The following is a 121,896-nucleotide window of genomic DNA, read 5'->3' as shown; positions in this document are numbered from 1 at the left end:
CAGTTGGAGTTGGCAACCAGACTGGAGAACGCAATTCCCTGCATCCTCCCACAGCCTAGTGGAGAAACCAGCTGGTTTTCAAACAGGCCAAGTGAAACCCAGCGGCCAAAGGTCGGGGAGACTTGGACACCCCCATTGCTAGAGCTCACAATGAGGGGAATCCCCCCTTTACTGTGTGCCAAATGAAGCATGTGAGCTCCGCAGCGCTGCTCTTCAATGGCTCTTTCTGAAGTAATGAACCAAAAGGATCTTAGAATGACAAAGTGAATGGTGCTGGTCACCGCGCATCCTGTACCGCTAATGAGGAGCATGGTTTAGGGCTTCCCTTCTGTCTGGGCTCTTTGGGAGGCACGGAGGGGAAGGCTCTGCTGGGGTTCTCGGCGTGAACACATTGCTTGTGCTGCAGGGACCTGCTCTGCACAGACAGGTACTGCAGGAGATGCTCACCAGGACCGTTACCACTGCAATGAGCTGCTTTGTAAAGCCATTGTAGGCACGCATACGGCACAGAAGCTGGAGCCTTTCGGTCCGCCAGCATCTTCCCCATCGACCCAGCTCACGTTTTAATCACACAACCCCCAGCTGCAAACCACAGCTTTCAGTGATGCTCAGATGCAAACTGATTGCCCATTTCTGCTGCAGTGAGTACCCACCCCCCTGCTGCTGCCAGGGCCTGAACTGGCTGCACTTACCTGTGCTTTCAGGGACAAATCCCCCACGGGAAAGAGAAACCCTGCTATTTCCTTCAGGAACTGCTCAATTTAACACACCCATGAGCTACAGCCATTAACCCCCCACAGTGGCTGTCCCTTAGCACCACCTGGGAGTGTGACAGAAGCATGGGACGGATGGAGCCGGTGCGAAGGAAACCAGGACTGGACGCAGGCTCTTGTAACGTACAAATTTACACCATGTTGGAAAGGAATCAAACACAAATGGTGAAGTCATGGCTTGTGTTTTACATACAAATTACACGCAGGAATTTCCCGTTCTGGGAATGTTGTTCCTGGCAGCACCCTGAGCTGCAGGCCCGATGCTGGGCTCCAGCCTTCAATACAACCAGGATCCCCCTCATGGACTCCCAGTTTTGGCCATTCTCTTAGCCTGAAGAGTAACACGGAAAGGGATTCCTACCTAAATGCTCCTGACCCTCCTCCAGGGACCAACCAGAGCAAATCCTCCCAAAGACAGGAGGGATTAACACATGGCACTCCCTGTGCCGGCCGAGTGCCACTCTTCATGCAATATTGGATATTCGAGTTAAAAAAGTCAGCTAAACTTAACAGAGGTGAATCTATATATGCAGGAATAAAGGGGTTTAGCTTGTAAGAACACAGAAAAACACCTTAACCAACCATTCAACTGCTACACCACAACTGCATACAGAAACCCGGGCATGTGAGTGCTCTGCTGCTCAGCACCGGGGCAGAGCAGCGCTCCCCTCCTTCACAAACACACCCACTGTGGGACTCCAGACCCATTTGTCATCTCGCTCGTGCCTTGGGGTCCCTGACCATACCTGGGCAAGGATACAGGCAATGGCTTCAGCAGAGAAAGCCAGCAGTGGGGAGATGAGGGGATGGAGCCTCTGCACCTACCACGAGCCTCATGGGGGAACCGAAGCCAATGTTTTGTTCCTCTGCTCTGTCTCCACATCTTCAATGACGGCTGTTTAGCTTCAGTGCGTAAACATTTTAATGCAAGTTACAGAAATGGGCTGTGGGCTTCAAGTCCCTTAAGGAATAAAGGCAGTGCTCTAACCCGAGCAGTCGCTGCGCTGCTGGAGCGCTGGGTGCTCCTTCAGACACCTAAAATAACAATAAAGGTCAGGGGGTTCGTGCTGGCCTGCCAACACCATCGAGAGGCTGAGAGTGTCAAATGATAGCACCATGAGCATGGCCGAGAGGTCTCCCGTAACTATTGCTGCTTTCGGTTTCCCATCCCCAAAGCAGCAGCGCGACCCTGGCAGAGGGTCCCGGCTGCCCCAGCACCCCCCGTGGGAGCGGCGGGACCCGCACACCCAGCCCACGCCAGACCTTCCTTTCGGACCGATGGTTGAGCACCGTTAGTGTAGCACAGATACAAGAGCCGAGCCCTTCCCGGGTGGCAGAGCACCGTCCGGCACAGCCGCCGCGCCGGGGGGACCCAGCTCCCTCCTCCGCTGCCCCGGGAGCCGCCGTGGGTCCGGGCGCCTCTGGTCCGTGGGGCGGTGCTGTCACCTCCGGGAGGCCCGCTCGTCCCCGCGGTCCCGGGGCCCCTGCTGGCGGCAGCTCCGGCAGCACTGGACGTGGACCGTGGGGAGGTGGCACCGGCCCAGCAGCCGCAGGGTCTGGCAGAAGGCGAACGTCAAACGGTCGCGCTCGCAGGCGAGGCCTGGAGGGAGGCAAAGGAGGAGAGGACGGGGTTGTGAGTGGTGTCACCGGTGTCAGATGTGAACACTGCTGTGTGGTTGGCAGAGACGAGGATGGACGGCACCGACTGCAGAGCCCACCTTCACCCGGGTACCAGCATCCTCATCGTCTCTAACTGCCAGCCGGAGCACCACCTGCGCTGCTCTCTGCAGCATCTTCTCAGGGTAGCAAAACCATAGGGGTTGGAAGGGACCTCTGGAGATCGTCCGGTCCAACCCCTGCCAAGGCAGGGCCACCCAGAGCAGGTTACACAGGGGCCCAGGTGGGTTTTGAGTGTCTCCAAAGAGGGAGATGCTGTGACTCCCCTGGGCAGCCTGTTCCAGGGCTCTGCCACCCTCAGCATAAAGAAGTTCATCCTCGTGTTGAGGTGAAACTTGTGTTTTGGTTTATGGCCATTGCTCCTCATCCTGTCACTGGGCACCACTGAAAAGATGTCCTGATCTGCACTGATGAGATCCCCTCTCAGTCTGCTCTTCTTCAGACTAACAGGCCCAGCTCCTGCGATCTCTCCTCATAGGAAAGATGCTCCAGACCCCGGAGCATTGTTGTGGCCTCCAGCGGCCCCTCTCCAGTAGCTCCTCGTCTTTCTTGTTACTGGGGAGCCCAGAACTGGACACAGAACTCCAGACGTGGCCTCGCTGGGGCTGGGTATGGGCGAGTGGGGCTGAGCCCAGGGCTCGCTCCTGGTGAGGAGGGTCCGTGCTGGAGGCTGGGGAGAGGTGACAAACTGCAGGGCTGTCTCCTCCCAGTGCCAGCCCTGCCCCAAGGGCGGCAGAAAGGAGAGACCTCATTGTCCTTCATTGTGTTTGTTTTGAGAGCCTGCAGCGTCTGGTTCCCTTCCTGCAGGTGTCAGCCCCAGCAGCTCCCAGCTCCATCACCAGCCAGGCCAGGCTCAGTCAGGCAACAGAGACCCATCACCACCGTTGTAAGAGCATGGGGTCAGCTTGGTTTAACTTTTAACTTCCTCCTTTTCTTCATACCAAAACGAGCGTGCACCTCACCGGGCCTGCAGCACCTCACCCCGTTGTGTGAGACATTTAACGTGCATCAGCTCTGATTTTACCTCCCATACAAGTGATCAGTATAGATGACAGTTTGTGTCTCACAAGGTGCTCCCCTGGGCCATCACCCCCCAGTCCCCTCCACCGCCTTTCCCTGGGCACCCTCTGCCTGGGACCGTGCGAAGCACACACAGAGATGGGGCAGAAACGGGCTTTTCTCTTTCTCAGGACACTTGCCAGCTGGGCAGCACGGGGATGGAGCGGGGGGCTCTCAGTGACCATCACCTCTCACCACCACCCCTCTGCGAACAAAGGCTGTGCTCAGGGACAAGCTGCTGCCCCCATTCCCACAGGGACGAGCCGGCCGCAGCCGCTGATGTGAAGGATGCAGCAGATGCAGAGCAGAAACTTCTCCCCCGTTGGGATTTCAATCAGAGCCCTCCCCCCCAGCCCCTCTGCAGGGAGGTCGCTCCCCAGCTCTAAAATTAACCTCCTGTTTCAGCAGAGGTATTTCCTCTCCTCCTCTCCAGCGACAGCTCTTTCTACCCAGCAATAGCACCTCTGTGCCCCCAACAAACCCCTTAACACAGTGCTGCTGGATCCAGCAGCTGCCTCCAGGTCGGGATCGAGCTCTGGATCCCAGCCCCGCAGCAGACTCCCTGGCTGGGGGTTGCTCCAAGCCCGCGGAGCTGCAGGACAATGAGGATTTATCCTGCTGGTTGAGCAGAAATCACTGTGCAGCCAGAGCAGCTCAGGAAAGGGGAAGAGCTTGCTCATGTGATGCTCCGCTGGGGTCTCAGGGATGGAATTCCCTGGGAGCATCCCTGCGGCTCTGCACAGCATTCTCTGAACCCCCAGGACCCTTCTGCACTGGGACATTGGAGCACACCAATACATGGCTTGGAGCAAGCTCCAGCGGAAGGGGTCCCTGCCCGTGGCAGGGTTGGAGCTGGATGAGCTTTGAGGTCCCTTCCAATGCAAACCATTCCATGGCTCTTGACAGGCGCTGGCACAGCTCCCTGACCTCAGCCATGCCCCCCTCCTGCAGCATTCACTAATCATTTACCCTTCACCGGGGCATGCCCGACCTGAGCTTCCCATGGGATTTATAACTCCCGGAGGTTCAGGTTGCTGGGACTGGAAGCGATATTGAATAGGAGAAACAGAGAACTCGGGCACGGGTGCCGGCAGGCGCAGGCACGGGCGTGCTGCGGGGGGTTAGCTGTTCACCGCAGTGCACGGAACAAGTGTCACGGCACTAAAACCTCCCCAGGGTTTAGAGCGCCGTTAAAAATCCCTCCTGGAAGGCTGGGAATGCCGCCGGTGCTCCGGGGGGTCAGTGCCTGCCCCCTGCCAGCACCGCGCTGTTTGCAGGTCACTGCTGCTGTGCCTCGCTGGGCTGGTCCCCGCGCACCAGCCCTCCCTTATCGCAGCAGCCTTCCTAGAAAGCTATTTATGGATCACAACCAAGCTGCCTCCTGCCTTCCCTTGAAAGAGCTGTGAGGCCGCTCGCTGCTTTCCAGGACCAGGGCTGATGGGTTGGCTCTTCTCCCATCGCTTTCCAATGCGACAAAACCCTGGGTGCCCGTAGGAGGCTCGGGACCTGCCCTACCGGGGCCATGCACAGCGTGAATAAACCCATCGGTGTCCTGCCGGGAGTTACTGCTCCTTGCACACCACGTTATCTGCAGAGGGTTGAGCCTGCTGCGGGGGACCAGCAGGGATGGGCTGAGCACAGGCTGGGGAAGAGGCACCACCCGCGGCTGGAGGCAGTGCCACAACCCCTCCATCACCTTCCGTGGGCGCCGGGCTCCCATGTGCTGCCATGGCACGAGGTCAAGGGGAGCTGCTGTCCCACATCAGGCTCTGGTCCATGCGGCGCCTCAGCTGGATGCGCGAGGGGTCATGCTCAGGTCTGAAATCCTGGCGGAGCTCCCGAGTCCTCCCTGGAATCTGCTCTTGGGCAAGGGAAGCTGTAATAAGCACTCCATCTGTCAGCTCTCCACAGAGGTCCCTGCAGAACCGACCCACGTTGCAGTTAATCCTTTTACTGCTGTTTTTTTTCCTATTAATTTTTTTATGCAATCCTAACACTTCATTTGAACACGGGCTCTGTGAGCCTGTGCCAAATTCTCCTCTGAAGAAATAGCTTAAAGCAGGGCTTTAGCGTCCAGGCTCAGTCAGCACATTGGAGGCTGAGCCCCCCACTTTCCTGGTTGTTTTTTCAAGTGGAAGTTGTTTTAAATTTCATTTCAGCTCCTGCCGTCCAGCCCTAAAGCATTTACTCCTGTGCTGGGGACAATAAACTTCCTGGAGCAGGTTGTGTGAAAACAGGGATAGGTCGAGCTCGGAGCTGAGCTCAGCACAACCAGGAGTTAAGCTGCTGACCTCTGCCCTTGGGGATGCTCCCAGAGCCAGGGCCAGGCTTTAACAAGCATTATCCCAGGCTCCTGCCCTGGAGCTGCGGTGCCCTCCCCCGGGAATGAGCCCTGCCGAAGGCAGCACTCGAGCTGCCAGGTTTGCCTGCATGGTGTCAGCCCTCCTGCTCCTGGCACGTCTCGCTCAGCACCATCACAGAGCTCCCACTGACCCCCCCGTAGCATCCAGCCTGGGAGGAGGAAATGCTCTCTAAGATGCTGAGGGGATTATCCGGTTTTTAGAGTCCCTGGATCCAAGAGAGAGGAATTCTCATGTCCAAAGAGCTGCAGCCAAGCCAGGACTCTCCCTTCACTCCTCATTGTGTTCCCCTTGCTTCTCACGACTGCAGGGAGGGGGAGCAGAAGCAGCTCTGTGAAGCGGGTCACTGACCATGACCTGCCCGGCTCTCCAGAGCCCCAGCCGCTTTGACCACGCTGCATCCAGAGCTTCCCAGAGCCGGGCCAGCTCCGGGACCCACCAACGGAGTCTTTGCTCCTTCTGCCTTTCCCTAAACACCCAGGTCAGGGAGGGGAACGGAGCCTGCAAGCAGCCCTGAGCCCTCCTCCTCCAGTTCAACACCGAGGGAGACCGACTGCAGGCAGGGCCCCAGAGCCTAACTGCGGTGGCTGAGCAGGGTTCATCCTCCAGCCAAGTACCTGTGCTCCACTCCTTCACTTGTGCCTTTGCTTTCGCCGTTTGCAGCACTTCAAGGGCAGTATCCTCTCTGCTGCAGGTCTGTCTTCGGCCCCCAAAACTACGCCCTGGATGTACTCTGGAGAGCTGTCAAAGCTAAGCAGGGGTTAACCTTGCATTGTTGGGATTAGGGTTTGCCTCCTCCCTGCCAGGCTGGGCAAGAGGGTCCTGGCAGAGGTGTCCCCTGGGCGCCTGCACAGGATGCTTCGTGTCCACACACAAGCACCCAAGGCAGAAGGGAAGCAGATTCTTGTACTCTGCTTAGGTCCATTGTGATTTACATTCAACAAAACCCAGGGAATCCTCTCCCAGGCATCCCTTTTCCACTGGCAGCTCTTGTTAGCAGTAAGTAAAGGGCTCAACTCCAGCAGCACCTCTCTGTCTTGCCACTTGGACACAGACCTGTGTGCTCAAATGACAGAGAAAATTGGAATTTGCTGCAATTACTCTGAGCACGTATTCCCGGTGGACAAGCGCAGCCACAGGCAGAACCATGGATAATTTCATTTCTCTACTCAAAGCAAGCAGGAATATAACATTTAATTGCCAATTAGGCTTGAAATACAACCAGAGCCTGAATCATGAGCCCAGAGCAGCACAAACAGCAGCAGCTGAAAAGGGCACCAGGGGTTTGCCCTGGTGCTGAACCTGCCTTGAACGCTGCCAGGGATGGGGCAGCCACAGCTTCTCCGGGCACCCTAATAGGGAAGAGCTTCTGCCTAAGAGCTCATCTCAATCTCCCCTCTGGCAGATTAAAGCCACTCCCTTTGTCCTGTCCCTTCATCCTCCTCCAGTGTGAAGCAATTGCTTCTGTTTGAGATCCCTTTGACCGGCTGGATGGGCCAGCGCTGGTTTCTCCGAGCACTCACGCGGGACCTGCTGCTCCCTCCCTTCCAAGGCGGCCATAAACCAAAGGGTAATTCTTCAGCACAGCAATCACACTGAGGGCTTTCTTCCAGCTCTGACTTACAAGAAATGATCCGGTAACGGGAGTCACCGATGTGGGTGTGAGCGCCCTGCTCGGCCCGGCCTCGCCACGGTGCAATCAGACAGCAACAGGCTTTCCTGAGCCAGAGCTGCTCTTATCTCCCCGCAGCCCTGCCCAGCCCCAGCAGAGCCGTTCCAGCTCCCATTGCCCTGCCTGTGCTGTCGGGGACAGCGATGTCCTCCCCGTTCTCTGGATGCCAGTGAGGAGCAGCAGGGCTTTCCCAGCTCCCGAGAGCAAGGTGAGAGCAACAGCTCTCAGCCCTCGTGCAGGTTTTCCTGTACTGGAGTTGCATTTCTTTGAGCTCCTTGTCTTAGAAACGTCCCTGGTCTCTCCCAGAGGCATCATACGGAGGTATCTGAGTGCTCAGTGCTCCCCAGGATCCATGTGGGGACATGGCCAACCCCAACATCTCTGCTCACAGCTGGGTGCAGCTGTAAAACACAGGCACATTTAAAAATACCCTCTGTGTAACCTTCAATTCATTTATGTGCTGGGAACAGAGCGGGACCCTGCTCTAATGAATTCTGACCTTTCACTGAGGAGAGCTGCTGGCCGGCGAGAGGTTCATTGTGCTCAGTCTGTTCCATCGCTGCCTAAACTCCAGCTGCTGCTGGTTGTAACATTTAAACTCGACTGGGGTCACTGCGTTTGTGTGTCCTGCAGGAGCACGACTGCTCACAAAGGCAAACATGATCGTGCTGGTAGCGGTGCACCTCATGTTAGAGGAGATGGAGGCTCCTTGCGCTCCTAGCACAAACACAAGGATCACTCCAGCCTGCATTCATCTTGCGCAGTGAGGATCCCTTGGAAGACAGGAAAGGGCTGGAGTTTATGCTCATGCCTTTTCTGGGAGCCTCTGCCTGTGGATTTACACATCTGTGATTTCCTGCCATGTGAAAGTCTTGTTCCTCCTCATGCTTTGGCAGGAGATGTTTGTATTTCCAAGAGGCGTTTCCTGCCCTGGGCTGCAGCCAGAGCATTTATGTCATCCTTAATGCAGGATTTTCACATCTATTTCTGTGCTTCCTACACATCTGAGCGGTTTCTCTGGTGCAGCCTTGGCTGCGCTGCATGGCTCCACAGCTCCCATCAGCAAGCCCTGCACGGAAACCTGCCCTTGACAAAACCAGCCGGAACCACACATCGTTTCTGGAGCGAGCCTGAGTAATCATTTCCTAAGTGCTGAACTCCCCAACAGACCTGCAAACGCAGGAGGGACACGCAGCCAAACCAGCAGGAGTGGTTTGATGGCTAAAAGCACCCTGATGGCCCGCAGTCAGTCTCCAGATCCCAGGTAACCAAAGCCAATGCTTCTGCCCTCCCCAGGATAGGTGTTAGGGGAAACGCAGCTGGATACAGGACAAAAATAGCTGAAAGGATGAGGATGGATGTCCCAGGCTGCAGAGGGGGACCTGCATGGAGGTGTGCATCCTCGTACCAATGCCATCTAATCCTCTCATTACATGGCTTTCCCTTCAAGTGCTGTGAACCCCCTGCAGCCCACAGATTTCTGGCTTATATAGAACTGCCTGGTGCCTTGGGATCTACCTCTCTGAGTGACAGCAAGAGGAGAAGCCAGGTGAGTGCCTGTGGCATGGCCAAGCACTGCGGCTGCAGCCAGAGCAGGTAAATGAAGCTGTGAGCACTTTGCATGGCTCTCCTGGCACCAACTCACTGCAGGGGCTGCACAGACAGACCCAAAGATGCTGGAGAATGGCTGCCCCCGACAAGCACATCCCAGCTCACACTCGTGCCAGTAAAAAACCACACCCAGCGCCTTGAGACCCCAACACTCCGGACGTTTATAGGCCGTTATAACGTTCCCACTTAATTATCGATTAGCCGAGCCAGCCTGACACAATTCATGTACAAAGCATCCCCTCCAGCTTCCCACAGACATCGCCTTCCAGAGGGCTGACTGCTTTTTCCTTCCTCCCTCACCCCCTTGCTGCAGGCAGCTGCAGCTCCCCATCGGTCAGCACCTCGAGCACAATGTGCCCATTGCCCTTCCCTGCGCCTGGACCCCAGGCTTGGCTGTGGCACCCAGACTGTCCCACCCCGGGTGCTGCTGCTGCACGGGGAGCGTAACCACACTCTAGACACACAGAAGTTCAGCTTCCAGGACGGGCAGAAGGGCCACGGGGTGCTGCTTACCTGGCTCGGGGCTCTCGCAGTCCTGCGGGTTGCACTTCTGGGTGCTCTCGGGCCAGGGCTCGTGGTCGCAGAGGCTGCTGTCCTCCTCGGCCAGCCCCGTCTTGGTGTTGATGCACTTGACCTGGCGGCGCTGGATGCCCCCGCCGCAGGGAGCCGTGCACTGCGGGAGCAGGGCAGCCCCGTCAGACGTCCCCACGCCATGCAGAGGCACCCCCAGTGCCACCGGCCCCCGCGGCAGCCTCCGGCTGGGATCTGAGGGCCGGGCTCCCCCCCGTTGCCTGCGCTCACCTCTCCCCAGGAGCCCACCAGCCAGGTGGTGCAGGGCTGCGTGTTGCAGGGCCGGGTGGGGTTGGGTCGCAGCGGCTCCTCGCAGCGCCCCGGCTCCGGGCACGTCACCAACCGCTGCTGCTCCCCGCCGCCGCACGGCTCCGAGCACTGCCGGGACACGAGCCATGGGAGGGGAGGCGCAACAGGGGGGCAGCGCGCTCCGTGCCCCGGGCTCTCCGGGAGACACCGCAAAGCCGCGCTGCGGGAGCGCAGCCCCCGCTCCCCACGCGGAGCACTCGCTCCGCAGCCTCCCCCGCTGCTGCTAGTGGGTGATTTCCTTCTCCGTGCTTGGAAGCGCTCGGGAGGTTCCTGGAGGCAGGGGGACCGAGCAGACCCACTGCAACTGCGGCTGAAGCCCCGCAGGCACGCCAAGGGACAGGCTAAGCCTGCTGCATGCCTGCAGCAACGACTGGGGGGGCTCCAGTGAGGCCCATCCCTGCAGGCAGCTCTGCCCCAGGCACTGAGCGTTCCAGGCCAGGCTGGATGTGGTTCTGGGCAACCTGGTCTAGTTGAAGATGTCCCTGCTCAACCTGCAGGGGGTTGGACTGGATGAGCTTTAAGGGCCCCTTCCAACCCAAACCGTTCCATGGTTCTGGGCAAGCAAATGCGGAGCACTGGCTGAGCATGCTTCAGGGCAGAGAGGAGAAAGAAGTGCTTGAGCCCAGCATGCGTTGAGCACTGCCCCCCCCGGCCTCATCCCCCTGCCCAGCAGCCCCCACCTCTCTCCAGGAGGACGTGTACCAGTCCAGGCACGGCGCGCTCTGGCAGGGCAGCTGCGCGGGCGGCTTGTACAGGACAGCCTGGCAGTGGAAGGGCCGAAGCAGCCGCTGGTCCCTGGTGTCGATGCAGTGCACGTCCCGAACCTTCGTGCCTCCGCCACAGCTCCTGGAGCACTGCAAAACAGCACGGGCGTCGGGCAGGGAAGGGCAGCGAGGGCTGGTGCAGGGGGATCCCTTTGGCAGTGGGAGCTGACCCCAGAGACACGCTCTGCCTTGGGCTGGACTGGGGGGATGCTCAACCTCTTTCTCTAGACCAAGCTAGAGGAAAGCACATGCAGCTCTGAGTCTGTCGTTACCATCCCTTTGAACACAACTGGTTTCCAGCTGTAACAGCAACAAAGTCTTTACTCACTGGATAACTGATGATTCCAAGAAACAGCAGCCACCCAGAGCAAAGAGGTTTGTTCCCCATTACTGAGCTCACCAGATTCACCCAACCCCACTGCAAATGCCCCCTGGTAGTGCAGAGCAGCCACGGTTTTCCAGGACCCCACCGGCTGCATTCTCACTTACCTTGCTCCAGTTCCCCACACGCCACATGGAGCAGGGTCTCAGGGAACACCTCCGAGCAGGGACGGGTTTGTTGGCAGCGGCGCAGGCAGCGTCACTGCCGGTGCTGCAGCGCACGGTCCTCCAGATCGCACCCACGCCGCATGTGACCGAGCACTGCAACACAGGGGATGGGCTCCTGATGCTCTCCTCTGCCGCCAGCCCCAGCGGGGCTGCTCCCTGGTGTCCCCCATGCCCTGTGCCTGGCTCTGGCCAAGGATGGAAACCAGTGGCCCAGCAGAAATGTTCCTGGGGACTCGCAGGCATCGGGAGGGTGCCAGGGAAACCGGGGCGTGCGGAAGCAGGGCTGCGGGATGATGAGGAGAGAGGAGCTTTCCCAGACACTGTGCCCAGCACTGCCTGGCATGGCACAGGGTGCCCAGAGAAGCTGTGGCTGCCCCATCCCTGGCAGTGCTCAAGGGCAGGTTGGACACAGGGGCTTGGAGCAAGCTGCTCCAGTGGAAGGGGTCCCTGCCCGTGGCAGGGGCTGGAGCTGGATGGGCTTTAAGGTCCCTTCAACCCAAACCATTCCCTGGTTCTATGATTCTATGCAAACCCAGAAGTGCCTGCGTGAGCCATGCATTTTCTGCATGCAAAAGCAATGCCCCAGAGACCTGCCAGGAGAGGGACAGGTCTCTCACCTCCACCCCAACCACATCACTTAACAGGACAACACATACCTCACTCCAGTTCCCAACCTCCCAGCTGGGCATCACAGTGGCTCCCACCGTGGTCAATGGTAGAAGCAAAGCCTCCTCCTTCTCCATTTTTTCATCCTCCCAGGGTGGCAGGGGGACAGGGCTGGGCTGGGGTAACTCGTGCTCCCCATCATGGAAAGCAAATGTCCCTGAGGTTGCCCACAGTGAGAGCTCCCCTGATGTGGTGCTGCTGAGTGGGGGCCCATGGGAGCTGTGCTCTTCATGGAGTGATCCCAGCTCTGGGTGCTGGGGCACCCCCATGGTCCACCATGCTGGGGGGGACTCGGAGGCTGATGCTCCCACTGGGTGCACAGGAGGGCTGTGAGCTGGAGCTGTGGGCACGGCTGGTGCTGGGGTATCTTGCTGGGTGAGGCCACTGGAGGTGAGCTGGGTGGCTGCTCCGGGCATGGCAGGGGACAAGGACACTGCTGCTAGAGGGGCTGTAGTGGCCACCAAGGGGGGCAAGGTCAGGGAGGTGGGGAGCTCTGGCTGCCCCACAGAGCTGCCATCAGCACCCATGGGATAGGAACTTGCAGGGAGATGGGTGCTGCCAGAGCCCCTTCCCATCTCCATCTCCCACCGTGGTCCCTGAGGAGTGGGGAAGGAAAGAGCTGCCCACTCTGTCCCATGGGATTGCTCATCAGCTGCTGGCACTGTGTGTGTGCCCACTGTCCCCTCTGGCATTTCTTCCCACCCTTCCTGCCCTGTGGCCTTGGGGGCAGCACCATCAGCATCACCAGCGATGACAAGATCCATTTTCCTTGAGCCTCCATGGGCCCTCCCTGCAGAACCGGCCACGTGGTGCTCCTCACTGCCGGTGGTACCCATCCCCTCGGTGCTCACGTGCCCCCCACCACGGCTCCCCGGCTCTCCATGGCTGTCAGATGAGGCTGTGCCAGCTCTGCCCCTGCCAATGGGCAGTGGTGGGGAGGGATCAGCTGCGGAAGGAGCCTGGGGAGCGAGGCCCTGGGCTGGAGCATCCTGCCCAGCGCTGGTCCTTGTCGGCACAGCTCCCCAGGGTCCATCCACGGGCGGGAGGTCATGGCTGTGACTCGTGGTGCTCTGGGTGGGTGAGTGCTCCTCAGCGCGGGGCACGAGTGTCACATCCTCCTCCTCACCCCCAAAGCTGGGGATGGTGTATCTGGGAACAGCAGTTTCCGCATCCTCAGGGCCCACGCTCAGGAGGTCGTTGACATGAAACCCCTCAGGCTCCGTCTCTCCTTCACCATGCACGGGAGCAGAAGCGTTTGCTTCGCTGGTCACCAGCTGGTCCTCGCTTGCTGCTCCCCCCAGGACAGGGGGCACCTCATGGGGCCCCTCCACATCGTTGGTGCTCAGCCCTGGCTTGGGCTCCCCACCTTTGGTCTCCTTCTCCGTGAAGGGATAGTAAGAGAGATCCTCATGGAAGTTGATAAAGTTATAATCGTAGTAAAAATCATCAACAAAGACGTTTCCCTTTCTGGCTGAGAAGTCCTCCTCGGTGATGATATTGACATCATTGGACTCCGGAATGCTTGGAATTAAGGGGTTAAATTTAGGAATGTGCTTGCTGGGAACATAATGGATTTCATTAAATATCTCCCTGCTGGAGGACCCACTGCCAGACCAGTCCGTGCTGGCACTGTCCGATTTCTTCTGGCACTGTGGCAAGGAGCAAATAGTTTCCGAGCTGGGTCTTTCTGCAGGGTCACAGGCGGCTCCAGTGCTGTTGCTGCAGTAAACAGGGCGCCTCTGGGTCCCATTGCCACACGTGGCAGAGCACTGGGAAAGAAGGAGAGACACCGGTGTCAGGGATGGGAGCGCAGCCAACGCAGGGTGCAGCAGGAGGAGCCGGGAAGGAGCCCATGCCCCTCACCAGTGCTCACCTCTGAGATACCAAAGCGGGTGCCCAACCATCCCACGTGCCACAGTGCTTTGGGCTCAGCGAGAAGGGGCTCCAGGTCCCTCTACCACACTCCCACCACCCACCTGGGTCCCAAAACATCTCCCGTGCCAGCCCCACCGATGGCATGGAGTCCCCTGCACCAGGAGTCAGGAGCAGGAGGTACCGGTCACACCAGTAAGCACTGTTATTACTGGCCACATCTAGAGGCAGGGCAGTCTCCCCGTTAGAGACCATCCAGGCAGGGCTGGAACTGCAGGGTACTTTGCTCAGGGTGATCCCTGACCCGCACTCCAGCCAGAAATCATTTTCCCGGGAGATGGCCATGGTGAAGGGCACGGGGTAAGATGATCTAATAGGTCTTTTGTGTGCCCTATCACCATGAATTGCATCTCCTCTTCTAGAAGAGAACTTTGTGAAGCAGGGAATAATAACATGGGTGTAGCCCTAGTAGGGAAAAAGCCAGGGTCAATAAGGAGCTTTGTTGAGGGCAGCCCCTCCTACAGCATAAGATTCTCTTTGAGATTGCTCAGAACAGAAAAACCCCACAAACTGGAGGGGACGACAGCAAAGTTTGTGGCTGGTAAGTAAATCCCAGTGCTACCAACATCACGTGGCTGCACAAGCCACAGGCCCCTGCAGTCTGGGTGACAGAGGCACAGAGCATCAGTCACGTACATCAAAGCGCCTTGGACAAGCCAGCCAAGGAGAACAAATGGTCAGCAAGGCAAACAAACCCAACGGAGCTGAAATCCCTGCTGTCTGGATGAAAACGGACGGGCTGAGGCAAGGGTCTGATGCACAGCCACCAGCAGATGGAAAGTAAGGGGCTGGGGTGGACTGCGCTGGGCTGGCCAGGAGATGTGCTCCTCAGGCGATGCATCCTGCTGGGTTCTGAGCCCTTCTCATCTGTGCTCAGTCACCGGGACCTGCCCCACTCCCTGTGTCTGTCCCGATGGGTGTCCACCCGTGGCACATCTCCTTCCAGGTAGCGGCTGTCCAGAGGCACCACGGCAGGGTGCATGAGGCACGTGCTCCTGCCAGGAGACAGATGCTCCCTTTGTGTATTAATGGACAACAAATAATGATCCTGGCTGCACTGGTACCCTCTTTGGCAGGGCCATGAAGCTGGGCACACATCGCTTGAGGGTCCTTTTGAAGGCACTGAGGGCCAGTGTCAGCGCTTGGTTGAGCTACCCAAACCTCAAATAACCCTTTCGGCTTTGCAGGCTGCCCAGGCGCTGCTGGTGCCAGACACAGGCTGCCCCGCCAGAGGGTCTGCAGGTGGGGAGAGAGCAACGACCCCCTTATCATCACTGGGCAGAGAGCCGTGCTCCTGGGAAGCTCCCAGGCCCCTCACAATTCTCTGCTTACCAGAGTAGGCAGAGGAATGGAGTCTTCTCTCCTTACCCCGGTAGTGGTGGGATTGGAGAAGGAGGAGGGCTCCCACTCTAAGCGAAAACAGGGCAGAAAATGCCTGCCATCTCAGGGTCTGCAGCACATTGCCTGGGCTCACAGGTCCATCAGCGCCAGCGCCACGGAGGACAGCTGGTGGCTTCTGCTGGCTCCAGGCTGCCTCAGCCCTGCAATTGTGGCTTTTGGGGGGCCCTAGGAAAATATTTCTCACCAGCTCCCATTTAACCTTCAGGTTTCTGTTCACTTTGCGACTCCCTTTGTTTCTTAGCAACAAGCTCCCTTCCCAGGCTCACATTTCTCCCCTGGTATTTGCCTTCACACTGAACACTCTGGCAGCGTCTGCTTAGATCAGCAGTGGTAATTTTCTGGTTAAAGCCCTCAACCTGTGGCTAAGCTGATGCACAGCAATACAGAAATAAATGGAGGCTACCCGGGGTGCCCCAGGGCTGTGGTGTTTTATACACGGGGCTTTTGGGCCTTCTCCTCTCTTTTATAAAAAAGGTGCTGAAAAACGTGGGATGCCCCCATCATTCCCTGGCAGCATCACTGAGGGGCCCCTGTGTGACCACCCCTGCAGCGGATACATGCACATCGCGGTGCACCCAGATCCTGGCTTGCCCTGAACAACGTGCCTCAGGCAAGAAATTGTTTTGCCACAAGCCTTACAAATAAGGGGAAGAGCTGTGGTGCTGGAAAGTACAAGGAAGGGTTGGAAGCCTCTTGTTTCTGCCCTCCTTGCAGCAGGAGCACGGAGCGCGGCCACCACCCTGACGGAGGGAGCAGTGAGGTTTGGAGTCGATGGGGCAGAGGCAAGCAGCCCGGTGCTCCTTCCTCACTCTAAGACCTCCCTGTGCAATGGAATTCCCGTCCCTGTGAGCTGGTGCTGAGGCATGAGCTCACGGGAGCACATCCATGAACTCTCCCACCGCTCCCAGCAGGCTGAGGATGAGGATGTCGGGGGGCACTTTGTCCCCAGCTCCCACCAGCTTTGTAAGACACCAAGACCCCCCCCCCCGATGCTCCTCCTCACCTCGGACCAGTTCCCCACGGCCCACTGGGAGGGACAGGGGACGTGCCGGGGACAGGGCGCGGTGGCGTCCGGCTTGGCGAGGTGCTGGCAGTCGGCGTGCCGCAGGGCCCTCTGCTCGTCCAGCCCCACGCTCTGGATGCAGAGCACCGTCCTCTTCATCAGCCCCGCGGGCCCGCAGCTGACCGAGCACTTCTGCCACTCCCCGACCCACCACCTGGGACACGTGGAAGGGAAAGGTCTGAGCCAGGAGGTGCCCGTGGGCTTTGGCAGCCTGCAGCGATCGGCTGGGACACGGGGGAGTTAGTTACGATCCCAAGCGCAGCGTGCGTTCCAGCCCAAGGGCAGGGAGCGGAGACCGAGAGGCAGGGATCACAGAATCACGGAATCAATGGGGTTGGAAAAGCCCTTCAAGCTCATCCAGTCCAACCGCTCCCCAGCCCTGCCGAGGCCACCACTGCCCCATGGCACTGAGGCCTCGTCCCCACACTGTGCGAGCACTTGCAGGGATGGTGACTGCAGCCCTGCCCTGGGCAGCCTGTTCCAATGCCTGAGCACCCTCTGGGTAAGGAATTGTTCCTCAGCTCCATCTAAACCTGCCCTGGGGCTGCTTGAGGCCGTTTCCTCTTGTCCCATCCCTTGTTCCTTGGGAGCAGAGACCGACCCCACCTCACTACAACCTCCTGTCAGGCACCTGTAGAGAGCAATAAGGTCCTGTCTGAGCCTCCTTTTCTTCAGACTTAATGGATCAGCCCCCGTGCTGGTCCGGGGATGTCTATCTACACGGAGAGGCCCCGCCTGGATGGTGCCTTCCCATGTGGGCAAGAAACGCACCGTGGTGGTCGGGCAAGCACAGGGATTTGCAGGCTCCGGGATCCATTCTCAAGCATGAGATCGAGGAGAGGTGCAAACCCAGGGCTGCAAATCACTGCACACACCCTGCTGCAATGCAGCGCGGCAGCTACCGAGGTCCCCCCGCTCTGGTCACCCCCTGGGACATCAACGCCTGGCCAAGAAGGAGCGAGGGGCAGCAGACCTGGCCGGGCAGGGCTCCTCGCTGCACGTGCGCTGCTGGTCGTCGGGCCGGGTGAGCGCGTCGCAGTGCCGCTCCTCCACGATGCCCGACAGCTTCTCCACGCAGTGCACGACCTGGCGCTGCACCCCTGCGGGCACGGGGGGACATCAGAGAGGGCACCCCACATCCCCTGCCAGCGGGAGACTGGGCACCCATGGTCACACACACACACACACCCCTGCGGGCACTGAGGGACATCAGAGAGGGCACCCAGCATCCCCTGCCAGCGGGAGACAGGGCACCCATGGTCTCACACACACACACACCCCTGCGGGCACTGAGGGACATCAGAGAGGGCACCCTGCATCCCCTGCCAGCGGGAGACTGGGCACCCATGGTCACACACACACACACACACACACACACACACACACCCCTGTGGGCACAGAGGGACATCAGAGAGGGCACCCAGCATCCCCTGCCAGCGGGAGACAGGGCACCCACGGTCACACACACACCCCTGCTGCTGCACCCCTGCAGGCACGGAGGGACATCAGAGCAGGCACCCTGCATCCCCTGCCAGTGGGTGACAGGGCACCCACGTACACACACACACACACACACACCCACCCCTGCGGGCACAGAGGGACATCAGAGAGGGCACCCCGCATCCCCTGCCAGCGGGAGACAGGGCACCCATGGTCTCACACACACACACACACATACACACACCCCTGCTGCTGCACCCCTGTGGGCACGGGGGGGCATCAGAGAGGGCACCCCTCATCCCCTGCCAGTGGGTGACAGGGCACCCACGTACACACACACACACACACACACACCCCTGCAGGCACGGAGGGACATCAGAGCGGGCACCCTGCATCCCCTGCCAGTGGGTGACAGGGCACCCATGGTCACACACACACACGCACACACACCCCTGCTGCTGCACCCCTGCGGGCACCCTGCATCCCCTGCCAGTGGGTGACAGGGCACCCACGTACACACACACACACACACACTGAGGCTTTGGGGCTGTGTCCCAAGAGGAGCCAGCTGGCAGCAGCACCGTCCTTTTTGGCAGCTTCTGCCCCAGCTCACGGATAAATCACTGCCAAAGCCTCGTGTCCCCATCTGCAGTGCTTACACGGTGACATTTCCCCCTCAACATGCTGCCTGCTTCCATCCTCCCTCTTGCAACATGTACTTGACCCCTGACTTGGAGAGCTGCAGCTCTTAACCGCTGCCAACAGCTGAGATTGATGCAACCCTGCTGAAGCTGCTGAGTTGCGCTTGGGCTCAAGCTCTTGAGAGCTCATAGGGCCAGTGGGGCTGGAGCCCTGGGGCTGGCCCTGCAGAAGCAGCTCAGTCTGAGCTCTCCCAAACCCATGTCTCAGCTCCCGCCATCACCCAGCCCAGCGAGAGGGGCTCAGTCAACTCCAGCTGCTTGCCTGCAGCTGGACATCCTCACCCAACTGCCTGACCTGTGTTTCCCTCCTGTGCTGGAAGCCAAACCTTGCAAAGGAAAGCTGGTTTTAAATGAATTCAAGTGCCCAGGAGCAGGCAGGAAACACCTCCCAGCACTCTGTGCTGCCTAGAAAGTGTGAGTGTGCTTGAATTCCCTTTTTTCAGTGGCAGCAGCTCTTGAGGAAGCACTCACTGGTCTGAGCCTCCCCTCTTGCAGTGTGCTAGGACCATCCCCCTCCATTGGCTACCCCAAAAGCTGCCCTGGGGACCCCGGGATGCTCAGTGGGGTGGGATGGGGGGAACGCAAGTGTCTGACACCGTGGGTCAGTGCAGGAGCCCAGTGCTCTGCCTGCACCAGGCACCCTCCCACGTTTCTCCCCATAAACCCCTGTAAACGATCCCCCCTGGAGAGACCCAGCCAGGCAGGAGCCCTTCCACGCTCCCTGGACTTCTCTAAAGCTCCTTTGTCTCCATCACCCTGACACCAAGGAATACCCGGCACAGTAACAGGACACCGAGGCAAGTGCTGCTGCAGCCTGGGGTCCCGGCGCTGCGGTGCAGTGACCGCAGCAGAAGTTGCTGTTTTATCCCCCCATCCAAGACCTCCTGAAGGAGGAGGAATTCCTAAGGCCTCCTCGTGGCTGGGAGCCGCACTCACCGGTGCCGCACGTGGCGGTGCACGTGGTCCACGAGCCAAAGCGCCAGAGGAACTCGGGCTGCTCGACGGCGTTGTCGCTGTCGGCGGGGCGCTGGATCGTGTACTGGTACCGCACGCCCGGGTTGGTCTCCTGGAAGAGCAGCTGGGGGGGGAGGACAGCGGTCAGGAGGTGGCCCCAGGACCTGCACCCCAGGACCATTGCATCAATGGGGTCAGCAGCGGAGGAGCTGCCCCTGCTCAGGGCGCTGGGCTTGGGGCAATGTCAGGTAATGATTACAAACAATGAGGACACTGAGGACCACCAGGAGCTTGGTTTTGTGTCTCCCCTGATGAAGGGCCTGGAAGGATTCCCCTGTAAACAATGCTACTGATGCAGGCAGCCCCAGCCAAGGACCTTCTCAAGGCTGAGCATGGTGAAGGGCCCGGGGTGGCCAGACATCCTCTTCTCCATCCCTTACCCTGCAGGCAGCTGCGGCAGGAGGTTTCGCCTGCAGGCTGTGGCCATGGGGCAGGAATGACCCTCCTGGTGGCCAGGAGGATGCTGAACATCTGCCTCTCCATAACCCCTCCTGACTTCTCCAGCAAAGAGTGGTAGAGCTGGAGGGAGGCTCTGATTGCTCCCAGCCCCACGTGCTGAGCTGATGGGGGCTGCCCCAGATGGATGGACATCTGTCACTGTGATGCGTCCTTTGGGATAGCAGCACCAGTCTAGCCCAGAGGAGGAGGACTCCGATCTCCTCACCTCCATGTGTCCCAGCGAGCAAACTTCAGTGATGGCTGGAGGCGACACACGTCCGAAGGGATTTCCCTGATGGCCCCAACTTGAAGCAGGCTCCTGCTGCTCTCAACACTCACCAAGTGGCTCCTGCAGCTGACAGATCCTGCCCAAGCACCTCCCGCACCCGCTCCCAAAGGCTGGGGGTTTATCCATGGTTTTCTTAGCCTGAGTTCTCCCATTATTGCCAAAGCTTTGTTGTTGTTGGAGCTGTGGCAGGAGCGAGGGCGTCTTTCCAAAACCTCTCCATGAATATTGACTCGTTCTTGTCAGAAGGTTTTAATTAGCTCACGAATCCCAGAGAGTGCTTTGGGGGTGCTGAGCACAGCAGCACGCCCAGCACCAGCAGCACTTGGCGGCAGATGAGCCCAGCATCCTGCTCACATTTCACCCTGAGCCTCTGCTGAAAGACAAGCGAGAGGCAAAGACTTTGGCTGCTCAACGTGGCCAAGCTCCAGGGTGAGCTTGCGGGAAAGGGCTGATGCTGATGACAACAGGGAATGGCTTCAACCTGCCCGAGGGGAGACTGAGCTGAGCTCTTAGGCAGAAGCTCTTCCCTGGGAGGGTGCTGAGGTGCTGGCACAGGGTGCCCAGTTGGACACAGGGGCTTGGAGCAAGCTGCTCCAGTGGAAGGGGTCCCTGCCCGTGGCAGGGGTTGGGACTGGAGGGGCTTTAGGGTCCCTTCAACCCAAACCAGGCTGGGATTCTATGTTGGCTCCTGACAGCCATTAACAGGCAGAACCCTCACCCCTGACCATTGCAGTGGCCATTCCCAGGGGAAGGAATTGCAGAGTCCCTGCACTGCACTGCCCCCCCCCCCCCGACAGTTATAACCCCTGCAAAGCTCATTGAAATATAAACCCAGGCTGAAAAGTGATTCCCTGGGCAACTCTTTTCCATGGATACAAGGTGAAAAGAGAGAGGGATTAGCTCCCAAAATAAAGCCATCTCCAGAGAAGCCCCAGAGCTGTGGCTGCTGCAGCGCAGGAGGGGATTAGCAAGTTGGACTCATAGGAAAAGCATTTGCAGGATACACCAGGTGGGAATTCAAGAAGGGAAGAGGCTTGGAGCAGGACCAGCCCCTGGGCAGCTGCCCAAGCTTGGGGAAGCAATTTTGCCTTCAGAAGCCATGGGCAGCCTCCCAGCTGCAGGAAGCAAACGTGCAGAAAGAGTAAAACTTGACATTTCTGGATTTCAGAGGACTTTAAATGATCCTGTGGGATTTCTGCCTTCCGCCTCAAGGGCTTTCGTGAGGAATCAGAGCTGACCTGCAGCACCCGTGTGTGGGCCATGGAGCATCACCCCATGGGCTGAGCTCCTTGCCACGGTGCTGGTGGGAGCACAGCATTGCTGACGGAGCCGCTGAGCCGCCCTCTGTCACCACAACAGCTCCCAGCTCTCACCACCTCCAGGCCTGCCAGAAGCACCACGGGCTCTTCCCCGCTCTTGATAAGATAAGGGAAAGGCCTCAGGAAATGGGCTCTTTCTCCTCATGCTCTCTCTCCTGTGTAAATATTTTGAGGAATGCTGCAAAGGGGACAAGGCGTGGGCTGGAAACGCTCCCTGGGGAGGCAGCGGGTGCTTGGCTGCTCCCAGCGCTGGCTCCCAAAGGAATACACCCTCAGCGGCAGGGGAGTGCCGTGATGGACACCAGCAGCTCATGGGAAGGCAGGAGATCCATTGGTTCTGTCCCCTTCCCACTGTGCATCCCAACCACCAGCACCGCCCAGAGTGTACCTGGATCCACACAGGCTCCACAGTGGGCCCTGGCGAGGTGAGGTTCTCCCAGTTTCCTGTCCTCTTATAGGTGAAGGTGGTTCCTGCCACCCTGTAGTCCCCGTTCCACTGGATGGTCCAGCCTCCATTCAGGAAATACTTCTCCGGGTCCTCGCTCCGCAGTGCCAAAAAATTCCCGGCTTCTGCGACTTCCTCAATGCGGATCTCGCGGGCTCCCACGGGGATGATCCCAATGTCAACATAACCTGGGAATGGAACCGAGTCAAAGACGTGGCAGAGATGATCCGTGCCTTTAGGTGGGTCCTAGCATCCCCTGGGTGTCAGCACCACGCCAATCCTGACATCTCTGTAAGGCACCAGCAGGCACTGAGCCCGGCTGGTTCCCTGCTGGGACAGCCCAATGCACAGTGAGGCATTTCCCACACGGGCACTGCAAAGGCATTTACCACACCCTGAATGTGTCCTCGTCAGCACACAAAACCCCTTAAACCTCTCCAAACCAGCTCCAGCATGCACAGATTTGGTTTCAGGCCTCTAGACACAAAACAGCCATAAGGAGATGTTTTTCTTCCAAGGAGCAAGAAGCGGAACGCCAGCGTCACACCTCCCCATGCTGCTGCTTGGGTCTTACCCCATCCCGATTGAGAAGCTGGGATTAAACACCAGGCTGCAAACAGCAGCAGCGAGCCTGGCTCGGTGTGCAACACAGCGCGTCGGGGATGGAGCTGAGCGCCCTTACCCAGCCCCTCGCTGTCCTCGAAGGTCTTCTGGACGGTGTGGCACGTGGAGCCGTCCCCGTGGCACACCCCGCACCGGTCCTCCACCGCGTTGGAGTCGATCTCGTAGTCACAGCCCACGTTCTGCAAAGGCAGCGCTGTCAGCACCCGCTCCCCGTGCACCCCGACCCGCTCCCACCGACAGCCACCAGAGAGGGAGAGGAGGACCAGCCTTGGTCCTCAGTGCTGGGGAATAAGGAACACAGCGATGCAGCCACATCGCTGCAATACGGGTTTCTCCAGCGTATCCTCAGGTTCCTGCTGCCCTGCTCATACACAGTGAGGATCATAAGGATCATGTTTTTACCTTTTCCTACCCAAGCTCCTGGGCAGCAGAGCCTGTCAGCTCAGTCAAGGTGGGAAAGCCCCTTGGTCCTTGGCCCGGCTAGTTCTGTTTCAAAACACTTCCCAAAACCCTTTCCTATATTCTGCTAAAACTCCCTACACCTCATGCCAAATGATGGAATCACAGAATCACGGAATAGTTTGGGTTGGAAGGGACCTTAAAGCTCATCCAGTTCCAACCCCCTGCCATGGGGCAGGGACACCTTCCACTAGAGCAGCTTGCTCCAAGCCCTGTCCAACCTGGCCTTGGTTGTGCTCAATTTCCTCAAGGAAAATTACATTATTATTATTAACAGAGATTAAATAAATCTTTACCATGGATCTCATGGAAATAAGGAGACTTTGGAAGTGGTGAATGACAAAACGAGTCAGCTCAGCCCATTGTGTGCGAGGGCGAGGATGGTGCTCACCCAGTGGATGGATAACAGCATCCACCTGCATTTCCTGAGCCCGGGGGGTCCTTGGGCCCCCTGCCCAGTGTGGCACCCACCTTACAGATGCCGTTGATGCAGAGGTCGCGGCTGGCGTTCATCTCGTAGCAGGGTGTCCCGTCAATGACGGCGTCCCGCAGCTTCTCTGCGAAGTACTCGTGCTCGGGGCGGCAGTGCAGCTCGCAGGGGTTCACTGGCAACGCAACAGGCACAAACTGAAACTGAACCCCAGCAGCTGGGGGCCAGCGCCACAAAGAGAACCCAAACCTGCAAGCCCAGACATCCGTACAATAGGGTGTAAACACGCTGCCAAGCCAACCCTGGCCACGCACGGCAAAGTGACTCTGCCTTGGGTTTCTCATTGGGGCTGCAGGCAGGAGCCTGGCAGCGGGCTTTGCCCTCACTCACTGTTGTTGGGCACTGGTGTCCACTTGTAGAACTTCCCTTTGTAGAGCATGGGGTTGAACTGGCTGCACTGGAGCTGGCGGAAGGAGGGCTTGTCGGGGGGACACAGCCGGACGTTGCAGATCCGGAACCGCTTCCGCTCCCCCAGGCAGTACCTGCCCCCGTACTTGGGCCTGTCCACAGGGAAGAGGGAAAATCAGAGTCACAAAGGGTTTGGGTTGAAGGGACCTTAAAGCTCCTCCAGCTCCAACCCCTGCCACGGGCAGGGACCCCTTCCACTGGAGCAGCTTGCTCCAAGCCCCTGTGTCCAACCTGGCCTTGAGCACTGCCAGGGATGGGGCAGCCACAGCTTCTCTGGGCACCCTGTGCCAGTGCCTCAGCACCCTCCCAGGGAAGAGCTTCTGCCTAAGAGCTCAGCTCAGTCTCCCCTCGGGCAGGATAAACCTGTTTCCCCTGTCCTACCAAATAAAGACCGACCACACGCAAGGGGAAACTCCCTTTTTATTCACAGCTAAGGGAGGGTGGGTTTGTACCTGCCGCTAAGGTTTGATCAAGCCTGAGCCCACCTGGAGTCAACAGGGAGCTCTCCCAGTTATAACCCACCCATCGCCCTGCTGCAGTGTTGGTGTAAGGAACCTGGCTGCGAACCCGACATCCGGATCCCCAAACCACAGAGCAAGCTTCTGAAACCCATGGAGCCATGGCCCACGTCCTTCTTCTCCCAGTCAAAAGTAACAACAGGTTTTTCTCAGATGCCAACAGGCTCCCAAAGTACTGCCACTGCCTCCTGATGCCTTTTCCTCGTGTCACAGCGCTCGCCATGGCCCACATCCCCACGACCAGATGAACACTACTTGGCCCCGATCAGCAGGGTCTGGACACACTTTGCTGAAGAGAATGAAGTTACTCATTACTTTAGGGCTGCGTTTCCATGCCCTGCCCCAGGAAAGGCCTGCGGGAGGAGCCTGCCCAGCACACACGTTTGTTCACTCCATCCAAAAGGCAAAGCTGAGGATTCAGCAGCAGCGGCCAAAGCAAACAACTGCCCAGGGCAGTTCTGCTGCTTCCAGTGTTTGCTCTCCTGCCCGCAGCTGTGTTTGAAACACTCCATCAACTACAACAGCACTTCTGCCACTCAACTCATGTCAAACACTAACCCAGCCCTTGACCTGGGACCGAGATGACAGCGCTTCTTGAGACAGCCCGACTGCATGTGCTGAAAACAACGCGCCCAAGGAAGAGAAAGCACATCTGGGCTCTCAAGAGAGCCTGCTCCCGTAGCTTTCAGAGCTCCTCCAGCCATTGAAAAGCCACTGCCACTGGGACGATGCTCAAAAGTCCTTTTCTCTCCCATCCCCTGGGAGAAAAGCACTCTGACAGCCAGGGCTTTGGCTGAATCCAATGCAACAGTGATTTGGTGACCAAGGGGGCATCTGGGGAGCATCTGGGGGACCCTAAAATTCCTGGAATGGACCAGGCTGCTCCTTCATCACTGCCTGGATGCTTCCAGGGGGGAGCCAGTGCTGGCTGTGGAGGCAGCAGGCTGGGTGGAGGCAGCCTCCAGCCGGGCACAGACCAAAGATCCCTCCTGGAATGCAACGGGGTGATAAACAGCAGCGGGATTTGTCAAAAGGGCTCTGAGTCAGGCTCAAAGAACGACTGGTTTTCTTTCCTGTCGCTAAAGGACACTGGATGTGTTTTGTAACGGGAAGCAGGGAGTCTTTGCTTTGTTTGAGTCATATTGCAACTGCTCCCTGCCTGCGGGAGCGACTTGTAAGTGGAAGGAGACAGAGCAAACTGCCCTCCCAGAAGCTTCCATTGCCCAGTGGTGGGATAACCCTGGGATGCCCATAGCACTTCAAAAGCACATCATTCAGACCAATAACTGCATGAGCACAGAATCCCAGCCTGGTTTGGGTTGGAAGGGACCTCAAAGCTCCTCCAGCTCCAAGCCCTGCCATGGCAGGGACCCCTTCCACTGGAGCAGCTTGCTCCAAGCCCCTGTGTCCAACCTGGCCTTGAGCACTGCCAGGGATGGGGCAGCCACAGCTTCTCTGGGCACCCTGTGCCAGCGCCTCAGCACCCTCACAGGGAAGAGCTTCTGCCTCAGAGCTCATCTCAGTCTCCCCTCTGGCAGGTTAAAGCCATTCCCCTTGGCCTGTCCCTACATCCCTTGGCCCAAGCCCCTCTCCAGCTTTCCTGCAGCCCCTTCAGGCACTGGAGCTGCTCTCAGGTCTCCCCTTCAGGAGCCTTCTCCTCTCCAGGCTGCCCCAGCCCAGCTCTCTCAGCCTGGCTCCAGAGCAGAGCTGCTCCAGCCCTCGCAGCATCTCCATGGCCTCCTCTGGACTCGCTCCAACAGCTCCACGTCCCTCTGGTGCTGGACACAGGAGTGCAGGGGCTCCCCCAGAGCGGAGCAGAGGGTTCTGCCGTGCTTCATGGGGCGATAAGGACACGTTGGGTTCCTCTCCTCAGCAGGGTCCCATGGAGGGGCAGAGGCTCACTTACGTGGGGCTGCTGCACTGCCTCTCTGCGCTCTGCACGCCCGCGCCGCAGCTGCGGGAGCAGGCAGCCCAGGAGCTCCAGGAGCTCCAGCCGCCGTTGATGGCGTCGGGACGGAAGCCCACGGGCACGCACTCGCCATTGAAGCACCACTGCCAAGGGACAGAAAGCAAGGTTTAAGGATGTAATAACTGACAGTGAGTCAGAGAGCCTGGCCGCGGGGAGCAGGGAAGCCCAGCACCCATGTTGCTGCAGGAGCATCCGTGCTTCTTTCGCACAGAGGTACCTGGGGTCAGCCGGGATGTGCCAGAGCCTCGCACACCCCTAAGCGATGGGGAATTCGGAGAAGTTGGGCTGTTTTGGGGACTTGTCTGAGGGAACACAGCCAAAACTGCCCTGGGACCCCTCAGCCCGGAGGGGAGAACCAGCAAGGCACAGCCACAGCCAAATGGAGGTGCCACAGGGAGCAATGTCTGAGCCCGTGGCCATTCCTGGTGCTCTGGGGCCAGCGGAGGGGACACTGAACCTGACCATGACAGACATCTACAGCTGGTTTTGTAACCCTGTGGTTTTATGCTACCTTGGGCAGGAAATGCCTGTTCCAGAGGAGCAACGTGTGACAGCTCTGTTCCAGGGCTGCCGTGGTACATCCTCACCCACGCAAGGGTGACCAGAGCTGGCTGCAGACACCCGGTCCCCTCCACACCCCATGCAGCACCCACCGAGCTGTCATGGGTGCTCCTGGACCCCTCCACACCCCATACAGCACCCACCGAGCTGTCATGGGTGCTCCTGGACCCCTCCACACCCCATACAGCACCCACCGAGCTGTCATGGGTGCTCCTGGACCCCTCCACACCCCATACAGCACCCACCGAGCTGTCATGGGTGCTCCTGGACCCCTCCACACCCCAGACGTGGGAGAGGAGCTTCCCCTGCAGGGGTACAAGTTCTGCAGAGGAGCACCCACCGCTGCAGCAAACGCAGAGCAGGACAAGCCCTCTGCTCTCCTGCCAGGGTAATGAACTGCGGGTTCCACCCTCTCGAGGCGTTTTCAGCTTCCCTTGGGCAGAGCAGGGGCAGTGGGCTGAGCCGGTCCCTGTGTGCAGGACCAGGGGGCTCTGCTCCCCATTACCTTGTTCTCCCCGCAGGCCGTGCCATCAACAGCAGCGTCCAGCTTGGAGTGGCACGTGTTCCCCACCGTGCACCACAGCGTGTTGCAGACGCTCTGCGGGAAAACACAGACGTGCGGGACGTGGTTACTGCAACGGCATCAGCAGAACTCAGAGCAGCTTCCAGTATCTGAAGGGGGCCTATAGGGATGCTGGGGAGGGACCCTTCATTAAGGACTGTAGTGACAGGACAAGGGGTAATGGGTTCAAACTGAAAAGGGGAAGTTTAGATTGGATCTAAAGAGGAAATTCTTTCCTGTTAGGGTGGTGAGGCACTGGCATGGGTTGCCCAGGGAGGTTGTGAATGCTCCATCCCTGGCAGTGTTCAAGACCAGGTTGGACGAGGTCTTGGATGAGATGGTTTAGTGTGAGGTGTCCCTGCCCATGGCAGGGGGGTTGGAACTGGATGACCTTAAGGTCCTTTCCAACCCTAACTGTTCTATGATTCTATGATTCGTTTAACTTGCAGGGAGAGGACACAAAGCCCCCACCCTCAGAGCTGCACCAGCCCCTGTTACATCGGGGGCGGACGGGACCCATTGCTTACGTCCATGTCGTCGCAGAAGGTGGAGTAGGCGCCGTACTGCAGCCGGCACTGGTGGCCCACGTCGTAGAGGACACCCGGGGGTACCAAGGGGTAGTCCAGCACCTCACGGGCTGGGGGGTCATCCAGGCACAGCCCCCAGCCCCGGCTGAAAGACAGAGGTCACAGCAGCGTCACCACCAGCCCCGCACACCCGTAACGGTGCTCCAGCAGTGTCTAATGGAGCACCCAAACATTAACTCACTGATGTCCCACCACGATGAGGAGCAATTAGTATTTCTGCTGCTATGACCCCGGCTCTCAAATCAATCCCAGAGTTGCTCCAGCACACGGGTGGGCACTTGGGGTACCAGCTCCCCGAGCGATCACCCCACAGCCCCTGGGAATAGAGGGTTATGGGGAAGGCAAAGGCAGCAGCAGCTTCCCCATGCAGCTGCCAGGCTGGTGCCTTGCACCGTCCCCTTTTCCCCTCCGAGATGCCCCTGTCAGAAAGCCAGAAATACCATTTTTTCCTCGGAATAACCCCCTGGATTTTTGCTCTGTGAACAGGCCCTCAGCCAGGACCCTGCCTTCAGCATTCAAGGCAAGAGTTCTGCCGAGCAAACATTTCACTGCTCAGCAGCAGGTGCTGTCCCTGTGTTCATACATCACCCTGACCCCAGAAACATCCCCCTGAGGCCACAACCCGCGTGTCAATGCCCTGCTGATAGCAATGAAGTTGATTCCCAGCAGCAAAACGCATTCACCCTCATATCTGCTGCTGCAAACTGTGCTCGCACTGCGCTGCACAGGGCTGCAAAGGGATATTAGAGCTGAGCCACTGAGGCGGCTGGTGGCAGGCAGCCAGGCTGCGGAGCCGCGGGGACAGCCCTGCACGGGGCTCGCTGCTCCCAGTGCTTTCGCTACGATACTCCACAAACACACAAGACACTCTCACTAGTTCAGCTTCCAGTGTTGATGCAAACAAGGCTGTTTCCAGCAAGGCAGAGCCCCTGGCGAGCGTTCCTCAGCAGATTAGGTTACTTGGGCTCGTTGTGATTGGGAACAGGTTTAAATGAACGTGAAACAAGACTCTTTTTTTAACCCAAACCAACAACACAGAAACAAGGGTCAGCAGTATGGCAGAGCTCCTGCTTGGGGGGCTGGCAGTCCCATGGGGTGATGCCCAGCAGAACCAGCACCCCCTCCTCCCTTCCCATCCCACCCCAGTGAAGTCCACACTGGTAAACAGCTCAATTGGTGGGGACAGCTCTTCAAATACCTTGTATTGTTTCATAAGCAGCCTCCCTTTTGGAAATATCAGATTGCTTTCAGCAGTCCAGGGGCCTGACAGTCTCTATTCCACGCTCACAACAGCAGGAGCATCCTTCCTCTCCCAGGCAGGTTGGACAGGGCTTGGAGCAAGCTGCTCTAGTGGAAGGTGTCCCTGCCCGTGGCAGGGGTTGGAACTGGATGAGCTTTAAGGTCCCTTCCAACCCAAACCATTCCATGGGTCTATGACACTGGTGTTCCTCAGGACGAGTTTGTCTATTCAGGTACTAGCACATGGGATGATGCACATCATCCCCAAACCACCACAACCCTCCTTGTCCTCTGATCTGCTTTGAGTCACTTTGTCTTGTCCCAGCTTATGGGACAGATCTCTGTCCCAGCATGGGGGGTGATTGATTTGCTGTCAGCTCTCCAGTTCTCTGTTCAAAACCTATTTCTTCATTAAATATTTTACAATCTTCCTACTGGTGCCTTCCATTGGCCAAAACACATTCCCGAGCCAGGAAAAACTGGCAGGAGTTTCCCTGTGGCTTGGCAGGGGTATGCAGTAAACCACACGGCACTGAAACCACGCAGGGTCTGCCTGCTTCAGTCCTTCATTAACGAGCCCGGTGATGGAGGGGATGGCAGGATGATTAAAGCTCCATATGGGAGCAGGCTGGGAGGATCTGCAGCTACAGCTGAGAGCAGGATTAACATTCCAAAAGCTCTCGGAGAACGGGAGGAAGGGTCCAAAAAGCCAAGACAGAATTCAACAAAAACAAAGTGGAGTTTGGGAAGAATCAGCTGCACAAACAGGGACTTGGCAGAACTCAAAGGCAGGGGAAGACCAGTCATCCCCAGGCTCCAGGGAGCGGCTGGAAGGAGCCCATGGAAGGATGATGGTAGAAAACCAGCAGCACTGTGCAAAGGGGCTGAAAACCTGGTTGTCTGGCCTAGAGAAAAGGCTGAAGGGAGATGAGACAACCTGCAGCTGTGCCAAGGCTGCTGCTGAGATGAAGGGAGGCTGCTCTGTGCCACTGCATGCCTGTGGTGCAGGCATGAGACACTGGATCCTGTTTCATAAGGGTATTCCACCAGGCAGGCTGCGAAAGAGCTCATGTCAGTGTGAGGGTGGAGAGCAAAGAGCCCACAGCATCTTCTGACTCCTCTGAGGGTTAGAGGGGGAAACCATGGAACACCAAAAAGGGCTCAAAGATGCTTACATGTGCTTGTAAAATAATAAACTTTTGTAAAATAATCAGCATCATCTGAGTGCCATTTCTGTTTTCAAACACAAGATCCCTTCCAAGCACATCCAGCAACCCCAGGTCAGCTGGGTCTCATTTTCTGGCTCATTCCTTCCCATTCTCCTGCCAACATCCTATTATAAGGCACTCATGTCTGTGCTGGCTATGAGCCTCTCCCTTGCCTGGGGGATGTCACAGCCGGTGGAAGATGCCTGCCAGGATCTGCTCCACTCTCAAGGAAGAGCTGCCCCTTCTCTGGGGACAAAGAGACCCAAACCCAAGCAGGGAAGCATCCAGCTGCTCTCTTTCTTCCCCCTCGCAGCCCAAGGTTATCGCAAGCAGGAAATGCTTAACTCCAAAGTGAAGGTTAAAAGCAGAAGGCCAAGAACACTGAATATGAGAAAGCTCCGTTCCACCAAGAGCCACAAATCAACAACTGTTCCCCCTGCGTGGAGCCAGGGCCATGTGTTCCGGGATGGGATCTGGAAACGGAGCTCAGCCCCAGGCAGCCTCCCCGTGGTCCTCACCCAGCTCTGCCCACCGCTGTTTCTTACTGATGCTCTCACTGTTTTCTAACCATCCTGTAGCAAGGAAGGAAAACGATTCCCCAGTGCAAGGCACTGGCTGAGAATCACACATCTCTGGGCTGCGTTCCTAGGAACTTCATAACAACAGGCTGAAAACAGCCACGGGGTGCTAAAAATATACAAATGCACAGAAGAATCTGGCTCAGTCTCGTTCCCTCACGTGGTGCCTCCTGCCTCCATGCAAACATCAGCTGCGGAGAGCAGCGAAGAAAACCTCTGGCTCTATCTGTTTAAGGCCGGTGCCACTGCCCAAACACTCGTGCTGCTGCTCTGTTCAAACCCATCCTTCACCGCAAGGCCTGAGGCAACCAAGGGAGACAAAAGCATCCCCGGACTCCTGGCTCAGCTCCCACTCACAGCCCCAAGCCCTGAGCCACCCCCAGCACCCCCTGAGGGAGGACGAAGAGGAAGGGAGGAAGAAGAGGAAGGGAGGACGAAGAGGAAGGGAGGACGAAGAGGAAGGGAGGACGAAGAGGAAGGGAGGACGAAGAGGAAGGGAGGACGAAGAGGAAGGGAGGACGAAGAGGAAGGGAGGACGAAGAGGAAGGGAGGACGAAGAGGAAGGGAGGACGAAGAGGAAGGGAGGACGAAGAGGAAGGGAGGACGAAGAGGAAGGGAGGACGAAGAGGAAGGGAGGAAGAAGAGGAAGGGAGGACGAAGAGGAAGGGAGGACGAAGAGGAAGGGAGGACGAAGAGGAAGGGAGGACTTACTCGAGGAATCGTGTGATGTACTCCCGGCTGCAGCGGGACCAGGTGAGTGGGGACGTGTCATACAGGAGCTGTGGAGACATGATGAAAGGTCTTTTCCCAACTGGCTCACAGTCATTGCTGCTTCCATCATGCTGAATCCCAAAACTGTGTAAGAGCACAGCCCCACAAAGGAGAGGTGAGCCGCACGCCGCTACAACCGCGCAGCCTCTCCGCTCCCAGCACAACGACACCCAGCGCCGGCCACCACAAACCATCCCTGCTCTGGGGGACTCGGACACCGACACTGGCCCTGCCTGTGGGGGACACTCAGTGACAGCAGGGACACTGCTCCGACCTCTGTCCCACGCTTTGGGTTCAGCTGTCTTAGTGAAAAGTCAGCCAAGCAGGAAGTAATGGGAATATGGAACGAGATCAGGTTCATTAAACTGACCGGGTATGGGGTTTTACCACACAAAGACACTTGGAGCAAGCTGCTCCAGTGGGAGGTGTCCCTGCCCATGGCAGGGGGTTGGCTCCTTCCAACCCAAACCACTCTTTGACTCTATGATTCCATATTATTTACTATGATGTTCAAATGATCTGGTCAAAATGTAATTGACATTATGGCAAGCAAATTTCTGCTGCTGCTTCTATACACAGGTCCTATTTTAAAGCTTCCCAACGGGCAAACCTCCTCTCCAAACCCTTCAGCATCAGCAACCCGGGATAACAGCCAACAGACAAAGGCGGGTTCTCCAGGCTGCCTTGCCCTGGGTGATTTTCCTCAAACCTGGAGCAACCGAAAACTTCAACCTGAAGCGAAATTCCCCAGCAGAGCTCTCACGGGTGCGGAAGGTCTGCACCAGTGAGGAACCGACGGCAACCTCCTCCCGGCTTCCACCCGCGCCTTCGCGAGCCCCGACTGAGCAGCGCAGGGGACCGAGGGCAGAGGAGAGGAGGAGGAAGCTGGTGGTACCTGTGTCCGAGCTCATGGGCCACGGTGAAGGCCAGCGGCAGCCCCGTGTCCTCGTTGATGTTGCAGCTCCTGTGGGGCTGGCACATCCCCGCCACGTGGGACAGCCCCAGGGTCTCGCAGGGTCTGTTCATCGCTGCGCAGATGTCCTTCCTTGGGTGACCAACACAGACACAGAGCAGAGAGGGGGGGTGAGGCGGGCAGGAGCACGGGATGCAGCCCAGCCCATGAGGGAGACACACGGACACGGGCCAAACAGAAGTGAGAATGGAGACATCCAACGTCTTTCCGCAATGGAAAGATTTACGACCTTTCCCTTCCCCTTTACTCTCCCAGTGTCCCTGGCTTATTATGAAGCCTGATTAATGGGAAGTGCTAGCCAGCCTGGCTACGTTATTCCATTGTGTAAATAAAGCTGATGCTGGGAATAATGAAGCAATTACTCCGTTGCTTGGGGAAGCACATCCCAGGAGTGCTGTGGTCCAGGGCAGAGCAGCTCCAGCCACCCAGGAAGAGCAACTCCATTGAAGTGCAGGGCCTTAAGTGCTTTATTTCTGCTACAAAGCAAACTGCCTAAAGAAGATAAAAGTGCTGTGGGTTGTGAATGATCACACAAACCACCGGGATACCTCCAGCAGCCAAGTCCCTGCAGCCTGAAACCATCAAACTGCTTTTCTTTGACTGCAAGGTGTAGAAACTTGGCCAGAGGTATGAATTCCTGCCAGCTTCATGGGGGGGTCAGGGGCCTTCTCAGAAGCTCCTCTGCCAACCTACATTAGCCTCCAAGGGAAAAAGGGGAGTTAATCCCTGTGTACATCTCCTGACAGGATCCAGCCATTCTTGGGCTTGGCAACAGGGCCATGGGGAAAACCTGGTTCGGAAACCTCCACTTCTACTCAACTGGGAGCTGTCTCCAGGTTTAAACCTGAGATGCGAGACCAGTTCCAGCATGAGGACCAGGCTCCCTTCAGGTTTCATGTCACACATCTGATGGGCAAGTGTCCAGGCAGGGCTTAGGCATGGAGAGCAAGTTTCCAACAGCTCCCACTGAGATGTCCCCCTGCCTGCAGATGGTCCTGGCTGCCAGAACAGCACCTGCAGCATAAAATCAGCACATGGGCACAATACCTTGTGAGCAGGACTGCGACGTCGTGGTGCAGGGGATGGGAATCTCCTTTGACGTTGATGCTCTTCTGCCATTTGCAAAAGCTTTTCAAGGTGTTGTCTGCATGGTGGGAGATCTTCAGATCCTCCTGCCAATGTAAATAAAAGTCTGCTGTGATATTGGTGCTGGATCCCTCTGGGTTTTAGGACACAGCAGGGAAGGGTCTGATTTCAGACTCAGCAGAGTGGAATTGGGAGTAACTGCCATGAGGACGGAATTGCTCCATAGTTATAGGTTGTAGGCTGGGTGGGAATACAGTGCTGAGTGGGAATACAGCGCGGGGTGGGAATACAACGCCTTTCTGCTTTTTTGTCATCTCTAATTCAACCAAAACATTAACTCATCTGGTAATGGGGGTTAAGAAACACTGCAGGAAAATATCCCATCCTGCCTGATGGCAGAGGATGCAGCTGGGAGCCCATCTGGGTGGCACCAGGATCCCTGAGAGCCCCTGCTGCAGCTGGGAGCACAAACATCCAGTGATTCACATCCCCCTGCTACCGGCGGTGATGCTGAGTTACCATGAATTATCCTGGGAATCAGACCTCAGAGCTCCTCTGGCCGTGCCCCTGACATCACCATGGCTGCAGCCCATGAAGACAAGCAAGGCACAAGCACCTGCATTCCTCTTACCCGAACTCATCCAGGCCATGAAGACAGCACAAGAGGGAGGTTACGGGCTTTCAAGGCCAGCTCTCAGTGTATCCCAGCCTGGCTGCCAGCCTGCCAGTGAGTCACTGTGTTTTCTCCTTACCTCTTCATCCTCCAGCAGGATGAGTCGCACTATGGCAATGTTGATGGGGTTCCCAATGCTGGCGTGGTGGAACAAACCTGCCACCTGCAACAGCAAGAGCCAAAGAAATAAAGCCTGAAGGAAAGACCTTGCCCTGTGTCACTGCTGGGAAGGGCTGCAGGGGAGCACAGCTCGAGGGGAACACACCGAATGCTGCTGCCAACACCTCTGGGAATTCCCCAGAACAAGACCAGATGCAGACCTGGACTAAAGCATTTGGAGTGTGATGATACCCGTACAAAATTGATCTAATCTGTGTAGCACATTGAAACTCATCCAGGAATGCCTGGGGGAACACCTCTGCCTTCAATAGAGGTGTTTAACATCTCAAAGAAGGCCTGACCTCCCGGGGTGCCTTCATCAACCCCAGAAACACGGGGATGTTTCTGAGGTCCTCTGCCCAATCTCACCCCCTTTTCTGGCCATGGACCAAAGCTCTCTTCTGAAATGCAAATAGGTGCTACCACAGCGGCAGAAGAGCGAACAGACTCAACCGACTCACCCTGGTTTATCTGTTTCCTTTATGGCACCAGCAAGTCCTTACAGATTCTCAGTGGAGACCCCCACAATCTGGTTCTCCTTCCCTTAACCGTCCTAAGTGGCACCTTCCCAGGAAGGCTGTTCCTGTCTCTCCTGCTAACCAGGCCAGTGCTGGCACTGGATCCCTCTGCGGGCATGGCCAGCCCCAAGTGCGAGCGAGTCTGAGCCTAAGCTCCCAGCTCCCTGTGGGTTTCTCCTCCTCTAAGGAGGTTTCCTTATCATGCAGAGGGTCATGGGTGGCCCTCGGACAAGTTTCGGGGTGGTTTCAGCTTCATCCCTGTGCCCAAGTCTCCCTGCACTGAGCTTCTGGCCTCAGGCTCACTGACACCAACCCATCCTCCCATGGTGGATGCAGCCCTGAGCAATGCAGAAAAGCCACTGCGCGGGTGGGAACGGCCTGTCTGGAGAGAGGGTTGCTGAGGTCCCACCAGGGATGAGTCCTGGCAAGCCCAGTGGTCTTTATGCCTCACAGCCCCGTCCCCGAGGAGCCAGTGGCTGGGCCATGGGAGGAGCAGGACTCACCATGTTCATCACGGTCAGCACGTACTTCTCGATGCTCTCGCTCCCGTGGTATTCTATCATCTTGGTGTCTGCCACCACCAGCGTTTCCACCCACTTCTCCTTGCTGATGGAGCGCTGCTTTATTCTTCTCCTCCGGTGCTGCTTCTGTTCCCATCTTTCCCTCCGCTTCTCAGACCTCTCCAGGCTTTCCTGGGATCCTGAGGGATCAAAGGAGATAAAAAAAACTTTGTTGTTTTGATGAAATGTTTGCAACTTTGCTAAAACCTCATCAAGAGATGCCCGAGCGTGCACCACTGAGAACCAACCCCCAGCGTTTGTGACTGTCGCCCCAGGCAGAGACAGTTCCCCAGTACCATGTGCTCTGCACCCCTAACACTGGACTTGATGCCTTGAGCCAAATCCCAAAGCTCATCAGTGTCGTGGGCAGGCTGGGGTGTTGCAGCACCGCAGAGAGTCCCTTCAGCCACACAGAGACTGAACTCTGCTCCTTCCCATAGATAAACAACAGGAACATTCATGGGGCTGAAAAGGGACTGGAGGAGAGCTCGGATGCTCCTCACGCACACCAGCAACTGGGAATTCTCAAGCAGAGACTTTTCCTGTGACACCGCTCCAAGATCAAGGTCAGGGTCAGTCCCAAGCTGGGTAAAGGCTTTACAAACCACATCCCACACAGTGGGAATTGCTTTTATGACCAGTTTCTACGGGCTCAGGCTTACTTTAACAATGGACTTTTACATTTTATGGACTATACTGTACGTTAGCTGTGAAAGAGAGTTTTATCCCCCAGCCTGAAAAATCCCAACTATCTCGATAATTTGATGCACTGCTAATACCACTGTGACAGTTTAATCACAACAGCTTCCTTGGAGCTTGCTCCCATTGTGTCCTTTGCTGCTAAGCTTCCAGCCAGGACGTGAAGGTACTGCAGAGAGGATGGGGAAGAGGGCTCCCAGGGAGGCATTTTCCCTTTGAGCTCCCTCTTAAACTCTTGTCCAGCTGCACACACAGCCTGCCCTCGGTATTGACAGAAGCTAAATAACACCTAACAGCCTAACACCAGCTGGCTGCACCGTGCTTTGCAAAGAAACCCAGCAATCCATCACACAAAACAAAAGGCTTGCAGTAATTAAAGCCCTGCAGACTCCTGGTTTCCTGCCCAGGGCACGCTTCACGTCCACTCTGCTAGCCCAGATTGCAAAAGGGATTCACACAGGCTCTATTACACCCAGTGAGAGTCATTTACCATGAGCAGACTTCGAAGTCTAGAAGGAGCCCTTATGATAGTTACCATAGATTAAATGATAAACTTAGATTAACAGAAGAATGCCTGAAAATAACCTGATTACAGGAAAACCAAACCAAACCACCAAACCCCCTTTTGTGAAAGCAGGGAGCCCTAAGAAATGTGCAAACCAAGATGCACTGTGTGAAGATGCAGCTCCACTGATGCAGATGAGGAGCAAAGCGCCTGTGAGCTGGTGGGGATGTGCTGAATTCCTCAGTACATGAAATCTTGGCTTTGGGAGTTTCTCCAGCCCATCTGCTCTAGACAGAGGAGCAGGAACCAGCAGGAACCCTCTGCCCCACACAGACTGACTCTGGGGCAGCTATTGGGTTTCACTCCCAAAGTCCAAGGCCCCAGCAGGTCAGAAACCAGCGTTTGCAAGGAAATGGAACCAAACCCTCAGTCTCCACAGCATGGGGGGCTTTGCAGCAGGGCCAGAGGAAATGAGAATGAGAGGCCTGAGGTTCAGCACGGGCTGAGTCAGGTATGTGACAAACGTAAGCAAACACAGAAAATGGGCAGGAGAAAAATGACCCCAAGCGTGTGTGCAGCGATGCCCGTGGCTCGTGGGTGAGCTCTCCCATGATAAAACTGCCTGTGGAATGGCTGCATTGGCACCCCTGGGGCCAGGGGCTGTTCCCCATGAGCAGCTCCAGGCTGTTGGACGCTCACCCACCAGCAGCATCGTGGTGGTTGTCTATATTGGGCTGAGGGTTTTCCTTCTTGCCAGCCTATGTGGCAAAGGGAACCTCCAGCAAAACTCAGACTAAGAGCCGTGAGTGTCATTGGTGGATGCTGGAGGTTGAGATGGGAGCTGAATGCCAGGTTTAATGAGTCTGTGGAGGCAATGCAGTGTTAAGGCTTGGACCTGCTCCCTTTATGTATGAGGTGCTTCATATGAATCACAGCTGCTGCCGGCTCACTGCAGCACTGCAAGAGGAAGGGGACCTTACCTTGCACACCACAAGTCTCCTGTGGAGCTGGTGGCCTCCTGCCTGCCTCTGCCCCCAGCTCGGGTGCCTGGCGCTTGTATATCCTGTGGGGCTGTGCTGCTCCATCCTCCCGGAAGCTGCTGGACACTGGCTCGATGAAGTAGTCCTCATCCATGAGCCGGAACACACCTTTCTGGCAGGGAGAGACGAAGTATCACTGTGAAGCTGTCTGCATCCAGCACAGACCCACATGAAGAACCTGGGAATGGAAGAGGGCTTGCAACTGGTACTATGGCTATATTAAGCTCTAAACTCCCAGACAAAAGAGAATAAACCAGCATGGAGCAATCGGTAAGACAGCAAAAAGCTAAAGAGATCCCATCACAAAGTACAGACGGGTGGTGAGCCCCATGGGTGTCTGACAGTGCAGAGCTCAGGGGATGCAGGGACGCTGAGAAATGCCTCCTCCAGAGAACCAGGGCACACATAAAGTGTCAGACCATTCCCACTGCACCTCTGCTGACCTTCCTGGAGACCTCAAAGGATGGCTCTGACTGCAGTGCAGCACCAGTGCTGCGAGCAAGCGTTGCACCAACAGAGGTGTTTCCTGAGCAAAACCCCCTCAGATGCAGCCGGTTGCTTCGGGCCGTTGGCAGCACCACTTTCCCGACACAGAGCCACAGTGATTTCAAGACTGGGTAGAGAAGGTTTAAAGCAACTTCAGGCTGAGTTCCGCTCACTGTTTATGGGCTGCAGACCCTCTCACAGCCTTGTGCTGATGCCTCGAGTGAGTGAAGAACTTCTTCTGCTTCCTAAAAGCCAATAGTAATCCCCAGCACGATACTGTTCATTTTCAACACGCTTTACAGACCTCAGTGATGGTGTTCACCAAACACCACAATGGAATGGGTGTTTTCAAGTGACACAATAGATGGGTAGCAAATTATTCAGTAAGTAACTTCTTCTTTTGCTCTCCTGTCTGTGTTTAATTCACAGAGCAGCTTAATTCTGGATGAGCTTTAAGGTCCCTTCAGCCCAAACCAGTCTGGGGTTTTATGGTTGAAGTCTTGAACTTCCCTGGCAAAGTGCTGACACAACAGCCTTCCTTGGGAAAGGCCGGCCAGCTTTCAGCCACACTTCAAACCCATCTGCAGTGGAACAGGGCAGTGGAGGTGCCCACAAAACATGGTTTCCCTGCACAGGAGCTGCGCTATCTAACCCCCCCAGGCACCCAGCAGCTGTGCTATCTAAACCCCCCCGGGCACCCAGCACCTTGCTCTCAATGTGTTCCTCATCATCCCACATTTAGTTCTAGAAGGCGGAGGTGAAATGAGAATTGCTCTTTGGGAATTCGATCACAAACAAGTAAACACTCCCGGAAAGTTCCCAAACCGCTGGAATCCATGGGAAATCTACAGTCAGCTCATCCACAGCTGCACCGAGCCTACGGGATGAGGATCCCGACTCACTGCTGCTGGGAGGAGCTTCGCTATTGCTTTCAGCAGCAAAGAGGCTTTCCCACAGCTCCTGCTCTGTCCTGTACAGGAGGGATCTGTACTCACCAGGCCATCGCAGGTGCTGAGCGCGGCCGGACCCCCCTGCAGCGCCCGGCTCCGAACCTCCCCGATCATATGGCAGGAGTTGTAGGGCTGAGACTGGATCTTGGCGCTGGCGATGCCCCCGAATCGCCTCTCGGTGACGAAGCCGGGCGCCAGGAGGTTGTTGTTGAGGCTCAGGTTGAATTTCAGGGGTTGTCCTTTGTAACGCAGCTCATAGAAGGCAGGAAACTTGCTCCTGGAGGAAAGGGACCTGCGGTGGAGGGCTCGGTGGGCCAGGTCATAGGACAGGAAGGAGCCGCTCTCGTCCACCTTAATGGGATGAACGATGTCGCTGCTGGAGTACGGCGGAGGGGGCTCTGGGGAGGAAGGGGTCCTGTGGTTACCTTTGGGGCTCATCTCCCCTCACGCTGACCCCCCGGGGCAGCCCGGTGGGGTCTGGTACCCAGACAGCAGCTGGACCTCGTAACCGGTGTCCCCGTGGGGGCACAGGCAGAGCCCCACAGCCATGGGGCGCATGGACCCCGCTGGGTCCGGGCCGGGCTCCCTGGGAGAGGATGGAGGCGGGTAACGGGGGTCCCGCAGCTCCCGTTTCCACACGCACATTGCCGTTGTTCCGTTACAGCTGCGGGTTAAAAGAACCCAACCCAGCCAGCCGAAAACCACCAAAACCCCTCCAATCCCGGTGTGAAACGGCGTTTGGAAGCCGGCCCTGGGGGAAAAGCATCCCCCGGCACTGGGCACTGCCCCGGCTGGGTGGAAGCGAGGGAACCGGGGGGAACCGGGGTTCCCTGCCCAGCCAACCAGTCTGCACCCGCCGACATCCCCGCGCGTCCCGCCCGCTCCCGCATCCCTTCCCGTTCCCCCCCACCCCCGCTCCGGACCTGTCCGCTCGGTGCCTCCGCCCGGCTGCGCGCCCGCTGCCAGCGCCAGCGCGGCGGCGAGGCTGAGGAGCGCGGCCGAGGCCGGCATCGGTGCGGGCGGCGGGGCTCGGCGCGGCGGGGCTCGGGCACGCCGGTGGCGGGGGGCGGCCGGCGCCGGGAGCGGCTCCGCCTCTCGGGGTGTGCGCGGAGGGGGCGCGGGCAGCGGGGGCCTCGGCACCACGGCGCGGCCGGCGGCGCCCCCTGGCGGTGCCGGTGCGGAGCTCCCTCACCGAGCCCGTGAGAATTCGGTGCAAGGATGAGAAACGGAGCCGGGGCCGCGGCGCCTGTGCGTGCGTGCGTGCGTGCTAATTACCTTAATTGCATTTCGCAGTGGTAATGAGCTGGCAGCGGAGGAGCGGGATGGTTCGGTGCTAATTCAGCAACCCCTCGGGGCCAACCCGCGGAGTTCCCGGGAGCGGCTGTACCCGCTGCCACCGCCCCCGGGGGATGAAATCGCTTAATTAAAGCGATGTTATTAAGTATGCAAATGAGGCCTGAGCCCCGCGCGAACACGCTCCCTGGCGGCCGCCACGGGGAACGGGCAGCACTCAGGGCCGGGGGGCGCTGCTGAGTAGCGCGAAGGAAAGCCGAGCAGCCAGCGCCCGGCTAGCTCAGTCGGTAGAGCATGGGACTCTTAATCCCAGGGTCGTGGGTTCGAGCCCCACGTTGGGCGCATTGCTTTTTTTTTCCCCCTTCTCTTTTTTGGTGCCTTTTCCCTCCACCCTCGCTCTCTTCACGGCCCCCGCAGCCAAGCCCGGCCGCAGAACCGCTATGGCACCCCTCCGCAATGCGGCCGCGGGCGCGCCGCTCCCCGCCGCAGACTCCAAGCCCCGTCATGCCGCGGGGGAGCGGCGGGAGCAGCGCGGCTGCGCGGCGCGGGCGGGGCCGGGGCCGGCCGCGCCGATCGCGGCGGAGGTGGTGAGGCCCCCGCGGGGAGGGGGCGGGAGGAGGCAGAGGCACTTATAAATGGCGCCCAAGCAGGACCCCAAGCCCAAATTCCAGGAGGGTGAGTGCGGGGGGCGGGCTGGGGCGCGGGGAAGGAGGCCTGAGGGGCGGGCGGGAGGGAGGTTGTGGGGTCCGCGTCCCTGAGGGGGCGGCGCGCCCGGAGCCCGGCGGGTCCCGCTCCGCGCCCGCTGTTAATGCCGGCGGGCCCCCGCTGCCGCCGGTCCTGGCCGGGGTGGGTGCGCCGGGAGGAAACAAAGGGAAGGGGCTGATGGTGGGGAACGCCCGGTGAACCCGCCGCGGCTCGGCCTGTGCCGCGCTGCGGGGCCGCTGTGGCGGAGGAGGCTCCGCGCAGGCCGCCGGCTCCGGTGCGGGCCGGGCGGGAGGCGGCTCTGCCCTCGGGCCTTCCCTTTATGGCGAGCCGAGGGGATGCAGAGCTCCGGCTCGCAGTGCCCGCGGCCTCAGCCGGGCTCTGTGGCTCCTCAGCGCGGAGCGCGGTGCGGGGTTGGCTCTGCTGCGCAGCGCTGACAACGAGAGAATACGTGGGGAAGGAACGAATTCCTGCGGTCTTTGTCTGCCTTCCTGTGCCTCTGCCCGACCGAGAAGAGGTGGGGCCTTCCTATCCCCTGTTATTCTAAATAGGCACCGTTTTCCTGCAGCCGTAGGCATTCATTGGCGTTAAAGCTGCAGAAATCTCCCAAATCTGCCTATTTTTTATCTTATTGAGCATCAAACGTGGTTACTGTTTAACCTTCCTTGCAAGAGAGCTCAGTGATGGATCCTCATGCAGGAGGATTCATGGGAGCAGCATTTGGACTGCAGGTTACGATGGAATCCATATTTGCAACAAGGCAGCAGATTATTGCAAGTTTTTAGGTGAATAAGGCTTGGAATTATGCTTTTTAGGAGACTTATTTTGCAAACATTGTGGATTTTAGGTAATCATTGTGATCGATAGTACTCCATGTAAAAGAAAATGATAGAGAATGGTAAATAGAAACCAACATCCTCCTTTCTCCTCTGCCCAGCCCTCACTCTGGTTTCCAAGCAGGGCTTCCCACACGGGTGTGATTTGTCTTTAAAAGCACAGTTTGCAGCAGCACCACTGGAAGTTGGCCGCGCTGGGCAGCTGGAACAACGCTGTCCCTGTGTGTGCTTCGTGGCTGCTGGCAAGGGGATGTGTTCGGTCCTGCGTCAGCATTCCGTGCCACGCAGTAATGCCAATGGAATTGTTAACCTGCAGAAATAATCAAGATTCTAATGTATGATTCACATTATAATAATAAATGTGCAATTAAGTGAGCTGCAGAAATGAAACCTGAGTAAAAATCCAGGCTGAAATTATGCTCACAGCTGTAGGAATGTGAGCAAACTAAATTTGGTACAGAAGGTGTTTTTAGGTGTTTTTCCATGCTGTAAATGTGTTTGTGATTTCAAATGCAACATTAAGAGGGAGAAAAGTGTTGTGGATAAATCTTCCTGCAGGCCTGAAACTGAAATGCTTTATTGTCCATTGGTTGCAACATGACCAATGGAAATGATTTTAATTGCAGATTTTGTAGCTAAATGCACATGAGGGAGCAGGAGGTAGACTTTGAAGTTGTCTCTGTTGGCTTTTTTCACGAAGCAAAGGGTGAGGAGGGGACTGAATTTGTTGTGGAAACCTGTAAGAGCCAGGAAAACCTAACTGTCAAGCTGGAGGTACAAGTACCCCTTGAAATGAAGGGTCTGATGCTTTTATGTAGGCATGAAAAGTGAGATCAGCATTGGTGCAGCTGAGCTGGGAGCTGTAAGTACTTGAAGTGTTCTGCAGCTTGACACCAACTTCTTTCTTTTTTTTTAAGCAAATAGAAGAGTCTCAGCTGTCAGATTTAATTCTGAGTTGCTTAAGGCAGTTTTCGTCATCTTCTGATGAGAATTCAGTGCATTCTGGTCTGTTCTGAAGGTGGTAGTTAGCCTGACATCAGTGGGAAGGCTTCATTGGTAAAGGGCATTCAATTTCTATTTGCAGAGCGAGTGTCTCTCAGTGGAGGGTAGTTTTAAACCTATAGCCCAAGAACTGGTCCTTCCTCTATCCTTGTTGTTCCTGAGCTTCCCACAAGGAAGAGGGCATGCAGGGTTCTGTCACTGGTTAGATGGACTCTTCTGAAGGCTGCCTTCCTGATAAGTACCTGCATGTGTGTTCTGCTCATGGTGACTGCCACGGCTCTTCTGTCCACAGTGTCCTGGGCAGCGTATTATGCAGCCTATCCCTCTGAAAATGAGGCACTGCAGCTTTCCAGAAGGAAACATCTGTACTCAGATATCCTGTGTTAAGTACATTCAAATTCCCACAACGTAACCACACAATAAGACCTTGCCATTAAGGAGAAAAAAAAACAGACTGAAGAACAATCTCTTCCCACTTAAAAACCACAAAGTGAACGTTTTTTTCTTGCTGTTGCACAAAGCTGGCATTCTGTCGCACACATCGGATGGAGGAACAATGTCAGGGTCTCTCTTCCTGACTTGCTGAACTAGAAATACCAGGTGGTGAACTTCCTGCAGGAAAAGGAGCACTAAGGACACTTAATAGAATCACAGAATGGGTTGGGTTGGGAGTTCCAACCCCTGCCACAGGCAGGGACACCTTCCACTGGAGCAGGTTGTTCCAGGTGCCTGTGTCCAGCCCGGCGCTTGAGCACTGCCAGGGATGGGGCAGCCACAGCTTCTCTGGGCACCCTGTGCCAGGTCTTCACCAGAGCTCTGATCCTCTCTTGCATGAGAGTGAATCAGCTTCTCAGATCAATACCTGCCTTTGAATGTCCAGGTTGATGCTGGATTCATGCTGTGTTGTACCTGATGTGTTTTACAGAAATGGCACCTTGGTGGTGTTCTAAGATGTTTGTCTGCAACTTTCTTTCAGGTGAACGGGTGCTTTGTTTTCATGGACCTCTCCTTTATGAAGCAAAGGTATGTGTGCTCGCTTGCTGCTGCAGGTGGTTCTCAGTGCTCAACAAGAGAATAAGGAATACCTCACTAGATTGGATTAAGGACTGAAACTAAAATGAATGAAAACCTGGTAATGTAGAAAACAGGTTTTAAATCCTGGAGCTCTGTGTTATTTCAGAAAACCCAGTGCTACTATGCAGTTATTCTGGTGAACTACTAAAGGCTGGGTGGGCTTGTGTGCTGAACATCCTCTAAACCTGTGCTCCCAGAACACGGGAAAGCATTTGTGCTCATAGGATGTGACACTGGTGCTAATGCCTGAGCTAATAAGCTGCAGTTTGAGCTTCCTCAGAAGTGTAGATGACTGAGTACAATGAGTGGGCTTCACATGGGACCACAGCGCAGAAGGTAAGCCAGCTGTGTCCTGGGCTGCATCAGAAGAACAGAGACCAGCAGGTCAGAGGAGGTGATTGTGTCCCTTTGCTCTCTGAGACCCCACTTGCAGCACTGTGCGCAGTTCTGGTATCCTTAACATAAGGACATGGAGCTGTTGTAGCAAGTCCAGAGGACACCACAAGGATGATCAGGTGCTGGAGCACCTCCCGTATGGAGACAGGGTGAGGAAGTCGGGGCCCTTCAAATTAGAACAAAGGGCAATGAGTTCAGACTTAAACAGGAGAGATTTAGGTTAGATATAGGGAAGAAATTCTTTACTGTGGTTGGAATAGGCTGCTCAAGGAAGTTGTGACTGCTCCATCCCTGGCAGTGTTCAAGGCCAGGCTGGATGGGGCTTGGAGCTACCTGCTCTAGTGGAAGGTGTCCCTGCCCATGGCAGGGGTTGGAGCTGGATGATCTCTAAGGTCCTTTCCGGCTCAAACCGTTCTGTGGGTCTACTGCAACTCTTTCTACTGAAAACAATGTTCTCTCTGTGGCTGTAGAGATCCATATCATTTGTTTTACTTTTGAAGACTCCTCTACTTCAGCCAGCTTACCTGCCTGTGAGGTAGGGGCCTGCATGTGAGCTAGCTCTCTAGTGAATGGCTTTGGGCTAACTGGGGGTAGCACAGGGGAAGTGGCTTGTTTACTCTTCTGGTCTTCCTCAGGGGTCTCTGATCCTTCTTGTGAATGAGGGTGTTCCTTTGGACAGCTGAGCAGTTGCTCTTGTGCCCACCCAGCCCTTCCATATTTGTAGCCAGGCAGTAACCTGTGGTAGAGAACTTACTTTTGGCTGGGAAATAACTGCTGGTATTTCAGTCAGTTGCATGGAAATCTTTGCATGCTTGAACCCTGGAAGCTGAAAAAGCAAAACTCATTCAGATCTCTCTGTTCTCTTTGGTATTGACTGAACTTTCTTCTCTGTTCCAGTGTGTAAAGGTTGCCATAAAGGACAAGCAAGTGAAATACTTTATCCATTACAGTGGTTGGAATAAAAAGTAAGTATTGCATAAAATGAAAGCAGTAGTTAATTTCCTTTATGGGAAAATGAAGCTTTGTCAGTTGGAACACAAGCTTGATGGATGAGCCCTGCTGTGTCCCTGCTGTTAGGAGTTTGTTTCTGAAATAGACCTAGATGGTTTTATGCATCAGCCAGTGATTTATAGCAACACAAAGAAAACATTGTCTAACTAACCATTTCCTCCAGAGCTTTGCTTGTAGAGACAAACCAGCTCAGGGCATCAGGAGAGTGCTGGGAATGCTTTAGTATAGCAGTCTGTTTGTTCTAGTTTGAAAATACCCACTGTAATTCCCCCTGGCAGAAATAGCTGGTGCAAAAACTCCCCTGTTATGTGTCGTACGAGAGACAGTCCCTGCTGAGGTGGAGCAAAACTCTCTGCTCAGATACACAGTGTGCTTTACTCTTACATCACTTCTGGCAGCAAAGGTTTGGAGGAACATGCGTTAGAGAAGGCTGTATTCAGAGTGGGGAAGGCTCCCTGGTTTAGCCCTTCACAGGAGCAGGTTTAGTCTGTGTTTCAGTTCTTGCCTCTCATGCGAAGGTAAAGATATTTTCCCCCTTTGCAAAATGGTAGAATTCTAGGTGAGAGATTGCTGAATAAATGTGTCTCCATGAAGTAAATGTTGAGCCCAGACTAAATGTGAACCCTTTCATGAGCTTGTTTCATTTATGTACTTGTGTTTTTTTCTTTCATTTAAATTCTGTTCTGCCATGAGGTTTTGAATTTAGGCAAAATGGAGCTGTTTTTCTTAGTAATTAAAAGCTTCAGCTCTTCAGACTGTACAAGTCTTTCAGAGAACAGCTCCCTCTTTGGGTTTGTTTCATTTCAGTGCTGCAGACTCCAGTCAGGACTCTCAGTCACTGGTGTCTCGATCTCACTGACATGACTAAAAGCTGAACTTCATGTTTTAGTGTGTAACTTGTTCAGATGCACCCGCACACCCTGCCAGCAGATAAATGTTTTGCTGTAAACACCTACAGTTCCAGGAAGTGTAATTGGTTCTTCTGGAGGCTGCTGTCTGTCAGTGAGGCAGCATAAATGGGATCCTTCCTCCCCTGTTCCCCTCTGATGGAGGGTGCTGTAAGTGATGCCGTGATTCCTGCTTTCCTTGCTTGCACTGTTGGACTTTATTTGCCTTCAAGCTTCCAATTAACTGCATTAAAAGTGGCATTGCTGCACGATCAGACAGCTGGGGCAGTGTGACTCCTTACCTTTGGTTCCTGTAATTATGGTCCTTTGTTACTTGTTAATTGCTTGACTTAATAGTTTTTTTTGCAATATCAACAGTTAGGATCCCAAAGAGTTTCTTCATTGTACAGATAATGTGCTGCAGTTATATAGCACTTCTTTTGAAGGTCCCGTGCAGCTGTACAGGCAGGAGTAAGATAAGTAGTTTAAATATCTAACTAGAGCACTATCCTAAGCACATAGTCTTAGAGGGGTACAGCTGGATGGGGGGTTCTCTGTAACTCTTGGATGCTAAGCTTCTCTTGCCTTAATGCTCCTGGAGACCTTGTACTCCTGTAGTAATATTGGTTTTCCCACCTTGATATTCCAAGACAGAGTTGTTGCCATGAAATGAAAATGACACAGAACTTTTCAGGTGTAAGGTTTAGTTTGCATCCTTCAGATTAACTTGGCCACTTTTAATGTGTTCTATTTGAAATAAGTTTGCAGATTGCTTAGATGATCCACTCTTTGTCAAGTGGAATTCTTGCTCCTAATGGCAATTTCCCCAACACCTGTTCTCTTAAATCGTTCACTTCAGATTCTTCAAATATTCATGCCATCTTGGTTTCCTTCACAGACAGAAATCAGAACTCTTCTTCTTACAGTAAGATATTATTGCTGAATTTGTTAACCTATAAAATGTTGGACTAGTTAAAGGAAACTTGCTTTCTAATATAGTTATGGCTACAGGTGTCCCATCGTTTAGTAAGTGTAGGTTATTTTTTTTCTTTCCTGAGATGCTTCTTTTAAATGAAGGACATTCCCCTCCCTCCTAAATTGCCCATCCTTCAACTTTGGGAAACTTTGGAAATGACTGAGGGTCCCACTTCCCTAGAAAATGTTACAGCTGCAGTCAGTGGGGAATGTGTTTGGTAACTTACACTTCCAGTTGTGCCAGTTCATGACCTGACACCAAAGCAGAGTTCAGCCTCCAGTTCTGTGAAGCTTTTACTTGACTGTTGCGTGTAGAATGCAATTGTGTCATGGTTTTGAATGATGGTTTGATTTCTGGATTCTTATTTCAGCTGGGATGAATGGGTTCCAGAAAGCAGAGTGCTCAAATACGTGGATACCAATCTGCAGAAACAAAAAGAACTTCAAAAGGCCAATCAGTGAGTATGTTTTTAGAAGTCCTTGGCAGTAAGTAAGGTTTTTTTATAGAGCTTCAATCCAACAAGTATATATCAAGGGAAGTTAGTGAGTTTAGAAATGAAACAAAACACTTTCAAAAGGTGTTCCTATGTTCATCTGCTGTTGAGATGCTTTGGCCCACAGAGGTGCTCTGATCAGCTTCAGGACACCTATAAGTACTTTGATTTTTATGAACGCTAATTTGTGTTTCTATAATAGAAACGCTTTAATTGAGAGCTTGGTTGATGTTTTCAGCAGCACTGTGCTGCTTCCACATGATTCAGAATGAGGATGGTGGGAGTGGGAGGAAATGGCTGTTCACACTGCCAAGTATTGTATGAAGAAGCCTAAATCTTTCTGATAATGAACTGAATTTGTTCCTGCTCATGACACACTGTTTCACAAATCCATTTACTACACATTCTCTAAATGTTTTGCATGACCTGGTTTCCTTTGAGGGGAGAGAAAAAGCTTCTTTTCCCATTAAAGTTTGATTTATGGATTAATTCTTTTTAAAGGGAACAATATGCAGAGGGGAAGATGAGAGGTGCTGCTCCGGGGAAGAAGACTTCTGGGCTGCAGCAGAAAAATGTTGAAGTGTAAGAAGCTTTTGTTTTATAAAACCCCCCAAAGCCAAAACCCCCTCCAAACTTTTACCTGCCAGTTTTACTATTGATCTTTAAAGAGGGGATTTTTAGAATGGGTCTGCAGGCTGAACTACATTGCTTCAGACACAACTCATACAAAAGCCGTGTCTCACTTTTGTGATATCAAAAGGCCTTTGTTGAATTACTTTATGGAAACTCTCTTCTTAGGTTGTGCACTCTTCAATGCTGAATGAAGGGACTGAGTAGACACTAACACTGCTTTTTTGCACTCTGTTCCTCTTAAGTTAGTGAACTGGCACTCAAAGTGGTGAGTCCTCATAAGACTCGTGTATCTCAGTGAAATCACTTTCTATAGAGAACATTACAGTTCTTCCAGGCTGCGCGAGCAGTTTGGCATAAAATCCTTAATGCCTTGCCTTCTTACTGTGCAGTTGTTCAAACTGCATTGCAAGAGTCTTGATTTTGCTGGTTTTGACAAAACTAAACCCATGTGCTATTAAAAATGGTTTGGAATCTTAAGAGACCAGAAGCAAGCTCAGACACTCCTTAGAAAAAGGGATCTCAGGATGTGACTGTCAGATTTCTTTCATTCCATCCTTTTTGTTTTTCAGAGTAGGCTTCTATGGTGTGATGTGTAGAGTCTCATACAATCAGTACAGCTCTACTGTACTCATGTGCCATGAAACTCTTCTATTTGGGTAGTACTTCACTTAGTGATGTTCATCATCATCATCATTACTATTGTGATGTTCTAACCTGCTGACTTCATTTATGATTCTAGTCTTCATGAGGAAGCTGCTGAAATGACATCAGTTCTCATGAAGAGCATTTGGCAGCAGCCTCAGATTTCATGTCTCATTTATGGGCAGCTTCATGCTCTGAAATGTGTATGTTTGATCTGGTAGTAGGTACAGAAACATGTTTTTGCTCTAGATCCTGAATGCAGATTTCACATTGGCATTATTGGCAGCCTGGGCAAGGCTGGAAATTGGCTCTTGATCCTGGAATGAGGAGTGATGGATCTGGCTGCAATGCTGTGTGCATGCTCCCCTGTGGTCTGTCACTGTGGGTGCTGAGGTGCTTTACCACCACCAGTTTGGGGTGCTCCCTCAGCACAGGCACCTACTGACCCCTTTGGCTTTGAGGCTGAAAAAAAACATAACAAATGCCTGTTTAGGCAGTTCCTAATGAATGTCATTAAAATCTAATTGAAATAGATCTAAATTATGACTGTTGCTAATTTGGCTGCTTAAGGGGTTGCTGCACCTGAGCTGTCTGCATTTTAGTCAGTGGGCGTAGGATTAATTTCATGTGTAACTTTGACACATTAGTGATGACTCAGTTGTAAATGTCTACAGTTTGCATTACAGAGAGCATCCTGACAGTAACTTCAGGACTGAGTTCCCTACACTGCCAGCTTTAGTCATCTTGGTAGTTCAGACCGATTGCAGTGGGATGAGTTACTCTCTGGCTGAGTAAATGTTAACCTGTGCTTGGAATCAAAGTTGGCTTCATCTCCTCAACCACACCTAATAATGTGGCATCCAAGGGAGACCCACACACCAAAAATGACTTGGACTTAAGCCTCTGTGTGACTATAAAGCTTGAAAGCATGTTGCCAGGTCTGTCTTTACTCTCTGGTTGAAACCAGTTGGGGAAAGGGAGTGGCTTTGCTTTTTTGCTGTCATCACTATCCTGAGCTTCCAGCACAGCAAACCAGACAATAAGTTAATTCTCTGAAACTTCTGTTTCCTGTTAATTGGAAAAGTTAATTCCTTGATGGTGGGTTTTCAGAGTTGCAAAGGAGAAGAAGGAAAATTCCTGTCATTAGAACAGCAGTCTGGTGTTGGGAAAGTTATTTATGACAGGGTCCCATACGCTTGTTGCACTGATCTTGCTCCTAGTCTCTAGCCATTACCAGCATCCAGTGTATCCTTCTAAATTAGACCTGTGATGCTTTCCATGAAGTCTCCCTATTTTTCTTCTCTATTTGAAGGCTGAGGGAGAGGAAATACTTTGACTTACCCTAGCATGATGCAGGGCTGAGGTACTGATGTATTATTGATCAAACTACTGGTGCTTATGTCCTGCTACAGCTAAAGGCAAGATGGCTTCTGAGGAATCTCAAAATCCAGTTCCTGAGTAAAACTTGTGGATTGTTCTCTTGTTGTAAATCTAAGGGCGTTGTAGATATATAAAGTACTGGTGGTGGGGAGGGGGAGAAACTGGTCCTGCAACTATTCTATTTAGGCCTCAAAATTTACCTTTTGTAGCATTCTTGGAGGATGGAGCAAAAGGGAAGGTAACTTAGAGGTTGAAACTCTCTTCAGATAGCCAACTAGTAGTGGAAAGGAACTAGCAATCTAAGCACAACTTATCCTCCAGGAATGTTCAGTAAGACTATAGTATGCTGCTAAAAAGGTAAATTTTTGAATCCTAAATAGATTCTCTTTAAGGCTAAACACAAGGTCTGACATTCTTTCCTTAACTCAACCCCATTGTGCCTAGATTTTTCAGACGAGATGGAGCGCACACAGTTTGCTGTTTGGAGACCCCTACAATCTCGACGCGGTGAGTTAAGGATGGATTGTCAAACCAGGATTTTCATCCTGAAATCCAGATCTCCTTCCTTTCATAGATTTCTTTTAGAGACTCTTAAAGTCCTAAGTTGTAATAATGTAAGCTTTGGTAGCGGTTAATGATAAGTACTGCAGTGTGTTGTTTGGGGTGGTTTTGTGTTGGTTTTTTAAGCCAGTATGGACTACCAGACTTCAGTCTCTCTGAAATGTCTGCCTTTTCAGTTGGGGTAGGGTACAACATGAGGAGTCAAATGCATTCAGTGTGTCCACTCTTTAAAAAGTGAGGACAACTGACTTCAGATTTGGAAACTGGCTTGTTCTAGAACATTGCATTGCTCTGCATGCTCACTGCTGCCTGGTTTCTGCTTCTGTGGAAATCAGTGACAAACAACACAGTCCTCTGGAAGTCTTGGAGCGAGGCTGCTACAGGACAGTGTTAGAACTATGAGGTGTGAACTTGCTCCTTAACGTGCTGTGTTTTTATTGTTGGCTGGAGTCTGTTCAGAGGCTTTTGAGGTTTGTAAGCAAGATTGGAACAAACAAATATGCAAATGCAGGTTGTGTACCTGTGTTTTTTAAATAGCTCTTCATCTTAGGATAACCAAAAGCTATCATAGAGAAAACTTCTGTATGGTTATAGCGGGTGGCTGAAAATGAAATACAACCCTACAGCTACTGGCTTATCCAGACTTCCACATGTAGCTCTGCTGAATTCCAGCGTCTAAGAGTTTCTGCTTCCTTTCATGGGCTTACTGTGATTAAATTACCAAAACCAGTACACAATCAGAGTTAATGGGTGCTTGGCAAATAAGAAGGGCAACTGAGAGTGTTCCGGAGGGAAGATAATGGCACTGAATACCAAACGTGAGAACAGCATCTGTTTTTAAATGATCTATCTGCAAGCAGTCTCGTCCGAGATGCTCTCAAAACAGCATCTCCGCTTGGGAGTTTCTGCGTTTTCTTGTAACAGAAGTCCTGTTCTTCATCTGAACGTATTTCTCAAAAGCATATGCTCTTGCTGCACGTCTCGTGGCATCCTCTGCTGTCTCTGGCACAGCCAGTAGCTCTCACAAGCTACTTCAAGTCCTCCAAATGTCAAGCAGCATATGAACGCTGCCTCCGTGCCAGTTGTCTGGGGCTGTAACAAAACGACAGCAGCTCAAGCTGGAGATTTTCCACACCTCTTCTGCTCTCTAATGGCCACCAGTAACACGTACTTAGGGATAACCAAGTGAGTCACGTCTGGAATGGTGCTCTTCCCTATATACTCTTCTTGCTTCTAGCAGCCTGTAATTAAGGGACTTCAGAGCTGGAGGCTGTAGCCATGTGATGGGTTTAATAACCTTTTGTAGGACTGTGTTACATTTATCTATTAGTTGCTGAACCCTTTGGACTTCTGGCATCCTATCATCTTGTCACAGCATGTTCTCATTTTAATTCAGTGCTGTGTTGCAGAGGAGAGGAAAGATGACTCCTCCTGCCTCTTTAATGCCTGCTGCTTTGGGTTTTGGTCTTTCATCTATCTTGAGGAAAGATTGATTAGTTCTTTGAGCATCACCTCTAGCACATTTCCCCTCTCTTTCCTGCCCAGTTGTCACCTTGAGAAAGCTCTTGTCTGCCTGCTTGCTCCTGGCATAGAAGCTGTTGTACACTGCCAGCTATTCTTTGTTCTCTTTACGTCTTCCTCATTTTACTGTGTGGCTTCTACAGGTAGGTTCCTGATGAGGCACAGGAGACGTGTGTATGTAATCCTGGCTCTGGTTTTTATCCTTTTGCTACTAGTGTTTAATTGAATCTTCATAGGAATCTTGCTTCTCACAGCTAAGGCAGTGACCAAGCTGTTTGAGCAATAGCAGCTGATACTGTGCTTTTTTACAGCGGACTTCTTTCACACTTTTAATATACTTTTTAATACCATACACCTCCTATTAGGAGAGGCTTTCTGATTTCATATAGCTTAGTTTGCTCTATCAGCAAACTGGTGCCTAATCTCCTTTTTCTGGCACTGTTGAACTCAAATGCCAGACACCGAGTGACAGCTACCTTCATCCTCTGGTGCTCAGACTAAACCAGCTGTTGCAGGGAGGTTCTAACAGGCCTCCAGTTCCCTTTAAAAGGTGCATGGATTTTGGCAGAGTAAAATACTTGTTATGGTCCACAACATGTTTATCTGCCTGCTCATGGACTCCTACCTATTGTGGAGTAAGTAAACCTTCCAAAGTCTTGGGGTTTGTCCCTGGTGTCATTTGTCTGTGCTGTATTGTTTTCAAAGCTGGGTTTATTTCCTGCAGACAGTTCCCAAGACACCTCTCAGGAGACACTTCAGACACTTCAGTTTAGAGCTCTGAGCGTTAACACTCACTCTCCTATAGACTCACAGAATGGTTAGGGTTGGAAAGGACCTTCAGGTCATCTGGCTTCCTGAGGTGGTACCTGAGGTTCTGTGACAGATATGTTTATCTTTCCTCTGATCTGCAGAAGGGTGAGGTGCAGTCTTCTCTATGTTGTCTTCCCTGGCAGCCTCCTCACTCTCGCCATTTGATCATGAACACAGTCCTGGTTTGGATGCTGAGATTGGAATTTCAGTGTTATGCTCTTGTGGCATGGGCTGCTTATTTTCCTTCCCTAACCCTGACCCGTTTGATACTCGGGATTTCACTGTTGTGAGCTGTTCTGTGAACTGTAGCACTCTTTGGTTTCTACTGCTTCTCTTGTTTCTGCACCATTTCAGATGTCAGTAGTTCAGTTATTTTTGGCTTTCTAATTCAGCCTCACATGTTGATCCCTACCACTTGAATATTCTTGTTAGAGCTGTGTCTTGCCCTGCTGAAATAAAACCCTTGAGGAGAGCTGGAGTAGCTCTTGCCAGAGCTGATTGCTAGTGCCCTGCTTTGAGGAGGTGACGTCTGGCTGCAGTGGGATGCACCCCTCACGTTTGAAGTGTGAGATCCTTGCTCCTCTGCTCAGTCTTTTAACACTCCACAGAAGCTTTCTTGAAACTTCCCATGCTGCTTTTTAGTTGCCAGTCTGTGGGGGAAAATGCCAGTCAGAGGAGAACTGTGGATGAAGAACAGCAGCTGAGCTGGGCTGAGAAGTCAGTGACAGCTTGATGCCTCTTCTGTGCAGCAGTATCAGGCTTGCTGTTTGTGATGTGATTGTGAAAGGGCACAAAAGGATGTGTTGTAACCTATCCTCGGTATGCTTCATCTTGTGTCACTTCAGGACCTGCATTCCATTTGTTCTTGCAGGAAGGCATTATCTGCCATCATGAGGAATGTGCATGGTGCTCTTCAGCTGTATGTCTCCAGTAAGAGTCTGCTGGTGTGATTAATGGGCTCTAGTTATCTGACATGCGCTGCTCATGTCAGGCTGCAGCTCTGTCAGTCTATAGGCTGTCTATAGCCTCCAAGATACAGATGCTGCATGTTTTCCTGCCGTGCCTCTGGTGCTGTGCACACAGCAGCCTTCACCTCGTGCGGGTGTTGTTCCAGGCAGCCTGCTGTACAGGCAGGAGCCTGCCACATGCTGATGTTTTCTCTCTAACCGTAGCTCTTTCTGCTTGTTTCCTAACTCTGTATTCTAGACTTTGCAGACAGATGGCTGCTTTGACTTGAAGCAGAGGCATATGACTTGAGATGTAAGGAATGAGGTGGGAGTGCACAAGCAACTGCCTAGAATGGATTGCGATAGACTTTGTGCTCCAGTAACGTAGATGTGGTTTACTATCTTAATTGCAGTAGTTCTTTAGGTACTTTATATAGCCTGTCTGTTCCAGTTTAAGACAGTGCTTCTAGACTAATGCTTGACATTTTTACCTTGTGATTTCACTTCTGGAAAGAACTGCCTGTTCCTTCTTGTTTAGGTTTGGAAGAAAAAACTTTCTCTTCAATACACAAGTCCATTATCAGTGACTTAACTTGGCAATTGTTCCTTCTTCCTGAAGAGGAGTGGTCTTTATTCTGCCCACAGTTTAAGCCTAATTAATGCTTGTTTGACTTGAAGCTTGAAAAAAGTCTGACACTTGCTATCTGCAGACCTTCCTAGAAACTCTGCCTACTTCCTGACCCAGTTCAAAGCCTGGATACAGAAGTCACTTGAGATAATGGTGAATTTCCAAGGAAATAATCTTGCTCTGGTAAAGAGTTTTATCCACGCAGTCTGCAAGAGGTTTAACTGGACTCCTGTTAATAATGAGCAGATTGAAACATGATGAGTAGTAGTCCTCTGAATGAAAACGTTCTGGATAGTATATATACAAAATTCAGGTAACAACAAAAATACCTGTTATAGGACAGCTTAATTTGGTCATTGATACTTCTGACCTACCTGAATATCTGCATGTTGTGTGCATTGTATTTCAGGTGTCCTTCAGGTTTTGGAAGTACAGCTTTTAGTTTAGAATAAAAGCAAAGGCTGAGGGTAGACTTTAGAGAGTGGGGAGTGTGTGAATTTCAAACAGTAGCTGCTGAGAGAAGCATTTGGAAGAAAAGGCTATTTAGTGTTGTTCCAAATGTTCCTAACAAGTGGCAAGTGTAATTGTGGCCTCCCCTGAGAGCTGGTGATGGAATCGTAACCTTCCTGCCCATAACTCTGAGAGTTCTAGTTAAACTTCCCTCTGCTGCTGTAGCAGGCAAACTGCGTGGGGTGTTTTCAGTGCTTCACTGGAAGCTAATTCAGTTGCCTCGAGATTTATCTGACGATTCCCAGCACTTGGCCCTGAGTGATCCCTGCAACACAGAAAGAAGCCACCTACAGATCTGGTGCGGTTTGCCAAGAGCCCTTGGGAAGCAGGAACCATCTGTAGATGTTGCTTGCAAAGTGTCAGTACTGGTTTTAAATCCTCAGGTGTTCCTGGCCTATCTTCTGGGGGGGTATAGGTTTACATTTAGTGATTCCCCAAAACCAGGTGAGTTCCAGCCCTGGTACATGAGAAATCCTGTAGTGTCAGAACTGTGATGCTAAGTCAGAGCTGACATTTTTCAGTTGCTTTTATCTGAATACCCTGTAGGCCACTGAGCATCGCTCATTGTTCTGCACTTAGTGGATGTTTTTTTTTGGCTTTATTCTCTTGATTCTTTTAAGTACCATTATCTCTATATTTGCAATAATTTGTGTTCTTCTTGCAGGAAAACAAAAAAGAACAAACAGAAAAGTAAGTATGGCTTTCTTCTGTATGGGAGTGGATATCCTTAGGGAAGGATTCTTGCCTGAGGCAGGTTTAAGGTCTTATTCCAGCTAAGTTTACTTACTTACACCTTGTGTTGTTCCTCCTGGACTTGAGTTGTCTCTTCCTCTTGGCCAGGAGGAGTGCATCCTTTCCTGGTTTGTACACAAACTCTTTGGTCCAGTGCTCTTGCAGACTAAAAGCAAAGATTAAAAAAGCCATGGATCTGTTGAAATAATTTCACAAGTCAAATTTATGTTTTCTTACTGAGGTGGAGACGTGAAACATCTGCAAAGCTGAGCTGCTGGCTCCAAAAACTCTTCCCAAGAGCACTGCAGATGGTGACATTGGTTTGGTGTTAGTGCAGAAACCTCCATCTTCAGATAAGTGTGAAGACAGCAATTTAAACTGTCACAAATGAGTGGCACTGCCAGAACACAGCTAATACTTAAAACAAGTGAAGATGTGACCTGAGAGATATCTGAGTCTTGCTTTTAAATCCTTCCTCTAAATCTTTACTGGTGTTTCTTACTGACTTGCCTGGTTCCTTCAGCAGTGTCATGTGTGTGTTCTGTACAGCTCCAGGCATTGGAGAGGGGAGCAGTACCAGTGAGACTCCTCAGCCTCCGAGGAAGAAGAGGGCTCGAGTAGATCCAACCGTTGAAAGTGTAGGTATCCCTCATTCTCACAGGGTAGCTGGAAGCTTGCTTTGCTCAGAAAGACAGCAGTATTACATCCTGCAGCGTGGAGTGCTGCAGCTTGCAGGACTAAGGTTCCCAAGTGGCCTTGAAAAATCTAAGCCATTTCCTTGTTCCCTGTGGAGCCTACAGGAATGACTGCAGGAATTCCACAGACCAGTTGCATGTTTCAGCTGTGAGAACAGGGAATAGGGGTGACTCCAAGCTTGGGCAGGTGTCTGACCGTGATTCGTCTGGCTTCACTTGTTTTCAGGAGGAGACATTTATGAACAGAGTTGAAGTGAAGGTGAAAATCCCAGAAGAGCTGAAGCCGTGGCTGGTGGATGACTGGGACCTGATCACCAGGCAGAAGCAGGTAATGTGGCAGAAGAGCAGAGCTAGAGTTTCATCCCCTCTTCAAGTGCAGTGTAGGGAGAGCTCTTGTACAGTTTGACAGCAGCCTCGTGGCTTTGCATGGCAGCTCCACGCCAGCTGGGTTTTAACCAAAGGTCACCTGTGAGTAGGACTGTGGCCCCCCAGAGTTGCATGTGGAATAGGCTTGGTCTAATCAAGCTCAAGCTGGAAAGGCAAATCATTTAACTTATTTAAGCTTTAATTGTGTGCAGTCTATGCATGCTTGGCCACTGGAATGTTTTGAGCAGTTTACTGAGCTGGTGGAGGATTGGGCTGTAGGCGCATCACGTGTGGTGCCACTTTTACTTCAGCTCCTTTCTGCCTTATTTACCTGTCACTCCCTGCCAAGTTCTACAAGTACCTTGAGTTGTTCCACAGCTCTGACAGCAAGTTGTCACTTAGCAAAGTGAGTCAGCTTCTGCCAGGCTGGATCCATGTATAGCTTCCTGAGAGAGTAAATTAAACTTTGCTTTCTGTTTTAAGCTTATAAACCACTTTCATGAACATAAAATGTATTAATCATTACTTGTGAAACCACTACTAAAATTGGCAAGAAGCATAGAAAACAATACTGGTTTTCATTGCTTGCTAGACTGCAATTGCGTGCTCTAACTTACTGCTGCTCCCAGGTACTGTCTCCATTCTTGCGATCCCAGACACAGGAAAACTTGATTCAAGTCCTGTGTAGATAAGCAAGTTCATCCTTAATCTGCTTAAATTTAGCTTGCAGATACAAATATCTGCATAAATTAGACCATTGTTTGTTCTGTTTTCCTGCCTTTGTAGCTCTTCTATCTTCCTGCCAAGAAGAATGTGGACTCCATTTTAGAGGATTATGCAAACTACAAGAAATCGCGAGGAAACACTGATAACAAGTAAGCAGTGGCTCATTCAAACCTTAAATACTTGTTCTGCTGCTGTGGTTGGGCCTGTGTTTCATGGAAAATACAGGAAGGTTGTTAAACACGTCCCAGCCCCACGTCCAGCTTCTCCATCACCTTGCGTTTGGAATATGGATTGTAGAAGTCTGTGAGGCAATTCAGGAATGCATGCTGCTTTCTGGGCGTTATTTCTGCTTCCCCCACTTTCCCTAAGCCTTTTCCTAAAGGAAGCTGATACAAGGCAGTGAGTAGTTTTCCACCCATTCATTTGAGCTCTGGCTTCCCATGGTGGGTGAGCACCCGCTCGGCAGCACTCGCTGTGTGCAAGCTGGGCAGACTCCTCTGAAGAGCTACCAAGCAGATGACAACGTGTTTCTGTATGAGTGGACTCTCATCGAGGTAGAGGGGTGGGGGACAGGGAGGTAGCCAATGACTCTTAACACAATCAGCTGGGCAAAGCTAATTGCTTTGAGTGATAGCTTTGAAGATCTTGTTTGTAATTATCCAGCAGTCCTGACAGCAAGCAAGGGGCGGTTATTCCTGAAGGAAGCTTTCCTCTCTAAAGGGGGACAAACTAGAAGTGTGAAGCTGTCCTCTTCCATGCAAGAGGAAGCTCATTACTGCCTTGTCAGGGTGCTTGAATGTTCTTTTATCCCATTGTCCTAGTGTCTGTTCCGAATTTGTTTGCAGGGTGGAGTGCGGGTTGTACTCCTCAGCCCTGCAGTCACTGCTAATTCCTGTGCGGTTCCTTGCAGTGTTTTCTCTCTTGCCCAGGGAGTATGCTGTCAACGAAGTTGTGGCTGGAATTAAGGAGTACTTCAACGTCATGCTGGGAACTCAGCTCCTCTACAAGTTTGAGAGGCCCCAGTATGCTGAAATCCTGGCAGATCACCCAGATGCTCCCATGTCTCAAGTGTATGGGGCCCCTCACCTCCTGAGGTTGTTTGGTGAGTAGCACCTCCGGGGACTGAAGAGCAGCAGCCACAAGTATCCAGACACTTCCTTTTGCCATTGTGAGCCTCAGTGGGTGTGAGCTGCAGACATTTAACAGGTCACTGAGAAGCCTCTGGTTTCATTTTCCTTGCTCCGTGTACCCAAAATGTCCAGAGCCATTCAGGGCTTTGGAATGGAAATGGATTTCCAGCAGTCTTGTGATTTTGAGTGAGCTTGTATATGTTGGAATAGATTCCTGGGCTGCTTTTATATGCAAACTGCAAGGTTGTGGCCTGTACTCAAATCCTTGTGATGCTGTTGTTCGTGACTAACGAGTGCTACTTCTTTTGACACAGTACGAATTGGTGCTATGCTTGCTTACACTCCTCTGGATGAGAAGAGTCTGGCTTTGCTCTTAAACTATCTGCATGACTTCTTAAAGTAAGTACTTGGACAAGCTTCCAGCAAGAAGGAAGTTGCTCAGTAGGCACAGGCTGTTGTAATGTGGCCTGTTTTCAGTGTGCACACCACATACATAATCCTGGGCCTGTGTGTGGGGCCTTCCCTTAGGATTTCAGCTCAGCTTTCTCAGGCTGCTGTACCATGCCCTGTTAGGAGCAGTTTTAATTCCTCTGCAGTTACACTGAGGTTATTACTACTTAATGCGTGTTTATGTATCTATTAGGCTGCACTTTTAAACTGTCCCAGCCTGTTACTTGTTTCAAAAGAAATGCTTCACCATTTACTTGTAGCTGCTGTAAAAAGCAGCTGACAGTTACAGCAAACTGTTAAATTACCCAGCAGTTGCTCAAGAACACTTGGGCAAATGTTAGAAACTGATGAGCCTTACGAAGGTTATTTCTGGGGCAGACGGTGCCTGTAGCTTCAGCACCCTGTGGTGCTGCAGACCTGTTATATTTAGGATGAAAACTCCACCCTAAATGTTAATACAAGATTTAATGTGAAAGCCTTCTAAACCAAATCATCAGCGAGCTGATTTCAGGCGAGTGATGGAAGGTTTCCTCGCTGCTCTCAGGGTCTGTGGGGTCAGTGCTGCTCAGTTCACCTGGAGGTGTTTCCTGAATGGGAGATTGGAGCTGGAATTAAACCCGAGTTTAGTGCCTGAAGTGTCACACCGTGTCCCACACGTGTGTTCCACGCTGTTGGAACCTCATGGTGCTTTTGCAATGTATCTACATGTGTATGAGGGGCAGGGCTGTGGTACAGCACTGCTGAGCCGTGTGCCAGCTCCTGGCAGCAGTGCAGCCTTTTGCCTTTGCTGTCCTGGCAGATCCTGCTCAAGTTTACTAAAGCCATAAACTTCCATGTGTGATTATGTCATGCGGAGATGCTCTGAGTTTCCATCCAAGGCTTTGTGGTTGCCCACTTACAGTGTTTGGCAACATTGACTTGTAAATAGAACAGCAATGGACCAGGTAAGCTGTTGGAAGCTGATACAGAAACCACTCAATAAAGCAGAGGTGGCTCCAGAGCAGAGGTGGACTGGGACAGCCTGAGCACAGGGCAAACCTGCATAGAGGTGGTCCCAGAGTCGGGGGTAATCGTTGTCTTTTGGGGCAGTAAACACAGGTGCTCAAGAGCTTCACAGAAGCATGAAGCTGGTGACCAGAAACCCCTGAGCTACAGAATGGTCTGGGTTGGAAAGGACCTTAAAGATGCATTCAGTGAGCAGGAATGGGCTCCCATCACGCCTGTCTGCTGCTGCTGGCCCTCGGTTTGCTCTGGCCGGCCTCGTTCAGCCATTCAGGCTCCCTCTTTGTGCAGACAGGACTTCAGGGTGCCCAAGTCCGTGTCCCATCCCCCTGAGTACAAGCAGGAGTAAGTGAACTCTTGGTACAGCAGCTGACTGACCTCAAACGTGAGCTGTTTGACGCTGTTGATCATGCCCCCTCTGTGCTCACAGGGCTGTTTGACAGCTTGTTTGGGATTGAGGTTTTGGCAGGAGCTGTCAAATCTTCATGTGTTTTCTGCAGCTGATTCCTTGGTCAAAACCCGTTAGGTTTGTACTCTGGAAATGGTTTGTGGTCTCAGCAGACGCCGGACGTGGTGCTGAACAGCAGAGACTTGAGGCAAGGAGGTCATTTCAGCTCTTTATTCTGTTCCATAGGTATTTGGCCAAGAATTCCTCTGCCCTCTTCAGTGCCAGTGACTATGAAGTGGCTCCTCCCGAGTACCACCGGAAAGCCGTATAATGCCGCAGCGACACCCCGGTCCCTGCCACTGCCCACTTCCACATCTCCTCCTTCACCCTCCTCTTGCACAGATTATGTAGACGTCAAGTGAATAAAGTGGTGTGTGTCAAATGGAGCTGGCCTGTGCAGGGTCTCCAGACCTCTTGCCCCGAAGCTGGGAGTTAACAGGAGCTCTCTGGTGTTTCTGGCTCGCTGCTGGTGTTTGCCTCCGTGGGATGTACAAAGGATGCGTTGTGAACCTCATTGTGTGAGCTCTGCCGTGCTCGTAGGTCTGTGCTGAGGGGAAGGTTTGCTTCACTAACCCAGACTCAGACCCAGGGGGATTTCACCACCCTCGTGTCAGCCAGTGCTGCTGCTATGGATTCATCTGACTTCAAACCCATTTACTTTCTCAGTGTTGGAAGTGAAGTGTCTGGTCCATAAACGTGTGCTTTGATTTAGGTAGTTGAAGGACTGTGACTTTTTATATTCTAACAATAGGAAAATGAATTCTCATTGTCGTGTCTTGGGAACGTTGCTCTTTCACAGAAGCTGTTTTACAGACCTTCAAATAAACTTTTTTAGTCTCAAATCTTGGACAGTTGTGTTTGCATCATTTAGCCCTTGTGGCAGTGACCCAGCACGTGTGATCCGTGCGCTGAGTGGGGCAGAAAGCTCTGCAGTGCTACCCTGGAGCTGCTGTTCTGATTCAGAGGAGCAGGAGCTGAAGCCACGCACCCAGCTCCAGTGGGTTCAGGGGGTTCTCAGGAATCACTCTATAGTCCATAAGTAGTGATCTGTCGGTTGCTTTCCCATTCTATTCTATCTGCGTGGTGGCATCTCCTGTGGAAAGCTGGAGGCCTGCGGGGGTCACTGTGACTGGCACTGCTCAGGCTGCCCGTTCAGCGCTGGTCTGGAGCTGTTGCCATTCCCTGTACTCCTGGTTCTTGTCTTGGCAGCGCTGCGAGGGCTGTGGCAAAAGGAGGTAACGGCACGGCCATGAGCAGCCTGAGCTGCTGCTGACACCGAGGGCCTGGAGCTGCTGTTGGGGGCGTGACTGCCGTGGGCCGGGTTGTGTTGCTTTTGGCTTTGCCTCTGGCATCAGGCGTGTAACCCTCGTCTCTCGGTGCTGCGGGCTCCCTGTGTGCTTACACCCCTCTTCTGGGAAGGTCACTAACGGCATTAGCGCTGGGTACAGTGTGTGCCTCACCCTGGTGCGTGCGGCTGCCCTGTCTGCCTTTTGTTTGGTTCCCTGGGTATTTCCTAAGGGAGCCTGGCTGTGCCGGGGCATCCTGACGTTGGGAACTCGCTCTTCCAGCGCTCTGTGTGGGGGAGCCATCTCCTGTTCAGGTCTTCTGGCTGCACCTCCTCCTGCCCTTAGGCCTGTTGAGAGACTCCTCTGTAAGGGCTCCTTTAGGTCACGTTTCCAGTTTGGGAGCTCTGCTGCTCTCTTCATTACTGAAGCCAATGCCTTAGCCCCAGAGGAAGGGAGCTCGCAGGACCCAACTCACTGCATTGGGCTTGTGCTCTGTGGCACATCCTTTCCTACCAGGATCCTAGATCTGGAGCAGCTCTCGAAGCGCCTTCATCTCCTGTGGGTAGCAAGGCCCTGAGCTCCCTCTGCCCCTCTTGCCCAGCGCGCAGCGTGGTTTGGGAGCAAGGAGCGAGGGTTTGGGTCAGACCTATTAAAAGCATTGCGTGCCTTGGCTCTGCTCTCGGTCACCGCTATTTCCAGGCAAAAGCCCAGGCTTTAATCACTGTTATTGCAGGAAACCGCAGCACCAGGGGAGCAAGAGCGGCCCCGCCGCAGGGCTGGTCCCGGGCTCCGCGCCTGTGCCCTGCCCCGGGGGCTCCACCAGCGCTGCAGCCCCGGCCCAGGGTGCTTCGTGCAGGGGCTGCTTTGGCTGCAGGAATAGGGGGGGTCCCAGGGTTTGCTCGTGCACGGCCCCATGGGCCGGGGGTTGCCTGCTCCTGAGGGCTCCTCCTAGAAGGGGGAGCTCCTCCCAGCCTGAGGCGTTCAGCCTCCGCTCCCGGGCAGCAGTTTCAGGCTAAGCTCAGTTAAAGCCCTGCTGGAGCACAGGCTCTGTTTGTTGAGGTGAAGGGCTGTAACATGGGCCTTGTGCCCGTTGGGATACAAGCATCCCGTGCTCCGAGCGCTGAGGGGCACGTGTGGCCTGTCCCAGGGAAGCAGTGACCGGAGCACTGCGGGGACTCATCTCCCTCCTCAGCCAAGTCTCTTTTGAGCTTCCTATGGGAAAGCGAGTGGGGCTGCGCCAGTGTCTGTGTGTGTGGTTCGTGTATCCCCAGGGAGCTGGAGCCACAGACTCATGGCTTCTGCCTCCTTCTTGGTGCTCAGCACCAGTGATGGAGCTGCAGGCGCGCCAGTGGCTGGGGTCCCTCCTGCTCCTGCACATGGCAGATGGGTTTGTGGGAGGCTGTGGATGAGCAGTGGGCACCAATGTGCCCCTCGGGGTGACTGCAGCTCTCGGGGGGGGGAAGGCAGCGCTGCACAGCGGCTGTGTTTCAGCCACGTATCCTGCCCCGTGCATTGTTTCACCTTTTTCCTTCCTTTGCTCCGTTCTCCGGGTGGTTTCCTGCAGCGCAGGGTGCAGGGGACGGGGTGCATCCTCGCCTTGTTTTCCTGCTGCCGTTTCGACCCTGCGCAGCGCAGGGTTTGTGTCGGGTGGGATCCTGGTGCTGCTCCCCCCTCAGGGCAGATGGCTCGCTGTGAGCCTGGCTCCGCTGGAGGGACAGCAGAGGGGAGGAGGTAGCAGAGTGCTCCCAGCGCTTCCCCCAGCTCGGCCATGGCATCCCTGCAGGTGAGCCCGTGCTTTGGTCCTGGGGCTGCGGAGGGGGCTGGCACATCCCACGGTGGCCCCACACGTGGCTGGGCCCACGGGCTGGAGCTGCCTCACGCGTGGGGTCTTGGCTCTGCCACAGGATCCGGGTGCTGGCACTGCCGGTGCCAGGGGCTCGGGAGCTCACACTGGGAGCCGGGAGCTAACAACAGGTCGAGCCCAAGTCCATCAACAGCAATGGGCTTTCGTGTGCGGGCCCTGGCGGGGCTGTCCAGGGGCGCTGCTGCCGCCTGCGGATCCAGCCAAAGCTTTGCCCTGTTCGGTACTGACACAGAGGGGAGCCAGGGAAGGAAGCAGTGAGGAGCCCGGAGAGCCCCCGCCGCGCCCCACTGAAGGTGGCTCCGAAGCCTCCGGGCCCCCCCGCGGGCTCTGCTGCCTCCCGGGCTGTCAGGAGCCACAATCGGCTCCTCTCCACGGAAATGGGGCTGCTGCGGGGCAGCGAAGGAGCAGGGGGGGCCTGGGGCTGCCAGAAACCACCTCCTTGGAGGGTCCTCCATTGGCTGCTGCTGGCGCTGCCAGGTTTCCATCTCCATGGCACTCCCTTTCCCTCTTCCCCCCTCCTTGGCACTTACACCAGCCCTGAGACGAGCCGGTGTGTGGCAGAGCCGGGCTGCTTGCCGGGATGGTGGAGCTGGGGAGCGGGACAGGGTCCATTCAAACCCATTGCCCTGTAGGGAGCCAGGGCGTGGGGAAGGCGCTGCCCTCCCTCTGCCCCACGGCCAAGGAGCTGTATTGGTGAACATGGACCCAGCTGAGGAAGTTCTGGCTCCTTCAGTAGCAAAATGAGACGATGCTTAAAAGCGCTGCTGTGGTGCCCTCAAACCAGCTGCTTCTCGCTCTGGTCCCTGCGCTGGTGTGGGTCTGGTTCATTGGCTCTGTGCTGATCCTCCTCCCAGGGCAGGATCAGGACCTGCTGGGGCCTTCCCCACGTGCTCCTTGGTCCCTCACGGGCAGCACTGAGCCCTTGGGAGCGGCCGGGAGGAGCTCCTCGTGCTGGTTCTTTCTCATGGGACTTCCACATCAGAAGCTCTTCCCTGTAATTTGTTCTGATGTGGCTCAGCCCCAGCTTAACCTGTGCAGCAGCTGCAGCCCCACCTGCCGCGGGTCAGGAGCCGCCGTCTCCTGTTCATCATTTCATATCCGTTCTTATTCAGCCTTGTTCATCGTTTTAGTCACAAGGAATAAAATACGGCTCCCAGCGCAGCATCCGCAGGGGGTGTAAGGATGCACAGAGCTTGTCGCACCCCCTGCTCGCGAGGGCCCCTCTGCTTTCCAGCACTTGCTCTTCTCTTCACACAGCAGAGGTACTTCCAGTGCAGCCAGCGGCATGGGCCAGTGTGGGGTTTTCCATCCTGGGAGAACTAATGGTACATAAGCACTAACTGTGATCCAGAACTGGGGGCTCACAGCGGGGGTCGGGTTTATTCTAACGAGGGAAAGCCCGGGTACCCCAGAATGATCCCAAACTGGTGCCTGAGCCGCTCCTCTGAGCACGTGAGGGGTGAAATCAGTGCTGCAGGAGCAGGGGAAACGGAGGTAGGAGGAGAAGGTGCTGAAGGAGAACGGGCTGTAGGACGGGGGCCTCGTGTCTGGCAGCTGCGGTCCGGTTACAGACCCGTGCCATTGGGGAGGATGGGACCTTAAAGCTCCTCCAGTTCCATCCCCTGCCACGGGTGCTGTGCTCGTGCCGCACTGGCCACCCCCTGTAACCAGGCCCTGCGGTGTGGAGCGATGGGGTGCTGAGGACACGGCACCCGCTGGCATGGCTCTGCCTTTGTCACGTTGGGGATCACGTCTGTAAGCTGCTCTAATTCTGGATGTGAGCTCCCTGCACGCAGGAATGAGGGAGTGCAGGTGTAAAATTAGCTGCATTATTTATGGGCTGGCGGTTACCAGTGCTCCATCCATCGCTCTGCCTGCCCTGCTCCGTGCCAACCGCCGTCCTCCCAGCCCAGGATTAGCCTGCCATCGAACTCTGCTTATCCGGGGGGAGGTCTATGGGGAAAGGATGCCATTCCTGCATTCAGGAATTGATCCGTATTGGGATCAGTTAAACATAGTAGCCTTTCGTTCTCCATGGCACGGGCTGGGAGAGCTGCCTCCGTGATGGGACAGGTACAAACAGTGTGTTCCCAGTCACTGCCACAGCTGGGGGGAAGGTTATGTGAAGTAACACGGAAATGTTAATCAGCATTAGCTGTAGTCCACATTCCATTAACAGGAATGCTAAATGTGCTGGGATTAGGCTGGCCACAGGCTCTTTTCCTGATGTTTGCGTCTTGTGCTCCAGCTTTTCCTTACGATAAGAGTGATTGTCTTTCCCCCCCGGGTACCAACAACAGCACGTCAGGATCCAGAGCAGCTCTGAACCAGCACAGGCAGCAGTGGACACTGCCACCACACCGCGCTGCAGGGGCTGCCTCGTGGTGCAGCAGTCTGCAGAAGGAAAGGGAAGTTCCTATCCCTTGGTATTAGGCTGCTCGGTCCCTGGTCTCAATGCCTTTCACTGTCTGCTTTATCCTGACCCGCGTCTACCACGTCTTTGTAGTTAATACTGAAGTAACTCACGCTCCCCGTTACCATCCAGCTGCAAGCGCAGGGAGGATGTGGGCAGGGCGCGGCCTGCTCCCAGTGGCATCTGACGCGATGGATTCCTGATGGATTCCTTACTGCAGTGATTTATTGGCGCTTCCATTCCCCTCCACCGGCCGCGCAAGGGGGAGCGGAGCGGTGCAGAGCAGGGCGCTGGCTGCAGCGGCCCCTCTTGAACTCTTGCAAGGAGGAGTTAGAGTGGAAGCTGCCCTGTTAGCAGGGCAGAGGCTGTTTTGTCCCTGGAGCGAGCAAACAGGTCCCTTTGAATAACAAAGCAGGAGCGAGACGAGCCCTGGCGCTGGTCGGCGCGGCTGGAGTCTCTCCAGCTAAAACCAGCCCTGAATTTAGGAGTCCTAAGCCCCGAATCTAACACAGAAACCAGGGCAGCGAGCCCTTGGAGAGCCGGGGGGATGCTCGCAGGTTTACGTGGTGTCTGGGGGAGCTGGAGGAGCTCTTGACTGAGACATTGTCTGGTGTGCGCTTTGAGGGCGCCCTGCACGTGAAGGGCAGAGGAAAGGGCTCCTTTCACAGCGGTTCTCAGGTTCTTTGGGTGCTTTGTGCTCTCCTTTGAAAGGACAAGGCAGAAAACCCTCCCTGAATAGCTCTGCCAGGGCACGTCAGGCGCTACCCAGGCACAGGTATCCCATTGCCCGGTGCTCCGGCTGTCCCTGCACGCTGTGGGAGGCACAGGAGCCGGGATGCTGGGGGCTGCCTGCATCCAGGGCTGCTCCGAGGCTGCGGGCTGCTCTGCAGCAGCTCAGCTCCCGGATCTCAGTGCAGATTGGAGCCCAGCGTGAGCCCAAGCTCCTCTCCAGAACGCAGTCCTGCTCACAGGACACTCACAGCCCATTCCCAGTGGCCAGCGTGCAGGAGGAGGATGTATTTTGTACCATGTACAAAGAGCACCATGAAGTGCAGGAGCTGGCAGTGCCAGTGCGAGGTGACAGCCAGGCGCCAGCCCCACGGGTCACCCCAGGCACTCCTGCCTGTGTTTGTGCATCCCATCTCCCCTTCTCCTGTGCTGCTGTGGCAGGTTCTGCTGCTGCCTGAGCAGGAGGAAGGATTCAAACCTGGTTCCCTGCTGACCAGACCAGATGGAGAGCGAAGTGTGGCACAGATAATGAAGCTGTTTGGCGAGGCTGGGGGAGCTGTGTAGTGTTTCTCTGGCTTCAGGAGATGCTGCTGCTCAGGACTGTTGTGGGAGACACCATGGTTGCTATTATTATACTGCAAATCCATGCCTGGATGGTTGCTAAACTGAGACCCTGCTTGCTTTGGTCCTCATCAACCTGAAAATGAACCAAGGACCTCTCCTGTGCTGACAGGAGCTCTCAGGAGACACAGTGTGAGGCAGCTACTGAAGGTCGAGGGGCTCTGGTTTCACTGTTGATCCATTTGAGCTTAGGCAAGGCTCCGAGCTGCTGATGGTCCAGCCTGGGACATCATACTCACAAGGACCAGAAGCTCAGGAAGAGCTTTCCCTTTGCTACTGATTCCATCACTAAAGCTTTGGAAACTGCGTTGGCGTTGCCTTGGAGCTCTGCTTTCCAGGGCAGCCAGCCAGTAAACCCAGCCCAGCGGGGACGGAGCAAGATGTGCCAGTGACAAACAGCTACTGGAGTAGCTCCTCTGGGCCAGGCTGGCTCTCCACACCCAGAGCATCGTCCCCCTGCAGACCTGTCTGCAGCCCTGCTCGTGTTCAGGTGGATTTGCAAGCCCTGTTTTCCCTCTGAGACACCTTTTTTCTCTCTCTTTTCCACTGCAAATGAACCAGTTGTTAAACTGGAGTGTGGTTGCTCCCTGCTAGCCTGTTCTATCAGGAGCATGAAGGCATTTGGGGCTGGTTAAGTTCCGTTTGATCTCCACGTTCCTTTAGGCTCCTTATCACTTCCCTTTATCACTTCTGTTTGTCTGTCCTCCCAGTTACAGTATTTATGGTACAGCTTTATCTCTGTGACCAAACCAGTCCATTGCTTTGTCCCACTGTTGTTATTTCACTGGGTACCACCCCAGAAGCGCTGGTGAAGGCACAGAGGTGCTGAGGTTCTCTCTGCCTGTGCTCTGAGCTAAGGCCAGGCTGAAGCAGCCCCTGGGGCTCCCCATCAGCTCTCTGCAGCGAGCCAGCCCACTGATGGGTGCTTGTCAGGGCGGGTTCACAGGGTGAGCTCAGGCTCTCCACGTTCCAGATGCTTGCTCCGTGGTTCTGCCTCCAGAGCCGTTCCTGAAGTGCTTTGCTGACCCTCCAGGCTCGCTCTGCACAGTGTTTGCCGTTCCACTCGCTGCCATTCCTCAGGATACTGCGGCATCTCGGAGCCCCGGACACACGCTCCTGTGCCGCTGCATTATTTGATTGAAGCTCCCACCGCTATTGCTGGTAAGCAGAAGCAGCAGCAAACCCCACTCGTGTTTGTGCTGTGGGCAACCCGAATGTAGCGGCAGTGAGTTCCTGATGCATTGTGTGAATGTGAGGAGTTCTTGGCACGTTGCTTCACCCACTTGTTTCTAATTCCGTCCCCGCAGCGTTCCCATCCTCAGGTACAAGCACAGTGTGTGGTACATGAACCCAGGCACAGCTCTGGGGTGAGAGCTGCAGTCTGTGTGACACACTGACTTGGAAACTCCGCTCCCTTATACTTGTTGCAATGTGCTGCTTAATTAATACAATTCATCACACGGATGCTGTGGAGCACAATGCTAAACACAGGTTTACTGCTGCCTCTCAGAGCTGCTGCCCCATCACAGCTGCATTTCCCTGAAAGCATATTTGCTTTCCTGCAGCAGCAGAGGTGCTTGGCAAGGCTTGGAGACCCAAGATAAGCTTTCCGTGTAAATCTTTCCTAGTGTTATTCCAAAATCTTCCCCTTAAAATGGGAACTGGAGCCCCATGGAGCCATGAAAATTAACTGAACCCCGTCCTGCAAACACGCGTGTGTGGGAAGAGCTGTTCTGCCTCAGCCTTCATCCACAGCCTGCACTTCACCCGCTCCTGCTGCCAAAGCAGCTCCCCTTCCCTTGGGGTGTTTTCTCTCAGGGTGTGTAATGACTCCATAGGACAGGCTGTTCTGTTGGCTCTCTCGGCAGCAGCCCTGGTTTCTGCACCCACTTCTCACCTGATGGACAGCTTTGGAAAGCCACATCCCGCCTGTTCCCGTTCCCATCGCTGCCCTCTTGGTTGCACGCAGGCTGCTCTCCATGGGCACTGCTCTCCATGGGCGCTGCTCTCCATGGGCACTGCTCTCCATGGGCACTGCTCTCCATGGGCACTGCTCTCCATGGGCACCGCTCTCCATGGGCGCCGCTCTCCATGGGCACCGCTCTCCATGGGCGCCGCTCTCCATGGGCACCGCTCTCCATGGGCGCTGCTCTCCATGGGCACTGCTCTCCATGGGCGCCGCTCTCCATGGGCACCGCTCTCCATGGGCACTGCTCTCCATGGGCACTGCTCTCCATGGGCACCGCTCTCCATGGGCACCGCTCTCCATGGGTGCCGCTCTCCATGGGCACTGCTCTCCATGGACACTGCTCTCCATGGGCACCGCTCTCCATGGGCGCTGCTTTCCATGGGCGCCGCTCTCCATGGGCACCACTCTCCATGGGCACTGCTCTCCATGGGCACCGCTCTCCATGGGCACTGCTCTCCATGGGCGCTGCTCTCCATGGGCACCGCTCTCCATGGGCACTGCTCTCCATGGGCACTGCTCTCCATGGGTGCCGCTCTTCATGGGCACTGCTCTCCATGGGTGCCGCTCTCCATGGGTGCCGCTCTCCATGGGCACCGCTCTCCATGGGCGCTGCTCTCCATGGGCACCGCTCTCCATGGGCACTGCTCTCCATGGGCACCGCTCTCCATGGGCACTGCTCTCCATGGGCACCGCTCTCCATGGGCACAGCTCTCCATGGGCACCGCTCTCCATGGGCACCGCTCTCCATGGACGCTGCTCTCCATGGACGCCGCTCTCCATGGGCGCCGCTCTCCATGGGCGCCGCTCTCCATGGGCACTGCTCTCCATGGGCACTGCTCTCCATGGGCACTGCTCTCCATGGGCACCGCTCTCCATGGGCACTGCTCTCCATGGGCGCCGCTCTCCATGGACACTGCTCTCCATGGGCGCCGCTCTCCATGGGCACTGCTCTCCATGGGTGCTGCTCTCCATGGGTGCCGCTCTCCATGGGTGCTGCTCTCCATGGGTGCCGCTCTCCATGGGCGCCGCTCTCCATGGGCGCCGCTCTCCATGGGCACTGCTCTCCATGGACACTGCTCTCCATGGGCGCCGCTCCCCATGGGCGCCGCTCCCCATGGGCGCCGCTCTCCATGGGCGCCGCTCTCCATGGGCACTGCTCTCCATGGGTGCCGCTCTCCATGGGCGCTGCTCCGTGCACAGAGCTGTTTCCGTGCCTGTCTGCAATAGCCGCTGGTGACACCCGAGAGCAGCCAAGTTGGCAGCCGGGCTCCTGTCAGACTTGGCTCCCCAGAGGCTGGCACTGGCTTTGTTTTCCCCTGCGCTGGGCACTGGGCCAGCCTGGGTCAGGAGCACAGTGTGTAAACCCTGGCTGCACGGAGGCTGCTGCCTCAACGTGTTTCCTCCCTGCTCCCTTTCTTGGAACCCAGAGCAAAATGGGGGTGAAAGGAGGAACACGAAAGCTTGGGCGCCGGGTTGCTGCGGCTCTGTTGTTGGATGCTTCCTGCTGCTTGCCTGTGCGTACCCACAGCCGGCTCACTGGGCAGCCGGGAGAGGAGTGCTGTGGCCGGTGGTGGAGGATGCCCTCAGAGAACAAGGCCTCGCTGTACCCATGCAGCAAAGGCTGTGACTCCTCATGGAGCAAAGAGGGATACAATTACATCGTCCTCCATGCGTGTCTGGCATGGGGATTAATTTATCTGCATGATGGAGGCAACAAGTGATGCAGGAAGCGGCGGGGTAATTCAGGTAGGAACAGAAAGCGAGGAGCGTGTTTCCCTTTCAGTGATGCTGGGGTTTGGGTTCCAGGTCCTGGCACAAAGTGACTGCTCAGTGAAACGCCTGGGGAAGGGTGACGCGTTCAGGCTGATCTGCTCTGCCTGAGAACCACAGCTCGCTCAGGCTCTCCTGCAGACAGCTCTTGGTCTGTGGGAGGATGCTCCCAGCCAGCTCCTGTGTGGCTGCAGGGAAGAGCTCCTGGAGCAGGGCAGGAGGTCCTGGAGGCACAGCTGGTATGGAAACCTGCTGCTCTGCTGTCTCATGAGCTCACAGTCGGTATCACCCTGCTTTGAGGAGTGTGTGACCCGCTCAGCTTGGGCTGGTCTGGGACTGATTCAAATACTTCTTGATGGCGGGTAAGAGACTTGCGCAACTGCTGCTCTTCTAATGAGCAGAAAGGCTGACTTTGGCACTGTGACTCTGAAAAGCCTCCACCATGGCGAAGCCATCCTGAAGCCGTTCCTTCCTCCTATCTCACTGCACCATTTGGCTCCAATTAGTTGTCTCGACTGCTGCATGTGCAGGCCAACACCGCTGCTGTTTCAGAGGGACTTGCCAGGGATTAATTAGATCCCAGGCCTGTTAGAGACTGGGCCAGCAAATTGTGTGTGCCATGAAGTCAGTGCTGATCACAGACACTGCTGGAATAAACACAGCCCCTGTGCTGCTGCGAGGGCAGGTTGTCACAGAAATGAAACGTTAGAGCAGATGCAGCCTGTGACACTTTCTGGGCTACGTAAGCTGCTTGTTTAGATCAGGTTTAGCCACGGTTACTGAAAGGGCACTGAGTGGGTACCACATTGTGCAGCCTGGCTGTGCTCAGCAGCGCTCAGGCCACCCTTGGGGTGTGGATAGCACAGCCTGGTTTGTGTTGGAAGGGACCTTAAAGCTCCTCCAGCTCCAAGCCCTGCCGCGGGCAGGGACCCCTTCCACTGGAGCAGCTTGCTCCAAGCCCCTGTGTCCAACCTGGCCTTGAGCACTGCCAGGGATGGGGCAGCCACAGCTTCTCTGGGCACCCTGTGCCAGCGCCTCAGCACCCTCCCAGGGAAGAGCTTCTGCCTAAGAGCTCATCTCAGTCTCCCCTCTGGCAGGTTAAAGCCATTCCCCTTGGCCTGTCCCTACAGGCCCTTGGGCAAAGCCCCTCTCCAGGTTTCCTGCAGCCCCCCTTTAGGTATTGGAAGACTAAGTCTTCCCTGATTTGGGAAGACAGTGGAACAAAGCTCCAGCAAGATCTCTAGATTTCCATGCCGTCTGTCAGCAGTGAGGTGACCTTATCTAAGCACCCTCAGGTTGTGCTCTGCTGTTTGTGCCCAGGCAAAGCAGTCACAAGCCATAGCAGATCAGCCTGTATTGACTTGTCTCACAGGAGAGCTGGGAGAAAGTGTGCAGACAATGAGGCGAGAGAAGCCAAGAACCAGCAACGGAGCGAAGGTGAGAGCGTACTGCAGAGTAAGCAAGGATATATCTAGCTAATAGCAGAGAGGGGATGGGACGTGGAGAGGGGTGATGTAGTGGGAACTAGATGCCAAGAATGTGAACAGCAGCAGCTTGAATCGATTTGGAGACCAAAGAGAGGAGTCTGGGGACAAAGGCTGTAGTGGGTGTGTCCAGAACCAGGGACCAGTCCTGGTGCTGTGGCCAGAGGCAGGGCATGGACATGTGCGTGGACTGCAGGGCTATGGCCCTGCCTGGGCTGGGCAGTCCCAGGTGGGAGATGCAGCGTGTGCTGTGGAGGCAGTGAGATGAGCTGGGATCCCTCCTGCATCTGCCTGACCTGGATGCCAGTCAAATGTGCAAGTCAGCCCCTAGTAATTTAACGTGAAACATCTTGTTCCTGCGCTGACACGTGTGGCGCTGGGGCTGGCAGATGGTGTTCCCATAGGGAGCTTGCTGCTTCAACAGCGGCGAAAACAGGGGAGGCTCCACTCTGCTTGCTTTACCCTGCACAGGGGTGGCCAGGGAGAAACAGGGATGACTGGAACCAGCTTCCCCCACCATCCAGCCGGCAGGAGGAAGCTGGTTCCTGAGGTTGATGCTGTCCTCTTACCGCAGCCTCCAAAGAGCAGAGACCAATGTGTGATTGTCTGGGGACAGGGAACGGCTCTGGAACTGGTGAGCACTCAGAGCTGCTATGGGCAGCTCCTTGCACTGACATTATAGTGAGGAGTCACTGCTTTCCCTTGTCCTGGAGTGACTCAGGAGGAGCTTCCTTTAAACAGCATAAATACAGTGGAAGGAGGAGAAAGCTCCTGCGAGCTTGGTCCTGGGAGTTGCTATTTTATAAAGCTGAAACTTTCGGTAACGAAACCTCATTTTTAACAAACCAACTCTTTGCGACAGCTCGTTGGGCAGTGGCTCCCACCCGAACACCTCAAACCAGTCCATCTGCCCCAGGCTGGGCTGGGGCTGGGGCTCAGCTCTGCGCCTGGATTCCTGAGTGGCCACGATCAGTGTTGGCTCACGTCAGTGCAGATCCTCAGCAAGCACCCTTCGCAGGAGCTGTGCCTTGGGTGCTCTCGAGGGATCTGGTTTTCAGTTCGGCTGAAGGGAGCCCATTGCCACGGGTGGAAACAACGGGGGGGTCCTGATGCCACCCGCTCCAAGCTGCTGCTGTCCCTTTACCCCCCGTGTCACTGTGGTTCGTGGCTGGAGTGCTGTGTCAGCAGTGACAGGCTGGCTGCATGCAGGGGTGCTGAGCGGTGTCAGCCCCTGCTCTGCTGCTGGCCCTTGGCAGCGCAGAGGCATCCCGGGGGGAATGGAGGCGGCTCCCGGAAGGACAGAGGCTGCCGTAAGCGCGGCTCCGTGGGGAGAACCCCGCTCCCATTGCACGGCATTGAGAGCAGGAGCATCTGCAGGGCTCACCGCTGGATTTCATCCCTTTTAGGTGAGGTTAGGCTGGGGTTCGGATCCTATGGGATTTCGGTGCTTCCCGGTGCCCTGCTGTGCACGGAGTTCCGCTGTGTGCTTAAAGACAGTTCTCTCTCCCCCTACCCAGGCCATCCCTAGGGAAACCCCGGTGTCTGAGCACACATCTCACCGGGACCGGTTAAAACGCGGGACCGTGGGCTCTGCCCGCGTTACACACCGAACGGCTCAAACCCAGCCGCAGCGAGCAGCCCCTGCGCCGTAACGGAACGGTCCCAAACCCCGCCTGACCCCAGAGCCCCCCGGCGCCGGCTGCGGGGTGAGGCAGGAGACCTTCCACAGAGGTGGGGCTGCGCAAAGCGGGCACCGAGCAGCGACCTGCCCCCCTCAGACGTTCCGTCCAGGCCAGGGTCTTCCTTTCGCTGCTTCAGACGCTGCCTCTGCTCCGCTCGCGGATGAAGCGCCCGTTAACGGGGGGGAGGTTTGATGGCGGCGGCCCCGCCACCGCCTCCCGGGTCCCCCTGAGGGGCCGCCCCGCGGCGCGCCCCCTGCCGGGTGGGCGGTCCCGCCACGCCGCTGCTGCCACGCCCCCCTCAGGCGGGCTTTAAAAGGAGGAAGTCCCTCCCCTCGCTGTTCCGTCTCGTGATTGGCCACAGCGCCCGCGCGGGCGGGCGGTGATTGGCTGTGGGGTTCCGGGTGGGCGGGGCCATCGGATAGGGGTGCCGCGGCGGGCCGGAGCCGCCCCGTCCCGGCCGTGGAGGCGGCGGCGGGTGCGCGTCGGGGCCGGTTCGCGGCCGCCCCCCCCACCCCGGGCCCCGCCATGAAGAGCCTCAAGTCCCGCCTGAAGAAGCACGAAGCGGTCATCGGGGGCAGCGCGGTGGGTGCCGGCGGGGCCTGGCCGGGGTAGCGGGGGGCACAGTTCCACCCCCGGGGGGCTGCGGGCCCTGGGCTCCTGTGGGGGGAACGGCGGCCGGGCCCTGTGGGGATGGAGCGGAGGGGCCGGGCTCCGTGAGCGCGCAGCTCCTGGGAGGGGGTGGGCCTGGGGGGTCCCTGGGGTCCGGATGGAGCCAGCCCTGGGCAGGCGTGGAGCGGGGTCCCGGGGGTGAGGGAGGGCGGGGAGCCCTGGGTGGGCTCTGTGGGGTGCGGGGGTTGTCCCAGCGCTGGTCGGGGGGAGGCGGCGGGAGAGCGTGCCCCAGCCTGGCCCCAGGCTCCTGCTCAGGCTGCCCGGAGTGCCCGGTGCCTCGGGAGCCAAGCAAACCACGTTCCGGCTGCCGTCGGCTCTGCTGTCTGGCCCGGCAGACATTAACACCTTCCCCCCCACCCCGTAAGAGCCTTGGAGCCGGTGTGAGCTCCGGCTGGCAGCCTGCCCCGGGGCTTGCCGAGGTGCGTGTGCACGGCATTGCCCGGAGCTCGTTCAACATCAGCGGTTTCTGTGGCAAAATCGGAGCCATCCTCCCAGCGCACAGGAGGAGGATTTGCTTAGGAAGCTCTCAGAGTGGCTGGTGACTTTACACACCTGGGGTTTGTGAGCATCCAGTCTAAAACTGGGTCTGGGGGAGCTGCAGCCCCTGGCAACCGGGTACTGTTGTGATGGTGCAGATGGCTGTGCCTTGTTCTCGGTGGCTTCCAAAATTCAGGGCAGTGTTAACTACCTTTAAAGGGCTTTATTGGTTTTCTTTTTCACTTCATTCATCTCTGCCGATGGCCTCAGATGAGAGAGGTCTTTGTAACCGAAGGAAGCTGTACTCGGAAATAACTTTGTGTGGTAAATCATCTCTAATTGCGACCTCTCAGTAAATCCTTCCCTGTCAGTCTGCTGGGACAGTTGCACTCCGAAGCTTACTGCTGTCTGCTAACCTTGCCGCTGGCTACATGGAATAGCAGAAAAGGGCAGGTTAATATGATACGCTGACTTTTATCAGTCCTCTCTTAATATATTAGTTATCTTTGAAATCCTCCTGCACGTTTGTCTTGGATCTGAAGCTATTACTTGAATATAATAGCTCATTTGAAAGATATGTAGCTACTCAGGCTCGTAAACTGCTGACCAAACCCCTCTGACAAGATGACGGCTCCTGTGGAAGCATCACCGTGCCCAGCACTTCCCTGTGCAGGGGAGTGATTCACAAGGCTGTTATGATAATTTGTAGTGTGGAGGCTGGCGCTGGGTTATGTTATTCTTTAGCTGTCCTATACTTTAGAACTCTTTATTAGCTTAAAATAAGCTTACACTAATTAACTGTGGACAAACAGATCCCTATTTGTGTCTGAATAGGCGTGGGGATCTTTTACTTCATAGGGGAAGGCTCAACAGGCTTTCCTTTCAAAGGAGGTTTGAGCGATCTTAATACTTGTAAGGGCTGAAGGTATTTTAAAAATCTCTCTTTCAGTGGGGATCCTTTAAAACAGGTTTGTTCCCATGGAACGCTTCCTTAGCCTCTTTATTACTTATTTTGGTTACATGATCACTGCCTCCTCAAACACCAACTTAGAACATACTATGGGGGGGGGGGGGGAGAAGACTTCACACCCATGGGTGGGTGTTAATAGTGAGGCCGAAGGGGGGTGATGGGCTCTGTGTTTGGAATTGGGGAATGGGGAAGCTGGGTCTGTGTTTGGAACTGCTGGGGAAGGAGGAGAAGCGGGTGGGAATCCTGCCAGCGGGAGCCACAGGGATCCTGCTGGAATCCAGCGTAAAAGAGTTCCCTGTTTGAAAAGTTCATCCCTCCCTCCTGTCCCCACCCAGTGCTATTTCCTGGGGGGTGGAGAGAAACTTAATCCCTTCATTGTGCCTCTGAACGTTTTCCTCCAGGTTAAGGTGGTAGTTCTGTGTCCTCGGTCTTCCAGTGGGGATCTGTGGGACATGGCTTTGCCTGTCTTGTGGTGGAGGGGAGCCACGGAAAGCGGCAGAAAATCAAAGTGATAGTTATTACCAATTCCGCAACTCTCCAGAATGTTGTGTCTGAAGATGGAATAATCTGGTTTTGCCAACTCCATCTGGCTGAGGGGGCCTGGAAAATAATCTGTGCAGCCTGTTCGGTGTCTTCAGTGCTCCGAATAGTGAGAGGAGCGTTTGTTGTTTGCAGTAGTGGGGGCTGGAAGCTTTAATATCAGGTTCTGTGGGGCACAAAGCCTTGAGGGCATGGTCCTCATGTTGGATCCGAGATGATGCCTCATGCACCAGTATTTACAAGGTAGATTTTCATTAACATGGTCCTGTTGGGGTGACCATGGCAGCGTGTGCTGCTACTGTTTCTGAGAGTCCAGAATACATGCTGAGTACTTGCAGAATCCTGCCCTGAGAGGGTGCTGAGGTGCTGGCACAGGGTGCCCAGAGAAGCTGTGGCTGCCCCATCCCTGGCAGTGCTCAAGGCCAGGTTGGACACAGGGGCTTGGAGCAAGCTGCTCCAGTGGAAGGGATCCCTGCAGAAGTGGGGGGCTTCTGGATGGCTTGCTTGAGGATGCTGCTTGCTGTGAGATACAGGATTCCTGGCAGTGCTTTGAGCAGGGCTGAAGCTGTGTCACTGAGCAGGTTGCATCTCTCTGGAGCTGTTTGCATCCTAAGGTAAGACATCAAAGGCAGAACTGGTGCGAGTTCCATGCGTGCTTCCGAGATCAGCAGCACTGCCTGGAGCACCTGCAGGTAATGAGAATGAGCAGTAAAACCATGCAAGAACTTCCATCAGTCCTTTCTCCTTTGGGAAGAGTGATGTTGGGCTCTGTTTTAATTAAGAGAAACTGAACATCGTGTGTAATTAGCGGAAACCATTGTGTAAGAGACAAAGGTGGACATCTGAGCACTTGCCTTGGTATGAAGAGCTGTGGTTATTCACGTAATAGCCGAACAAGTTCTGAAGTTAAGTGGCAGATGAACAAGGTTGTGCTGTGTTTCAGTGGTGACTTTTCCTCTGTGTAAGGAGTGAAACTCTGTGGGTTGACCCAATATGAAATTAAACAGCTACTGTCAGCAGCAGAGGGGAGGTACCACCTCATTTGACCTGACTGTTTCACTAACTGAATGTAAGGATGCTCCTTGGGTCTGAATTGGCCCCTGAATCAGCAATGCTACATCTCTTTGTGTACAGCAGAACAACTTAACAATGATTTGTGTGATGTGGAATACACGTTACTTCACTCCTTCAGTTAGTGGAAAATAGATGCTTGGTAACCTAGTTTTAACCAAAGATTCAAGATCACTTTTGTGTTGAGCTTCTTAAGCAAAAGACAACTTGTGCTGCTGTTTGTAAACGAGCAAGATTTCCGCGGTATTTTGTGGTTCCTCTGCCCTGGGCAAAGGCAGTGGTTTCTGTCAGCCACACTGATCACAGGACTGTGATCCATCAGCAGGATTTTCCCAGCATCGCTGCTCTTGGCTGGAGCAGAGTTGTTCTTCCCTTCCCTGTCCCTGTGTCTGCTGAGGGCAGCCTCGGGTAACCGGATGATGCCATCTTCAGGCAACGTGGCCGCAATAAGTGCCACTAATATCCAAATGGCAGGTACTAGGCTGGCTCTGGTTACTCTTCAGAGTCTGTCTGGGTTCCAGGAAGCTTTATTAAGGCTCCTGGTAATGTGTGTGTTCCTTGGCAAAACAACTTCGAGATTCATTTGCGTTTCAAGGGAATCAGTGCTTGTTTGTGTGATGTTTGTGGCTGATGCTGGAGAAACAGGAGGTCAGGCAAGGCAGTTTGAGCTCGGCAGAAGCCCTGTGCAGCAGCCTGTTTCCAGGTGCACTGTGGTTCGCAGGCTCCTCTGACGGAGCATTTATCAATGCAGTTCACTTTGGAATGTAGCTATTACAAATATCTTCAAGGCGGGAGGTGCAGGAGGGCCTGTGTGCAGGTTCAATCCCCTTGCTGGTTTGGGCATAGTTCTGCAGATAAGGCTGGCGATGTGGTCTGAGTTCAGCTGACCTTTTGCTCAGATACAACTTCTGTAGTACTCTGTCAGTATTTAAATATTGATATTTATCAGCAAGCAAATGCTTATGGTGTTGGAGGGGACTGGACGTGTCTCCATGGTGTCATTACTGAATGGTGACCAGACGGGATTGAGTCAAGCTGTAACGCGGTATTCCCTCCCCCATGCATATGTGCTTGAGGCTGCTTCCTGCTCCAGGAATGGAACAGTCATGTTGTGTTTCAGCCCCCCTAACACTTTCTGCTCCTTTGTTGTTAACAAATGGAAGCAAAATCAATCAGTCCTCACCGGGGAGCCCGTAATTTCAAGCTAATGCCTGGCCTCGCTGCCCGAGGAAGGGCTGCGTGTGATCTGCTGCTTTCAATGCAGACAAAGGCAGCTGGACTCTGATCTGCTGCTGCTTTCTCCCTGCTTAAAGGGGAAGCTCATCCTCCAGGCATACTCCGGTGTCAGGGGCAGCGCTGGGCTGCAGCAGGACCTGGCCTCTGGGGTTCCTCTTGTTTTGTGGTGAAAGCTGTGATGCTCTTGTTGCCGTAGAAGGGTGCAATGTTCCTTGGGGTGTGCAAGTCTGGCCCGTTACCTTAAGATGTACTTAACAATCTGTCTTAAGAGCAGCTGCAAAGCCACTGGCTTGTTTCCAGAGCACAGAACTCGTTCTGATTGGTTTTATTGGTGTCCAAGCTGGTCTGTATCTCAGGGCTGAGAGCTTGAGGATGGTTTATCAGAAAGGGCACTTGGGTTCTGTGCTGGCAATGAGACATGAGGAGGGTGTTCAAAGCAAAACAGAAAATACCTTCAGTTGTTTTAGCAGACTTTGCCTCCTTCAGGAGCTCTTTAACGCTTCCACTGCAGTGCCTATGCTGCTGGAGTTGGTGCTGGCGGTTCTTCCTCCTAACTGTGGAAAGAGCACAAGGTTTTGCTGTTCAGTATGTGTTTCTCTTTGCAGACAGAAATGTGTTCTTTGACACGGATTTGGAGCCTTAGGACTGTTTGGCATGTCACAGGGAGAGCTAGAAGATTTGAATACTCTCTTGTTAATTGGTAATTTGCTCTTGCAGGGCTATGCTAACTTGTACTAGGGAGGGTAAGAACAGGGTGAAGTCAGCAGTGGTTGAGGTTATAGAAGGTTACTGTTTGTTTTCCTTCAGTCTGTTTGTTAGGAGTAAATTACCTGGATTAATTACAGGCTACAGTTACATTTAAAGCAGCACAACTGTTGAATGTCTTCTTGGCAGGAAGCTTTTGAGCAGTGCAGACCCAGAGCAGCCTTAGGAAGGCTGATGGTTTTGATTGTTTTGAGCCTTGCCCACTCCATAGTGTTCAGTGACTTTTCAGGATGCAGAAGTTGCAGTAAATGAGGTGGTAACACAGCGTGCTGCCTGTGGGAACCTGTGGGTGAAACAAGAACCCTGTGTTGGCTCTGTTTTCCCTTATGCAGACCAAACAGTGCATCTTACTGTGCGCTTTTAAACTCCAACACGTTTGTGTGTGAGTACAGACGCATCCTGTAACGTATGGTTATAACATATAAAATGCCGTTCTTTCCCCAGCTGAGCTAATGCTTCCCCAGACCTGGAGCGTGCAGTGCCTGTCTAGGCAGCTGCTGATAAGCCCAAGTCTATAAGGTAGATGGATACTGGCTGATGTGTGCCTGTACCATGGGGGGAGCTGCATGCGGGGAGCCCCTGTACAAGAACAGATTGGTTAGTGTAACTTAGCCTTTCATTCTGTGAGCCTGTGCACGTTTTAACTAAATCAAACCGCTTCAAAAGCAGCTGTCCCAGGGTGTGTCTGTTCTGAGCACAAACGTACCCTGACCTCTGTGGAAAGAGCAGGAAAACTAAACCATGCGGGTGGAGAGATGTGCCGGGTCTGCCCTCACCCTGCTCACCTTGCTGGCTGACACGGCTATGTTTGCCGAGTCACTCTGCCTTGCCAGCGAGTGTCTCTGTAGGAAAACTGCATGAGACCTGACCTGGGAAACAATATCTTGGGATAAAGGTGGGCCTAAAGTTAAGAGTTGTGTGTCTCTTCTCTGCCAAGGATGATTCTCATGGGCTTCACAGAGTTCAGAAACTGCAGCTTTCAGAGAATCCCAGGTCGAAGGGACCTCAAGGACCATCTGGTTCAGCCTTTCTAGGCAAAGCACGACCCACACTGGGTGTCCCAGCTGTACCCTGTCCAGCTGAACCTCAGCAGTGTCCAGTGCTGGGGAGTCACCTCTTCCCTGGGGAGATTATTCCCGTGGCTGGTTGTTCTCATGGGGAAAACTTTTGTGTCAGTTGGAATCTCTCCAGGAATAACTTGTGCTCGTCACCTCTCGTCTTTGCCGTGTGACCCCTTGTAAAAAGGGAGTCTTCTTTGTAGCCATCCTTTAAGTGCTGGAACATGGTGATAAGATCTCCCTGACCCTTCTTCTCAGTTTTAGAACTGTTTCCATAAATTATGGCGTTAGTGCTGTTGCCTGGAGAGCTTTTAGGACCATTCATTCGGGAGCACTTGCTGTGGGTGGTGATGGGCAGCGCATTACCAGAGCTCTTTGCTCCCGGTGATTTATGTGCTTATGTCACCGCTAATGGCATTAGAGGAGGAGGTGTCCCGTTGGGGTTTCGTTAATAGGATTATGTGCTGGGCAGCAGCGCCCAGGAGCTGTGCTCACTTTCACAGGTTCATGTCAGCTTCCGGGCTGAAAGCTTTAAGAACTGCTTTGAATTCCAGCTGGTGTTTCTGAAGCGAGCCGGCTGACTGCTGAAGGTTGGCCAGGCTCTAGTTAAATAAGCTCTTTATGTAGTTACTGTTGCAGCTCTGTGGGCAAAAGACTCCGAATGAGCAATTCGGGCTGGGGTGGATGCTTCCTGAGCAATACTGTTTCAACGGCAAGTTAACTTGTCACAGTATTTTTCACCGCAACGTGTAGTCCCCTGTTTCTTGGGTCCCTGGCCCTGTGTTGCTTTTTAAAGTGTATGGAGCGTATTCTCAGATGGGAGCTGCACCTCAGTGGCTGTGCTCACGCTGATGAATGACTAGAAACATCTCCGCCTGGTGGCCTGAGGAGCCTTGTGAGCTCCTTTCTGGCTGCTGGGATTTCACTCTGGAGAATATTTGGGTTTAGAAAAGCTGCTGGGATGAAAGGGTGCTGGGGATTGCTTTCCAGAAGCCTTCAGGTTGGGGTCCTCATTTGCCTGTCCTGTTTGGGCCCCCATAACCCCAGTATTCTCTTCTCTTGTGTCTTGGGATCACTACTAAAGCACTGTCCTTGCTCCGAGTTCTTTGTGGGGGACGCCAGGGTGGGTGGTGTCTGTGCAGTAAGTTCTGCACACTTCAGGACACTACCCGCTCCTCTTGTGGTTGAGAGGGAGAAGATGCTTGGTAGTTTCAAGCTCAGATTCCCTAAGGATGCTGCTATGTTTATTGGTAAATACATATCCTATAACCATAATAAACTTCAAAGGTTAACCCCACTTCTCCGGGTGTCAGCAGTGTACAAATGTGTATTTTCTGTAGCCTGTCAGAGCTACTCTTGCTGGCAGCACCCCGTGGCTTTCGCTGCCAGCCCTGGTGTGTCCTTTCACTGCTGTTGGTAGCACTAGAACATCTTGCTCAGTGAGAGCAATCAGTGGTACCAAGCATGCCCTGAGTGTAAATACCTCTGTTGGCTGTCGCTAGTGCTCTCACTGCTCTCATCTTTAAACACTTAATTGTAATGACGGGTGAGGAGCAGACTTGTTTTTGAAGGTTGTAATTTAAAGCATGTCCTATAAATGTTGAGTCTGAACTGTGCTATATAGTCAATAAACAACTGAGAGTGGTGGTTATCTGCTGCCCGAACTGGTGCTGGTGGAGAGTGTTGCTGTGCAAACAGGAGGAGGATGTAGTAATTGTGATGTGGTGGTCCAAAGATAACTGCAAGATGAGAACTGCAGGTAGATGAAGTTGACTTCTGATCTGCTAAATACCTGGTAAGGTAAGGGGTTTCAGGTTCAGAGAGCAGAAGTAGATAATGGTTCATGCAACGTATAGTAAAGCTGCACAGTTCCTTACTAAAGGGTGTTGAGGATGCTAAAAGCTGACTTGGACTTGAGCAAAAACTGGGTAATAAAGCAATTCATTCAGAAATACGAAGCATGTAGGTAGAATCCCTCCAGCCCAGGGAGTTTAAATCGTTTACTGAATGCGAGGAGAGCACTGGCAGAAGTGTTCTGTGCATGTTCAGTTGATGTTCTCCCTGAGCGTGCTGGTGTGAACGTGTCTCTGCATCACTCCCGAAGGCGCTGCGGTCCCAGATGGATGCACAGAGCGCATGCAGACACCCAGAGTATCTGCTTCATACACAGCCCTCAAACTGAGAGCACGCCAGGTACAAGCTGATAGGAACAAGTACTGCTTTTGAGCTGAGCAGCGTGGTGCAGATGGGGTGCTCCCTTGTCTTTGGGGACCCGAAGTTGGGAAGAATTCCTGTCGAGCTGAGCTTGGAAAAAAGGTGCTCCGTCTTAACAGCAAATGAGCAATATTGGCCTTAGTTAAGCCCATGGTGTGTCTGGCAATTCAGCACTTTGAGATCTGCACTGCTGGTGTGTCTGGTGATGGTCTGGATACATAAAGGGGCTGCGAAAAAGCTGAAGAAGGGCTTTGGCCAAGGGCCTGTAGGGGCAGGCCAAGGGGAATGGCTTTAACCTGCCTGAGGGGAGACTGACATGAGCTCTTAGGCAGAAGCTCTTTGCTGTGAGGATGCTGAGGCGCTGGCACAGGGTGCCCAGAGAAGCTGTGGCTGCCCCATCCCTGGAAGTGCTCAAGGCCAGGTTGGACACGGGCTTGGAGCAAGCTGCTCCAGTGGAAGGGGTCCCTGCCCGTGGCAGGGGGCTGGAACTGGGTCAACTTTGAGGCTTCTTCCAACCCAAACCAGCCTGGGACTGTGCTCCTCAGACAGAGTGAGTTTGTGCAAATATGAATGAATGACTTAAAGCATCTTCCGTGAGAAGATCCATTTATTGAGTCACTCCCAGTCTTGTGTGTGTGGTTTCCCTGGCTGTGCACCATGTTTCTCTTCTGCAGACTAAACAGCAGGTTGCTTGTCACTCTGACCTGGTCCTCTAAATATTGCACTGGGGAGACCTCAATTTGAATTTCCAACTTGTGAAAGCAGACTCGGCATCCTCCTCCTGTTAATCATTATGCTGTCTCGTGAATGTTTTCACAGCCTCTGTGACTCCTCTCCTAGAACATGTTGGGAGACAGACTGGCAGCAGCAGTAAACTGAAACCGGGTTCTGTTCGGATGGGTTTCAGTGCTGGAAAAGGAGGATTTCTTTTAAAGCAAAGGCATGTGTGTTTTCTAATTTAAAATCGGTTACATTTCTGTCGAAATAGGCTCATGCATTCCATCTGCTCTGCGTTGTAACTGTCTGAAGTCTGATCCCGAGTCTGCTCTCGGCTTTGTGGAATAGGAAAAAATTACTCCTGCGAGTATTTCGGTCCTCCTGTGTTATTAGTGGTGCTAAGCATGACCTTCCTTAATGTCAGTGGGCACTTAATTTGACTAACGTGTTTGTTATTTTAGAGGGAGCGTTTGCATGTCTGCAGATCATAACAACACTGTAGTACAGTTTCCTGCGTGCTTGTCTCGTTAGTTAACATGAAATCTCAATGCGTTACTCAGGGCATGAGCATGCGGGGAATGTATTAATAGCGATTGCTTTCTATCGCTCGGCTATCAAGTACTGCGCTATCAGAAATAGATCTGGGCTGATGAGACTGTCTACGTATTGTTTACAAGATATTTCAGATCTGGGCAACATTTACTTGTGAGTCTGAGTCACTTGAGCAGTCTGTTGCAACGCAGACACGGAGGGAGGCTCTGCCAGGGCTCTCCTGGAGCAGGCAGCTGGACCACGGAGGGCTCCACCAGCCCCTAGCCTGGGTTTCTGCAAGAGTTATGAAGTCTGAAGATGATCCTGAGGATGGGGAGAACTTGCATGGGGATCCAAGTGAAGTGAAGGATGGAGCAAGATGAATTCAGGGCAGAGGAGAGAGCACGTTTCTCAAAGCAGCCTGCTTGAACTCTGCCTCAGTGCTTTGTGAGCTGCCCTGGCTTGTAACTTGATGTGAGATAAACTGATCGCTCCTGGCAGCGGGACGCTGTGGGTTTGACGATGACTTGTTGGTTTTCTTGTGCAGCTAAAGACACAGTAGGTATCCCGGGTCTCACGTCAGTGGCAGCAGCTTGCAACTGCAACAATGCAAAAGCTTGCGTTTTGTAACCGACAGGTTCTTTTTAATTAATGTGTAATATGTGTCTTTAACAACTTGTCCTGTGAGGAATTTTCCTTACGTGTGAGCTGTTTTGGTGGCAGGATTCGGTTTAGTACATCGTAGGAAATGGTACCATTTACTTAAATGTTGCAACCAAAGTGGGGGAAAAACCATTAAGATGATGATTTATTTAAATACTGCTCTTGTTCACCTGAAGATTTATGAAATGGGCTCAAGGAATGGCTGGTGAAGGGTTTTCTGCAGATCTGTGTGAGCTTTTGCTAGCAGGTGTATGCTGTAGGTGTGGAATGTGGCGATCTAAACCCAGTTGCAAACATGCAGGATGCGATCCCTTCCCTCCAAGGATGTGGAATGTGTCACGTGCAAAAGAATTCCGAGGGGCAGAGCTTGGTGCTCGGAATGTGCAGTTCCTAAGGTATTTACCATAAACCCGAAACCTTGCCCAAGAAGGCAGCTCGGCAGAGGAGGCTTTGGTTGAGGCTCCAGGGAGTGCTGCTTCCCTGGCACTGTGTGAGAGCAGTAACGTCATGGTGTGATGCTGCATTACACCGAGCAATCTGGCATGGCTTTTAACCTAATGCATGTTTCCATTGATTGACAGATGGGTTCTGTACTTTGCTGGATAATGCTGGGGCTTGTAATTACGTTAGCTGTCTATTTTTACTGCTTCAGGTCACTTTTAGCACGTATTGTACTGAAAAAGTGATTACTATGGCTTCATGATTAGTGTAATCTTTCTTTATCATGAGGATGGGAATAGGGATAATGATGGTTACAGCTCTGTTATCTGGATCATTCTAGAGGCTGGTAATGGGGTTTTGGTGCTCCTGTTTTCTGTGTCTCCTCTTTAGCCTAGCAAAGCCTGGCTCTGGTGCAAGGTGAGACCTTGCACAGCTCTGGGCTCTGTCCACTGACAACTGTCCACTTGGCATTGGCACTGTTCTTTGTGGATCTTCCAGACTTTATTATGTTAAATCCTGGAAGATGTTGGTCTTTTCTGGCAACGAAGTCATAAGGGGAATACAGGTCTGTCTTGATGGAACGTCACTATTTATTTTTAACATGAAAATTGTACAGCTTTGGGGGTCTTTTAATCTGTTCTTCTTTTCATATGATAACTGAAGGCTTTTGAATAGTGGGTTTGGAACTTCAAGGAGGTGGAGGAGGGTGTTATGATGAACCCAGCATGAAGGATACAGGGTTGACGGGCTGCTTTCTCACTGCAAGAAACAGAAGTGTCTTCAGCTGCTCTAGTATGGAAATGATGAGGTTTATCAGTTTTAATGTTCTTTGTTCAGTGAGGTGTGGAACTTCTGATCCACAGTGATAAGTTACTTTATGCACCTGCAGGCTGCCTGTGTCTCACTGTTATCAGTAAATTCCTCTGCTGTGTACATTCTGTTTGAATATAATGTTCCTTCATAAGCCTTTTTCTTCTGTTAAAAGCTTTGTGACTATCAAGTCATCAGTGGCCAGCTTGGCTGTGAGGAACAGAATTTCCTGAAGAGTATAAAGCCATTCAGAAAGGGGGGCTGGCAATGAGGCGAAGCAGCTCCGTGTTTTGGGGTGGGATGCTTGGCCTGGGCCTTGAATCTCTACATTTGGAGTAAACAAGGAGAAAGTGGGGGCTGAGGAATGTCTGAGGCTGGATGTGCAGTGGTCTATTTATAACTGACTCCTGCTTCCTCTGCACTCTACATTGCTTTGGTAATTGCAGGCAATTGAAAGCTAGAAACTTTGAGTTTCTTTCTTCAGCTCAATTGATGTTCATCTCTTGAATAGCACACTTGGCTAAATTTTGCCCAGTGGAGCAGTCTGACACAGGAAAAGCTGTGTCCCGTCATGTATTTTTAGCACCTCCATTTGATGTTAACATCTGAAACCTGCTTGGGACGTAATGGAGCTGGTTCAGATCTGCTTTTAAGACTGGCCAAATTGAGTGAGTTGTTATTAAGTACCTTTCTGTGCTGGTGCCATGTGTGTACCTATGATGACTCGCAGCACTTCAGCATTCAGCTTCGTGCTATGCAGGGTTGGGGTCTCGACTGTATCAGACCTGAGGCATGTGAAGCGCAGGGGTGTGAAGGGATGCTCTTCCTGGCAGCATCCTGTGGGTCAGTGGAATGGGAAGCAGCAGCAAACTGCACCCTGTGAGTGGATGGAAGCGTGTGCCGAGGAAAAGCAGGAAGCAGATTGTGAGAATGGGCAAGGTGAAAACTGGGCTCTGCCTTTTGCTTTTCATTGTATTAGCTAGGTGTTGGACATGAAAACCAGTGTGACTTCAGTAGAGCTGGAGGCTCAGCTGTTCTTGATAAATCTGAACAAGTTTAGAGGGCTAAATTTAGGACATATTTCATGTCTTGCTGAGTCCATGAAACCAGTCTGCTGTTGATTGCACATTTCATAATGTCCTGCTTAAGTATCATACCAAGCTCACCTGTTGAGTTCTCCGTGGTACTTTCACTATATAAGGGTTGACAGGGGGAAACTGTAGCAGCTGTGATTTATCTGCCCACTTCCTCATGAAATCACTTGTAATGAACACTGAAAAGCTGAGACTGAAGATGACTGCTTGGATTGGAAGCTGTTAGCAGTACTATTTTGGGCTCTGTTACTTGCAGTTACTGACTTATCTGTTCCTTTGTGATGCATCTTGTTTATTAATTTGTAAATTCTGAGGCGTGTGCAGATATTTAATATGTGGAAGTGAAACATTTGATTGTCTTATTTAGATTCTTGCAAGTCAAGTAACTGACAATAAGGATGAGCAGGAAACCCTCCTGTTTTCATTCAGTTAATGGAGTTAATTGCCTTGCTGATGTGAGAGCAGTTGATGTGCCTTCCCTGAAGGGCATGAGACAAAGAGGAGACAGCTTGTCAAATCTATAGCTGCTGCGGAGAAAAGGAGGGGGGAGTTCTTAATGTGCAGAGTGGAGAGATTAAACAGTGATCACTAGGCATTAGGAAAGATGTTCTCTGACACAGTGAAGGAAGGACTGAAGTGCAGGTCTCCTTGGGCACTCTACCCTTCCTTCAGTGGAGCTCTTGAGAGGTATTAGAACACCAGGCTATAGGTGATGCTGTGTGGGGCTCCCTCTCTGCATGACTTCTGAAGTCCCTTTTAGCCCCACTGTGGGGTTCTTGAGATGCTGCAAGTTGCTCTTCTCTGAACTGTGTACATGTACAAGTGCACATGGTAGCCCTTCTTGTGCTGTGTGAAGTCCTTAGTTCATCACGGCCCTATGGAGCATGTATAGGAGAATGTATTTGTTGATCAGAATGGAAGTATCCATGATGAAGAGGAGAAAAAGCAAAGACGCAGTGACGAGACAGCTATCCAGGCAGTTTTGTGTGGCACACAGAGGGGCTAGAAGGAGATGACTGAAGGCAGCCTAATATGAGAAACCATCCGAAATCATTCATTTTGGAATGAGGATAGGGACCTGCTGTATGTGGCTTTAGTTTTAGGCCTAGGAGACAGAGCAAAGAATGAGGAAAACAGAAGAGGTTTGATCCTCAAGGTCTCCTTTAGGACAAAAGCAGCTTAACCAGACAGTCTTGGAGCACTGTACATGCAATGCCAACAACCTGATTGAAATGCTACAGTGAGATGGTACATAAATAACTCTAAATATCTTTAACAGGTACGACTCTAATTGCAAACAAAGGTATTTTTTGCGTATTCCCCCAAATGCATTTGATCCAGCCTTTCATTGCAATCCCTTAGTAGATCAATAGTGTACCGTAAGCTCACTTGCTTTTCTGTTCTCTTACACAGCTGAACACAGACTGGAACAAATACGATGACAGGTTAATGAAAGCAGCCGAAAGGGGAGATGTGGAAAAGGTTTCATCAATCCTGGCCAAAAAAGGAGTCAGTCCCACCAAACTGGATGTGGAGGGGAGATCTGCGTAAGTAACTCCCAGTGCTCTAATAATGGTGCTGGGAAGCTGCTGAAGGCTATTCAATTCCTAAATCTTGCTGCTGCTCTAAAACCTCTTCTTTTAATACATAAACCCGTGTAGTACATCGTGTTAGATTAGAATCTCATCCAGATTGGAATACCGGGTAGCCAGAATGTGAAATTCTCATAAACAGTCTTCACTTCAACAAGAAGATGAGTATTTAAATACTTGCTCTTGCCAGATTTGAATATTAAGGAGACATGGAAGGCATATTGGTTTTTCTTCTGGGTCTCTGATTCAATGGTTACTTCTCAGGAAAGCTATCTTGTTCCTTAAAGTAGTATCTGCAAGACTCTTGGCTGGATTTGGGTGCTGTCCAGAGTTGGGTTTGTACTGTGTAATGATTTCAGTGCACAGCTCTGATTTTTCTGGTTAATATTGCCGTGTTTGTGTGCAAACCAGATGGGTTTCAGCAAGGTATTTTCTATTTGCAGATTCCATGTTGTAGCATCAAAGGGAAACCTGGATTGCTTGAACACTATCCTTATTCATGGAGTTGATATCACAGCCACAGATGCTGCAGGTAGGCTTCCTTTTGCATCCCAGCGCAGCTTGCAACAGTTCTTGGCTTGGTTTTCACTTTGGAGTAGAATTAAGCTGAGCTTTGGGATAGAGTGTTTTCCTCCTTTCTGTAGCAATGGTAATGACTCATGGCTGAGCTTCTAGGAAACTGTCATGTCCTGTCCTGTAAGTTATTGAGCTCTGCTGCATTCATGAACTTGGGGTTTGTGCTGCTCTAGGTATGTTCTTCTTCAGACTCACTTGTGAGATAAGCATTTCTGCTTCAGAATCACATTATATGAACAGTTCTAAATGAATTTTTGTTCATTTAAATACTAAGTGTATTTCACCGAGCCTTGTGAAGTGCTGTACACATTGAGGATTGGAGCTAAATGATGTGGTAGGTGTTTGGGCACCCATACTGAGCCCTCCAAAATCCAGAGCGTGGCTGTGCTACATTCCTTTGGGATTTGCATGTGTGGTATCGGAGTTTAGGTGAAGGTCTTGGGGAAGAGGTAATTAAAAAGGTGCTAATTTTGCCTTGGATTATTTAACATGGCTAATGAATATTCTCCTATTTTAAGCTCCAGTAGCTGAAATAACCCAGCCTGCTCCTTTCATATGACAGATCAGCTTTGTAAATGCTTATGTGGAGTCATTTACAGTACTTTGAGATTAATTTCATTATAGAACTTGACTCCTTGGTTGCAGTTTCTCTAAAGCAAGAGAAGACTGTAAAAAATCAAGTAAATAGGGAAGAGATGACCTGGCTATAGCACTGACAGAGCTGAAGGAGGGCACAGGGACTGCTGTAGCTGAAATGATAATGCTTTAGTGACGTACAAATGAGCGTTTTATGAATGATTGTTACAAAGTTAGCAATGGACTTCCTGAGAAGCAGCACAGGCATGTTGAACTGTGTGTGGTGTTTCTAAATGCATGTTAACACAGATCCCGGGTTGATGCTGATTTCTGTTTTCAGGTAGAAACGCACTGCACCTCGCTGCGAAGTACGGGCACGCTTTATGTTTGCAGAAGCTGTTGCAGGTACTGGAAATACAACTTCTCTGGTTTTATTCTTGAGAGGGGAAAAAGGTGCTCTTAATACACTTCATTAATGAAACAATACTGGGGGGCTGCTTTAGGTTTGTGTGATATTTGTGTTTATCTGCATTTATTCCTGGTCAGTTTGTGCTCATTTGAATCTTTAGCTTTTAATGGGCTCTTCTTACCTTGTGTTTGTATGATGCATGTCTCTGTGCAGATATAAATGGCACATTCTCTGTGGAGTGCCAGAGCTAGTAGTGATATTGGTAGTGAAGGAGTCGTGACGAGTAGTGGGAAATCTTAGCCAGAGATTTTGAAACACAGAATATCCGAAAGTGTTTGTGAAAAGTCACTGTGGGATTGTGCATTTTCTTTGCATGGTCTTAATTCTACAACTCTTGATCAATGTGATGAGAGCACGGAAGTGCATGTACCCATGGCTTTTTCTTTCGTGTATGTCACTGTATTTGTAAATTACAAACACATTTTCTTCAATCGCTCTTTACTGCTTTAATTCAAACCTCAAAACATTTAGTGTTTTGGAAGTGCAGTCTGAATCCTAATGGATAACTGGGGTTGCTTATTTTAACAGTACAACTGTCCAACGGAGAATGTGGATCTCCAAGGAAGAACTGCTCTGCATGATGCAGGTAAAAGGTCTTGCTTTTCTGGTAACTGTAGTATGAAACCTAGCTTGAATGAAGGAATTAATTTTCAGGTGGGTCAGATTCTTATCTTTTAGTTGTGACTGTGGTAGGAGAAAATGCTGTCATTATATTTGTCCTCACTAGCAGCCTCTTAATGGTTTTAACAGGTTGTAGATCTGAGTCTCTTCTGGAGCCCATGAATTGTCTAGTAAAATCTCAAGTATCCTGAGCAGTGTTATAGAGCAATGATGTTAATAGGTTGAGATACCTCTACTCTGCATTCGCACTGTGCTATGCAGAGTCTTGAACGGTCGTGTTTGTTTTCTTTAACATGCTTTTGAGATGGTTGTGAGAGGACCCAGTCACAGAGCCATGTCATGCTTTAAGTTGGTTGCATGAATTTTTGTGAAGCAGATACACCCATGGAGGTGTTTGGGGTTTCACAAAGGCTGCTTTCAGCAATGTAACCTACTCTTTTCTTTTTCTCTCGAAAGCTATGTCGGACTGTTCCTCAAGCATACAACTACTGTGTGATCACGGGGCCTCAGTGAATTCAAAAGACGGAGTAAGTGGTGACTAATAAATGTTGCATTCTCCTGCACAAACCCTATTGGAGTTCTTGTGCTTTCCCTGCTTTCCCTCCTTCTCTTATTACTTTTGCCTTTCTTCAGGATGGGAGGACACCGCTAGTGCTGGCCACTCAGATGTGTCGTCCCACGGTTTGTCAGCTTCTGCTAGACAGAGGAGCAGATGTAAATGCCAGGGACAAACAGAACAGGTAATGCATGCAGGGGCTTGTCAGAGCGCCCGCTGACATTTAAAGGGTAATAAAAAGCTGTCACTTGGCTTTCAGGCTGCAGAATAAATATGCTAAATTCAGTGGAAAAGAGCCTGCGTTTTAGTTCCAAAGTACATGTGCCAGTTCAATAATGCAGAGAAGCATGGCTTTATTTCGCTGCTTATTCTTGCATCCTAAATACGTACAGGCTTGTGCTTGCCAGCAGAGGAACTGCACTTGGTTGTTTTAAGGGTTTGTCTGTCCAAAGCTGTATCTTACACCTTTTGGGATCAACATACAGAATGGGTCATGACAAAGGTGGCATTCTGACAAGAAGTACTTGAGTCTCATTGGAGCTCCAAAGGGACCTAAGGACCTTGAAATGTTTAACTTCTGTGTTCATGGAGAAGGGGCCAGGGGAAGGATTTTCTATTTGCAGCTGCTACGTCTGCCAGTTGTTCTCTGGGAGGGTGACTGCCTGGTGGCCAGGGGACACGAGGCTGCTGTGGGACAAAGCATGGATACTTGCATTGTGTGCTCTGAAGCTGGCAAGTTATTTTTAAGGCATTGCCAGGGCTCTCAAGCTGCACTTGGCCCACCCTGAACTTTGTCTAAACTTCTTGTCTTGTTTGTTGAGTCTATTGAGATTTCTATCTAAATAGAGAGGAAGCCAAAGTCATATGAGTTCAAAACACTGGGTGGCTCTCCCACAGGCTGTAGGTTTGTGTTGGGTTTCATCAAAATACTTCTATTACAGTGGGCTTGGTTGCTTTTTAACATATTTATCCATTGACAAAATAACTTCTTAAAGATTAGTTTCCTCTCTTGATAGAGAAGAGATTCCTTGACTCAAGCTTCTGTGATTAGACAGAAGTGTATGATGGATTCTTTCTGTGATTGCTCTGTTAAAGCACAAGCACCCGAGTCTCTGAACACACTCTTTCTCCCCATCCTCAGGACTGCCTTAATGTTAGGCTGTGAATATGGCTGCAGGGATGCAGTGGAAGTGTTGCTCAGAAATGGTGCGGATGTTAGTTTGACTGATGGCCTTGGTCATGACTGTGCTTACTATGCCAGGATTGGGGACAATATTGACATTTTGGCTTTAATAAAAGCTGCCGTTGAGGATTCCAGCAAAGGTACGAACCACGTGGCTACAACAGCTTTTTGTTGTCCTTTCATTTGAATTGTGTATCTTCCCACTGCTATGTCTTCAGGAGCTATGGTTTTGGAGGGCAGCCGTAGTCCTTTGAACACACAGGTGATACACTGCCTGTTTGGGAGGGGAAAGAAGGCTTTGGGGTTTTGGTTTTAGTAAAGCTTTTAAGGTAAATGCAGGCTGTGATGCGCTGAGGTATTAACAGTGCTTGAGCCTGGCATTGCAGTATTGATCATAGGAGTTATTTGGGCTCACCTGTAGAAGAACTTTGCACTTGTGAATGTTTCCATGTTGGTTTAATTGGGTTGCTGGTGAATCTAATTATTGAAATGATCAAAAATATGTAGAATTAGCTGAAGGTGTTGCAGGAGCCTGAAATGTGTATTTTAACTGCCTACTTTTGTGGTGCTTTTTTAGGAAGAGATACCGTGAAGAAGGGGCAGCCCGAACAAAAGGTAAGGCTGCTTGTACTAAATGTCTCTAAGGCAGTATATTCCTGGGGTTGCTGAGAGGGTGATTAAGATCGTGCTGTGATGCAAAACTAGTTCAGTGGTTTTTGAGTTCTTAACTTCATCTGTAGCTGGGAAGATTCCCGCTGTAATCAGCTGGGGTGGCTATTTCTGTTTGAGAAATATGTGATGATGTGCATATTTGGGATTAGAGTTTTGACAAGCATCCCATTTTCTGTCTGGATGAGATCATGAGTGACCTCTTGCTGAGAAGCAATCTGTCCAAATGCAAAGGCTGGTAATAGTGCCCCCCCAGCAGGAGCTGGGATGGAGGCAGAGCTCATTGTACCCAGAAATGGATGTCTGCAGAACGCAACAGGAATGTAAATTAATACTTTACTGTTGCAATAACAGATTACTAATGTGCCACAGAAGTGGAATCGGCTGCATGCGCAGGAGGAGGTGAATGTCAAGCTGTATCAGAAGGAACATAACGCTCAGGTAAGTGAGAAGGATTTCTCTGACTTGCATATTCCCATGTGCATAATGAACCAGACACACTAAAGACAAGATGTGCTTGTAAGGAGAGCATTAGTGATTCCATTAAAGGTCATATATATTGCTGTTTACTTAAAACTTAATTGCACAACTGTGTAATGTGGCAATTGTGCAGATAAGCTGTTAACTTCAGGAAAAACATACCTGTTTGTGTAATAAATAGTTGCAAGCCTCTTCATGTCTTAACTTTTCCTGACTCTTAACCTTCTGTCTACTTCCACCTGTAGTGAAATCAGAATCGTAAGCCAGGAAGGCTTATTTTTTAACATTCTCAATGCATCTCACTAAAAATAACCTTTTATAATGGTTCTACCAAGGGTATTGATTTTTCTCATCTCATTACTGTGTCATTACAGTTCTCAGAAAGGTAAACAACGTTTTAAGCTCTGGGGAACAAACCACTGAGAAATAGAGGCCTGCATTCTGAAATGCTTTGTAATTAAAGGATAAAGATCTCTAAAGGCAACTTCTCTGCTTTGAGCTAAAGTAGTTGCCCCAGTTAAGGTGGCGCTTATCAGGCAAGAGTTAAAAGGGCTTTGTTGTTTGCATGTGAGCACTGGACTGACTGATGGGGCACACACCTACCACTTTCACATGCTGGGTTTGTTACCTGTTACTAGGGTGGTTCTTGGGGTTGTTTGGAACAATTAGCACACCGGAGGGTTGCTGTGCTTCATGCTGGTTGAGGCTTTTTCATCACACCTTTGGCTGCAGCACCTGGGTTTCAGGAACTGTTTTAACATCAGCTATTTTTACTTGTTAACAGACAGCAGATAAGCAGTCTGAGTGCTGTCAGCATCAAATGTAATCTTGCTCTGCTCATACTTTCAAAGCCTGTATGTACCCTTACAAGAGAATGATTTATCTGGAGCTGAAAAGCTTAAAGACTGGAGCTTGTGCATACGTAAACCTTCAGAATGAACCAGACCTGGAGTAAGGCCCCAAAAGCATTAGGGGACTCACTAAGCAAAGCTTGATGTCTCTAGTGACTGTTCAATCTGCTGGTTCAGATTCTTTGGTTTTCCCAGGGTGTGTAGTGTGGTTGTGTGGTGCCTTGGTTTAATTTTATATCTTTACTTCTAAGGAATTGGAGTTAGAAAATCAAGATTTGAAAGATCGAATGAGAGAAGCACAAGAGGAGCAAAGGATGCTGCTGGATAGAATCAGTGGGCTACAACTGCAGCTGAGTGAGGTAAGCCTAGTGTTGGAATGGAGGGCTGTAATAGCTACCCAGTGCTGACAGGGGAGGCTGCTAGAAGTAGAAAGGAAAGCACATGTGACTAGGATGTGGTCTTCACTGCTTTCCCGTGAATCATTTCTATGTGTCACTGTCGTCGTCTTCTGCTGCAAAAGCCTTTGGTCTTGTAATAATAATCAACATCTGAGGATTCAGGATCTGACCTGTTACAATGTCATTCAGTGGTGCTCGTAAATGTGAGCAATAACATTTATGGCTGTACGTATGCAGCATAATGTGAACTGTGAGGTGCTCTGGCCAGTTGTAATGGAGAGCAAACCACCTCCGCAACTAAATGTAGGTGGTGTGTTACACTTTATCATAGCTGCTGCTCATTTTACAGCTCTTGCTTTAAGTGGAAACAAGAGACAAATCTTTAATTGGTAAAAACAGAAACAAAGGTTTTTCAATAGGGGATTTCTCACCCACATTCGAAACCCTGATTTTAAAAAAGTTCCCTCCTCTTAAAGGCACAAATTTGACAGTAGAATTAAGGAAGAAAATAAAACCAAGGGCTTCTTTCCTCTTTGGGGAGGCTCATTCTTGTTTCTCTCACTGTATTTTTGTAGAGGTATGCTTTAAGAGGGTGCAGCTTCCCCTCAATGTAGCACACAGATAGAATATTTCTTACTGGAATCATCTTATCTGAACTGTTCTTCTAAGCATTTCCTCAATAAAATGAACTCCTTTATACTCGCTTTCCAAAATCAACAAACTTCTACTGACAAACTGCTCTCTTCTGCCTCAGTAGTGTATGATCTAGACATCTGAAGATAGTCCAGTTGTCTTGTATGCACGTCAAGAGACATTGCTCTGTCAAAGACTCTGAACTTCTGTTTGTCCTCTCTTCCAGAGCTTAGATGGTAAAGCAAAGGGGAACAGTCAAATGTGAGGCATTAAAACTGGGGTAGATTTGTCAGCTGCTGAACTGTGTTTGAGCCCCTTATACCTCATTGCAGAAATGATTTGTGGGGGGATTTTCTTTGTTATTTTTGCAGGAGCAAATGTTTGCAGATGATCTTGAGAATGAGGTACGATATCACCTGCAAGCGATAGTCACTTCCCTACTTCCAGTTCTATCGCATTTAACTGATGGTACATGAAACTATAGAGAAAAGCAAAGCTACCTGTAAATGCTAAATGAAATATCCACTGGTGCGTGCTCAGCTTATACAGCTGCACAGCACTTCTGTTACTACAAATAATATATGTAATCCCTATGGCACCTTTAAAGCAGACTTAATAGTATAAATGTCTTTAGTGACTTTCGGTAATGCAAGGTTAATAAATGTAAGTTAAACAGTAGCAAATAATGGTGCTTTATTCCCTTGACTCATTGTTCAAGACTCCTCTTGTGGAGGAGCAGTGGAAGAACTTCAGAATCAAACATTTAAGAATCCTTTTCAGTGCTGGTCTTGGTTGAAGTTCTCCCTAAACCTTATAAAAGTTGCTTAGTTGCTTGAGTTCTTATCAATCTGTCTCTCCTAGTGGCTTTGGCTACTTGGCATTCTCTCCTTCTCTTTCAGAAGGATGAGCTGAAGAAAATCCTAACCACCAAGGAAAAACAGCAGGAGGAAAGTTTAAGGACTATTGAAGCTCTCAAAGCTAAACTCAAGTATTATGAAGTATGTGAATTGATTTGAAATGTAATACAGCAATTGGTATTTATTGTAGTAAATACTTAACCACTTAAGCCTTTCAACAGTTGCTTATCTCCTTATAAAAGCTTCCCTGCCCTTTAATCCCTAGTTTAACATACAGTAAAACTTTGAAATGAGTTTTCAGCTTTAATTTTGTGTTTCTTTGTGTTTGCTTTTAGGTTGATTTTGTGGGATCTGGGAGTAACTTTGCTAACAGTAAGTATTTAGTTATTAAATCTTGCCATGTGTGATGCAGTGTTAGCATATAGATAAAGGGTGTGCTTTTCCTGTTCTCTCTTCCTTTTGTTGGTCTTAACTATAGCCAAGCACAAGCTGTGTGTCCACACTTGAGACCTCAGAATCCAGTCAGCTTCAGCTGGGCACAGCTGGGCATGCACATGAGGCACTATCGATCAGTCTTGCTTAGGGGCGACTGGTCTTGTGAAATGTGCATTTTAACTGCTGCATCTTCTGATAACATGAAAAACAAGCTGAGCAGGACCTGTGCTCCCAGCTGGGCTCCTCTGTCTGTCCTTCATGTCTTAAACAACCCTCGTGTCTAGCTTAGGACAAGAAAACGATGGTCTTTTGTGTCCAACTTGGTCACAGGCCTGTCTTGCACCTGTGTAACTTAAAAATGTCCCTTAACCTGTCATGAGCCATGGTGAGAGCTGTTTGCCTGCCTGTCAGGAAGGGTCATTCATTTGGAGTGCAAGGGGATGCTCTTCCCTGGTGTTCATGGTGCTTTTCATGACTGTTCTGCAGAAGGTTTTACTGAGCCCGTTACAGTCCCACTGAACAGAATAAAAGGAGGAAGGAAAATCATAGTTTCTGTGACTGTGTTACAGTTTTTAACCAGAGACTAAATGGTGTTTGCTTTGAAAACCTAGGAAAAGAAGATTTATTGCTTAAACAAGGACAAGTGTTTGCGGGGGAATCACAGGTAATAAATATGTTGCTGCTTGAGTGAGTTCTAAGATATTTGTGCTTGGGAAAGCTAAAGGTAGTTATAAATGTCTGTATATTAACCGTTGCTTTGGAATACAACGTTTCCCTTAGTACTTGCTTGGTTACGTTTAAGTGCTGGTGCCCTCTAGAGCTACACATGTGACATAGCCCTGAGTGCTGGGTGCTGAATGGTCTGTGGTGAGCATCCTTACAACTCAATCACACTGCCGGACCAACAGTGTAAAGGGCAATTGGTTTTCACCTCCATAATTCTTCTTGTCTACTTTTAATTCAGTTAAAATTCAGGAAACTTGATGTTCCTGCCAGCTCTGCAACAATTTCCTGACAACTTTGGTGGCTGATAGCTAGCTACCTTGTAAAGCAGCAATTCAGTTATAAACAAGATCCATCAGACCCTGACAGTGAGTCATACATGACAGGGACTGGTCCTAACTGACAGGCTGTTCTTACACTTGAGTGATGCTTTTGGAGGTGAGTGATGGCTGGAAATAAAGCTGTACATCCTGGGCTTTCTCACTGGGTCTCACTGACAGATATTTTTGATGTTCTGCTGCTGACACAGAAAAATCCAGTCTTTTCTGCTGTGTTTCACATGAGGTTATCCCTGTGGTCTTGGGATTTCTTTATCTTTAACTCAAGTTTAAAATGAGTTGGTGCGTAATTCTTCATGTAAAAAGAAAGGAAAAAGGGGGTGGGTGGGTGCAAAAAGCCAACTGACCCAAAAACCCCAAACCATGTCCCAGGGAGGAATTAAGCTGCTTTAAGCTAGTCTAAGCCAAGCTTCCAGCCTGCCTGACAGCTGCACAGTACTTTTTGGCCCTTGGAACATGAACAAGTGGTGGGTGGTAATGCAAACCACCTAACGGGAGGGCAAAGCTGCCTTGTGAGAGATCCCTTCCTGGATGGTAAATTACATGAGTGTGTCCCTCAGTGTTTTTAGAGAGAAGTTTCCATCAACCATGAGTGTCTGTTCTAATTCCTTTTAAAATTATTCTCCCATGCTTGAGGGCCGGGGGAAATCCCTTCATAAATGAAATTTCTTCTAGCAGATGAGTGAATAAATATGAAGAATATAAGAAGGAAAAGGAAATGAATACACTATGCCTGAACTTTAGTGTCGGTGGGTCTGGTGGTTGGGAAATGGTAATGTAGAGCTCTATTAAAGATTTTCAGGGTTAAAAGCTGAAATACACATGTTCTGTAATATGGGCAACAATAGAGGAGTGTGTTCCTAAGGAAAAAATAAATCTCAGGGCTGTTTTATGCTCATCTCACCATGGGTTTAAGACAGTTATGTACGTGGCTTGTGTAAACGTGTATCCGTTTTGTGCCAATTCATCTTCAGTCCAGGTCGATGCTGAGACCCCTGGAGCTCTCCCTGCCTAACCAATCACCCACTTCAGAGAAGGAAACTTTAAAGAAGGAACTTGACAACGTGAGGACCTGCTATGGTGCCGCAAAGGAAGAAATCAGCAAACTGCAGCGAGAGCTGTCTCACAAGGTATCGGAGTGTAAAGCTTTGGCATCAGAGTCTGAAAGAACCAAGGCGGAATCTGACGGACAGATAAAACAGCTGGAGGATGCTTTAAAAGATGTGCAGAAAAGAATGTTTGACTCGGAAGGCAAAGTTAAGCAAATGCAGGCGCACTTTCTTGCTCTGAAAGATCACCTGACGAACGAAGCTGCTTTGGGAAACAGTAAGCTAACAGAGGAGCTGAAGGAGCAGTTGAAAGAAATGAAAGGCAAGTACGAAGGAGCCTCTGCTGAAGTGGGAAAACTGAGGAACCAGATTAAGCAGAACGAACTGCTGGTGGCGGAATTCAAGAGAGATGAAGGCAGGCTGGTGGAGGAAAATAAAAGGTTGCAGAAGGAACTTGTGAAGTTGGAGATGGAACGAGATAAAAGGGGAAGAAATGTCACGGAGTTAGAAGGGCAGCTCAGAGAAACAGCGGCAAAGTTGGCCCACTCGGTAACTTCAGAGACATTTGAAAACATGAAGAGTTTGCTATCGACCGAAGTGAATGTGAAAGCAAGGAGGTTAGCAGAGATGGAAGGAGAGCATGGCAAACTGCAGGCAGAGATTCTGCTTCTGAAGAGGGAATCCGAGAGTCAGAAGGCGAAACTGGCTCAGCACGTAAAGCCGGAGGAGCACGAGCAAATGAGGAGGGGGTTCGAGAAGAAAAATGAAGAGCTTGGGAAGGCAGTTTCTGAATTGTCCCAGAAGAACCAGGCTCTGCAGAAGGAGCTTGAAAGATTGCAGGCTGATAACAAGGTATTTAAGCAACAAATCCAAATGCTAAAAACTGAACTGAAAAGCCAGAATGTGCCTTTAAAAATCCATGAGGAATTGAAGAAAACAAATGATCTGGCCGTCAGTGACCTGACCAGAAAGCTTTTTGAACTAACAAAGAAGTACAATGAAAGCAAAGCAGAAGCTGAAAAGTTGCTGGCAGAGAAGAACAACCTGAATGAGAACATGAGCCACTTCCAAGCTGTGTACCTGTCTCCAGAGCAGCACAAAAGAGAGGTGGAAGCTTTAAGATGCAGCGGTATGGAGCTGGAAAAGCAGCTTGCTGAGCTTCAGAAAAAATATGATGCTGAACAAGGGAAAGTGTGCAAGCTGGTCTCTGAAAACACAGCCCTGAGAGAGACTCCCGGGGATCAGTATGTGTTGGCTACAACACATGAAGAGGTTAAAACAGCCTTGAATAACACCCTCGAAAAAACCAGTAAGGAGCTGTCAGATCTGAAGGGAAAAATGGAAGAGGTAAAGCAAGAACTCCAGAGGGTGAATGAAGAAAATGGAACCTTGAAGAATAAGGTGAAACTCTTACAGAATCAACTGCAAACAGAGTGTATAAGTTTGAAAGACCATGAAACTGCAGTGACTGCTTTAAATAAAAGCATGCAAGAGCTTCAAGAGAACAACGCTGCAGTTAGGGCTGAGTATAAGAGGGGTCAAGAAGAAATCTTACAGTTGCATGCAGAAATTGAAGCCCAGAAGAAGGAACTTGACACAATTCAAGAGTGCATTAAGTCCAAATATGCCCCAATTGCCTCCTTTGAAGCCAGAGAACAAAGGTTTGAAGCCACAGTGAAAGAACTAAAAGCACAGTTGGAGGAACAGGCGCTGAAGTACAGAGAAATGGAGGAGGAAAACCTGAAGTGCAAAGAGGAGAATGAGAAGCTCAGAACCGGTGTTCTGTCCATCCAGAGCGACTTGCAGCAGAACTACATCCTGGCTGAGAAATCCCATGAAATGGAGAAAATGTTCACAAGCAAAATGGAGGAGCTGAATGAGCAATTGAGGGACTTGCTGCAGGAATACACAGGTGAGAAAGAGAAGGATGAGCTGCAGGAGAGCACCGAGCAGCCCATGACCGTCCAGGCTGGGCATCTTTCAGCAGAGCAGATTGAAGCCTTGAAGAATGCTCTTGGCCACACTGTAGAGGATCTGAGGGAAGCCCTCAGAAGTAAGAAGGAATGTTACAACAAAGAAACACTAAAAGTAGGACAACTGCAGCAGGAATTGTCAGGTCTAAAAGAATCTTCAATCCCTTTGGTAGAATATACCCAAATGAAGGAAACATTAGAACAAGAAATTGTAGCAATGAAAACCAGCTTGAGAGAAAAAGAAGAAGAAAACCAAGTGAAAAGCAAGGAAATCTCGAAGCTGCAGTCGGAGGTGCAGCTTACTCAACAAGCTTTAACAGACCTGCGGAGGAAAGAAGTGATTGACGTGTCGGAATACGAATCCATGAAGAGTACTCTGGAGGCCCAGATTAACAGCATAGCTGAAAGCTTGTCCAATATGAGTAGAAAGTATGAGGAAGCATGTGAGGAGGCTTTGCAAGCTAAAAAGAGTGAGCTTTCTTTAAAGGATGAGAAGGAATTGCTTCAGTTACGGAGCTGCAGTATTGAGCAAGAAATCAAAGACCAGAAAGAAAGGTGTGATAAATCATTGACAACAATTATGGACTTGCAGAAGAGAATACAGGAATCTGCAAAGCAGGTGGAAGCCAAGGATAACAAGGTGGGATATGGCAGTTAAGCTCTGGATGCTTTTAGTTTAGGGGTAAGGAACTAGACAGCAAATGCAGCTACTTTAGTGTTCGAGCATGACTGTGTGTGCTGAGCATTAAGTACAGGGTGATGTGGGTGTATCTGATGGTGGTCTGAATACCTAGATGGGGCCAAAAAGAAGGCTGGAGAAGGGCTTTGGCCAAGGGCCTGTAGGGACAGGCCAAGGGGAATGGCTTTAACCTGCCCGAGGGGAGACTGAGCTGAGCTCTTAGGCAGAAGCTCTTCCCTGGGAGGGTGCTGAGGCGCTGGCACAGGGTGCCCAGAGAAGCTGTGGCTGCCCCATCCCTGGCAGTGCTCAAGGCCAGGTTGGACACAGGGGCTTGGAGCAAGCTGCTCCAGTGGAAGGGGTCCCTGCCCGTGGCAGGGGTTGGAGCTGGAGGAGCTTTAAGGTTCCTTCCAACCCAAACCAGGCTGGGATTTATCAGACTTCAAAGAGTGTTAAAAAATATTGGTTTTTGTAAGTGATACATCCTTAAATTAGGTTTTTTTTTGTGTGTTTTTTTCTTTCTTTTAAAGATTACAGAGCTGCTTAATGATGTGGAGCGGTTAAAACAAGCTCTTAATGGCTTGTCTCAACTTACATACACCACTGGGATTCCCTCAAAGAGGCAGAATCAGCAGGTTGAAGTGCTCCAGAACCAGGTGAAAACACTGCAGCAGCAGCTTGCTGTAAGTAATCCTGTTCTCACGAGTTTTGTTCTTTTTTCTCCTCCTTGCTTCCCTCTAAATCTTTTGCTTCTTTCTCCCCATTGGATTTGCACCATTTGGGAACTTTTCCAGGTAAAAAGGACACAGACAATTTGGAATCTGTGCTCATGAGCTACGCTGCTGTAGTTTGTGCCAAGAGCATTTCCATATGCAAGTTCCATGCTCATATTTTCTTACAAAGCCCACCAGCCATGTATATTCTCACTGCAAAAGAAAGTGAGGCGGTCCTTCCTTAATGGATTTGATTCCATGTTCCCTTGCCTGCAAACACAGAAGAGTGTTGCTTATCATTAAGTGTACTAACAGTAAATGGGAATACTTCAAGTGCTGCGACTGCACACAAACACGTTTGTGGCCCCTGTGACTTCAGTAAAGCTCCTAATGAAAGCTGTGCCTGTGAGCAAGGTTAGTTGTAAATCTGTGCAGAAGCAAGATGTGTCTTTAACAGTGTTTGTGAGGTTGACCTCACGAATGAGGCGAAGCATTCTTATATTGGGTGGTTTAAAACAAACAGCTAATGCTGTTGGTGAAACAAGTTTTCACCCTGGCACCTGTGCTTGCCACACTAGATCAGCCTGCCTCTGCCAGCCTTCAGCAAAACTGCCTTGCTGCAAATCAGCAGTAACAAAAGTAAAGCAGTGACTTTCTTCCTGATTAATGGAGGGGATACAGCTAACTTTAACCTTGATATTCTGCTTCGGCTAGTCTGTAAGTACACAAATCCAAGCTCCCAAAGTTGGCAAGAGGCAAGAGTAAATGTTAAAAGAACTCAATGACTTCACCTCTTCTTCCTCTCTTCTTTTTATAGGATGCTAAAAGGCAGCATCAGGAGGTAGTTTCTGTTTATCGGACCCATCTTCTCAGTGCTGTACAGGTATGATAGTCCCAGGGTCAGATTGGTTTACTGTCATCTCAGCATAAGAGGTTCTTGAGACCCACTTCTAGCTGCCATACTGGAAGACCTCAAACGTCTTCAAGTGCCTGTTTTGATGTTGAGAGTTTTAATTTAGAATGAACTGATCCAACAAAAGCAAACACACCCCACAGCTCTAGACTTGGGCGATCTTCTTACTACACTTTGTCTGTGTGTAACTCTATATAACCATAACCTGCTTTGAAGGGTGGTGGTGTCTGGTGGTGTGAGCCTGTTATTTAGTTCTGCATCATCCCAGGTAATGCTGGAGACAAGTCCAGTAGAAGCTGGAAACCTAGTGCAGGCTTACCCAGTGGCTCTCACTGAACAAAGAGCTGATCAACTCATTCCAGTCTTATGACTCCAGATACTTGAGCATGCAAAAGAGGGAGTGCTACCACAGCAGCAGGCTGTGGCGTCCAGAGGATAGGAACAGTGATTTCTTCCCCACATCATATTTTCATGGAGGAAACTGCTGTGTCAAAGAGGCAGCTCCTTCTTGTTTGCGGGGAAAAGTAAAAGTATTCTTAAAGTACTGCAGGTTTTCCCAGTGAGTGGTGAAAATACAGCAATGATTTAAGTCTTTTGGGTGATTTTGAAGAATCTCCTAATGTTAGTGACGGATAGTTGACACTTTATGGGATTTTAATTGTTCTTTTAACTGTTTGCTTGCTCCAGGGTCACATGGATGAAGATGTCCAAGCTGCTTTACTACAGATCATTCGGATGAGGCAGGGACTTGTTTGCTGACATGTTAGTGCCATTGCTCGTGAAGGCTGCTGCATTGTAGGAGTGCTGTGGTTATGGGAGTGATAACCTTCATGAGGTTTATATAGTTATGATAATATAGCTGCAATTAGGACCTCCAAATATGAAACAACTTACAAAGCTGAAACATTTTCTTCATCTAAAATGGTAAAATAGGGCTACTGAGTTTCAGATCTGACACTTATTAGATTAATAAAAGATGTAGAGCATCTTTTAAAGCTGGTATACAAGCTGACTGTCAAAATGATGACATGGTAGTTAAATCCTTTTAATGTCTGATTGACCACTTATTAAAGCAGGGCTTATACTCATAAACCTGTTTATCCTTGAACTTGAACTCTCATGGTATGGTTAAAACATAAACTGGCTTCAAATGAGTTTGGCTGAGTATAATAGCTGTACATCTCCTTTAATGATTAAGAGAAAGTGGCTATTTTGTCACATAAGCTGATCAGGACATACTACAACATGTTTAGTGAGTCAGCTGCAAAGGTAAAGGAAAGGTGTTTAGGTCTATGTTGTAACTTGGCTGGCCAAGTTACAGACTTTAACTATAAGCTTAAGCTGTAGTGCCTTTTGCTTATTGCAACATTTAAAATCAGGTTTACCATCAAAACACTAACTTCTATGTTTGCCTCCTCTTCCCCCCAGGATTTTTCAGGAATGCTTTGTAATATTGATTACTGTAGGCTAAAGCAGTGGGACTGGAGTGGCACGGTTTGTAGAGCAGCATTTTGAGCTAAACTCGATAGTCCTGCTCCTCTATAATTTCATTCTTCATTAGGCTGATGGGTGCAGACTGAGCAGCTCCTGAAGCTGCACACTAATCAGGTATTGGATTTTCAAACACTATCTCATGGCAGTTTAAGGTATTTTCCTCTTAGCTGTAAATTGTGTACTATAATCTTATTTATGGGGAAAGATGCAAATAGTAAGGATTAATCGAAGGAGAATTTTGATCTGCTTGGAATCTACCTATTAAGCCTGACAGGGCTTTGTTTTTAACTGAAGGATGATGTTCCCATAAGTAAGTTTTGTGAAAGAGAACATGAAATTTGGGACTATTCAAAGGAAGTAACTGGAAGACAAGCCCAGTAAGGTATGTGATTCTAATAGAGCGAAGAGCGTAAGGGCTGTTGGTAGTTGTGTTAACCTCAGTCTGTGCTTGAAAGCATTTGCTTATAACCAACAAGTTAGGAACCTGGCATCCTGATGCAGAAGAGAGAAACCTCTTCCATGTTCCTGAGAAGTGAGGACCTAAGTCAGAGCGTGGAGTTCTCTGTTTCACAGTGACTGAGCTTCCCCCCAAGCTGTGGGCTTAGGTCCCATTGTTTTAGTTGTGTTATGTTTGTTTCCTTTTTTTATCCCTTCTTGGGCAGAGTCTTAAGGAATTGAAGAGACAGCTGCCACATGGAGGAGGATGCAGACATAAGGATGAACGTGCAGGGCAGTTTTTATTATATAAATACACTTAATATATTTACTAAATATGTGTCTGTAGTTAAACAGATCTACCGCTGCTTTCCTTTAATTTCTTAGAGGACTATTACAGAAAACATCTCAGTATATGTGTTACTTTTTAGCCAAATTCTTTTATGATTGCATTACTTGAAACTCTTATTCGAGAGCCTTTGTTTTGATATACTAACTCCGGCGTATTTTGATACTGTATGGTCCTTCTCGAGGGAGTTCTATCTATGTTTTTCTAAATTTCTCCCTTCCTGCATCATCAATAAAGTGTTTTCTTCTTTTTCTTATTGTAGTGGTCAGTTCTGTCGAAGGTAAAGAAATGCAGTCTGGGTAGTGAAGGGTCTTGAACGCACTCGAGTGCTCCCAAATACCAGGTAACATGTTTGGGGTGTAGATGTCCACTCTGGGGTTACTGGGTTTTTCTGTTTCCAGAGCTTCATAGTTTCACAGAATCCCAGGTTGAAGGGACCTCAGGGACCATCTGGTCCAACCTTTCCAGGCCCAGCATGACCCAGACTGGGTGTCCCAGCTGTACCCTGTGCAGCTGAACCTTAACAGTGTCCAGTGCTGGGGAGTCACCTCTTCCCTGGGGAGATTAATCCAATGGTGATTGTTCTCAGTGTGAAGCTGTGAACTTTGCATGAAGGTGATGGTAAAGCCTGGGCCGTGAAGCTCCCATGGCAGTGATAATCCATGTGCTTGGTAAAAACATCCGTGAGGCATCTCCTCCCTAGTGAGGAAGCTTTCAGTACTTGTGCATTCATGGACAAACATCACTGATAATGGAAGGAAGAAAGGAGAGGAGGGCACAAGAATGTCAAATGTAAATGAAATGCATCCAAGAGGTTTAAGGGATTTTAGGAGCTGCTCCGTGCCCCAGTAAAGCAGCATCAATAAGGTAATGCAGCCCATAACTGATTGTGGGCACAATGTTCCTATTATGCAATACCACTTTTTATAGCGAGTATGGGACTTCCTTTCAGGTTTGGAGTAGCAGCCTTTGGAATCTCTCTGCATCCTGGGGAGTTCAGAGGGATTACTGCTTCTTTTTCTTAATCTAATGCCTGCATTGCTCTGCCAACTCAGAAAATTAACTTTTAATAGAAAAAACGTACATGTAATTGTGGCAGCTATTACATCAGAAGGATTTTGCATTAAGTGCAAAAGACTGTGAGCATTTAAGGGCCATTAAGTTGTGAAGCTTTCTCTTGTTGGACTCGGAGCCTTCAAGCCAGCCCTCCGCTGTGAAGGGTATTTATTTTTACATTTGCAGGGGATGCTGGATGATGGGAAGGGAATACATTTGAAAGGAAAATAGGACATGAAAATGTGAAGGTTTTCCACTCGCTGAACAGCTAGTTTTATTTCATAATAATTAGTTTTACACTTCATTAAATGTTGGGATTTGTGCTTATGTGCTCTTAGGATACAGTGGGGAAGACTTTAAACGTTCTCAGCAGGGCATCAACTTAGTTTTATAATGTAATGGGGGCAGTGCAGGGTAAGATGGGATCTTGCTCTCATCTTGAGGGTCAGGTGTAGTGTAAGAATTATTCTGGGTGCAAAGATACTTCTGGTTGGTGTCTTTCTTGCCATGCTGCTTGCTGGGCTTTGGTTGTGTAAGATGCTGGCTTACATACCCATGACCAAACTTGCAGATGGTGAGTATAGACTAAGTGAAGTCACAGTGTGATCTGGTCAGGGCAGACTTGGACAAGTAGCTTTGTCTTCAAGTGGCACTCGAGCTTTACGGGTAGGGACACCTGTGCCTTTGGGTTAGGGAAGCTGTCTCTAAACATCACAGCTGTGAGGAAGGGGTGATCTGACCATGCAGGTGTAGTCCAACTGCTGAATTCCTCTGAAATAAGCAAGGATGGCAGAGGTGAAGTCAGCAAGAATTCCCTAGGGAGAAGTAGGAATGTGGGAGGAAGAGAAGTGCCAGCTCTGGGATACCGGGATAAAAACCTCTGCAGAATGTGAGGATGGAGCTTCAGGGAAACAGCCAAAGCTGGCTTGGTTTTTATTTGTGTGTGTATAGGAGGCCAAGGACTTAAAAGGAGCACTTGCTGCAAGCAAGAACAATAGCCAGGTTTTTAGAAGAAAAGGGTTGAGAAATACCCATTAAGTATTTATGGGCCTGGCTTGAACTCATGCAACTGGAATACATTCCAGTTGGTGAGCTGTTACGGGGATATACTGGAAATAGCAGGATGGGTGCTGAGGTATGGTATTAAAGCTCCCAGAGCATCGCCTAAAATCAGAGGGAGCAGTGTCCTCTAGGCTGGAGAGCTACAGCAGGGAGAGAAAGAGCTGTCTGTGGGTGGACTCGGTTCCATCCCAGCCTGAAAAGCTCTAATTTTAGCTGAGGAAAGCATTCACAGGCACTTGGCCTTCCCTGCTCCGACTGCTTCTGTGCAATCACAGCCCGGAGAAGCTTGTGAAGATGCTGATTGCTGGTGGTGCTGGTGGTTGGGAGACACCAAGAGACCCGTCAAGTGGTATTTAAGTAGTTGGCAGCCTCCATCTCTTGGAGCAGGGCGCAGTGTTGGCTCGTCAGTGAGGAAATGCAACATTGCTACTAGTGTGTTAGAGCTGGAAAAACACAGGGAGGCTCGGCTGAGATCTGCATGGTACCACACCAGGCAATGCCGAAGTCTTCAATTTCCTTCAGTAAGACGGGGATGTAAATGCACTTCTGGCTTTTGCACATCAAATCTGAAGTGGAAATTACTCCAGCATATCTGCTCCTATTCACAGGGTGCTGAAGTGATATACGCGTGAGTGCTTTCTGATGCTAGCATGACATGTACTGGAACCGGCCACGGAGCAGAGTGCTCTGCATTGTGCAGCGTGCTCGGGGGAGCCACCAAGCTGGTGAGTTTAGTTGCCTGAAGATGTGTTTCTGCTGAGGAACCCCCTCCTCCCCCAGCAGCACTGCTGCAGTATGCAAACTGCCCCATGGCTGCAACTTCTTGCCTTTAGCATCATGCGTTTACCTGCGGTGCGTCCCTCATCCTGCCTCCAGATGGGTGAGGATGGTGAAGGGCAGTTTGAAACAGGGCAGGGAGAAAGCCTGATCAAGAGGGAGCTGCTCTCTGGTCTTACATCTCCCTACAGCAGCCAGGGGTCTGGCACAATCCCCTGCTGCTGCCCGGGCAGGAGACCTGGAGCTTTGCACTGCCTCACAAGGGAAGCGCTCGGCTGCAGATGTGCTAACTGAAAGGGTAGGTGATAGGTGTGAGAGCTTCACGTGCTGACCTCGCAGGAGCCAGGAATCCCAGCATCGGCTGTTCAAATGATGCTATCCCTGTTGTCTTCTGCCCGGAAGGAAATCTCCTTGTCTCCTCTTGGGACTCCTGGGCTGTTGGCAGCTTGCTCTGATCCGAAGCTCACCAGAGTTATCGAATTCTTATAAACGTGAATAGGAGACAACTGCGTGTAGGCATCTGAGCTCTGGAGTCTGGCACACTCGAGCTGTTGGAGGTTTCCCTGGAGGTGCTGTGTTGATACCTTCCCCGCACACAAGGAGTGGGTGTGATGTGCTCGGCGAACAGAGCCTTTGGTGCTCAGGCCTATTTCTGTACGAGAGCTGAGGCAGCGAGATGGTAACCCTCTGCTTGCAGCCTCCTCCTGCCTCAGGCAGTTGAGTCTCTCACGTCCTACTGTTGCTGGAAGGTAGAATCAGTGGGCATTTAAGTGGTGAGACACTGATGAGGGGGAGTGCTTTGGAAAGCAAAACCTCACAGGAGGTGAGGGTGGAGGGAGAGCAGGGTCTGCAAAAGGGAACAGGGCTCTCCAGGGGCCTCAGGTTTACCTGGGGAGGGTGAGGGAGTACAAATCCATGTTAACGTGGGCAGCTTGGAGGAATCCTGGCATTCCTCTGTTGCTGTTCCCCCTCAGAATGAGGGCTGTGGGCTGCCTGCAGGGGCTGCGTCTGCCTGGAGAGGACAGAGATGTGACATTGCACTGGACAGCTTCAGCCCCTACGTTCCCTGCATTTAATCTGCTTATTCTCGTGAGCTGTTCCAGAGCTGAGGACTCTGGGGATAAAGGAAGGATGATGCAGAGCTCTCAAACTACTGGGGCTTCAGCTTGCGGGTCTGGCCAGAGGATGCTTCCTGTGAATCCCAAAGAGCCCAGTCAGGCTGCAGCCATTCCCTTGACCTTGGCAAGGCAAAGTGAAGGTATTTAACACCCTGCCCCGCAGCCCCAGCCCTGAGCCACGCACCCAGCTCCTTGCTGCCTCGGGGCTTGTGACATCTGATAGAGCGTGTGATACAGAAGCTTCCCAGGTCACCTTTGCAGTATCTCATCTGCAATTGATGGGGAAGCCAGGGACCCATTAGAAAGTAAATTGCATGGAACAAATAAACCAATCTGCTTCTGGAGTGCTCCTGTGCCTTTGAACACATGGACTGGCTGCGGGGGGGTTAAGGGTATTTTGATTCATCCTAGTTGAGTTGACCTTAAAAACAAAAGGCAACAGCTCCACAACCACCCCATCCAGTGCTGTGGGTGGCTGCTGAGGAGGTGTCAGCGTTTAATCCCTGCCAGCCTGCCCCGGGGACACTGCAGTTATCGCCTTGCACCCCCAGAATCCAGGCTCTGGTGGTTGCTGATGCGGCTCCCATGGCTCGGCCATGCCCTGGGCCAAGAGCAGCAAGGAGAAGTCTCCTCAGAGCCGCTTCTGGCTGCTCTCCCTTTGCTAGCGTGGAAGGAAGGGAGGGAAGCCTGAGCGAGGAGCATCACCCTGGTCAGGACAACCTCATCTGCTCCTCTCTGTCTTCCTACCCCTTAAATCTGACCACGCTCTATGGCCTCCCTGCTCCGAAGCAGACTTCCACCGCTCACTGATGTCTGTGCTTGCTGCTGCTGCCTCCGGGGTTAGGCAGCGCTCGCAGCCGCAGCTCTGCCCCGTGGGCTGTGCTCCCACTGCGGGTTAGGGACGGCGAGCAGCGTGCCTGTGCCATCACATCCCCGGGCAGCCTCTATTTGCCTGCCTCCAGCGTGAGCCCCTCATCGTGAGCCGTGTCAGGCTGCTGGAACAGGCAGTCCTGGGCTGGGCCGGGCTGTGGGGCTCCTGCCAGCTCTGGGGGAACTGATGGTACCTGTGCTGGCACTACCTGTGCTGGCACTACCTGTGCTGGCACTACCTGCCCTCCGCAGTCAGAGCTGGGCTGAGGACAGGGCTTACCTGAGCTGGTGCAGAGCCCGCTGGGGTGCATTTGCTGTGCCAGCGCTCCTGGAATGGGTTGGGACTGCTTCAGGGAGTTTACACTGGGTCAGCAGCCCTGGGCTATGTGCTTATGGCACGTGTGTGCCCTGTGTCACAGCCCCGAGCTGGAAAGTGATGGAAACACTGGGAAAAGGGGGGCTCCGGTGCAGCGCCTCTCTGCCTCCTGCATTGCAAGCTGGGTTTATCCCTATTCTCCTCTCAAATCCGGGTGGGATTTGGAGGTGATGCTTTGTTCTGTGTGTGGCTGGGTTTGGCCATCTCGTTGCTCCGATGACAGCTTCTTATCCTCCTTTCTGGGACCAGGAGGAGGAGGAGGAAGGCTGCAGCTTCCTAGGACAGGTAAAGAACTAGAAGGGGCTGTAGACCCTCACCAGCAAAGCTGCTGTTCCAGCTGCTGGGCTGCGTCGGGGGCAGAAGACCTCCTGCTTGCCACGTCAAGGCTCCTCTCAGGTTTGCCTCTAAAGCTGCTCTTCCCTCTCTCAGTTTCAGGTGCATTTAACTGCCATGTAGTTGCAGAGCCGCTGCCTGCGGGCTCTGGCAGAGAAGCTGTTCTGCCCTGTGGCTGCGAGGGGTTGCTGCCAGCTGCCTTTCCTAATTGCCAGCGTTCACCCTGCACGGCAGAGACTGCACGACGAGTGTGCCAGGGGCGGGCACGCAGGAGGCTCTGCCTCAACACAAAGCACTTACCCAGGAATGCGCTTATCTGGTGCCTTCCCATCTCAGGCATGAGGTGCTCCTGTATCTCTGTTCAAATGGATGCCCTGGAGAGGTTGGAGCTGCTGCAGATGGACTTCCCTTTGGCTACAAGAGGGAGTAGGGTTACCTCTGGCTGCAAAGGGTAAACGTGGCTGTCCTGAAATCCTGGGAATGTGCTCCAGGGGGACAGGAGGAGCAGAAATGAACGCAACAAGCGGTCCGGAGCTGGACAGCAAGGCAGCTCTGAAAGCAGGCCAGTGTTTGATGGGTGTTCTTGTGGCTGGATGTGGACCCCCCTGAGGCTCAGCACTGAGGGATTGATGGGTGCTGAGCTCCACAGCACCCTGAGCTGCATCTGGCCCAGGTGCAGCTCGTCTGCAGGGCTGTGTCTTGTGTGCCTCCGACCAGCTTAATGCTTAGTGTGGGACCTCTGCTGCCCTGGGCTGCCACTGAGCCCACGATCTAACATCCCCCAAACCACGGGGCCAGCAAAGCAAGCCTCAAAGCTGTGTTAATGCTGCTTGTGGGAGCGCAAAGGACAAGTCTCTGCTCAGTAACTGCGGGTCATGGGAAGCTCGGACTAGGGAGGGCCTGGCCATGCAGGCAGCTCCCAGCTTCTGGAAAGGGCCAGGTGGGTTTTGGAGTCCTCAAGTGTTGCCTAATAGGAATATCAGACAATAAGAAGGTGGCAGAAGTCCTGGCTCTTACAGCATCCAAGGGGAATGAATAGGACATGAATGCTGTCAGGCAGAAGCAGTCATGTAGGAAGAAGAGTGTCTGCTGCATGGCATGCTCCAGTCAGGTGTTGTGGAGAGATGATCCTTCTGTGAGTGCTTGTGTTGGCACTGCAAAGCTTGCCACGTTTGCTATGGAAATGTGCATGATGCGAAGGGAAAGAGGTGGGGGATGCATTCCTTTAGAGGAAATAGTTCTGAACTCACAATGAGAATTCCCATCAATAAGAATTAGGAGAAAGAAGGGCTTCTGAGTGCCCAGGGGAAGGTGTTTAATTGTGATTTAAAGGTCGCTTGCCCCATCCTGATTGGATTCACTGGAAGAGGAGGGGTGGCTGAGCACTGACTTGGCAGCAGAGCAGCTCGGGCCGACGGGAAGCCGTGTGCTTTGGGATCACTCCTGGGTTTGAACGCTTGCCATGTACTGAGCAGCTGGGTTGTGCCTGCTCCGACACGCTCCCCACGGCCGGGATTTGCACTCCTGCAAGCCCTGGCAGTGCCGCTGGGAGCATCTCGGGGCTGAAGGCTCCCGTTCTGCTTCATCAACTCCTTAAAGCCCCGGTGAAGCCTCCCTGACCCTGTGCAGGGTCCACGTGGGGGCCTCCCTGTGTGGGGTGAGCTCTTGAGAGGCTCACAGGAGCATCGCTGAGCACCTCTGCCAGTGCACGCGGGTTGTGCAGGCTCCCGCTGGGCTCTGGCTCTCGGTACGCTGGCGATGGGGTGGTGATGGCCCTTGGAGGTTGCAGCGTCCCAGCTGCTGCTTGATGGCTCTGGTGCTCACCACCTGTGGCCCGAGCTGGTTCACGGCCACTCTGTACCCGTTTTCATGCGACGCCGACGTTGTCCTTCAGCAGAGATGCTGTTCCGCACTCTCAGTGCTTGCTGCTGCTTCATCTCTGCGTTTCTGAGTAGCTCTGCAGTGCTCCCTGGGTGGTGAGGCTCTTCCAGGCTTGGGAAACCTTGTTCTCCACAAGCACTGGCAGCGGCTCAACTTCATCTCCTCCGTCTCGAGCTGCTCTCAACAACCTGCTCCGTGTTGACGCCCGTTGATCCCGAGGCTGAGCCGCGGAGGGCTCCAGTGTGCGCTAGGAGGGGGCTGACGCAGCCGCTCCAGTGCCTGCTCCCTCTGCTTGTGGGGGTTCTTTACGCTGCCTTTTGCACCAGAGGTCCCTGGAGGATGGATCGGGTACCTCCTGTGGACAGCAGAGCCTTGCTGCTGCCCTGCCTCCGGGAGCCAGCCCCGCGCAGGCGGCGGGGGAAGCTCTCCATGTGGTTCTGCTCCTCTTTCCCATCTATCTCCATCACTCCAACTGCTCTTTGAAACCCGCTCTGAAGTGTCACGGGGGGGCTGACCTCAGTACTTCCGACAGAATCAGGGAATGATTTGGGTTGAAAGGGCCCTTAAAGCTCATCTGCTTCCAGCCCCCCCCCCTCCCCCTGTCGCTTGAGCATTGCCCTCTAGGCTGGCCAGCAGAAACAAGTGATTTATTTTCATTATCCCTTTTTTTCCCTTAATGAAACCACCCGGATTCCACAACGTGCTCTGGAATGTGCCGAGCAGCAGATGGCTCCGTGCTCTCTGCAAGCACCCATCCTCTCCATAGCGAGGAGCACCGACGTCATGTTGCTCAACAAGCTGCAGCAAACACTATTTTAATCCACCCTTGGTTCCCCTTCTCCCACCCGCCGTGGTCTGTTGTTCCACTCGGTAGCTTGCCATAACCCATCTCATCCTGCCTGCCTCTGATTGGAAACACCAGACGTGGCTTCATTACAAGCTCCGTGGCTTCCCCCCGCACTTAACATACCATACAAATTGTTTGCTCAACTTTGGCACCTTGCCTCCCAGGCATTCGTGTCGTTTGAAGGGTTTAAATCAGCTCTTGGAGCCGCTCACAACAGGCAACAGGAGGCTGTTAGCTGATGGGAGCCATGCTCGCTGGCACTGCGGGCCCTCGCAGGGATCGCGCTGTCACGGAAGCCCCGCGCTGCCTCTGGGACCGAGCGATGCTAAACCCCAACCCCTGCCCTGGGAAAACTCATTTATAGGGAAGAAGTGGAAGGCGGAGACGGTTCCAGGCACATGTTCCTCGTTTTCCTTTATTGCTTTAACATGTCCTCGCTGGAACGCGCCCCAGCGCAGCGGCGGCTGCCAGGTGTACACCTGGCTTGAGCCGCGGAGGAGCAGGCGCAGCCTTTCATCTGCTCTTTGCCGTTATGATTGGAACCAAGGCTTGGCCCCACATCAGACGAGGGGAGAGCTGAAGCCCGTCCTCCGAGCTGCTTTCTGGAGGAAGCCTTACAGGTTCTCTATGGGGCTGGGGGAATTGGGTGTTTTCCTCCCTTTTGGAGCGGTCGCGTTGGGTTTGTTACACTGGCAGAGGCAGGAAGCTGTTGTGTACAATACGGCAAACAGAGCCAGAGCCAGCCACGGGCTATGAATTAGTATGGTAATTCCTGGGTTTATGGTTTTGTGTTGACTCCAGATCAAGAGGAGAAAAGGTGCAGTGAGGCAGCTCTTCAGTGAGGAGGCTGCTGCCGTTAGGCTTCGGTGAGGGATGCAGGCACCGTTAGGCTTCGGTGAGGGATGCAGGCACCGTTAGGCTTCGGTGAGGGATGCAGGCGCCGTTAGGCTTCGGTGAGGGATGCAGGCACCGTTAGGCTTCGGTGAGGGATGCAGGCACCGTTAGGCTTCGGTGAGGGATGCAGGCACCGTTAGGCTTCGGTGAGGGATGCAGGCGCCGTTAGGCTTTGGTGAGGGATGCAGGCACCGTTAGGCTTCGGTGAGGGATGCAGGCACCGTTAGGCTTCGGTGAGGGATGCAGGCGCCGTTAGGCTTTGGTGAGGGATGCAGGCACCGTTAGGCTTTGGTGAGGGATGCAGGCACCGTTAGGCTTTGGTGAGGGATGCAGGCATGGTTAGGCTTCGGTGAGGGATGCAGGCACTGTTAGGCTTCGGTGAGGGATGCAGGCGCTGTTAGGCTTCGGTGAGGGATGCAGGGAAGTGTGAACAGGATGCTCCCGGAAGCAGACGCTGGGTTCCAGTGCTGGCAATGGGGGCTGTTCCCCCCTTTGCTGTGTCAGTCACTTGCGCTTCCTAGAGGCCAGGTTTCTGGAGGGGAATCCAAGCTGCACCACGCTCAGCGTTCCCTCCAGCCTGCTCTGGGTTTGCCTTCTCCCATCGGCTGCCAGCGGACCATGCTTCCCAGAGAGCAAAACCAGCTCTGGATTGAAGGGGAATCCTCTGCTCATTTCAAACCCATTCCAACTTCATTTCGCTCTAAGCTCAGGACCCCTTCCCCTGGTGCTGAGGAGCCATCAGTGGTTTCCACCTAGCAGGTGCAGCAATATTTCTCTTTCCAAAGGGTTTCCAGAGCGGATTGCACATCTGTAACCAAGCTTGGGCTCCTCTGCTCGTCGCCTTCAGACACGGCCGTAATTAAATGCAGATATTAAAAGTGAAGCCGAGTTTATGTTCCATCATTCTTTGGAGAATGACCCCTCCTCGATGCTTGTTTGAAGTCTCAGTTAACCTTTAATCATCTGATGCTGAGCCTGCCTTTGATTTTGCCGCTGGAAATGAAATGTATTCTGCAAAGCCTTTGGGAAGGGAACGCACCCGCGCTGCGGCTCCTGCTGTGCTGGGGGGAGCAGCTGAGATCTCTTGGGTGATAAAGTGGAATAAATCACAGAACCCCAGCCTGGTTTGTGTTGGAAGGGATCCTAAAGCCCATCCAGCTCCAACCCCTGCCACGGGCAGGGGCCCCTTCCACTGCAGCAGCTTGTTCCAAGCCCCTGTGTCCAACCTGGCCTTGAGCACTGCCAGGGATGGGGCAGCCACAGCTTCTTAGGAAAGCTTTTTCCATCCCCATGCTTGAGCTCTGCCTCTTCTACAGCTGGTATCCAGCATCAGAGGAACAGCTCCAGCGCTGCTCAGAGATGCAGGATGCTGTGGTGCAGGTCTCGGCTCTGGAGTTTGCTCAGGCCTCAGCTATGCTGAGTGGGTACCTGAGGAAGCACTTGCAGGTGTTCAGAAGAGCAGGACTGAAAGTGTGCAATCTTCAGCCCGTTCCATGATAAAACCGGAGCCAAAAGCTCCTCAGGGCCTCGGCTCTGTGTGTGTGTTTGTTGTGCCTGTGGGAGGTGCTGGGTAACCCACCCGCAGCTCTTACAGAAGCTCGGCTGTGCCAAAGAGCGAGCTGCAGAATGCCCCCTGCCCGCTCCCACCCTGGTGCATGGTGCGGGACCAGGGCTGGGACAATCCTGCCTTGCACTGCGGGCCTGGCCCAGCACCGGCGCTTCCCATCCGAGCCGGGAATCCTGGGGCTGCTCCAGTGCATGGGCACGGAGCCCGGTGCCCTGGGTCGGACCCGCGCAGCCGCGCCATCGCCTGAGCATCGCGCTCCCAACCGCTCCAGGTCCTCATCCCGGTGCCAGGGGCTGCTCTCCACCCCAGTTCCTTCCCCGTGGCCCTCACAGCTCCTCCCCACCGAGGAGCAAGCTCCAGCCAAAGCCTGGTAACTGCTGTAAGTGGCTGTCAGCAGGGCCCGCGCCAGGCGATGCTGTCAGTGAAACCCTGCTCATGGAGCGGGGAGGGATGCGCGCTGCTGCCCAGGGCTGCGCCTCGGCCCCTCCGCATGGAAGAGGCTTGACCATGGGGGGACAGATCAAAGGGAGGGCTACAGTGGCTGTGCACCCCCCAAAGCGCTCTCTTCCTGCCCTGTTTGCTTCCCTGTGGATGTGAGAGTAGAGGAGGGGGGAAACAAGAGGACATGGGGCTGGATTTGGGGAGCTCAGGCTTTGTCAGTTGCTGCGTTCTTGCCTCCCGGTGCTGGCTGGACCTCGTGGGGCATCTTTCAGCCCTGTCGTGGGCTTGTGAGCACTTCTAGTGAGCCCTGGTGAGAGCTGGGCGTGTGGGATCAGCCCTGTGAGGGGCGCATGGGATCAGCCCTGCAGCCCTGTGAGGGATGCGTGGGATCAGCCCTGTGAGGGGCACATGGGATCAGCCCTGCAGCCCTGTGAGGGACACATGGGATCAGCCCTGCAGCCCTGTGAGGGATGCGTGGGATCAGCCCTGTGAGGGGCACATGGGATCAACCCTGCAGCCCTGTGAGGGATGCGTGGGATCAGCCCTGTGAGGGGCACATGGGATCAGCCCTGCAGCCCTGTGAGGGATGCGTGGGATCAGCCCTGTGAGGGGCACATGGGATCAGCCCTGCAGCCCTGTGAGGGATGCGTGGGATCAGCCCTGTGAGGGGCACATGGGATCAGCCCTGCAGCCCTGTGAGGGATGCGTGGGATCAGCCCTGTGAGGGGCACATGGGATCAACCCTGCAGCCCTGTGAGGGATGCATGGAATCAGCCCTGCGAGGCTCCCACAAGCCAGCTTCAGCTCATGGGTTTGAAAATGTCCACTTCCCCCACGCTGAAGGCTCTGCATGGTCCTGGCTGTCCTGCTGCAAAGCACCGTGCGTGCTAAGCTGAGAAGCTGCGGGAGATGCTCAGTGCTTTGGCCTGACCGCAGGCAGGTTTTGGTGCTTAAATCTCTCTTGGCTTTGGCTCCCTGTCTGCGTGCTGATGACAGACGCAGCACTGTGCCTGTCCAGGGGCTTGGGAGCAGAAACACACTGGAGGTTTGTGAAACATCGGATGTGGTAGCAATGGGGCTGGCTCGTGCGGAGGGAGCTCTGCGGGCATCCCAGAGCACCACACTGCCCTTCTCATGAGTGCTCTTGGTTTCTTTTGCTCCCCTGAATGAACTCGGTGCAGTGACTCCCGTGTTAACACCGGCTAGTGCAGTGCAGACTGCGGCAGCTCCTGCTTGGAGCTACCAGACCCGTGCTAATTCTCTGTGCTTGAAGGCAGGGTCTGAAGATGCTCCTGCCTCCCCATGCACCCTCCGCCCGTCCCTTGGGAGGAGCTGGAGCCCTGGGCTGCGGATGGCACCGGCACCTGCAGATGGTGCCAGCGCCGTGGACAAGAGCTGTGCTGCAACCCAAAAGCTGCTCCTGGGGGATGCTGCGCCCGGTGGTAAAGGTGACACTGGGAGGAGAGGGGAAATGGAGAGGAAACCTGAACCGAGGGGGTTCCAGTGAGGTCTGGTCCTGGCCCTGTGCAGGGGAGGATGAGGGATGCAAAGGAAGCAGCAGGATTTGCTCTTGAATGCACTGGGGAGGGTTATACCTAAAGAAGGGCACATCCACTGTCATTCCCGTGGCCGGGGGCTGCACAGCAAACCCCTCACCCATCCCACCTCGTGTTCCAGCTGCTTCATGGGCACCTCTCCTGGGTCTGAATGTCCTTGAAGGCGTTTTAATTAACCTCTCAGTCTGAGTGTGAAACAGCTCAACACAACCGAGGGTAGCGAAGCAGGCTACTGGGTTATTCTTGCACTGAGAAGCCAGAACGTCTGGAGAGCAGCAGCATCTCTGCCTTGGTTACCATCTATCACAAGGCTGAAATAACTGGTCTCTTAACGCCCAAAGATGTCAGATTTCATTTGTTTTCCTGTTAAAGTACATGCAGTTGGTAAGAACTTGGGGTCAACAAGAGCTTGCAATGGAAGAAATCCCTGGTCCCTCCTGCTGCAGGGGATGTCTGCTCCCAGCACAAGCCTGGCATGGGAGTTCTGCTCATACTGGAACCAGTGGGCCTGCTCAGCAGAGCACAGCCTCTTAGGGAAGCATTAACTGTATAGGGTTGGGATGCCTCTTTCTCTTCTAGAAGAGCTGAAACCTCCTGCCATGTCCCCCCATATCAGGACCTCATCCTACCAGAGGCAGCATCCTAGGAGGAAGCTGGGACCAGCTGGGTGAACTGATGGTGGGTAGCACCCAACCAGCTTGTGAGGACCTGGCTTTCTTGGTCAAAACACACTCACTGGCCGTGCTCCTGCCATGCCACACGTGTCCAGCACGATTCCTCTGCCGCATCCCAGCTGATGGCACCATGTGTGGAAGGGATGCTGGATGGAGGCTCTGATCTGGCTTCGCACCAGCCTGCGGATGTGATTTATTCTCCACGGCCGGTCCAGCTGGTTGCCGACTGGGGCAGCGGGGATGGCGTTTCCCTTTTCAAGTCCCTTTTCCGTGGAGAGCGGTTTTCTTCCTAGGTGATAACTTTACAGAGCAGACTAATGGCCACGTGTTGATGAACTGCTGCTGGGAGCCCATCTGGAGCTGACCTGCGGCTGTGGGCAGCAGCTGGGGAGCGAAGACAGCAGAGGGAGCTGCCCCAGCAGCAGTGGAAGAGCTTGATCCCTTTTCTCTCCCGCAGGCCTGTTAGCTCTTCAGGATCAAAGCACTTCACATTTGGGCCCTGTACTTGAAGAAGCTCAAGTGTTTCCACTGCAGACATCAGTGCTGCTGGCTCTGCTCCCTGCCACCCAGCCCCAGCTCCGCTTTGCCAGCGTTCTCCTTGAAACTGTAGTTTACAGAAATAAAACCTAGATTAAAGGCAGTGCAGCTGCCCTGAGGTTTGAATCCGGGCGGGTATGATGTGGTGCCAAAGAGAGGATCGCTCAGGAGCGCGGATTAGAGCCGTTTGTTTCCAGAAAGACCTGGCCTTCAAAGCCAGGGAATTTTCCCAGCTATAGCTGGTGCATCTTCAGCTCCGGGGCTCTGCTGCTCTCCCATTGCTCTTCCTTTGGCTCCCACCTTCCCCATTGCTGCTCTCACCAGCTGTGAAAACTTGGATGCTCTAAGAAATGCGATTCTTCCTGCGCTGTTTTGCTCGTTCTGAGCCATTCTTGTGCTGCTGAGGGCCAGGATGCTCCAGGAGGGGTCAGGAACCCCAGCTTTTAGCCGGTGGGTCTGGGGAAGGCGCTGCTGCAGTTGTTCTGCGCTGTGCTTGTGCCATATGGCAGCATCTCAAAGCAGCAGCACAGGGGCTCATGTGCCGGCCTGCACACGGGAGGAGGAGAGCTCCTGACCTGGCTCTAACATCCGTGCTCTAATTGCCAGATGGAGCAGTCTGCCGTGAACGGGGCTGGGGCTGTTCACGGAGCCATCTGACCATGGAGGTGAAGCAAGGAGGGTCGTGGCGCTGTGGAAGTGATGGAAACAAGCCTGTCCCAGGTCACCACCCCCTGGCAAGCTACCCTGA

The 121,896-nt window shown here is 52.4% G+C and overlaps 3 protein-coding genes and 1 non-coding gene across 7 annotated transcripts; 3 read left to right on the top strand and 1 right to left on the bottom strand.

Moving 5' to 3' along the window:
• Positions 1-939: 939 nt before the first annotated feature.
• Positions 940-40,703, bottom strand: ADAMTS7 (ADAM metallopeptidase with thrombospondin type 1 motif 7). The gene is made up of 24 exons (XM_062642657.1): positions 40,599-40,703; positions 39,721-40,073; positions 38,180-38,351; positions 35,939-36,135; positions 34,838-34,921; positions 34,047-34,171; positions 32,922-33,071; positions 31,967-32,110; positions 28,171-28,315; positions 27,587-27,679; positions 26,458-26,603; positions 23,956-24,125; positions 23,607-23,740; positions 22,735-22,855; positions 21,996-22,240; positions 19,484-19,625; positions 17,380-17,506; positions 16,347-16,560; positions 12,001-13,779; positions 11,285-11,437; positions 10,712-10,885; positions 9,954-10,100; positions 9,666-9,825; positions 940-2,373 (listed from the first exon to the last, which is right to left on the bottom strand). Exons 1-24 carry the CDS (start codon positions 40,684-40,686, stop codon positions 2,216-2,218), a joined length of 5,421 nt encoding a protein of 1,806 aa, XP_062498641.1. The 5' UTR covers positions 40,687-40,703; the 3' UTR covers positions 940-2,215.
• A 534-nt stretch (positions 40,704-41,237) lies between these two features.
• On the top strand, positions 41,238-41,310 carry TRNAK-CUU (transfer RNA lysine (anticodon CUU)). The gene has a single exon. It is a non-coding gene; the product is annotated as a tRNA-Lys (tRNA).
• Positions 41,311-41,499: 189 nt separating this feature from the next.
• Positions 41,500-62,371, top strand: MORF4L1 (mortality factor 4 like 1). Of its 4 annotated transcripts, XM_062642722.1 has the most exons (14): positions 41,501-41,643; positions 44,485-44,531; positions 45,876-45,943; positions 47,736-47,801; positions 48,223-48,309; positions 48,847-48,927; positions 51,445-51,507; positions 56,642-56,667; positions 57,259-57,347; positions 57,631-57,732; positions 58,557-58,645; positions 59,426-59,598; positions 59,941-60,025; positions 61,713-62,371. In XM_062642722.1, the coding sequence occupies exons 1-14, from the start codon at positions 41,604-41,606 to the stop codon at positions 61,795-61,797; spliced, it is 1,101 nt and encodes a 366-aa protein (XP_062498706.1). In that variant the 5' UTR covers positions 41,501-41,603; the 3' UTR covers positions 61,798-62,371. The 4 variants fall into 4 exon arrangements, with proteins under 4 accessions (XP_062498707.1, XP_062498706.1, XP_062498708.1 ...); XM_062642723.1 differs by lacking the exon at positions 51,445-51,507 and having other exon boundaries at positions 41,500-41,643; XM_062642724.1 differs by lacking the exon at positions 47,736-47,801.
• A 13,395-nt stretch (positions 62,372-75,766) lies between these two features.
• Positions 75,767-107,411, top strand: UACA (uveal autoantigen with coiled-coil domains and ankyrin repeats). The gene is made up of 19 exons (XM_062642658.1): positions 75,767-75,926; positions 90,014-90,147; positions 90,636-90,724; positions 91,685-91,749; positions 92,342-92,399; positions 92,891-92,961; positions 93,068-93,174; positions 94,132-94,313; positions 94,751-94,788; positions 95,197-95,283; positions 96,425-96,532; positions 97,576-97,608; positions 98,104-98,202; positions 98,397-98,433; positions 99,108-99,160; positions 100,532-103,219; positions 103,786-103,938; positions 104,786-104,851; positions 105,569-107,411. The coding sequence occupies exons 1-19, from the start codon at positions 75,870-75,872 to the stop codon at positions 105,638-105,640; spliced, it is 4,197 nt and encodes a 1,398-aa protein (XP_062498642.1). The 5' UTR covers positions 75,767-75,869; the 3' UTR covers positions 105,641-107,411.
• Positions 107,412-121,896: the final 14,485 nt, after the last annotated feature.

The sequence above is a fragment of the Pezoporus occidentalis genome, unplaced genomic scaffold, assembly GCF_034315485.1.
Source record: "Pezoporus occidentalis ecotype Australia unplaced genomic scaffold, CSIRO_AGI_Poc_V1 ctg72, whole genome shotgun sequence".
Lineage (NCBI taxonomy): Eukaryota > Metazoa > Chordata > Aves > Psittaciformes > Psittacidae > Pezoporus > Pezoporus occidentalis.
This window is presented reverse-complemented; position numbering and strand designations above follow the sequence as displayed.

What these genes read in the sequence shown, in the direction of transcription:
- ADAMTS7 (XM_062642657.1), bottom strand. Translation starts at nt 40,686, where the DNA reads ATGCCGGCCTCGGCCGCGCTCCTCAGCCTCGCCGCCGCGCTGGCGCTG. An exon ending in AGGTTGGGAACTGGAGTGAG is followed by an intron (nt 11,438 to 12,000) that starts GTATGTGTTGTC and finishes CCTGTGTTGCAG; the next exon opens with TGCTCGGTCACATGCGGCGT. An exon ending in CTGCGAGAGCCCCGAGCCAG is followed by an intron (nt 2,374 to 9,665) that starts GTAAGCAGCACC and finishes GCCTCCCTCCAG; the next exon opens with GCCTCGCCTGCGAGCGCGAC.
- MORF4L1 (XM_062642722.1), top strand. Translation starts at nt 41,604, where the DNA reads ATGGCGCCCAAGCAGGACCCCAAGCCCAAATTCCAGGAGG. An exon ending in CGAGGAAACACTGATAACAA is followed by an intron (nt 58,646 to 59,425) that starts GTAAGCAGTGGC and finishes TCTCTTGCCCAG; the next exon opens with GGAGTATGCTGTCAACGAAG. An exon ending in TATCTGCATGACTTCTTAAA is followed by an intron (nt 60,026 to 61,712) that starts GTAAGTACTTGG and finishes TCTGTTCCATAG; the next exon opens with GTATTTGGCCAAGAATTCCT.
- UACA (XM_062642658.1), top strand. Translation starts at nt 75,870, where the DNA reads ATGAAGAGCCTCAAGTCCCGCCTGAAGAAGCACGAAGCGGTCATCGGG. An exon ending in GATGTGGAGGGGAGATCTGC is followed by an intron (nt 90,148 to 90,635) that starts GTAAGTAACTCC and finishes TTCTATTTGCAG; the next exon opens with ATTCCATGTTGTAGCATCAA. An exon ending in CACAGCCACAGATGCTGCAG is followed by an intron (nt 90,725 to 91,684) that starts GTAGGCTTCCTT and finishes TTCTGTTTTCAG; the next exon opens with GTAGAAACGCACTGCACCTC.